This window comes from Hippopotamus amphibius, chromosome 1 (assembly GCF_030028045.1).
Source record: "Hippopotamus amphibius kiboko isolate mHipAmp2 chromosome 1, mHipAmp2.hap2, whole genome shotgun sequence".
NCBI lineage: Eukaryota > Metazoa > Chordata > Mammalia > Artiodactyla > Hippopotamidae > Hippopotamus > Hippopotamus amphibius.
Window position 1 is genome coordinate 113,076,906 of NC_080186.1, and position 142,724 is coordinate 113,219,629.

Below are 142,724 nucleotides of genomic sequence, written 5' to 3' on the forward strand. Positions count from 1 at the left end.
CTGTTCTTGCATACACAACCTGATGCCTGTCTTTATGGGGAGGTGATACCCACATGAATAACAAGAGCAGAAGGCCTATTGTGGTGGATGACAAGAGAAATGCAGGTTGAGCTCTGTCGGAGCTGAGAGGAAAATGTCAATTCCAGCTGAACAAACAAGAGAACCCTTCCTCTAGGAGGTGATATTTGAGGTGGGTTCTCAAGAATATTTAGGATTTGAGACCTGTTTAGATTGAGGGCTAAGGAAGGTGGTGTAATCCAGGCAGAAGGGACAATGAAAACAAAGAAGAATTGTTGTTGGACCACGGGTAGCAGGGACAAAGGACATTAACGAGAAGTGAGCTTTTCATACTGGGGACATCGAGTACCAGTTTCAGGGGACTCAAATGCCAAACTAGGGAGTGGCTAGGTTTTACTCCATAAACAAGGTTGGGGAAAGTCTGTAAGTAAGCAATATACAGAAAAGCAAACACAAAAGCTAACAAACTCATGTAGAGATGCTTGAACTCATTAATAATCAAAGAAATGAAAATAAAAGCAATGATGAGCTATCACGCTACACCAGAGAGTCTGGCCAAACTTACAAAGTTGGATGACCCAAGCGCTGGCCTGGAAGAGGGCTCATAGGAGTCCTGATGCCTTGGTGTTGGAAGTCTGAGCCAACCCTTCTGGAGGGGAGCCTGGTACTACTTAGTTCAATAAAGAATAAACCGACCCTAGTAATCAGAGTTCTTATCCAAAAGATATTCTTACATAGGTCCATAAGGGAGATGCACAATGATGTTTATTTTTAACAGCATGTTTGTGATGATGGGGAATCGGAGCAAACGTGGGTGTCCCTCACTTAGGAGAGTGGGGGGTAAAATGCGATGTTTGCACTTCCTGAAGTTTAATGCAGCACTGCAGTCAACAGAGTGCATGTTCATATCACAACATGGATAGCAAAGAGAGTGCAGGGGTATTTTTTGTGGGAGTTGACAGGGAAAGGCCAATTTTTAAAATATAGGTTAGAAAGGGATAAAGTAAAAAATAGAATAAAATGTAGAACAATACTACTGACATGCATTCTGAGAAAGTGGACATTCGTTAATCCTGAGAAAGTAAAAAATCTGTTCCGCCATTCATCAGGCTGGGATAATCTAGTCAAAGAATCAGCAGGAAACACAAGTCCCAAGGACATGCTGTAGGTATAAAGAGTCAGAATCCCCTCCTTTGAGTGACCACTGCTCTCTCATTCACTGAGAAACCTTATTCTCTAAAAAATCGTGGATTATCAGAATTTTGGCTGGGTGAAATCATATCAGTAAGAATGAAATATCCCCCTCCTGCCCAGAGGACCTAAATCACTCTGACACAGAGAAGCAGCCTCTGCTTCAAACAAAGCTTCAAACAAGAGGTTTCTAAACACAACATTCCACTTTTATCTTAACTTTGTAGTTTCCAAGGAAACAGGACCTGAACGCACTTGAAAGCCTAATTTTGATGTCCATCCTTTCATATAGCCCTGCTTTGCTTTGAGCCCATCAAAACTCTATACTCTACCCTTCCCCACAGCTTGCAATGACTACTCTATATTTTGTTTGGTGAGATGCCTCACAGATTTTTTGTCATGCGCTCTCGCTCCTTGAAAACAAGTCAATAAACCAGGCTTGTTAGACTAAGTAGTGGTCATAGGCTGATTGAGACAGGATGACTTTTTTCTTTTTCCCTTGGAATTGATATAACTTATTTCAGCATTCCTAAATTACTGATTATTTCTCCTTTTTTTATTAATTTATTTGCTTGCAGGTCTTAGTTGCAGCTTGCAGGCTCTTTAGTTGTGGCATATGAACTCTTAGTTGTAGCATGCATGTGGGATCTAGTTCCCTGATCAGGGATTGAACCCAGGCTCCCTGCATTGGAAGCGTGGAGTCTCATCTACTGCACCACCAGGGAAGTTCCTGATTATTCCTATATTGTTAGCTGCTATAAGTGCTGTATCAACATCTTGCTTCTTTGACATTAACAGCGTAGTATAGTGACTAAAAGGAGACTCTGAATTTTAATCTTGGCTTGGCCACTTGACTGATAGGATATGACTCCTGCTGATATGACTGTGTGATCGTGGGCATGTTACTTAACCTCTCTGTGGTTCCATCTCTACATCTGTAGAATGGAAATAATAATACTACCTACCTGATAGGGTTATTGTGAGGATAAAATGAGTTAATACATGTAACGTGTTTAAAACATTGTCTGGCACTGTGAGTATATAAGCAATATGAAAAAAAAAGTATATACCATTCTAGTTTAATTTTGCAACTATTTAGTTAGTAGTAAAGTATGTTCTGCAGCTTTTAAAAATTTTTGTTTTGAAATAATAATAGACGCACAGGAAGTTGCAAAAATAGTACAAAGAGTCCCATGCACCCTTCACTCAGCTTCCCCCAATGGTGACATGTTTTATAGTTGCAGTAAAATACCGAAACCAGGACACTGACATTGGTACATTACCATTAGTCTTAGACCTTAGTTACTTTTCACAATTTCTTTAAACTGCATTCATGTGTGTGTACGTGTAATCCTGTACAGTTTTATTCCATGTATAAATTCTTGCAACCATCACCATAATCAAGATACAAACCTGTTCAATCAACTCAAAAGAACTCCCCAGTGTACTCCCAACCACCCCCTACTTCACCCCTAATCCCCTGGAAACCACTAATCTGTTCATCTCAGTAGCTTTGTTATTTCAAGAATGCCATGTAAGTGGAATATATAGTACGCAAGGATAATTATTTTTAATGCATAGAAAGCAATACACTTTTTGTAGGAACACAAAGAAGCAAAATTAGAGTGATTGTCTGAAAGGGAGTAAAGAATGAACATAAAAAGAAATAATAAGAAAAGGGGAAATGGTTCTACTAAATGCGTATAGGAAATATAGTAAGAGATCCTCAAATTATTTGTGATTTGCAAATTTTAGAAAAAATTTTGAGTAAAATTCAGGAGCATCAATTTATCCTGCAAGTCCCAGTCAGAATGAAGATTTAAAGGTCAGAATAAGCTTCCCAAAATACTGCTCCTGACTTGCTCAGTACCCCACGCCAACTCTCCCAGGCCCATTCTACACGTTGTCTTATCCACTTGATTTTGCATCCCTCCATGGACTAGCCCTCCTTGGAGAGACTGATTGGCTCTCCTGGCCTGGCTGAGGACCAAATCTGTAACCGAAGCCTCATCAGTGAAGTTGACTAGCCAGGAAAATCACTTCAGAGAATACCTCTTTTAAAGTGGATGTTCACAGTTTAAAGCAATTGTTTTTTTCACAGGATTGGAGCTGGTGGAGTCCCAGTCCCAGAACTGTAGGTCAGCTCATAAATCCCAAGGACTTTTGGAGTTTGTCATTGTTGTTACTGCTGTTTAGGTTATGTTATTGAAAACTTTTAAAACCATTTTTCACAATTAACTAAAATGAGTTAAGGATCTACCATGTGCCAGGCACTAGGATAGATATTTGAAATACATTATTTCACCAAAAATATCATTGCATCATTAGGGCTTTTTATGGCCAATAATCCCACACTGCCCAAATAACTTACTTCTGCTGACAATGTTTTTAAGTGCACACTGATCAAAAGTTCAAATGATATTGAAAGATGTAAGGAAAAAGTAAAAGCCTCCTTCTGGCCTAACCAAATTCTTCTCCTGATGAGTAACCACTATTATTAGCTTTAAGATGTGAATTCCAGAAAAACGTTTTACTTATATATCAGTGCATACACACTAATACATACACACATATCCTTTTTGATTTATACCAAAAGGGATCCTACTACTTTCTTATCACCTGCTAAGAGATATCTAAGTAGTTTCTATGTGTTTACTATTAAAAATAATACTGCTTTCTCTTAATTCCAGCTAAGAAATTAAGGAGGAGTGCTAGAATATTATTTTGCAGCCCCTAGTGATTTAAAGAATCTAAGCATTAAGCATCAATAGGTGTTGTTATCACAAAAAGAGAAGCAATTAGCCATTATGTCTCCTGATAGGAAAAACAAATTATATATATATATATATTTATGTATGTATATATGTATATGTATATATGTATGTATATGGCACTAACTATGAAGTAGTCTTGCCAGGGAGTGGAAAAGTGAGCCCAAATCTAATCAAGTCTCTGATCCAACTACTAATTTACAGGAAATACAGAGACAGAAGATCATGATAAACTATCACCAGGAAGCAATTGGCAAAATCTGAATTGGGAAAACTCTACAGGGAAAGCAACTCAGTTTCTTCAACAAAGAAATTACAAGAAATAGAGATAGGGACTTCCTAGGTGGCTCAGTGGTTAAGAATCTGCCTGCCAATGCAAGGGACATGGGTTCGAGCCCTGTCCCAGGAGAATACCACATGCCTCGGAGCAACTAAGCCCGTGCACCACAACTATTGAGCCCATGTGCCACAACTACTGAAGCCCACGCACTTAGAGACCCTGCTCCGCAACAAGAGAGGCCACCACAATGAGGAGATCATGCACCACAATGAAGAGTAGCCCCTGCTCGCTGCAACTAGAGAAAGCCCATGTGCAGCAACGAAGACCCAACACAGTCTTTTTCCTTTTTAAAAAAAGGAAAAGAAGTAAAGAGATGGATGGGAAACATACATTAGAGTTAAAAAGGCATCAATCAACCACTGTGTAAATTTAGCTGGATTCAGATTCAGATAAAGTACTTTTAAAAGATGTAGATTAGATTAGATAGATTAAAATTAAAATTTTGAGCACTAACTGGATATTTGATAAATTAAGGTACTATTGTTAATTATTTTAGACATGATTTGGTACTACGGTCCTTATCTTTGAGAGACACATAAGGAAATTTTTATGCATTAAATAATATGGTGCCTGGAATCTGCTTCAGAATGACACAAGATGGATGGCCTTGAGTTGATAACTGGTTTGAGCTGATAACTGACCTTGAGTTGATAATTGTGGAAGTTGGATAAGGGGTACATTGGCATCTGTTTGTGTATATGTTTTAATTTCTCAATTATCAAGAATTAAAAATACGTTTCTTTAAAAGCTGCTATTTACAATCCCTGCACAAATTTCTTAGAGTGTTTTTCTAGGGATTTTTGTTTTGTATTCATATATGAAAAGAGAATTTTGATAGTTATTGTGAAATTACCCACTAAAAAGTTTGCACCAAATTTTTCTCTCACTGCTAATGTATGAGAATACCTCATATCTCCAGCTCAACCAGCCCCGGGTATTGGCAAACCTTTGCATTTGGCCAATTATGAATCTCACAGTCCCCCTCAGAATTTCATGGTCCCCTCAGAGCATGACGGTGGCTGGTGTCAGTCTGGATGGCCTGATGCAGCCATTTCCACATTAAGGGAAGCCACTGAATGGACACTCTTAAGAGGGTCAGGGCATCACCTGCAGAGGTTGCTTGAATGGATACAGATGTTTCCATAGTCACACTGGCCCAGAAGCTAATCGGGTCCTTTAAAGTCTGTTTTCATATGTCCATATGTCTGGGCTAATCCCTCAAGGTCTGGCTCTACCTACCTGTGTGACCTCCTGTTTTACCTCCTCATCCTTGAAATACTACCCATACTAAATTTCTCGCAGTTCCTCCTACCTCCCCGAGCTTGCTGTCTTTCACTCTCCTCCAGGCCTCTGCCATACCACCCACTGCCTGGAACACTCCTCTTTCCCAGCCTCTTCAGGTCTCATCCTAAAAGTCCTTCCTCACAGAGGCCTTCCTTAGTCCCATTGGTATTAAATTAGGCCTCCCTCTATTACACTCTCTGTATCTGTAATTGTCCCATCTTAACATGTGTCACACTTTATTATAGTCACTGGTATAATATCTATGTTCCCTTCTAGCCACTGAAAGTCCAAGAAGGCAGAAGCCACTCTGTTCTGTTTAACTGTATACCAGATTGCCTGGTATCTAATAGATACTCAATAAATCACCGAATGAAAGAATGAATTAATTATATCATACCTAACAATGCTTAGGAGTCAGAGGAGTTGTCCTAGAGAGCCTTTCTTATAGAAATTAATAATATTAATAAATACTTAATAATTATTTATAAAATTAGTACTCATAGATACCAATTTTCAATAACATATTAAATGAATGATTAAAACTAGTCTCCCTAGTCACAGAGACAGTCTTTCAGTTAAGGGTCAGTTTCTGAAACCTGAACAGAGCTGCCCCTCAGGCTTACTCCCTGTGCCACAGTCACTAATTAGCTATGTTAACCTGCCTTTAAATGAGCAGAGTTCCCCAGATCATGTTGTGAAAACAAATATGGTATAAGAACTGCTGATAAAGTTTTACATGTTTACTTTCTTTCTTTTTTTTTTTCTTTTGAAGGCCAAAAGTGAGGTAGGCCACTGTCTGCTTTAGATGACTACTCTGGCCACAGGACACAAAATGGATTAGAGAGGTTTTGAGCCTAGGAGAACAGAGGTGAAACTCTAATACTTTCTCCCACTTGAATAGAGTAAGTATTTGTGTATGTGGCTCATCCCTCATCTGAGCTCCCTGGAACTGAAGGAGGAAGTTTATTGAGCTCATGTGCTTTGGAACCACCATGACACAAAGTTGGAGCGCATTAAAAAGTGGAGGAAGGGGACTTCCCTGGCAGTCCAGTGGTTAAGATTCCGCGCCTCCACTGCAGGTAGCCCAGTTTCTATCCCTGGTCAGGGAACTAAGATCCAGCATGTCACGTGGCACAGCCAAAAAAAAAAAAAAAAAAGTGGAGGAAGGACTACTGGAAACAACACAACCGTGGGTCAACAAGTGACTGAATTACCAATTGTGGCCATACAATGGAATACTACTCAGCAATACAAAGCAATGGACTACTGATACATGCACCTAAATATAAAAGAATCTCAAAACAATTAAGCTGAGTGAAAGAAGCCAGATACAAATGATACACATTGTATGATACAAACTATCTATAATGACATAAAGCAAACCAGTGGTAGCCTGAGGGCAGGGATGGGGCCAAAGGAGGACAATGGAGAAGCTGGCAGGAGGGAAGAGTTACAAAGGGACACTAGGAAACCCTCTGGGGGAGATGGGGGCAAATGGATATCTCTGTTATTTTGATTGTACTGATGTTTTCATAGGTATATATGTATGTCTAAACTTAGCAAATTGTATTTTAAACACATACAGTTTATTGTATGCCAATTATACCTCAGTAAAGTTTTTGTTCATTTTTGTTTGTTTTTTGTTTGTTCCTTTCTTTTTTTAAAGAAGGGATGAGGGTGGTAGAGAAATTAGTTGAGAGGTGTTGTTTGAGGTGGAAGATTATACCCTTGGCTTGAAAGAAAGCTCTGGCCAAGCCGGAAAGAAGGGGCAGTCCAGTCTAGCCCTGGGAAAGAGCAAACAGGTTTAGGGGAAGGTGACTAGACCATTTTAACTAGAGCAGAAAACCTGTATAGCAGTAGGAGATAGAGCTGTGAAAGAAGGAAGAGGTATATTATGGAGGGGGTTGAATATCAAGCATTTTAAAAGTGTACATTGGGTTGTCGTTCCACCATTTACTTCCTAAATGATCCTGGACAAGTTATTTAACTTTTTTGAGATTCAATCTCCTTTACCTATAAAATAAGGATGGAACCTACCTTAAGTGGTGGCTGTGAAGATTGAAGGAGGCATCGCATGTAAACCACTTAGCAGAAGACAAGGTAAGCAGTTAAGTGCTCAATAAGTAGAAGCAATTATTATTTAACAAATATCGTTATGAACTCCAACTTAAGCAAACACATACAGATGTTTGAGAAAGATAAAGCTCAAAGACTTTCTTTAGGAGCATAAATCGCACCATCGCGACTCACCTCCACTCCAGAGTTAAAATACCAAACCCTAACGCCTCTTTCCCCTTTCTCACTCTGTGACTTCCTTTGTAGTAAACACGGTGCCCAGGAGGAGCCCACGACCAGTAACCACAGCTCTCTCACATTAGTAAAAGCATTTCAACTAGGGAGCCCTATGGCTATGGGGACAAACTAAACTGAGCTATGGCTTCTGGAATGGCAAGTGAGAGCAGCCCCCCCAAAGCTTTCAGCCGCCACCTCCACTAGAGACGTATGCCAGGTGCATGCTGAAAATAAAGCACGTGATATTCCTTGTCATTTTAATTTTAAAGCATAAATATTTCCCCCAAGATCCAGGTTTTCGGAGAGGGATCTTACTTTCTCACGTCCCTTAAACACTGAAGTAAGAGTTTATTCTCCGGACAGTTTCTGAGGAGAAGCCTTTCTGTCCCTCCGTTTCCTCATCTATAAAATGGGAGATTACAATGGTAACTATTTCATAAGGTTCTTGTGAGGATTAAATGAGTCAATATGTGTAAAGGACCTAGAAAATTGTTTGGCACACAGTAAGTACTCTGCAGGTGTTATCTAAACTTTCTTAAGGACTTTATTTCTTCTATCTTGTTTATAGTGCTTCTTGTTTGTGGTCATGATTTTTGTTTCGTTTTGTGGTCATATATTTTTCAATTCCTAAGCATTAACAGTGTTCTCATAACAGGCTATTTCAGCCCCCGTGCACTGCTAGAGTAGACATAAGTTTGGCCAATGGTTTATAAATATTTATCTTCCAAGTCAGAGGCACTCAGCTTTTCCACAGACCCAGTAGTGGTTATATCCATTTGTTTCATTTAGTTAGAAAATACAAGGGTGAGTCAAAAATTATCCATACTCCAGTTACATTAAAACTTCTATAAATTCTATAGCCAGAGTGTGGATAGTTTTTGACTCACCCTCGTATACTGCAGATAAAATAATCCACCCAAGCTTTTAAATTGACTGGTAACTTTATTAATAACAATAGCATCTACACACACCTGAAAACACACATGTAGGAAACATAAGACTTATTCGTCTCTGATAATGTCTGGAGTCCATTTGGATTCATGAAACCCCTGCTGCACTCAACTCCAGGACCCCTTACCCAAAAGCAGAGTTGAATAACTAATCATACCATCAATGTCTATTAGCAAAATCAAGGCTTGGACAGAAATATTCAACATTCTTTACTTACACAAAATAAAACTAAAATGCAATTGTCTTCGCATCTGAGGATACAAAGGTGGACAATGTCAGCTGCATGACCAATGGACTAATCACTTTGCTTCTCTTAACCTCTTTTTTAAATACATATTAACCTTGTCTATTTTATAGGGTCTCCAGAAAAGCAAATGAGATGGTGAATGTAAACTAAAAGCTCAGCTCTGTGGGGAACAAAAGATCAGGATGGAAGGAGGGTGTCACAAATGAAGAAAGGAAAAGGATCTTCTAGTGACCACGTCTTGAATTTAATGAAAATCCAAGAGATTAAGCCAAATTGAGAAGCATAAAGAAAGGACTTAAAACTGCCACCTCCTCCTTCATGAGAGAAAAAAAAAAAAAAAATTCTTAACACAGGCCTCCTCCCAGCTGTTGCCCTGAGGTGACCACAGACTTGGGGAAGGAGCTCCAAAAACATTTCCATTTTCATCACGTCTTCACATACACCTACGGGAAAGGAACTGCACCCATCCATCCAGGGAAGCGATTTAAAAAGAGTGGGACATTAAAATTAATTCAACAAATATTAATTCAATAAGTATTGAAGTGTCCCCTGAGCGCCCAGCACTGGTTGGCACTGACAATACAAAGGAAAACCAGACCAGCAAAATTTCTAAGGGCTTGAGGAGAAAGACCGTAAGCAAGAAAATAAACTAACAATACCATTTCTGACAGCTGCTAGGATGAAGATAAACTAGAGTGAGGGACAAGGACAGGCAGGAACAGAGAAAGGCAAATTCCTGAGTGGAGGACTTGGGTAGGTGTCTGAGAGGTGACGTTTGAGCCTATACTAAAATGGCTAGTGCCTTGCAGCGACTTGAGGTCAGAACGCTCCAAGAAAAGAGAATTAAATGCAAAAATGATCCACCAACCAAGAAATAATAGGAATTTCAAAGCGCCAGTGAGTGACGGAAACCAACCAGAATCTATGAATTCTGGAGTGGCGCGAGATTTTAAATATTCATGTCGTCCAATCAGGGAAAAGCTGAGACCAGGCAGCGCGGGCTCTGTCCTAAGTGCCGCGAACCGCCTGTATCCACAGGCGGCCACATCTCTGAGCGTAACTGGTGACTGAGCACCCAGGCAGCTGCCAAACTCTCGGCAGAATTCTTCAGGGTTGTGACGCAGTGTTCGCAGGACCCGGGCTCAGTTGTGTCTTGGGGTCCTTTCTTAAATGATGGCCGAAATCACTTCGTTTTAGAACACCGATGAAACATACCCAACAGAGCCACCAGGACAACAGTCTAGGAGCGGAGGGTGGGGAGGAGCAGTCTCAGTATCCTAATTTAGAACTGACTCATAGAAAAGCTAAGCAAGCAGTGAGGGGTTAAGACGCGTCCTAGATTGGAAAGCAAAGCCAGTCACGCGCCGGGAACCTCAAGTCATAGAGAGCTTAAAAGCTACGTGTGCCTTATTCCATTGCTTTTAGCCGACTAGAACAATTTACTTTGTGAAAGGAACTAAGGAAAAACAAGTGAACAAAGCTCTTTTCTGGGGATTAAGTGGGTGGCTCTGAAAAGAGCCTTTGGAAAGTCAAGCGGCCCGGCGACTCGGGCGAGCGCCGCGTCCCAGCGGGGACTCACTTGGAGCTGGTGTACTTGGTGACCGCCTTGGTGCCCTCGGACACAGCGTGCTTGGCCAGCTCGCCAGGCAGCAGCAGGCGCACGGCCGTCTGGATCTCCCGAGACGTGATGGTCGAGCGCTTGTTGTAATGCGCCAGGCGCGACGCTTCGCCCGCGATGCGCTCGAAGATGTCGTTGACGAACGAGTTCATGATGCCCATGGCCTTGGACGAGATGCCGGTGTCCGGGTGCACCTGCTTCAGCACCTTGTACACGTAGATGGAATAGCTCTCCTTGCGGCTGCGCTTGCGCTTCTTGCCGTCCTTCTTCTGGGCTTTGGTGACGGCTTTCTTCGAGCCCTTCTTGGGCGCGGGAGCGGATTTTGCAGGCTCCGGCATTGTTGAACACAACACCAGTTAGCAAAGGAAAGAAGTATGAGAATGGGCGGGCCTGATCCTTTTATAACCACCGTATGCAAATTAAGGCTCGAAAAGTCTTATGTTTCCATTGGGCCATGTAGGGACCTTGCGTTATCAGTAACAGCTACGTAACAACACCGACTCTTGACCTTATTGGCCGTTTCTGGAGCCAAATTAGGACCAATGAAAAACTCGTTCCTGACCCCACCCCTAGGAAAGCTTATAAAGGCTTTCCCATTGCTGATCTTTCAATCTTGTCTGTTTCGAGAATCTGAGCTTTAGGCGTCCTAGCTCAATTTTCATACATGTCTGGTCGTGGAAAGCAGGGAGGCAAGGCCCGCGCTAAGGCCAAGTCGCGCTCGTCCCGCGCAGGCCTACAGTTCCCGGTGGGGCGGGTGCACCGTCTGCTGCGCAAAGGCAACTACGCCGAGCGGGTGGGGGCCGGCGCGCCCGTCTACATGGCGGCGGTCCTCGAGTACCTGACCGCCGAGATCCTGGAGTTGGCGGGCAACGCGGCCCGAGACAACAAGAAGACGCGCATCATCCCTCGTCACCTGCAGCTGGCCATCCGCAACGACGAGGAGCTGAACAAGCTGCTGGGCAAAGTCACCATCGCCCAGGGCGGCGTTTTGCCCAACATCCAGGCCGTTCTATTACCAAAGAAAACCGAAAGCCACAAAGCCAAAAGCAAATAAATCCAGACAAAGTAAACCAAAGACCAAAGGCTCTTTTTAGAGCCACCCAAGTTTTCAAAAAAAGAGCTAATGCGCTATTTGGTGATCAGCCCTTCCTTTGACACTTTGGTGGCTCTTAAAAGAGCCTTTGGGGTGAATGGGGGTGGAGTCGAGCCTCCTAATTACTTATTCTTGCCAGGCTTGTGACTCTCCGTTTTCTTGGGCAACAAAACTGCCTGGATATTGGGCAAGACGCCGCCCTGGGCAATAGTGACACCCCCGAGTAACTTGTTGAGCTCTTCATCATTTCTCACGGCTAGCTGCAAATGGCGAGGGATGATGCGCGTCTTCTTGTTGTCTCGGGCCGCGTTGCCCGCCAGCTCCAAGATTTCCGCAGTCAGGTACTCCAGCACCGCCGCCAGGTACACCGGCGCGCCGGCCCCCACTCGCTCGGCGTAGTTGCCTTTGCGCAGCAGGCGGTGCACTCGCCCCACGGGAAACTGCAGGCCAGCGCGGGACGAGCGCGACTTGGCCTTAGCCCGAGCTTTGCCTCCCTGCTTTCCGCGTCCTGACATTACGGATAAAAATGCAGTTACAGCGTCTTTTTCAAGGCGAAGGATGTGGCAAGGATAACCAATTTGATGTAATTTATAAGAGCTACCGGGAGGGGTGAAGAGAAATGGTTTGATTGGCTAAAAGCGGAGTCCGATAGAACAGCCAATAGGAAAGAAGAAAGCAGACTCTTCGTTTGCATCTTGCACTACGAGGAAATGACGGCTTTTGTAAGTACCTACCAATCGCTGTGAGCCACATTAAAGCTCCTTATTTGCATGCCAGGATTTTTAAAGCGAAGCCTTTCAAACAAAACGCTGTTCTGTTTTTTACTGAGTGGCAATTTTTTTCCAGCTTAGAGTAGTAGGGTTTCTTTCCAATTTACACCAAGGGAAATCCCAAGAAGGACCCAAAAGGACTCCAGAGAGCCCCCGGCAGATGCAGAGTTAATCCCACTCAAGGGTACCGAGTTCTGAAGCTGATTATCCCCTTGAGCCCTAAATTACCATCCAGGTCCCTCCCTCTCTAGCTCGTCAAAGCCTTACCACCTTAAAGAATATAGTACTACTAAGCCCTCCTTTCAATTTAGTCGTTGCCTGCGTTGTGGCTTCGCCCTATCCCCACCCGCCTCTGCTCCTCGGACTCCAGTTTGACCGAGGGCTAGAAAAGAATTAGTTATCCTTCTCTTCACCTCCAGGAGGCGTCCCAAACCGCCTTGAACCTGAAGGCGGAATTCCCTTGGCTTTCAAAATGTCGCCCTCCGTCTTTCCTCATCCTGCTTCTATTCCTCTGCCCATCTTTAAATCCCGGTGTCCAGCTGGTCTCTGCCTCCCTACTTGCCCTTCTCCCACACTCCTCCATTCTTCCGGAAGAGTATTACCCAACTCCATGCTTTCAACTAACATCGAAATTTGTTTCAGAAGCTCAGACAACATACCTAACTGCTTCCTGGATACTTCAAACTGTTTGTTCCAATAACTCGACCTGTCCAAAAACAAATTCATGAAAACACCCCACCACCACCTCCCTTTGCTCTCTTTCCCTGTATTGCACCAACAATCCTCTGAGTACCTAAGCCAGAATCTACTGTTCCCTTCATCTCAACAGCATATCCAGTGTTACTTGTTTAACTTCAGCCTTTTCCTCTGTGATCCTCTTGTCTGCCTCTCAGACCTCAGCAACAGCCCCTAGAGACTCCTTTGTTTGAAATCCTCCACGTACCTTCCATAGAAATCTTTCGTGAAAGTTCCATTTCTTCCTCCTCAGCTTCCCATCCCTGAGAGTTCTACATCCCCGCACCATTTTCACCTTTTCCTAAATTATCACATACAACTGAAACCACTGAAATGCATCTCAAGGGCTCCAAGGAGCTTCAATTCCTTATGTCTCAGTGCAGAAAGAATTCAGTGAGAGGCAAAGTGATAGATAAGTGATTTATTAAACTAGAACACCTGTGAGGCTTCCCAAGCAGGCAGGAAAGGGGGTGCTGTGCCCTGATAACTTAGTGGGCTACGGTTTTATAATCAAGGGAAAAGTGGGGAGGGGGGAAAGATCACCTTCCTCATTCTTGAGTAGACGTCAAGCTTCCATCATCAGCTCCTCCTCTGCATGGGGGGTGGCTCTTGTCCCTACTGACTCAAGCAGGGACTGTCACTGTGCAATGGAAATGAGCAAAAAGGCACTCATTTACTCAAAATGGTAAATCATCTCAGGTTTCAGTATAATGTCACCCTTTCCTTACATTTTTTGTTATTAGTGTGCACAGAGAAGCATGTCCTAGGGATCATTAGCTTACTGAGCTCACTGGGCAGGAAGTGGGTCTCATGCCACCATTGTTTTATTGTTTGGGGGCATGTCTCATGCTTTTCTGCTGCATGGTTTTGTTGCAAAGCAGGCCTGCTTGGTTTTGTGGTTAAGCAAACCTGCTTTCTTGAGTGATCATTAACTTACAGGGGTTTCCATACTTTTCTTTACTTACAATCCCCTAGTGGGATTAACTATTTAATTACCTACTTTGTCCCTTTACTCTGTTCCTATCAAAGACAGGAGGTAGAATGCTATAGAGAAAAGAATAGGCTTAAATTTTACTCCTTGAGCTCTTTTCTAGTGTTCCTCTTTTATCCTCACCTTTGTTCAACTGACATTTATTGGGTACATGCTACCTATCAAGCAATGGGTATGAGATAATTGAGACTAATACAGAGGTCTGTAATGAGATGCCTCTAGAAAATGGAGGAAATCTGGTGAACTCTGTAAGGTAAAATAGTTAATATTAGCTATCTGTAGAGCTTACGCCTGGTAAGAATGCTGGTATAGATCTGTGAAACACACGAGTACAGTCAAAAGTAATGGGAGTGTTTCCTCAATAGTAGGATGTAACTGAAGATAATTCTAACCAAACTGATTATAGCATTTCAGAAGATGCACATGTTGATAGAAAGATATGGTCCACATAGCATCTAAATGGAGCAATTACAGTAGGAATGTGTTGTATTTCTCCAACACCGAGTATGTGTCTGCTAGACACAAAGGTTTGAGCTATTACAGAAGGTTCCTTGGTGATAGCATCAGCTTGTTCTCATAGCCTGCATGAAATATTGCTGAATACTATCCAACCCTCTTAGCTCAGATTCTGTGCTCAATTAACAACTTTACAATTATTCTACTTCAAGATAAAAATATGAGACTGAGAAGGGGAGAACCAGTATGGGAAGATATATCACTAGAAGTTAATTAACTTGCATTCTGAACTATTCATCAATTTGTGTATTTTGTTAGAGTAATTCTCTCCCCAAGAAGCCAATCAATTCTGGAAGTTCTAATAGTGTCAACTTTTCAGCCCTACAGAGCAAAGAACAAAATACAGTAGGAGGGACCCCACGACAACCAGGTACCCTTCGAGGCCCTGCTTGAGGGGCCAGCTGACCACCCACTCTCTTTGACCTCTGATCTCTCTTTTACCTCTATCACAGTGACCCTGTGCTGTTAGGGAGGGTGAAGGGAAAAGAGATTACATTGAACCCTTATTATGAGATAAGCCCTATGTTAGGGGGGCTACCTATGAAGTAGATACACAGTCATACCTCGGTACCAGGACCCTCAGTGGATACTAAAATCCAAGGATGTCCAAGTCCCTTATATAAAATGGTGTAGTATTTGCATATAATCTAAGCACATCCTCCCAGATAAAGTATCTCTAGATTATTTTTAATACCTAATACAATGTAAATGTTATGTAAATACAATGTAAAACTATGTAAATGGATACCAGGGCAGGGCAAATTCAAGTTTTGCTTTTTGGGGACTTTCTGGATTTTTTTTTTTTTTTTGGAATATTTTCCGTCTATGGTTTGTTGAATCCTCAGATTCAAAACCCATGGATACTGAAGTCCGGCTGTAATTGTTTCACAGATAAGGAAACCAAGGCTCAGAGGAGTTTCAGCACTTGCTGAAGGTCACACAGCCACTTACAAAGAATGATTAGAACCAAGATCTGCCTGACTCAAGACTGTGCTCTTCATGCCTGCAAGCACACTGCTTCACTAACAAGATTATGGGCATCATGAAGTCACTTAACTTACCCAGCCTCGCTTTCTCCCTCTGTTACAGAGAGAGGGAGAGCAAGAGAGCATGAGAGAGGGACGGAATTAAACTTAACACTTTAGATTCCATCTTGCTATAAAACCTTATTAGATAAGTCCAGACAGGCCAATATCCTACAAGTTATATCAGGCCCAATTACTATCTATCGCTCCCCAGAGCTCCCTTCCCAGCATTCTTACCAGAGGTATTAAAATATATAACAGAGCAGGCCATTTGTAACAGTCGTATACCATCACAAACAGGCTGGATCTTATCTCCTTTAACACCTCTGGGATTTTTAACCAAAAGCAACTGAGTTCCTAACCAGGCATTCTAGTTAATCAAATATTTAGGGCATTCTAGCTCCATTCTATCATTCCATCCATACGCCTCTCCCTTTCCCTTTTCTTCCACCTTTCCCCAACTCCACTCCCAGCCCCCTCCGTACTGCGCTGCACATCATTCATGAGATAAGCAAGGCCTTTCCACAGCTCCCTGCCATTGCACATAAAGTTGCCCTTGGCTGGAATGCTTTCAGCCTCCTCTTGACCTGCAAAATCCTCCTCATCCTTCCAGTTTCCACCCAGATATCACCTCCTCTTTCATGAAGCTTCCCTACTCCCACACAGACAGTGTACCTACATCTCTTTGTTGATATCCTGCTGAAAGCATTTAAACACTCTGTTCTGTGCTTTGACCTTGGTCTCACTTGCTTTCTGTGACCACTTCAAGGGAGAGACCATGTCTTCTTCACCAGTAAATCAGGAGTCCTTTATTCCTTCTACCTGGCTCTTAGTGGGGTAATTAAACGTTTTTTTGCATAAACAAATAAAATTATACTCTTAGAGATTTACATCTTTTCTAAAATATTTCTCCTTAGTCAACAAACCACTCTCTAAATGCTATCTATTAACAGTAGACTGTGGTAGCCAGAGTAACAGAAAATACAGTAGAAGCTCATCAATTAAATAAAAATGATATACCCTACCATAATAGAGTTGTTAGAATAAATGAGAATTAAATATAAAGAACCTTGGACTTCCTAGGTGGCGCAGTGGTTAAGAATCCGCCTGCCAATGCAGGAGACACAGGTTCAATCCCTGCCCCAGGAGGATACCACATGCCTTGGAGCAACTAAGCCCATGTACCACAACTACTGAGCCCATGTGCCGCAACTACTGAAGCTCACATGCCTAGAGCCTGTGCTCCACAACAAAAGAGGCCACCACAGTGAGAAGCCCATGCACCACAACAAAGAGTAGCCTGCGCTCGCCGCAACTAGAGAAAGCCCGTCTGCAGCAACGAAGACCCAACAAAGCCCCAACTAAGCCAGTAAAATAAATAAATTTATGAAAGAAAGGAAGGAAGAAAGAAAGAAAGAAGAGAGAGAGAGAAAGAAAGAAAGAAAAAGAAAGAAAAGAAAGGAAGAAAGAAAGAAACGAACCTAGTACAGAGATGGAACCTGTGAGACCCAAATGGTGGATTAGGAGGCAGAATAGCTTGATGGTTAAGAGCTCAAATTCTGCAGCCTGACTCTCTGGGTTTGTTTACCAGATCTGTGACCATAGGCAAATTAATTACCTAACCTCTCAGGGTCTCTGCTTCCTTAATGGTAAAGCGAGAGTAATAACAGTAGCTACTTCATGGACTTGTTCCAAGAATTAAAAGAGTTCATAAATGTAAAACATTTAGAATAGTACCTGTTACCAACAAAGCAGGGGCATCTCAAAAATTCTTTGAATGAATTTGTCATTTCAGGAATAAACATTGAACTTATCCTATGACCTAGCAATTCCACTCCTGGATATACATCAAACAGAAATGAATGTTACATCCAACAAAAAGCATGTACAAGAATGTAGTATATTCATATACTGCAATACCACACAGCAATGAAAATGAACAAATTACTGTCACACACACAGATGAATCTCACAGACAATATTGCGCAAAAGGCAAACAAATATATTCATATGATGTGATTCTATTTACAAGTAGTTCACAAACAGGCAAAACTTATCTGTGTTGCTAGAGGTTAGGATGATGATTACCTGTGGCAGGATGGTACTGACTTCCCTGGGAGCCTTCTATAGTGCCAGAAATCTTCTGTATCGTGATATGGGTGTATTCACATGTAAAAGTAAGCTGTACACTTAAGAACTGTACATTTCTTATAGGTAAATTATACATCAATAGGCACAAATTAATTTTTAATGAGCAAATATGACAAATATGATGAATTAATCATCATAGGAAAAGGATGAACACTTTGTTGGGCATCTTACTCCTCACATTACAGGTCAGTGTTTATTAGTTTTTGTTTTGTTTTGTTTAATTACACATGAGGTGGCCACCATAATGTCTCAGTGCTGAAAGCCTCTAAGAGTCTTAATCTGTCCATGACAAACCTTCACTAAATAGTAAATATTGTCTGTGGGAAGACATTTAGAAGTCTTTCTGAAACCTTGTAAATGTTACTAAAAGTAATTAAAAGTATGTGGGCCGAGTGACTGGATGCAGAATGTCCTGCTTGAGCGGTGGAGGAACTAAGGGTGCTGGGCGTGGAGACCATGGGGGCATAGGCTACAGTGGAAACAGAATATTGACCCTCTCTGGGGGCGCAGCCCCTTTCTCACTTGCACACCTCATATCACCCTGTTTGGCCCTGGAGGATGGCTGGTTAGCCAGAGACGGGTAAGATTCCTCAGGGGAGGAACAACCTAAGACAGGCACAGTCGCAGAGGGGCCAACAGGGGTGGGGCACAGACCCTTAATCCTTCTGAGAGAGGTCTCCTGCCCCCAGGGCTGCTTTGCTCTCCACGCCCAGCTCAAATCCGCACCCTGCTCAGATCCACACCTGCTCAAATCGAACCCAGGAGGCAAACAAAGATCATTGCCCCAGTCATGTGAGGCCTTTGTTTGTTTATTTCAAAGACAGCCTTGTTTATGGGACTAAACTGGAAGTGTTAGACCCTTAGGCTATGCCAAGAACTCAATAAAAGCAACGTGGGATCTGTCAGCAAGGCTCTTGATCCTAGAGGTCTTGAGTCCCCTGGTCCCATCTTTCTCTTAAATCTGTGTCTGTGTTTTCTTTAAGCTTGCGGCACCCGTCACTCACCTCGAGTTGCTGAGCTGGTCTCGGCAATTGTCATGACTGTTTTTATTAGAAACAAAGACACTAAATTTTCTCTATGGAGCTTGCAATTTACAAAGCTTTCATTTACTTTTGCAATGGGAATAATAATGTTGGCCCTCTCTATCCATATGCTAGTTCACTAATCCATCCGGTACATTTTATTGAACACCCAAGTATGCCAACAATGAGCTTGGCATAAAACATGCAGTGAATACACTCTCTCTGGCCTGATCCGTCTTTCCACATGATTAGTTTCTTCTACTCATTCAAATCTCTGTTTAAACGTCCCCTCCACAGCAAGGCCTTCTGTGACTACAGCCTCCCACCATTCCCCACCACTGTCACTGGATTAGCAAATTACAAGGCCCTCACCAAAAACAAGTCCTTCTTATAGATTCCATCTCTTTAACAGCACTCGAATTGATTTACTTCTCTCTATCCAATCTCCTGCCTTCACTCAGATTATCTTTCACTAGACTACTGCCAAAGGCTTTTCTATTCTTCTCCCTGCTTCCACTCTTCCCACTCCCTTAATATATTCCTCATACACTAGCCAGAGTGATCTTCCAATAGAAAATCTGATTCTTTTCTCACTTTATACATTTTCCCAGGTGATTTCACTCTCCTCATGCTTCAGATACACTTCTCAGATGCTAAAACTAGTACACAGAAGGTTTATGAGAAACAGAATAGTACATAGACTCAAAGTATCTCCTACAACTACAAATGGAAAAAGAAAAATTTTACAATTGAGAAACCTGAGAGATACCATCTTAATCAATTGATCAGAATTATCATTAACCATAGGACAGGGACTTCCCTGGTGGTCCAGTGGGTAAGGCTGTGCTCCCAATTCAGGGGGCCCAGGTTCAATGTCACAACTAAGAGTTCGCATATTACAACTAAGACCCAGTGCAGCCAAAATAAATAAATATTCTTTTTTAAAAAAATAGGACAAATAGAATTATATGCCCCCACATGGTTCAGTGAGGATTCAATATCACTTCTGCAGTTTTCCTGCCAAAAATGTATATCCTAAAGCTGAATCAGAGGGAAACATTAGATAAACCCAAACTGAGGGATGTTCAACAAAATAATTTGTCCATACTCCTCACAAATGTCAAAGTCATGAAGGAGAAAGACTAAAGAACTATTCTGCATTAATGGAGACCAAAGAGACATAACAACTGAATACAGCATGTGATCCTACGTTGGCTCCTGGCCCAGGATTTTTTTTTTCATTTTATATAAAGGACATGATGGGACAACTGGCAAATTTTGAGTAAGATCTATAGATTATAGTACTGTGTCAATGTTCATTTCCAGAATTTGACAATTATATCGTGGTTATGTGTGAAAATCTTTTATTTTTTTTACTAAATACATATTAGAGTTCTTCAGAGAAACAGAGCAATAGGATATGTACAGAAAGAGCAAGAGCTAACGAAATAGAGAGAGACAGAGAGATTTATTATAAAGAATTGGCTCACATGATAATGAAGGCTGACAAGTCCCGAGATCTGCAGGGTGAGTCAGCAAGCTGGAAACCCAGGCAAGCTGCTGGTGTAGTTCCAGTCCAAGTATGAAGGCCTGAGAACCAAGAGAAGCAATACTGTAGTTCCAGTCAAAGGCTAACAGGCTGGAGACCCAGGAAGAGCCAGTATTTCAGTTCAAGTTTGAAGGCAGGAAAAAAGCCAATGTCCAGTTCAAAGGCAATCAGGCAGGAAAGAACCTTCTCTTTCCAGGAGGGTTAGCCTTTTTGTTCTCTTCAGTCCTTCAACTGATTGGATGAGACCCAGACACAATGGGGGGGGGGGGGGGAGGATCTGCTTTACTCAGTCTAACAATTTAAATCTTAATCTCATTCAAGAACACCCTCACAGAAACACCCAGAATAATGTTTGACCAAATCAGTCAAGTTGACACATAAAATTAACCATCACAAGTAATAAGAAGTAAATGGGCTTTATCTGTGAAGCATACTCTCAAATGATTCAGAAAAAAATTATATATATGTAGATAGATACATAAGAAATAAAGCAAACATGATAACATGTTAATATTCAGATAATCTGGGTGTCGGGGTGAGAGGTATACAAGAGTAATTTGTACTATTTTTGTATTTCTGTAACTCTGAAAGCACTTAAGAAAAAGTTAAGATAAAATACACACACACACGGAACCATATATCCAATATGACATCTCTTCTTGGATATCATAAAGACACTTCAGATCCAAGTCCAAAACAGAATTGGACACCTAGTCTTCCCCTTCCCCACCCTTCCAAACCTGTTCTTCTTCCAATATTCTATATCTTAGGGAACAAATGCCATCCATCCAGATGCACAAACCTGATAGTTATCCTTTACACTTTCCCTCCCATAACTAGCCCATCACCAAATCCTGTGGGTTTTACCCTCCTAATGTATATTTTGTAGCCACAATTTCTTTCCATCTCCACCTGCATGACCATCAGCATGGTCCAAGTCATTATCCTTCTCACCTAGACTGCTACACTAACCTCCCAATTGGTCTCCCTGCTTGCACTCTTACTTCCTCTACAGTTTGCCACACTGCAGCCAGGGATCTTTGCGAAATAAAAATTTTAAAATGGCTAGATGCAATGCATGATCCTTGATTGGCTTTTGAAAAACAAAAAGTTATAAAGGCACTTATGAGACACCTGGGGAAATCTGAATATCAAGTGTATATTAGTAATAGTATTGATTGAATATTAAATGTCTTAGGTATGGTAATGGTGTTGTTTTTATGTAGAAAAATGTCCTTGTCTTAGGAAATATATCCTGAAGTATATAGCAATGAAATGTAAAGATTTTTGCAACTCTCAAATGAGTCAGCAAAAATGATAATTTTTATTTTTATTATATGCATATATGCAAAGAGAGATTAAAAAGCAAATCTGGTAAAATGCTGTCAGTAAATATAGATGAAGGATAAATGGGATGCTCATTGTACTAACTTTGTAATTGACATTATGTTAATTTTTTGAGTGTGATAAGATTACTGTGGCTATATAAGATAATTAATATCCTTTTTCTTAGGAGATATGTACTGGAGTACCTAAGGGTGAAATGTCATGCTATCTGCAACTTATTTTCAAAAAAAGTATATAAATATATTTTTAAAGTATATAGGTGTACATAAAGTACTTAAACATAAAAGTACATATGTATAAGTATATAATATGTATAAATGTAAAAAACACTGAAAGGTAGAGGATGTTTTTACTATTTAACTTTTATGCAGGTTTGAAATTTTTCAAAATTAGAAGTTGGAGAAAATACATATATGGAGAAATCTATAAAATATTAGGATACAAAATAAAATACTGATTGAATTGATGCGTTATATACTATCTTGGAAAAATCTCATCCTGTTACATCGCTGCTGAAAACCTTCCCTAGCTTCCTACAGCTCCTAGGATAAAAACAAAACTGCCCAACAAGGCCTACAAGGCCCAGCATGATATCCTGCCTCTTCTCCCCACAGGCCTACACGTTCACTCAGATTCGCATCACCATCATCTCTGCCCCGTGGGTTCCAACCGTACCTAACTACACCCAGATGAAGCACTCCCCCAAAGTTCTCTCTCCTCCTGGGCTCTGCGCGTGCAGCTACCACACTATGAGGGACTGAGAAAGGGGGTTTTGTGTCTCTTCTAAACTGTTCCCCTGTTTTCGCTGCTTCCCCAAGCCTGGACGACATGCCTCCTTTAGTATCCTGCGCTTCGTCCCATCACAGCCCTTAGCACATAGGACTGCAACTGTCCGCTCACTTGTCCATCTTCTCCCGTGTTCTGTAAGCCGCCTTAGGACAAGGCCTGTCTTACCTCCCCAGCCTCCAGGACTTGTCTGGCGCACAGTAATTATGTATTCAATAAATGAAATGGACTTCCATTTTCTTGTATGTAAAATAAAGGTGCTGGGCTAGATGAGCTACAAGATCTATTGGCAATAAGATGGGTCGAACAACCTCAATCCCAATTGCACAGAATTTCCCGTTTTCTTTGCAATTTCTCAGGTTCAGAACCTCCCACGAACTCACGAGTCGGGCGAAGTAGAGACTACAGTTCCCATGAGTCCTCAGGGCACCACGTGGTGCCTGCCCGGTCTATCGCGTAGCGAGGACTCCATTTCCCAGCGTGCCTCAGGGCTCGAAGTCCGCGTTTCGCCCAGAACGTCCGGCATTCCTTTCCTGAGTGGGAACTGCGGTAGCCAGGACTGAGTACAAGGTAGATGAGGGTCCAGTCTGGGGTTCAGAGGGGGTACAGGGACGCTGGTTCAACCAGAAGCCCGGAGTTGCACATACCCTACTCTTGCAACCTCCAGCTCATTCTTTGCGAATCCCTTAGGAACGTGCCTCGCGCGCGGGCTCTCTCTAATCATCGCCGCCCTGCAGCTGCTGGCGGCTGGTCGCCAGATTCCCCACGTCACGCTGGAGAAGGGCGGTGCCTCGCGTCTCACTGTCTGGCGTCTAGACGGGCTCCCACTGTGGAAGTTGGTCGGAGGTGGGGGCTGGGGTTGTTGAGAGGCCGATCTCTCACCGAGAGCGAGGCCCTGACCCTCACTGCTTCCGTCCTTGTCTCTGCCGTAGCCGATGCTGAGTGGGCAGCTGGTCGGACGCCTGTTCTCCATGGCCGGCCGCGTCTGTCTGTCCCGGGGCAGCGCGGGATCGGGGGCCATCGGTCCCGTCGAGGCCGCTATTCGCAGCAAGTTGGAGCAGGCCTTGAACCCCGATGTGCTGGAGCTGCGTAATGAGAGCGGCGGCCACGCGGTCCCGCCAGGCAGTGAGACCCATTTCCGCGTGGCCGTGGTGAGCTCTCGCTTCGAGGGACTGAGCCCCCTGCAACGGCATCGGCTGGTCCACGCGGCGCTGTCAGAAGAGCTGGCTGGGCCGGTCCACGCCCTGGCCATACAGGCGCGGACCCCTGCCCAGTGGAGGGAGAACCCTCAACTGGACAGGAGCCCCCCCTGCCTGGGCGGGAGCAAGAAAACTCGAGGAACTCCCTGAACCCTGAGAGAGAGGGAGGACCAGGACGCAAGCGGATTGGGGGACAATAAACTACTAGGGCCTTCTTCCCTTCTATACAGTCTGGTATTTGTAAGAGTTGAGGACCTGGGTGCCATTCAACTGGCATATACATATTCTCTGGAGACAACAATTCATTTCACATCAAGGTTAACCTAAGGAGAGCATACAGTCGCTCAGTACTGCTCTTGCCCTGGACTATTCAGGAAAAGCTGCCCAGTTGTTTCATGTTAAATTGTGACTAAGGAACCACCAGACCTTATGAGTTGCAAGTAATCTTGTACATTAAAAAAGAAATTATATGAGGTGAATTGCTGTGTTTTAATGGCCTGTCATCGAATCAGTGCTACAGATGTTCTTGGGAGAAGAAAGATACTTGAAGCCTAGGGTAGTCAGGAAGAGCTTCATTAAACCAGAAAGGAATGGAAAGTTGTTGCAGGCAGGGGGAAGAGCCCAAGTGAAGGCATAGAAGCTGGACTGGGCAGAGAGTTATTGGACAAGACAGCAATTACGGACACATTTGAACTTTAGACTTGGGAAATGTCCATTTCCAAATCTGTCCATTTCCAAAAGGCTTTGCATTTGTTTGTGAGAAAAAAATCTTAAAAACAAACAAAAAAACACTAAAGCAGTGAAAAGATTATATCCTAGGAAATGAGCATAGAAGGTAGAGAAAACTTTACATAGCCCTTTTTCTTATGAGCTTTCCAAATATTGTCATAATTCTGAGGGGAACTCAATGTCTAGATGAGCAACTTTCTGATGATCTCAATGTGGAGGTGGAATTTAGTAAAGAAAAGGCTTGGTTAACATGTATCAACCATTTCTGGCTAAAGAGTTTAGACTACATCTGGTTGGGCTATAGGGAATCATTGAAGAATTTTGAGGAAAGGATGCCAAAGGGCATTTTGGGGCAGATTGATCTGACAGTGGTGTGTAAATGGATTGGCATAGGAAATTGGAGGCACAGAGATTAACCAGTGGTGAAGGCGGAACCCTGACCTAAAAGTCAGCTGCTGAAATGGAAAGGAAGGAGTTGATTTGAGAGCTACCATTAAAAAAAAAAAGTCAGAAAAAGGCTTGATTAGTATAGAAATGGACTAGAGTGAGAGGGGAGTCAATGGTAACCCTCAGCAGTGGTTTTCAAATTTCCTCACAGGTAAGAATTCCCAAGGGAGCTTGTTTAAAATGTGGTTTCTAGGTCAACTCTCTTCCAAAAAAAGGATTCTGATTCCACAAGTCAAGAATGGAATCTGGAAACTATATTTTTAGAAAACACAGAAGAGAACTTGGAGGAAAGTTGGTTCTATTGTCAAGAAATATAACTCCAAGTTTTTATGTGTTTTCATTTTTGGAGTTTTTATATTTTTTAAATTTGTTTTTGTAAATATTTTATTATGGCAAAAAACTCTAAATATGAGGTCTACCTTCTTAACAGTTTTTAAGTGTACAATACATAACTGACTAAAAGTACAATGTCATACAGCAGATCTCTAGAGCTTACTCATCTTGCTTAACTGAAATTTAATGCCTGTTGATTAGTAACTCCCCATCTCCTTCTCCTCCCAGCCCCTAGCAACCAACATTCCACTGTGATTCTATTTGACTATTTTAGATAGCTCATATAATTGGAATCATGCATATCTGTCTTTCTGTGACTGGCTTATTTCACTCAACATAATGTCCCCATGGTTTATCTTAGCAGAATTGCCTTTTTTAAGGCTGGCAAGTATTCCATTGTATGTATATACTATATTTTCTTTATCCGGTCATTTGTCAATGGACATTTAGGTTGTTTCCACATCTTATCTATTGTGATAATGTTGCAATGAACGCAAGAGTGCTAATACCTCTCCAAGATAAATAGATAAATACCCAGAAGTGGGATTACTGGATCATATGATAGTTCTGTTTTTTTGAGTAACTTCCACATTTTCTAGAGTGGGTGCACGATCTTGCATTCCCACCAACAATGTGCACGAGTTCCAGTTTCTCCACATCTTTGCCAACATTTTACGTGTGTATAATAGCTATCCTGACAGGTGTGAGGTGGTATCTCATTACGGTTTTGATTTGCACTTCCCTGATGATTAGTGACATTGAGCTATATATACAATAGGTATATACACACACACACACACCCCTATTGGTCATTTTATGTCTTATTTGGAAAAATGGCTATTCAAGTCCTTAGTCCATTTTTTTAATTAGGTTATTAGTTTTCCTGCTATTGAGTTGTAGGACATTACCCCAAGTTTTCAAATCTAGGAGACTGAGGGGACCCTGCATCTGTAGAAGTGGCAAGTTCAGGATAGAGACGTCAACTCAGGAAGTAAATGTGATGCATCATGTTATTCTGGCCTTCAGTTTGGAGAGAGAAGAGCTGTTTTCCCATCTCATCATCTTTCTCTCCCAGGAGTGTCCTGGAGTTGGATGTAGGTAAAGGCAAAGAAGCAGACATAGCCATTTTAGATGTTAAGGATTTGTTTCCTTTTTATTTTTCATCAATATTTTTCATTTCATTTTTTACATCAACAGAGTTGGGTTTAGGGTTCCCCAGGAGAGTAAGGGAGATGGATGGGTCCCTCCAGGGGGGTGCAGGGGAGAGGGCCACGTCCAGCAAGTGAAGGGTGAGGAAAGAGGGCACACACGCGTACACTGGGCACTGGAGAAGGCAGTCCTTTGGGCACAGACATCAAAGAGTTAAACAGTCACCACCTGATTCAGTGTTACAAAATGGGAGTGACCATAGGGTAGGGGGCACCAGACGCAGCATGAGGAGGGTGAATTTGGATTTTCTTTTTTTGTTGTTGTTTTCACTTTTTTCCTTTTAACGTTTTTTAAACATTTACAAACAGCTAAAAACTACAACACATCACAGCTACGGTGGGGTAAGGGGGCACCAAAGAAAGCAGCCACACAGAGTAGGGTGGGGCAGGGGCAGTTTAACCTACAGGGGCCATCCTGTGGAAAGGGTGAGATGGGGAAACGGAGGCTTCTGGTCTCTGCATTAGGGGTCCCTGGCTCACTGCCTAAACTCTTCCCACTTGACGGGAGTTGCTGGGAAGGCCCCCGTTCCTGCCCCGCCCCAGCTCCTTGTGCTTTTTGATCTGCTGGTTTGACCGTATGACTGGTTTCTTTCCCTCCCCTGCTTCCCTGCCCGTGAGGGCACAGGGTGAAGGTGGGAGGGCTGCTGTGCCGTTCCTGTCTGTGCTGTAGTGGGTAGAGCCTCTCACTCCAGAGGAGGCCTGTGCTTCTTGAGAGGAGGGGAGGAGACGGAACTTTTCAGGTGACCTCAGCGCTCCCCAGACTGTGGGACTCTTATCCCAGCCCAGCCTAGGGCTCCTCCCACCCAGGCCTGGCACAGAAACAAGATTGGGGCAGGTACTACGGGAGGCAGGGATGTGTGTGTGTCCACTGAAATTACCCTTGGCTTGTATCTTAGGACAGTAGAATGACACCCCCACCCCACAGCACACACACACACATACATAAGTGTACACAAGCATTCACACACACACAGTCCTTCTGAGCTGCCTCAGAACTTAATATATAAATAAATAAGAATCAGAAAGCTAATTTCATAAAATGCAGGCTCCTTACTTGTAGCCCAAATTGAGGGGGACGTGGAGGCCAGGGGGCTGAGGTTTATTGCTACTCCCCCAGCATCCAACAGGAGGCGTGAGAGGGCACCCTAGGCCCTTCCGACTCTAAGTTCTTTTGGTCCATGGTCTACACCAGGCCCCAGCCCCTGGCATAACCACATGCCTGTGGTTTTACCAGGGCCCAGGCAGAGGGAATGAGGGGGAAGGCAGGAAGCCTGTTCTAGAGCCCCAGGAGCCGGGAAGAACAAGGGCCCTCACTAACACTGGGGGAGAAGGGTGGGGCCAAGCCTTCTCCTGTGCAAAGTCAAGGGTGGTAGGAGGTGGGGAATAGGACTGCACCCCAAAACTGGGATGGAGGAACCTTCCCTACAGTCCCTGCCCAGGGGGTCACACACATGCACACACGTACACACACACACGCACATGCACACACGCACATACGGCTAAGACACCAAACAGGGGAGTGGGAAATGAGGGCTCTGGGGGCCCGGATGGCAGGGCAGGGAAGGGGAGGAAGGAATCGTTGGTCTCACAGTGTGCCTGCCACCCCCAAGCCCCAGAGACTCCCTCACTGCAGCACCTGCCCCCGGGTCTCCGGCAGCTTCAGGGCCAGAGAACTACCGAGGGCAAGGGCAGCTGAGGCAAAGAGGATGGGGGCAGCCTTGGTGACTCCCACAAAGGATGTGAAGATGCTGATCCCCAGCACAGCTGCCAGCTTACACAGGGCATTCAGGAAGCCGAAGGCTGTGGTCCTGCTCAGGAGTCCCCCAGCGCAGCACACAGGATGGAGGGGCCCGGCCCAGGAGGGAGACAAAGCAAGAGGCATGGAGGGTTTGCAGGGCAAGGGTGGGTAGGTGGGAAAGTGAAGGAGGGATGGCAGGCAGTGTCCGAGAGAGAGGGGAAAGACGGAGAGATTAGAGAGGTGAGAGATGCACATCAGGGAATATAGATAAATTGGGAGGCAAGCGGGAAAGGACACCCAAAAATTAGGTTAACAGTGAATACAAAAGCTACCAGCTTTTAGAGGAGAAACGTAAGGGGAATATGTACCCTTTTACCCCTAAAGGTACCTTTCCCAATCAGACCCCTTCCTCACCCCATTTCTGTCCTGCCCTCTGATCCCCTAAACCTGCTGCCCTACCCCACTACCCTCCAGCTACCTCTTGTCCGAGGGGTAGAGTTCAACAGTCAACACGTCCAGCGCGTTCCAGGATGCAATGCTGACCCCCCCAAAAAGGCAGAGCAGAGCGATCATGGCTGACTCGCTGTTCCCAAAAGACAGGAAGAAGCAGGAGACACAGGACATCACACTGGAGCCAGCTAGAGCCAGGGAAGGAGAAAGCAGCATGAGCCTGGCCCCAACGAAAGCCATCCACGGCCCACCCTGTCCTGTCGCCCAGCGCTGAGGGCAGCCGAGGATGAGACTCTTCCTGCCAAGGTACCCAACAGGAAGGCTTTTCACTCATCCCCAGCCTCCCTCATAAGTGTCTTTTTATTAACAGTATCAGTACCAACCACGTCTTCAGTGCAGGCTATGGGCCAAGCAACTTGATGGTTTACGCACATTGCTAATAAGTCAACCTCATGAGACAGGTAATATCGTCACCGCCAGATGAGACAGCTGGGCTCACAGAGGTAAAGTAACTCGTCCAAAGTGGGCGCTGGAGCTGAGATTCAAAACCCATGACCTCAAAGCCTGTGCCCTGAACTTGCTACTCTGCCTACCTCTACCCCCAGAGGAGCTTCCCCACCAGACCCCACCCTGTCCTGCTGCCACCCCCAAGCAGAAGATGTGAGGGATGGAACCTTCTGTCTTAGCTTCTGGCTAAGCTTTCCACAGACGAAGGTGAGAAGCCCAGTGACAGCCTCCCATGTCCCCCGGGCCCCTAAGCAGTTCTGACACGCCGCCACCTAGCCTCTCCCCCTTACCAAGCATTCGGAGCCTGCCAATCTTGTCCATGAGCAGGGCAGACACAATGTTCCCAGGAAGCACAGCCAGCGTCCCCAAGAAGCTGACGAAATACACCATGTAGGCGCCTTCGCCCGTCCCTGTCACGTCCAGTGGGCAGCCCTCCTTGTTGTGCAGAAATGTGCTATTCACCAGACGGCTGTTCACAAACTTGTACTCAAACAGGTCTGGGGGCGAAGGCCAAGAAGGCGGACAGTCATGGCAGGTGTGGGGGGGGCCGCTACGGCTTATGCTCAGGGCTCTGCCTCTGAGGGGCTTAGCAGGGAGGTGTCTCAGAATCATTCAGGGCGCTCATGGCAAAGCAGCAGATACCACCACCACGGGAACTAGGACGCGTTACAGCACAAAGTGACCATAGTCTACCAGATGAGACAGAGCGGCTGGCTGTGGCCACGTTTTCTCATGAATAGTGTCTGCTTCTTTCCTGTTCTTTTTGTCTGCTCTAGGTGACTATAAGCAGTAGCAGTGCCATGAGTTGAGGATAAATTACTGAACAAGATATTAAAAATCATTAAAGAGCCTACCCATTATTTTTTCCTGCAGGGTGGGAAAACTCACCCAGTCCTCCATTTAGAGGTGGGAAACCTCAGTCTAGCTCACAAAGCCAGCACTTCGTGTGCATATAGTTTGAGAATCACTGTTAAAGAAATAGATTAAGGCGCTGACTCCCTTTTCTCCACCACATATCCCTTATAATGTTTTTTTCCCAAGGACACTGTTGTGAATGATTTTTGCCCTCTTCAAAAGTGCATTAATCTCACCACGCTGAGCTGTTTCAATTCTACCAAAGGCAAAGAAACCTGATGTCTTTGTCAGATGTGGTATTTATCACAGAAAAATGCTCAATTTCCGTTAGATTTTTGTAAGTATTGGTAGTCGCTAACAGGCCCCCATACCGTCTCCAAGGCTCCAGAGAGCTCGGCTTGAGAACCCTGAGCCAGGGAATGAAGAAGGTTCCTCCTCCCCGGCTCAAGGTCCACCCAACCCTTGGGTCTATCAGCCACTAGCTACCCCGCCTTACCAGTGTTATAGAACACAGTATTGATGAACGTGCAGTTGCGGAAAAAGGTGTTGCTGGATGTGACATCCTCGAAATAACACTCTTCAAATAGCGAGTCCTCAAAGGACACTGACTTCAGACGCAGCCCAATAAACCTGTAAGGCCAGGATGTTGAGAGCCACTTTCGCCTCATCCTTATCCCCTCCTCCAGGACCCAATCCCTTAGTGACGCAATGGGAAGCTGCAGCATTGAGGAGAACCACAGGTCTTTGCCCCCAAACACCTTGTCTCCAAACCCCCAGACTCACAAAAGAGGCAAGGGTAGCAGGGATGGAAGGAGTCAAGTGTAAAGGTCCCCACATACTTGTCATTGAAGTACTGTCCCCCTCGGTGGATCTGATTCTCCAGGGTGAAGTTAAAAGTCACATGCTCTACACGTTCCCCAGGGAACACTTTGGTGCGGGCTGCGTAGTCCACTGCTTGGAGATGGCGGATCATGTCAGGAAACCAGACAGTCAGGCCATAGTAGCTGAAGAGTCAGGGGAAATGGAATCAGACAGGGCTTAAAGATTAGAACCATGCAGTCCAGAAGGAGGGGGAAGTAAAGGAGTCAGCCCATGTTAGGACCTTGCTCACCTCCCCAGCCTCATCTTTCACCTCATCTCATCTTTCACCAATTGCTGTGGTTCTGGGGGCCTTCAGGCTCTTCTAACTCTCCCACCATATTATTTCTTACCTCCCAGACATTTGCTCTTCCCTCTGCTTAAAACAGTCTCCCCATCCCACCCTCAGCCTAATTCCTATTCATCCTTCAGGACTTAGATCCCCTCCCCAGCCTACTCCCGATCTGGGCCGGGAAGCCAGAGCACTTCCCCCACCATGGCACTCCTCACACTGTTTACAGCTAGTTCTGTCTAGCTCCCAGACCAAAATGGAAACTCCATGAGGACTGGGACCACATCTATTCTATCCCAACAGAGTACCTGGCACAGAATAGAAACTTAATACTGTTCAGCCTATAATACAAGTTTGTTGGATTAATGAGTGAAGTAGAGGAGCCGGGTGGAGGACCAGAGAGGATCTGAGCAGCATCTTCCCTCATTATTCATCCCCTTCATTTCCACTTTCTCCACCTACCTATCTCCCAACCCACAAACCGTCACACCCGCCACATACCACCCGCCCCACCCACCTCCTCACCTGAACGACATGGTGAACCACACGCCCATCATCATCAGAGTAATGCGGCGATATTCTGGACCAAAACAGGAGAGGAAATTCCCCCAAACCTGGGGGGAACAGGGCAAAGTCAGACAGTGGCTGCTCGCCAGTAGTTCTAGCACCTACAGATCCCCATTTTTCTGCCCTACCACCACCCTTCAGTTCACGCATCACCCCCACGCCCAGACTTGAGCCCTGCCTCCCTCTCCATCTCTCCCACTCCCTTCTCTCTCTCCACCATCCCATCCCCCATTACCTGCCCTCCCAGGCTCAAGGCCCGGACCCCCCAGCGCTGGTACCAGGTCCCTGTGTCTGACTGGATCTCAATCAACTCATCCTCCTGATGAATTGTCTTAATGTGGGTTACCTGGGGTCAAGGAAAGGAGTGAGCAGTCACATACTCTGTACTTTCCACCCCTTCCCGGTACCTCAGTTTCTCCTGCAGTAGCAAAATGGGAGGCAGGAGGTGGACATGATACTCCGAGAGATCTCATTGAGGGAGAGTGTGGCCAGAATTGCCTAGGAAGGTGGGTGGGGACTGGGGGGAGGTATCCAGAGAGAGGCCAGGTGGGGGCTTGGAGGATTGAGGGGGAGGACTATGGCTTACTGAGAAGACTCGCTCAGGATGCCCCTTGGCTCGCATGTTGGTGTCATGGACCTGCTTCAGTACCATCCAGGCCTCATCATGCTTCCCGTTCTAGAGCCACAGACACAATCCCCACATCCAGGTTAGCCCCTCCCTGACCCAGGGTTATAGACCCCCTCCTTCAACCTGGCTTCTGGAGTCACAGGGCCAAAAAGGCTCCTACTCCCAACCCTTTGACCTATGGGCACATCCATCATCCACTCTGAAAGAGCCCAAGCGGGAGTACAGCAAGATTTCATCAGACTTGGGTAAGAGTGGGGGAGCCCAGGGTCCTGAGCCAGGTCCGAGGGAATCCTCTGGTACGATGGAAAGAGAAAACAGAAAACAAGGGAAATGGTGATGGGGGGCAAGTATATAGTCAGAGAAGGGGCAGCATCCTATCCCTGCTGTTCAAGATAAAGTTGGAGGGGGAAGGAGGAGGCAGTGGGACCCTCTTTTGAACTCTAAAGTCAGGACCAGGCCAGGACCCCTGCCTGCAAAACCTTAAGCCACCCATGGTTGAGCAGACACCCTCTCCACCCGGAGAACTCCTCTGGAAATATACATTCTAAGACAAAGGAAGCAAGGTAAAGTCCCCCAGACCTTGGACCCTGTGAGGAAGGAAGGCAGCCACATAGGACCAAACCAAACCCACAGTGGGTGTCTGAACACAGGAGCCCCTGCTGCCCTGCCCCCAGCCCAGCCCCAGCCCCAGCCCCATTCACCTCCAGGAAGAAACGGGGGCTCTCAGGCTGTGTGGTCAGAGCCCCAATGGCAAACACAGAAGGGAAGGCGCAGACGAGGACAAAGACCCTCCAGCTGTGGAACTGGTAAGCGGACCCCATCTGAAAGCTCCACCCTGGCAGGGACAGAGTCAGAGCATCAGCAGAGAGGCCAGAGGCCGGAGGGTCCTACCACAGGGAGCACAGGAGAGGAGAGAGAGTCTGGGGTGCATTTTCTTGGGGCTGCTCACCGTAGTGGGGGATGATGGCCCAGGCCATAGCAGCTGCGTACACTCCACCAATCATCCAAAACATGCAGAGCCAGCTCAAATGCTCCCCCCGTTTCTCCTGGGCCAGAAACTCCGAGAAATAGGAGAAGACGATGGGGATGGACCCTCCAATCCTGGAGGGCATTGCAAGAACTCAGCATTGGAAAATGGCCACATTCCTGATCCCTTCCCTGCCCCAGTGGATCCCAAGTCCCTTTCATCTTCCGGACCTTTTAAAGACACTCTTTCTCACATGCGCCCTATAAGCTCCCTCACCACCAGTCATCAAGCACCCATCCTCCGGACTCTGGGAGACAGGCAGGTCTCGGGGAGTGGGAAGGAACAAACACTGAATCTTAAAGATGAGGAAGGGAGGGAAGATAATTACAGGAAAGAGGGGAAATCCCCAAAGAAAAAAAGAGCAAAGGGGAATCTGAGGGCACGTATATGGGAGCAGGCCCCAAAACAGCTTGGAGACAATGCAGAGAGTGCGTGCAGGTGGCTGAGAAAGTGTAGGAGGTGGTGGGTCAAGGCTTCAGAGTTTTGGCAGGTGGGGGTATTAACAAGGTCTGTTATTGAATATAGGAAATATTCAGACTCTAGGAAGGGGATAACTCAAGGGTTCACAGGTACCCAGGGATGAAGCTGGGACCCACTAGGACTCTTCACGGAGCCAGGCGCAGAATGGAACTAAAGCAGAGGATGGAGGACTCAGGAGTGAACCAGACATGGAATGGCATTCTGGACAGGCAGTAGACAGGTCCTGGACAGGGAGAAGCTGGCCTGAAGACAGTGGGAAAGGAAAGGAATTCATTCATTCAACTCACACATATTTGAAGTGCCTCTGGTGTGCCTGGCACTGTGCTGGGCCCTAGAGATATAAGAGTGACCAAGGCACAGCCCTGCCCTCCAGGGGCTTAGCAGGTGGACACTCACCCAACACCAGAAAGGAGGCGGCAGAAAAGAAAAGTGCCATAACCCTGGACGAAGGATGAGAAAAAGGCGAAGATGCTGTTGACTGAGAGTGATATGAGCAGACATTGTCTTCGACCCAGCCGATCAGCCAGCCCTCCCCAGAGGAAGGCTCCCACCATCATGCCCAGGTAGACAATGAGGCCTGGAAAGAGGAAAATAGGGGCAGAAGGGGTATAAGCAGACACATTTCAATTCTCTCACTTGCCAAACATTTAAATGAGCTCAAACTGCAGCAGCATGGATGGAGGATCTGAAGGACTTCTAGAATTTAATCCCCCCCGGAGATAAGAGCAAGTGAGAAAAGATGAGTTATGGTGAGCAAAGATGGAAGGCCATCTCTGCAAGCCAGGGGTTCAAAGGCAAGGATGCAGACGTGGGAGATCCCTAGAATCTCCTCTTTCTTTCCCTCTCATTCCTTCTTGCTCACTCGCTAACTCTCTTGCTGTCACACACACAGACACATACACACACACACAGATATATGACACCCCCATCTCTGGCTCGCCTGGAATGGGGAATGGATCTGCCTAGATTCCCACACCTTCCCAGGGTCCCCTCTATCTCTCTGCCTTGATGCCCTTAAAGCAGCAGGAGGTGTCTCTTATGTTCCCTGGGAAAGAGACTCCATTCCTTCAATCCTCCCAGGAAATCCCCCACACAAAATCCATCCTTTACTCCTTCCAGCTCCAATACTTCTGGTCCTAAAACTCTCCGGTTCTTACTTCCTTCATAAAATCAGAGTTGGAATTGATCTTAAAAATCGTCTACTCCAAACTCTGCATTTTACCCAGGCCCAAGCCAAGCCCCAGGGAGAAGGGAACTGCCCAAGATCTCATGGCAACTTGGTGACAGAGCAAAACCTGATCCCTTCTGGGTGAATCTAGGGGATTTCCTCCCTCCAGGTCCCCAACAGGAAGGGCCATTAAAGACCACTCTCTGGCCCATGAACACCCCTGGGATTAACCAAGAGCAAGGGTGACCAGCTTCTCTGGCTGAGCCCCCGGATTCTTCCCCTCCCCCCACCACCCCGAACTGACTCTCCTCATTTAAACCAAGGAATTTGGAACTGACTTCTTGTTCCCCCAAAAGGGAAAGGGATCAGGATAACAAGAGGGAGGGCCCTGAAGAAACATTAAATGGGGGCCCATCCCAACATGACCACCTCATGCAGAACGAAGCAGACCACCACCCTACCACTGGCCCAAGCCCCAGCCCAGCTGCCCTCCCTCAGGACTCTCTTGCACAAGCAATCACACCATGACCCAGCCTCCAGAGGAGAGGGGTGGGGAGTGTGCGGAGGAACCCTGAGCCCTCTGGGGACATCTTGGGATCTGGGTCCTTAGGAGCCCAGTGGTGAGGACAGGAGCAGGTCTCAGGAACAGGAGTATTTCCAGAGTTTCGGGCAGAATAGGGCGAGAGTCCCCATCAACGAGTCTTACCCAGCATGCCTTTGTTGGAGTCAGACAGGCACATGTCTTTCTCAGCACTGGGCAGCACGAAGCCCACCACAAAGACCTCGACACCATCCGCCATCAGCGCCAGACCAAGCACAAAATAGAGTGTCCACTGGAAGCGGCCGTGGCCGCACTCCCGTAGGATGGCTTCATACTGCTGGGCTAGTTCTTCCCGTTCTTTCCGCCGCTGTGCCTCTCCCCGCCCCCCGGGGGGGCCCTCCCCATCACCCAAGCCTCCCCTCCCTCCAGCCAGGGGTGCCCCATCTGCCATCCGCTCGCCTTTGCCCCCAGACTCTGCCCGGGGGATGCCCTGATATTCCCCCTCGTAGATCTCATCATCCTCATCATGGCCCTCCGTGGCATCACTAGATGCGCCACCTTCCTCCTCATCCTGGGCCCCTTCCCCCCGGTAATAGCCATCAGCAGGCGCAGGGAAGTCATCGTCATCGTCCTCCTCCTCAAAGCGGGAGTAGGATCTCCGGGAATATTCATCCTGGACTCTGTCCAGACCCTTCACCACCTTCTTGGCTGCGTGCTTTTTGACCTCCTTGGCAATGTCTTTGGCCCCACGGATGAAAGCTGCCCGGTCTCGGAAGCCCTCTTCCATGATGGGGCTTTAGGAATACGTCACCAGATCTCCCCACTCCTTATTGAGATTTTGCTCAAGGACTCGTGGAGTCAGAAAGACCTCTTCCCCCAGTTACTTAGATGAAGTATGTTCAAGTATCTTTGGGCACAGAATAGGAGAATATAGGACCTGGCCAGTGAATGTCTAGGAGGGGAAAGGAGGGAGAGGAGTTTGGGCCCACATCCAGTTCACTTGGGTGCATTGGGAAGGGAGAGGGGGAGGGGGGGAGCAAGAAGGGGAGGGGGCGCCAGGTTGGGGAGGCTAAGCTGGGGAGCCAGGATAACTCAGAAAAAGCTGCCACTTCTCTTCCAGGAGTCTCTGGAGATCTGGAAAAAAAATAAGGGGGAGAAAAAGGAGGTTGTGAGGCCTAAGACACTGAAGAAGCCCCACAAAGAGCTCCTGCCAACCCAGAGCCCCACCTGGGCCATGGGTTAGAGATGGTCTCCTTGCCTCAAGTCCCACTCAGCAAAAAGGGATGACTACTTGGGCCTACCATGGGCCACTCAGTAGAAGCCCCCTTACTCTGACCTTGGAGACTAGACCCATGGGCTTTGCTCCAAAGTCACTGTCACCTACCCAGAGCCCTTCTCCTGACCCCCTGCCCCACATCAAGATCAGACCTTTTGCTTTACCACCAACCTGCCAAGAACAAAAGAGGAAATAGAGAAACCCGAACTCCCTACTCTAGTCTGGTCTGGCTTTCTTACTGGGGGCAGAGCTTGGGAAGAAGGTATAGAAGGAGCACTGAGTCCTCCAACCTGTTGCCTTCAGCCCACGGATGGCATCTGAAGGTGGGGCTTCCACAGTCCCTCCCTCAGGTTCCATGTTTGCAGGCCTCACAAGGAGGAAGGAGGGGTCTTCTGCCAACATAGCTCAGTGGGTGAAAGCTCCAGCTTCCAGAGTCAGACAGACTTGAGTTTGACTTCCTGCTTTAGCACTTACCAGCTGAGTGACCATAGCATGTCTCTGAACCTCCAAGCCTTAGTTACCTCTTATTTAAGAAGGGGAAAGTAAGGATTAAATGACATAATGCGTATAAGCTCTTTACCGTGGTACCTGGCACATACAAATTGATGAATAAATATTAGTTATTACTCTTTGTGGTGATAATAATGTGGTGAGATGCCCTCTACTCCCTCACAAGACGCCAGAACTAAAGCCCCTGCGGATGCTCTTTAGGGTGAGCCGCAGAAAGGGATACTGGCAAGGGGAAAGCTTGTTCAGTGCAAAGCACATGACAGTTATACGACATAAGTTGAAATCCCAGCTCTGCTGTTTACTAACTGATCTTGAGCAGGTTACTTAACATCTCTGAGCCTCAGAGTCCTTATATTTAAGTTGGGGATAATAATCTCTATTTCTCCAAGTGGGTATGAGAATTTAATCTCAAAATAGACATTCTATTAGTTTCCTTCCCTCCTATTAGATTGAAAAATGTGAAAGAAACAGCAAGGGCAAAGCAGGGATGGATGCTTTGGATGCTACGGTATCCTCCCAGAACAGAATCCCAAGACCCCTCTGTCTGTGTTCAAACGAATTCCAGCAGCTGGACCCACCTTGTCTCCCTCCAGACAAAAAATGGAAGACTCACAGAAACGGAGACCTGGAACCTGAGGTCAAGTGGAAAGGGCAGATCAAAATCTAAGAAAGAGGTGATAACTGGCTGTTGCCACCTTCCTTCAGGATGTCATAAATAGGCCCCCTTTCACTGGTTGGGGTGGGAGTGGAGATGACTGATCAAACACATACATTTCCAACATGGGGGTCTCAGGTCTATAGCTGCACCTCATTCCTCCATGGCCTCCCTTCCTAATCCCCCTTAATCCTTTCTGCTCCTCCTCCAAGAGTCAAGGAAAAGGGAGTTCATACATACCGCATTGCGTAGGAGGCTGATGTCGAATGAAGGGGGCCTAGGACCTCCCCCCCACAAAAGACATCCTCCAGAGGCAGGCATAGGAGAACCCCCTCTTCCTTGATAGAAGCAGAGGAAGCAGGACTAGATTCTGATCAGAGATCATTCCCCTAAAAATATCCTGCCTCCTTCTGCTCCCACCCATCCAGGGCCTTCATTAAATGTCACACACACACACACACACACACACACACACACACACAGTGGCCCTGGCAGAAGGGGGTAAGTAATGCTATGTAGTTCAGAAAGAAGCACTGGCAAGCAGAGCCCTACCCCCTCAGGTCAAATGTGAGCACTGGACCATGATGGCCAGAACCAGTGACCCCTATGTCACCTTCTTTTCTTTGTGGTTCAGGGCCCAAACCATCCCCCATGAAAGAGAGGGAACAGTGGAATCCCCTTTCTGCGTGCAATTTGCTTGCCTCTCCTTTCTTTCCCAACGAGGATCTCCCCTCAAACCTTGAAGGAGGCAGATGGACCCACCAGGAGCCATGCCCTGTGTTGTTAACACTATCACCCCTGAGAGGTACGGGAGGGTAGAGAAGGGCCCCCAGAGCCACGCACAGCAGGATATGGCGGTTCAACAGCCAGCTCCCCCAGGGCCAGCAAGCCCAGGAGGTCAGGAGGGAGAGAAAGAAGACAAATTCTTTGCGCTGGTGAGGAAGTGGTGTTATTTTTAGCCCCAAAAGCAGCACAGAGTGGCTGAGCCTGTGGGAGAAGAGACAGGACTTGGAGAGATGGAGGTTAAAGGAGACAAGATTCAGGGTTACAGGGCCCTTTAAGGTTGGCTGGCTTCACCTGACCGGAAAATGTGCCCAGGAGATTTTCTGCAGAGGATGGGGGGAGGGGGGGAGACTGAGCAAATTCTTCCTTTCAGGATAACTCAATCAGCCCTGGATCGGGGCGGGCTGGGGGAGGAGAGGGGAGGCGTCCAGAAGCCGCCCCCCCACCCCCCCCCCCCCACACACACATCAAAGCCCCTGACTGGAAGCCACTTGGATTCCCCAACCCACCCAAGCCCAGGTGACAAGGTCGTTAAGAAGCAGTCACTTATCAAAACATCCCTGGAGGGGGAGGTTCTGGAGCACCCCTTCCCATTACAGCTAGGTGATGGAGCCTTGGTCCCCACCCAGGACAGCCAAGGCTTCACCTCCCCTCCCTGCAAGCTACCCTAGAAAGACGGAGTATCCACAGTTCCGAGGGAAGAAGATCAAGGTGTCAGCTGAGAATGCCCAAGGAGGAATACGGAGAGGCAGGGACGCAGGGGAGACCTCCACACGCATAGGCATGGAGACCGACCCTCCGCATCCCGCCCAGCTCTGGTGCAAGAGACGAGCCCCTAGAACTGACTGAAAGGAATCTCTGAGCGCCTCCCCTCACCCTTGATTCTGCTGCTGGACAAGTGCCTATCAGCACCCAGCACCCCTTCCTCCGCCCTCCCCCGCGCCGGAGCAACTGCCTCCGGCCCCCGCCAGCCTTGCCCCTAAGCCTATTCTTCTACCACCTCTATCTACCCAGCGTTTCCGTTCATCATTCCCTTCCCTCCCTCCTTCACCTGCCCTTCCTCCACTCCCCCCAACCCCAACCCAAGTCCAGGCGCATAGACTGAGGCAGCATCCATCCTCTGGCCCCAGCCAAGGTCATTTATCACTCATGGGGGGGGGGGGGGCGGGGGGGGGCGGTGAGATGGGGAAGGTGAATTGGGAATTGGAGTTTGAGGGAATCCTATTCCACCCTACAACCCCCCACCCTTAACATCTGAGGAGGGTAGTAGGGACTTGGTTATGGTAGAGAAAAACACCTCTCCCCCATATATATGCACAGCAACCGCAATAAATGTCCATTCAAACCACCACCCATTCCCTCACCCTTAAAGAGCGACGGTCACCCTCCCCGCAAGCAAAGCATCGGAGGATAAAATGGCTGCAAGGCAAGGCGAGGATGCTTCTGCCCGGGGCGGAGTGGAGCTGAGAGACTGAGAGAGGGGTCTCACCTGGGCTGGGTCCCCCGGATAAGGGAGTCCGGGTGAGGGCGGGGGTCCCGGCGGTGGGGCTGGCGGCAGCGGCGACTGCTCCGGGTACCAGGGGAAGCGGCAATGCAGACCTGCCCCCCCACAGGCTCTGGCCCCGCCTCCGCCCTCCCCCCGTGCCCCCCCCCCCCACGCGCCACTGAGCATCGGGAGAGACCATTGTTGGGGGGGGGGGGTGAAAGAAGAAAAGAGGATGGGGAGGGACTCGGGGCTCCGGGGAGAAGTGGTGAAGGGGCTAGGAGGGCTGTCACAGGGACAGCTGGAGATGACACAGGCTCTTCCCAGCCCCTTCTAGTTAAAGACTAAAGAATCTAAGGGAAGTAAAACTGATGTCAAGGAGGCAAGTGGGAAGACAAAAAGGGAGATGGTGAATGAGGCAGCCCCTTTCTCAGCGCCCCAACCCCAGAATGGCAGGACGGACGAATTTCAGGGGCTCTGTCTGCCTTCAGATCGCCTCCTTTCCCCTTCCTCACGTTCCCAGCCAAACTCCTTTGCATAACCCTCTCCCGAATCCGGAGTGCTCACACTCCAAGTTTACCTGGCTGTTTTAGAGCAAGCAGGAATAACAAGGTGTGGTTTCTATCCTGAACTGCCAGAGGCAGAAGCTCCTGGATACCTACCATCTCTTTCCAGAAAGACTCCAGATTATTTATTTCCAGTGCAGACCTCCACTCTGCAGGCGACAGCAGAGGTTAGAGAAGCTAAAGGGGTTTAACAGGCCTGACCCAGTGGGCATCTCCCCTTCCATTTATTTCCTCCAAAGACTCAGAAAAGAACTCCCTCAGTACTCTTCCCCACTTTCTCTTACTACACGCATGCCCCCCCGCCCCGCCCCCCCCTGCCCCCCACCCCCCCCCCACACACTTCTGCTTCCAGGGCAAGAAGAAGTGAATTGGTTTCAGTTCTTTCCTTTATCTTTCCTTTGCCCCTGTACCAATAACCTGGACTTAGAGATCCAAGACATACCACCTGGTGAAGTCTTTGCTCCAGAGGTGAGAAGAGAGGGGTGCTTTGGGGATGTTCATACTGAACGTGTCTACCTATTCTAGGTAAGGTCTTGGGTTATCTGGACCGAGTACTGACCAGGGGATCTAACTTGGGTTCTCACTTCCAATAAGCTGTGGGCTCTTGGTCCAGTTCTCTGCCTCTCTGAATCTCAGTTTTCTCATCTGGAAAATGGGGGGCTTGGACTAGATGCTGTGTCAGGTCCCTTTTATATTTAATGGTGTGTGATTCTGTTCTCCTAAACACGGAGGCTTCAGAATGCTGGGATATGTTACATGAAGAGGGCTGGCAGGCTGTGGCCCAAGCAACCTCACAGGTGGTATTTGTTGTGTTGATTTTACCACTGACAAGGACATGGGCCTTTGGAGTTTCGCAGACTCCAAAGCTACATCTTGGAAATACTGTTTTTGTGCCAACAAAGTTTACAATTTACTAAAATATAAAGCCATAATACATAAGCATTAATTTACAGAGAGAAATTTAACTGGCTCTCAGACTGAAGGAAAACTCAGGGCTGCAGGTCCAGCACATTCTCTCCCTTAAACCAAATCAGAATAATAATGTCAACATATACATGCACAATGACATAACTGAACAGGAGTAGCTGTATCTTTAATGGCATCTGGCCATCCCCAGCAAGGAGTCGTGCCAATGGGTTCACAAAACTCTTCTTGGCTACAATTCTCCACCCCCATCTCTACGCGATGGGCAGCCTTGCCAATGCTCCTGGACTACTCTCACTGCTGGTTAAAGCACTCTTTCCAGGATGGCTCTTGGAAAGGCTGTGCCCACATGGGCCTCAGGGACTCTCCCTTTACTAGCGTTCACTGCTGACCTCTCTTTAGATTGACATATTCTTTATTTAAATATGTTAATATCTTCAATTAGGTTATAGCCAAATCCTACTGGCAAGGAGCCATTTCTTCTCTTTAAGATGACTCTGCATACTCTCTACTTATCCATTACTTGCTAAAATAGAAATCTTGTACTCTTGGAGAGAAAGGTTGTATATATTTTTCCTGTTCTGAGGAAAGACTTCATCATTTTTCCCTAGAACCAAGGACCCATGCACCTCACCAGCTACTCCTTCACAGGCCCCTTTTCTGGGACCATTAATATTAGAGTCCCTAGGGGCTCAGTCCCAGGCCCGTCTCTGCTTCCACCTACTCTCTTCTCCTTGATCACTTCAGGTAGACCCATGACCTTAATGCTGTCTATATGCTGCTGATTCCCACATTTCTATCTTCAGTCCAGATCTTTCCACCAAGCCCAAACTCAAAATCACCATCTGCCAATTCAACATTACGACATGGGTATCTAATAAGCATCTCAAACTTAACAGATCCATAAGCAAACTTCTGAACAAGTTCTTCCTCATTTTTTTCACCAAGGTGTTCAGGCCCAAAACCCTACAGTTATCCTTGTTTTCTTTCTTTCTCTTATCCCTACATCAGCAAATCTTGTTGGCACTACCTTCAAAATATATTCTGTATCTACCACTTCTCCACCACTGCCCCCTAGTCTAAGCCACCATCATCTTTCCTTAGCTACTGCAACAGCCTCCTAACTGGCTTCCCTATTTACAGTCTTGCTTACTTAAAACCCATTAATCTCAGCAGTCAGGGTGATCTTTTAAAAGCAAATCAAATCTGGGCTTCCTAGGTGGCACAGTGGTTAAGAATCCACCTGCCAATGCAGGGGACACGGGTTTGAGCTCTGCTCCAGGAAGATCCCACATGCCGCAGAACAACTAAGCCTGTGTGCCACAACTACTGAGCCTGCGCTTTAGAGCCCATGAGCCACAACTATTGAGCCCATGTGCTGCAACTACTGAAGCCCACGTGCCTAGAGCCTGTGCTCTGTAACAAGAGAAGCCACGGCAATGAGGAGCCCGTGCACCACAACGAAGAGTAGCCCCCACTCACCGCAACTAAAGAAAGCCCGTGCATAGCAAAAAAAAAAAAAAAAGACCCAACACAGCCAATAAAATAAATTAATTTTTAAAAATCAAATCTAACCCAGCAAATACTCTCCCAAATGTGTGTATGTCCCATAAAAACACAAGTACAAGTATTTTCTTTTTTATTTAATAAAGCTGTTTTTTTTTTATATTTTGACTTCAACATTATTTTTTAATTCATTTATTTATTTGCTGCGTTGGGTCTTCGTTGCTGCACATGGGCTTTCTCTAGTTGCAGCAAGTGGGGGCTACTCTTCATTGTGGTGCACGGGATTCTCAGTGAGGTGGCTTCTCTTGTTGCTGCACACGGGCTCTAGGCACGCAGGCTTCAGTAGTTGTGGTACATGCCCAGTGCAATAGTTGCAGCTCACGGGCTTAGTTGCTCCATGGCATGTGGGATCTTCCTGGACCAGGGATCAAACCCATGTCCCCTACATTGGCAGACAGATTCTTAGCTAATGCACCACCAGGGAAGTCCAACTATTTTCATAGCAACTTTATCTGTAATAGTCAAAAACCTCTAATGTCTATCAGCCAAAGAATGGTTAAACTTGGAGAAACAAATTGTGGTATATTCATATAGGAAACCCTATATAATAAACTTTTAAAAGATGGAACTACTATATACAACTGCATAAAAAGATCTCACAAACAAAATATTGAGCAAAAGAAGCCAGACCAAAAGAACAGTACATACCATGTGATTCCACTTATATAAAGTTTCAGAAAAAGCAAATTAATCTACAGCGAGAGAAAACAGTGGTTACATGGTGGGAATATGCTACATTTTAACCTAAATGATGGCTAAAAGCATGCATACATATGTAAAAATACCCTTAAGATCTGTGTGTCTTTCTGATTATATTTTATACTGCAATTTTTTTTTAAAGCTTGAATGATATCTTACTACTCTCCTTTCCCCAGATCCTCCAATGGTTTCCCATCATACTAAAAATTAAATCCAAACTCCTAACCAGCATCTAAAACGCTGTGCATGATCTGGCCCCTGCCTGCTCCCTCCAACCCTCTTTCCTGGGTCTCTTCCAGGCTTCAATTCTGCTTTAGCTTCACTGATATCGCTGCTGTGCTTCCAACATGCCCAGTGCAAACACATCAGAGTGGGGGAGAGAGGGGTCCTTCTGCCTCTGCTGGGGACTCCCATCTCCCAGATCTTTGCCTTATCATTCAGGTCTCTACTCAAAAGTCACCTCCTCAGACCACCTTGTCTAAAAGAACTACATCCCTTCCTACTTCCCAGTCACTGTCCTATCACCCAGTACTATTATTTTTCTTACAACATATCCCTATCTAAAACTATTTTTGTTTACTGTTTTATTTTTTATCTTCTCCACCTTGGATTCTCAGTTCTAGGCGAGCAAGGACCTCATCTGATATATTCACTGCGATATCTTCAGTATCCATTAAGTAAACATTTAATGAAGGATTATTCCAAATTAAGTTAAATGTTACCTGTAGTGCATGTGACAAATTTCTTCTTACTCCCACTAAATATGAGTATTGAACTGGTAGGTAAAACATTTGCTTGAAAGAATATATATTAATTGCCTTTTGAGAGTCGTCCCAGTTTTTTAGTCTAGGCTTGCTCTTATCCCCCAGACAGCTCTTAAACTGGCTTAAATTGGGTGTGGGAAATAAGACTATGGAGCAGGAGGTGATAAATGGGTGTCTAGTATTGATGATTAACCTTGTGAGAGCATTTACCTGACTTGGGCACTTTTCTGACAACTTCACATTGATTAACTCACCCCACCTCCTCGTTAACCTTGTTAACCATTTACATTAACCTCGTTAACCATTTACGGATGAGATTGAGGCACAGATTAGTTAAGTAGTAACTTGATATAATCACACAACTCAGAAGTGGCAAAACTAGGATTTGAATGGAGGCAATATAGGTGCATAGCTCTTATTCTTTTTAAATGCATCCATTTTAAGTGTATAGTTCCATGTGTTTTAACAAATGTATACACCCATGTAAGCACCCTTTTGATCATGATAAAGAACATTGCCCCTAAAATTTCCCTTGTGCCCTTCTGCAGTCAATCTCCCCATCCTTGGCAACCTCTGATCTCCTTTCTGTCACCGTAGATCAGATTTGTCTATTCTAGCGCTTCATATAAGTTGATTCATACAGTATATAGGGCTCTGGCTTCATAGCTCTGGGTTTCAGAACTTTGTAGGTTTTTTGTTTTTTGTTTTTTGTTTTTCTGGCTGTTGGGTCTTCGTTGCTGAGTGCAGGCTTTCTCTAGTTGTGGTGAGCTGGGGCTACTCTTCATTGCAGTGTGCAGGCTTCTCACTGCAGTGGCTTCTTGCAGCAGAGCATGGGCTCTAGGCACGTGGGTTTCAGTAGTTGCAGCACACGGGTTCAATAGTTGTGGTACATGGGCTTAGTTGCTCCACGGCATATGGGGTCTTCCTGGCCCAGGGCTTGAACCTGTGTCCTTTGGCAGGCGGATTCTTAACCACTGCACCACCAAGGAAGTCCCTTTTCAGGGTCTTTGACCACTGCCTATAGTACTTCAAGGTGTAGCTTCTTTCACCACTTATCCATCAAATTGGCTACTCTCAGGACTTCCCTGGTAGTCCAGAGGTTAAGACCCTGCACTTCCACTGCAGGGGCATAGGTTTGATCCCTGGTGGAGGAACTTCCACATGCCATGTGGTGTGCCAAAAAAAAATTTTTTTAATGGCTACTCCTCAACATCATCCCCACCTATATCTTATCACTGCTTTTACTCACTGCCACTCCAAGCACATATTATCAGGATGGGTAGGGTAAAGAGGCCAAAACAGAGTCAGCAACAGCCCCTTTAAGATACCATAAAGTTCCAGTGGGAGATGCTAACAAATGCACCAAAATTCCTATCCTTGAGGAGCTTATAATCCAGTTAAAAAGAGGGGATAGCTTATATAGAAAGCCAGTAAGTCGCAAGGCAAAACATTCATTCATTCAACAAGTGTTTATTCAGTATATATAAAATAATATAATGTGACTAAGCAATTGGCTCTGGAGTTCAGACAGATCTTACTTCAATTACTGCATCTACTACTTTTTTTTAAAGATTTATTATTTATTTTTTAAATTTTTGGCTGCGTTGGGTCCCCATTGCTGCGCACGGGTTTCCTCTAGCTGTGGCAAGTGGGGGCTACTCTTCATTGCAGTGCGTGGGTTTCTCATTGCGGTGGCTTCTCTTGTTGAGGCACACAGGTTCTAGGCACTCGGCCTTCAGTAGTTGTGGCACATGGGCTCAACAGTTGTGGCACACAGGCTTAGTTGCTCCGTGGCATGTGGGATCTTCCTGCAGCAGGGATCGAACCCACGTCCCCTGCATTGGCAGGAGGATTTTTAACCACTGCACCACCTAGGAAGTCCTCCCTCATTCCTTTTTACTGCTGCTCAGTACTCTACTGTATAGATTTACCAGTTTATTCAATCATTCCCTTACTGGATGGATACGTGAGTTGTTTCCAACATACTATTATTACAAATAGTGCTGCAACGAATAGCTTTGTGTATGTTACTTCATATTTTTGCCATCATATCTCCAGGAACTTTACTTCTGTTCTCACTAAATACTCAAAATAACTCTGTGCCTTAGACACGGGGTCTCCAGCTTATGTATAAGCTTGATGTAGGGAAACCACTGCTGTAGTACACAGCAGTCCAGCAACTGCAACAGTACATTACAGAACAAGCCTTTACAACACGGAATAAACACCCTCCCCCCTACCTTACCATTTTCTTCCCAATATACTGACAACACTTCTTAGAGAAAAAGAAGTTATTCTGCCAAGTTAAACACCACAGAGAATAAAGAAGGAGTTCAGTTTTATTTTCTCTGTGCATCTGCAAAACACTTAGGACCAACATAGAGAAAAAAACAAAACCTCCTGTGAAAAAAATTACACTTATAAAAAAGGGCCTGAGAGGGATTAGCGCCTTGGCCCCTGGGAGCTACAGCAATTCTGATTGGTCCAAGGAAGTGAACTGATATTGGGAGGCTACAACAGGAGGAAAGACAGTGAGAAATCACTGAGGCAGAGGGCCTCGAAGTGGGCCTCGAGGGGGAACTGGAGGCCGGGGAGTGGGTCTGGGTGGAGGGAGGGGCCCCCGCTGGTAGCCGTAGGGTGGAGGTCGTGGAGGGCCAGTGTATCCGTGAGGAGGCATCAATGGAGGAGGTCCACGCATACCATGCGGAGGCATAGGACCTGGGTGACCTGCAGGAAGAGAAGGAAAATATTAAAAACGAGAAATAGGAGCTAGTTCATACTGGGACGATGTAGGGAGAGGATAGACAGGGAGACAGTGAAAAGAAATATAAGAAAGAAACATAAGAAAGGGCAGGGGATAAGAGGTGTGACATAAGAAGCTGCGAGAGTGACACGTGAGGAGGAGGGAGGTGGCTAGAGCCTACTCACCCATGGGAGAGCCAAACGGAGGCCCTCGGGGGGGCATGCCCATTGGAGGAGGTCCAGGATGAGGCATTCCAGGTGGTGGTCGGGGTGGTGGCTGCCCCCCAGAGCCAGGGGGCCCAGCATGGGGGTGTCCTAAGCCATGAGGGCCATGGTGGGCCAGCTGCATCTGAGACATCCCTGTGAGAACAAAACAGACACAAAGAGAAAGGAGACAAAAGGAAGTTAGACAAGAGGGCAAAGCAAACGAGACAGGAAAAGAAGAAAATGGAGGAAGAAGTGACATCAGGAAGAAGAGTATGGGAAATAAGGCTGGTAAAAAGTGCCCTTACCCTTGACTCCATTCCAAGAGAACAAACCAACCAACTACCCAACGAGCTGCCCGCCCCCTGCAGCTCACTTGCTCCTTCCACGATTTAGGCACTGTAACAGTGCTGCAGAAGTACATAACAAATGGCGTGATTATTCTACTGAGTAGGATTTGAGAAGGTAAAAGAGATACTGTCTGAGCAAAGATGTAATTCTAAAGGATGAATAGGAATTTTTCAGGTGGACAACAGAGTGGGGACAGAACATTCCAGGCAGAAAAGATTAGCATGTAGAAAACACGGGTGTGATCAACAGCACAGGATTTTAAGGGCACACCAGGAACGCAGCAATCAGGAGCAGCGTGCAGTCAAGGGCATAACAGGCAGGAGCCAGACCGTGAGCAGCCTAGAATGCTACGGTAGCAGGTGTGGGTTTCACTGTGTAGGTAAAAGGAAGCAAGAGAAGAATTCTGAGCAAGGGTGTGTGAACATCTGTATTTTAGAAAAATTACTCTGTGGAAGTCGATCAAAGATAGAGATAATGAGGGTCAAAGTGTTAGTTAGGATATTACTGCAATAAATTAGGTGTGAAATAATGAGGATATGAGAGCCTGAACTAGGGCACTGGCAGTGGGGGTTGACGCTAGCGATATTAATAAGACTTGCTATTAAGAGTGGGGTGATAGGGAATAGTCAAACACGCTCCTAGATTTCTGAAGCAAGCACATGAAAACAAAGAAAACTAAAGAAAGAATACGTTTGAAGGAGAAGGGCAGAAAAATTGAGCTGTCCATTAAACGGCAAGATTAAGCATATGGAATGTTAATAACCATGGAACAGAGATACAGATCTAGGAGGCATCAGTGTACATACAATGGAAATACCCAGGAAAGAGGGCCAAACCCAAAAACCTAGGTACACGAAGAGAAAGGGAGCCTTTTAAGGTGGATGAGATTGAGGATTCAGAGACAGAGATGGAGAATCCAGAGAAACTAAAAGAGACAAGATTTTCAAACAGGAAGACACGGTCAGCTTCAAGTACAGCAGAGGTCAAACCAGATAAGGAGCAGAAGTGTCCCCTACACCTGGCAATTACGTCATTGCTTCTGGGTGGAAGTCAGAGAAGAGAGTAGAAGTAAAAGTTAAGGAAACAAAAAATAGCAAGTATAATTATACTCTTTGGTAAAACAAAGTAAGAAATGAAAACAGAGTGGTAGTTGTTAAAGCAAACAGAGTAAAGTATCTTGTGTTTATTTTTATAAAAGAATGTCTGAAAGAAAGGAGAGTTCTGGGACTATTATTGTTGAAGGACAAAGAGCAGCAGCATAAATGGTGACAGAGCTCCTCTACCATGCTCATCCCTCTCCTTCCCAGCAAAGAACACCCACCTGGATGGGGCATCCCACCCGGTGGGAATGGGTGAGGATGTGAGTGTCCATGTCCAGGATGTCCAGCCCCTGGGGTTCCTGCTGATGGGGGGCCATGTCCTCCAGCCCCAGGAGGCATAGGTGGTGGGGGCATGGCTGGGGGTATCCCAGGTGGAAGGGCTCCAGGAGGTGGTACTGGGGGTGGGAAGGAGCCAGGAGGAGGCATGCCTAAAGAGAAAATGGAAAAAAAGTTAATGATACTGAGAAGAGAGTGCCTTTAGAGAGCCTCTTCTAACCTGGCCTCTCCAGGCAGGATGAGCTCTTTCCCCCTCCTCCCAGCTCTCTGAAGGCAGAAGCAACATTAGATGACTCAAACAGCAACCTTCTGGAGAAACAACAACTTTCTTCCCACCACAATCATCACCTCACAATCCCTTTCTCATCACCTATTAACTCAATGTCCTTCCCTTTCTCTGTTCTTTCTTCCTTCTTCTTGGCCCCACCCCCACCCCCAAACGAAGACAAACATATTTTTTATCAAAAGCTTTACCTGGAGGAGGAAGCCCAGACCCCAATGATGATACCACAGGATTGGGAGCAGAGGGTGGAGGGGGTGCATCTGCAAACAGCTGATGAGGGCGGTCAGCCTGGGAGAGTGGGTTCTGTGCTGCCAGAAGTCGTTCAGCTGCTGAGCCATGGCGCTCGCCCTTGGAGTCCTTCTTGAAAGCATAGGATACAGTGATTGGGCGGTTACAGAGGTACTGCCCATTCATGGCCTCAATCGCTGCATCCGAAGCATCAAATGAAGCAAAATTAATAAAGGCATAACCTTTGGAGTTGCCTGTGTCAGGGTCCCGCATAATCTTGGGGGTTTGTAAGATGACCCCAAAGGCGCTAAAAGTATCATAAAGCAACTTCTCATCGATCTCTGGGTCCAGGTTCCCAATGAAAATGTTGGCCCCCACATCCAGGTTTTTGTTGTGAGCTGATGCCTTGTTCACCCGTATTGGTTTCCCATAGAGTTTGATCATGTTCATGATTTTAATGGCATAGTCAGCATCTTCCTCACTCAAGAATTCCACAAAGCCATAGCCTGAGGAAGTGGAAAAGAAGAGGTTAACAACGTAAGTGATTCAAAATAAGGTATAACTCATTTGCCTTCTAAAGCACAGAGAACAAGAAATAATAATCTCACTTCAGCTGAGGATGGTTCCAGAAACAAACTGTGAGTTAGGCTTAAGAGAAAAAAATCTTTAGTTTGCTCATTCCAAAACAGTTACGAATACTGCTGGGGGCCTCCAGGAGCCGTCTGTCCCCTCAAAGCATAAACTGCAATTCTTGTACTCACCTTGGTGCTGACCAGTGACTCTATCCTTTGGCATGTGGGTGTTGACCACAGGCCCTGCCTGGAGAAATAGCTCCCACAGCAGTGGTTCGCTAACCTTCTCATCAAGGCCCCCGACGTACACAGTGGCATCTGGAGGACAGGATTAGGAGGTTAGGGCAGAGATGAGAGGAAAAAGAGGTAACGGAAACATGAAGATGGAACCCAGGCAGGGGAATTGGGGGTGGAGATGGGGTATAAAAGCAAAGAGGAAAAGACAAACAAAAAAAAAAGACGTTAGATTAAGCCCTTACACCTCCTCCTTTTCAGAAAACAGATAATCTCCTTAAGTCAAACTTAGATTTCCGGTGCTAATCCACTTCGTAATTTTTTTTTCCTTTTTTTTGGGGGGGGGGTGGGGGTGGGAAGGCAGCAGGAGATTGGACATAATATTACTCCTACAGGCCTCAGCCTGCCCCCGTCCATCCCGTCCCCAGCAGGCATCCGGGCAGATCTCTCGCCCTTCGGAAGGGTCCAATCTCCCGCCCCGGCGGAAACAATGCTGGCCCTAGTCGGGGGCCCCCCCAAACCCTCTGACTCCATGCCGGGATTGTCCCCTCCAGTCACCCTGGTTCCGCTCGGAGATCGGCCCGGCCGCCATGGCGAAAGCACTCCCGCCGTCTCCTGGCAGCGATCCCGCCCACTGACCTCCGTTACTACTTCCACTTCCGGGGCGAAGGCGGGCGTGGGTACGTGGGCGGGGCCTAGGCAGGGGAGGAGCTGGAAGCGGCCGCGGCCATCTTAGGAGCCGCCGGTACTTGGAGCGGCGGAGGCGACGGTGGTGGTAGTGCGACTGTCAGTGGTCTGGGCAGGGAAGGCAGAGTGGCAGCGTTCAGACCCTCTTAAGGCAGTGCTAGAAGACGTTAAAGGGTCACACTGCTCCCGAAAATGTCACTTCAAACGCTGAGAGGACAAAACTTTTCATATATTCTGTAGGCTTCGTTTGTTTCCCAGAGAAGGGTGTGCTGAGGAACCCCCCAACGCAAGGCGTGGAGGCAGCCGTCCACCTCGACTCAGCTTTTGGACAGACGCGGCCTCACAGCCCCGGCCTGGGCTTGAGGTATTTCGGTTTTCCTCAGCGAGGGGATTGCGGAATGTCTGAGCTAGCCTAGTCATTATTGCATAGAGGTGCATAGAGATGGAGGGAAGCCTGAGGCTCAGAGGTGGAGTGATACCAAAGCTGGAGCGTGGCTGACACTGAAGCCCAGCGGCCTCGCTCTTACCCTCCAGAGCACACGCTGGCCCCCAGCAACGTCTGGGTGTGCTTTTGCCCCATCTGCACGGAAGAGAGAACCGAAATTGCCTGTGAGTTCTGCAGAGCCTCACCTGACCCATCCCCGTATTTACTTAGCAGTAATATGGTCCCTACCTTCCTCTCTCGGGTCACACCCCCTTCCCCCCGCCACCAGTCTCTTACTCAGACACAAGAAAACAATGCCAGCAGCGTGTATAAATACTGTGCTTTAATGAGCTCCTTAAATAAAAATGTCACGACAAAAATATACAATTGGAAGAGACAGGGTGTCTCCTATATCCACTCCATGCCCATAGAAAACTATAAAGGAAGAAGTAGAAACAGGAATGAAAGAAGCAGCAAGAGGAGGTGAGAAGGAGGTCTGTAGGCCATCTTGTTGGCACTGATATATGGTATTTCTGATCTCACAGTTTACCAGCTCAGTATCCAAAATTTCCAGCCAAAAGGGATGGAATTGCCCTGAAAAAAAGAGGCGATCATATTCCGGATTCTTTGTGTTTGTTTTTGTTTCTTAATTCTTCAGATTACAAGAAACTATTAAACCAAACACGGCAGGGTAGGAGTTGGATAAGGTTAGCATAACCCATCTGCAATGGAAACTTAAGTCAGTGAGCTTGTTTAAGGGCTGGCTTATGAAAGCTGAGGCAGCAAGACCAGGTAGGAAAAATGAAGGATTAGACAAAACTCTCCCTCACCCCAGATCACCCTCTGCCCTGCCCATGAGAAAGCCAGCAATTTCAACGGGATTGGGAGAGAATGTATTTGGATTTCTTTTCTTGGAGTGATCCTCAGGAGATATTATCGGTGTCCATTTCCTTAATAACTCCTGAAGATGGGATAGCTCATCCTGGAGGCCAGAGACTGTGGGAGCTGAGAGTCCCATCTGGGAAGGGGGTGAAGAGAAGAGGAGAGGAATATTATTGTAGCTGTAGCTCTCTGCTTCTGGCACCTTTCATTCTCTTTTCCCTTCCAACTGTGCCCTAGTTTCCACTTGTGATAAGCCACAAACAGTTTCCCCACACTCCCGAACCTATCCACTTTGATACCAACAGGAATGGTACTTCACTTCCCAGTACCCCCAGCCCTTTGCCTTTCCAGCTCCTGAAAACATCTGGTTCAGCAGTCAAGACCCTTCTCCCACTCCCAATCCCTGTCTTCCCTTCTCACCTGGACCTCAGGCCTTCCCCTCAGGTAGCAGCGTCTCCAGAGCCTGATCTGGGGTCCCAGATATCCAGGCAGCAGCAGCCCCGGGGGTAAAGGGCAAGCTCCCCAATGTGAGGGGAGCCCCCACTCCTGATCAGCCAGGCTTTCAGAGGAGATAGCAGGTCGAGGGAGCCAACGAGAAGAGACTGCCAGCAGGGAGGGACTGTACCGCCACGGACAGAGCTGATTCAGGGGGGTCAGGGCCCCTCTAGAGAAGAGCCACACAGAACTGGGGGGCCCAGGAACCATGAAGCTTGGCTGAGGAGGAAAGGGAAATCAACTGGCAACCTAGAAACCTGATGACCCCAGTTTCCCCAAACTGGGTCAAGAAGGAATGTCCAGCTGCCACCCACTCAAAACTGCACAAGTGATCAAACTACAAGCCTCCCGCTGAGAACTCTTATCTGCTCTCCTCATTAGGCTTCAGACTAGTCCTCGGGACTGATTAAAGTTAATTTTAGGGAAACAAAAATGTGCGTGAGACAGGAAGACTAATAAGGATGAGGAGGACAAAAACGATGCCTTTTGTTATTTTTAGGATTTCTGTCTTCCTGGGGACAGTCAGGGACTATAAATGACAGCTAACAGAGGAGTAGTGAGGAATTCAGACACTGTGTTTCACTTCTCCCCATCTAGTAGGATTAGCCTGTAAGAGAGTCAAAAAGATTTAGAAACTTCAGACACCTCACCTGCTGTCTAGGGAGCCAGGAATCTGGGCAGTGTTCTGGGTCATAGCCAGGATTATGGAATTGTAGTATCTGTTCATTGCTGTAGCGTAAGTCCCAGTCCCAGACAGATAGCTGTGGGTTAACAGAATTCCCAGCTGGGGGCTGGGAGTACCCTGCAGTATAGACTTGTGTATAGGTTTTGAACTGGATAGAGGAAACAAGAAAAGGGTGGTTAAACAAACAAATATATAATCCTCCCAAGTCTAGAGAGAAGTCATGAAACTCATCTCTTACTTAAGAACCAGATATAGGGTGAAAGTCCAGTCCTGAAATTGAGCACCAACCTCCTCCTTTCCCATCCACAGAACTCACTTTTCATAACCAAGACTAAACTTCAGAGAGTAGTTCTTTTGTTTTGTTTTTTTTCTTTTTGGCTGCACTGCACAGCTTGCAGGATCTCAGTTCCCCAACCAGGGATTGAGCCTGGGCCACAGCAGTGAAAGCCTGGAATCCTAACCAGTAGCCCACCAGGGAACTCCCAGGAAGTTGTTCTTAATGGGGGGAAAAAGGACAAGTCAAAAATGGAAGTCACTGACCTGTCCACTCTGCTTTCCACGCTCCCAGGGAGTGTCTCTCAGGAATGTAAGGGTGTCAGGAACCCTGACACTGTCATGAAGAGCAAGAAGGAAGAACTCAGAGAATTCAAACTCAGTTGGAAACTGTTGGAGGAGCTGCCAGACGCAATCAAGGAAGAGAAGAAACACTGGGGCCTGAGAAGAGGGAAATAAAGAGGTTGGAAGGGGTTATGGGGACCTAAATGGGGAGAATGACAAAATGACGGGATGAGGGGCATGGGAACAGGGGACACTAAGGAGGTCAGGGAGTGGAAATCTCAGTTGAGGTAGAGGGTCATGGTCCCTCACTCATCTAGGTCTCCCTTCAAGCTCAGCCCAATCTCAGAATCCTTTGGATCTAATTCACCTCCAGTGGAGATTTTACTGTATAATTTTCTCATCCCCATATACTTAATAATACCCTCCCAACACCCTCCCCAAACGTTCTCACCTCTTCACTGGCCCCAGTTCCCCCAAGTCGGGTCAGGAAAGGATGTCCAGCTGCCACCCACTCCCGCTGCACTAGTGATTGGAAGCCAAGTAGTGTTCGGGCTTCAGGGACTGAAAGCAGCTGGACGAGTGAAGAGAGGAGGCCATTGAAATCACGATCACCGCGCTCTGGGTGATAAAGAGGGATAAGGGACAAAGAAGGAAAGGCCAAGAAACGAGGGCAGAAGAGAGTGAGAAAAGGAAACATGGCAAGAGGAAGTGAGAGGCACAGAGGGGGAAAGTTTGTGTAGGTAGGATTGAGAGGGCACATAAAAGTGAAGAGAAAACAAAGACCTTGAGTGATTCACTTAATACACTCCACCTAGATAGAAATACCCACCTTCACATGTAGGAAGCAGAATCATAAATGTCAAACCAGCTTCCACATTTTCCTTCCCACCCCAGCCCCAATCCCCATCCATTGATGGAAGGACAGGAACAGATAGCTGAGAATCCCTCTGTTAGGGACCACAAGCTTAGTGGGGTGGCAGAGGTAGCACTGAAGGATGAGTTAGAGCTGATGGGTAGTTCCTAGCAGAACGAGAGGAGGATGCTGCACTGGAAGGGGACAAGGAGGCTTTATAGGTCTCCCTCCATGAGCAGAATCCAGTCAGGTGAGTAAAGAAAAAAGGCAAGGAAGGAATGGAGTGGGTTGGCCCAAGAAACTCACCTTGAAGTACTACAGAGCGAACCCTGGATGTCACTAAGACTGAGATGTCACTGGCCTTTCGAAGACAAGACCTGGAGGGGTGAGTGAGGAAGAGAAGGGGAGAACAATAAGCCTGGAGGAAAGGAGTGATGGGTCATGGGATACAATAGAGGCAGATGCCCAATTCCTGCCCCCTCTCCTAAGGAGCAACAAATGGGGAACCAAGGAGAAGAGTTAATGAAAGACCATTTAGGAGTCCAAGTTAACAGAAGGTTGGGGAACGTTGAATTATAAATTATGGCTAGAAAAAGAGGGAGTACCTGATGTAGTCCAACCATCGTGTTCCTTCCAGAGCTGAGAGCCATTTATCCTCTGCCACAGATGAATCTGAGAGAAAGTAGAGGAGTCAGAAGGTCAAAGAGATCAGGAGAACTGGGGATTCAGGGTCCAGAATTAAGAAGCGTTGATAAGTTGGGTAGTGGTTGCTTAGGCCTGGGGATAGGAATAAGAAGTAACCATAAATGGCTATGAGATTTCTACAATTAAGTTGTGGTGATGGTTGTACAACATTGTAAATACAATGAAATGCATTGAATTGTACACTTAAGATGGGTGAAGGGTGAATTTTATGGTATATAAATTATGTCTCAACAAAGCTGTTTAAAAAGAAGAATACGTTGGGGTCACGAAGACAGGAAATCAGTGAGTCTGTGGGAGATGGGAGTTGGGTGGAAAGCTAAGGATCATTGGGCTGAAGGGGTACTCCTCCATAGCAGGCAAAGGGTAATCCAGGTTGGAGTCAGCAGACCTAGAGATGGGGAAAAGGCTCAGAGTTTCTCTCACCAGGCAGGCAGAGGGCCCTCAGCCTCAGGTGGGCAAGTTGGACATCTGCAAGACTGGGCAGCTCATCCATGGTGTCTACCAGGACAACGTCTGAATGCCCAGCCTGGAGCATCGACTCCACTGCTCTGGAGGGGAGAGAGTCGGAAAGTAAGGGAAGTTGTCTGCCCTGAACATCTAACGCTTGATTCTTCTCATCAAACCTCCCCTCACCTGATATCCTCCTTGTTGGGGTCACTGGCTGTGTAGAAGCCACCACAGCGGAGAAGATCACTGCCCCCAGGGTGATGCCAGGACAGGCGCTTCCCGTGGATGAAAGAAGGATCATTGAGGGAGAAACTCCTAGCCCCACCCTACCCTTGCCCCCACACTGACCTCACAGGGATCTCCTTCCTCCACAATGACCCCTAACCTCCCACGACCCTCTAATCCCCAACCATTACCCTCACCCTCACACTGACCGGTCCACGGCCATGATGGAAGTGGCCAAATGCTCTCCTGACCTCACTGTCCAGAGTTCGGTTAGGGACCCAGAAGTAACGGGGGAGGCTGTGAAATTGAGAGTTATGTCACAGCTTGGCTCAGGGACCTCATTATAATGCAAACCTGTTATTACAAGGAAGCTGCTTAGGAGGGGATCATTCCAAGGGATCTCAAGTTTTAGAGATCTAGGAGATAAAAGGAATAGCTTTGTGGATGTTCTAAGAGGCTGGAGTTTGTGGGAAGTCCTGTTTTTAGAGGATCGGAGAAGTGTGGGAAGATTGAGGGGGCAACAGGGCTTGGGTGGACTGGGGCATCACCTGGTGGCTACGTCGAACCTCTCATTGACAGTGCTGACCCTCCAGCCCCTGGCCCCCTGCTTCTTCCTCTCAGTCTCCCAGTCTTCTGATGTCTCCAAGAGGGGAACAGGTGGTTTTCTGGAACGAGAACTCTGGCCTAGGGCAGGCGTAGAGGAGGAAGAAGAGGAAATAGAGACAGCTCAGCTCTTCTGTCTCCAGCCAGCTGCTTTTTCAGACTCTACTCTTTCCTTACCCTAAAGCACCCTCACTCACCAGCCTTGCTCAGGGTTATCCCAGCATACTGTTGGGCTTGACTGTTCTGAGCTCTGGCTTGGACAATGGCCATGGTCACCTGTGGAAAAAAGGACATCTCACCCTTTGTCTTAGACTGAAGTAAAAAGAAGGAAATAGGGCTCATGTGTTGCTCCACTGTCTTTGCCACAAATAGAGAAGAAAAACGAAGGCAATCCCTAACGAAGGGAGCTTCCACAGGTTATGGAGACTGGAGTCAGGAGAATACATTTAGAACCACAGAATGAAAGAATGGTAACTGGGCGGAATCTTGGGAATAATCTTATCCAACCCTCTCTGTTTTTCAAAGGAAGAAACTTGTCCGCAATTATACTCCTGATAATTGGCACAGCTGGACTTGAATTCAAGCCTTTACTCTCATTATACTATCATTTTAGTCTCTCCTTGAGGAGAGAAGCAGAGAGAATGATGAAAGAGATCTTGGGAGACAGGGGACTATTGGGAATTGCCAAGGAAAAGATGCTAAGGGTCTAAGGGGAAGAGGGGTCCTTGGGTTGGAGGACTCTTACCTGAAAGGCCTGAGGCTCCAGTCCTCCAGCCTCAAAACCAACTCTGAGTAGCCGGAAGTCTCGACCATGAATCAGAATCTCCTCAGGGATAAATTTAAGCAGGGACCCTGGACGAAGGAGCTGGACTCGGGACAGGCCATTCACTGAAGTCAAGAGTTAGAGAGCAGTATAGCTATGGATCAGGGTCCCTCTAGGAGGAACTCCTCCAGCCCATCCCACTCCATCCTCTCAGGCTGTCCTCTGAGAACAGAGGAAGGATGAGGAGGGGTTCCAACATCCCCAGTGAGCCCCTTCACCAAACCCCCACACTTACCAGCCTCTAATCGCTCAATGTTGGCCAGGCAAAAATCATACTCACTGCTCAGGGGAGTCTCCTAGAGGAAGCACATGACTGATGCTAAAGACATCTGAAGTCTCGTTCATTGTCCTACCTTGGCAGCCCTACCTTCCCTAGAGATGGTCCCCGTGGACAATCCCTGATACTCTCAGAAGACAGTCCTTAGGCATAACTCTCACTGTCTCACGTCCTGTAATGCTTGTCTAAATCTTCTAGACTCCCCTACCCACTTCCCACTAGTCCTTTGCACTGCCCTAACCTTCTCACCTGACTCCGCTGCCATCCACAGGGCTGGAAGGTGACCCTCAAGTTGCTGCAGATCAGGGTTCCAGGCAGTTCAGGTTCCAGCCCCTTCCTCACCCCTGGGGCCCAGGCTAGGATCTGCTCCCCTGCAAGGGCAAGAAGGGAAGCCAGGTTAGGACTGTTCCCAGTGTTATCCACACTTGTATACACCCACTCCTCTCAGACAGGAGGATCTAAAGAGGGAAGATTAAGATCCTCCCCTAACCCCACTGGAATGAAAGCTTAGAAGCAGATAATTTATATTCTTTTACTCTAGTGCCTAGAAAGTGTCTGGCACATAGTAAGCACTCAAGGTATTTATTGAATAAGTAAATGAGAAAAGGAGTAACAGAGTCAAGAAAACAGAGGGACCATCAAGGTCGAAGCTCCCAGCCAGCCTTGGACAGAGAATAGAGCAAACCTCAGGAAGAAGCACTTTGAACCAGGACAGGAATACAGAGGTATCTTTGGTGAGGTTTGAAATAAGGTTTGAGGAGGATGAAATTTGGAGGAATCTTTGGAGATCAGAAGTATTGGAAGGGCATTATTACCTGGAAGACATCCAGAGGCCAGGCAACTGCTGAGCTGACGACTCCTGGGCTCTGGCATCCCACTCCCCTGTACAGACTTTGGTCCAGAGAGCTGCAAGGGGTGTAGGGTTAATCCCCAGGCCTCTCCAATCCTGGGGTCTGGGGTTACTTCAGCAGCCACCTTTGGAGGCCTACACTTAGACTCTTATGAGAAACGGAGATCACTGGCTGTGGGGAGCTCAGGACATGGGGTTGGCAGGTAGTTCAGGGAGGGGCTAGTTAATGGATAATGAGACAATGAACTTGAGACTGCAAAAAAGACCAAGCTTCATCAACCAAGGTTGATATGAGACACACCCTCCTCCTCCTCTAGATCCTTTTCTTCCTTCTTTCTCTGCACCATCCCCACTCACACCCTCTTGCCAATACCCTCCTCCCCCAAGCCCGTTTCCTCTCCTTACCCCCATCTCTGGCTCCTCCTTCTGGGGGGCGATGTTGAAACTCTGGCCCCGGCCCCCCCACCACATTTCTCTGGCTCCATCCGGGGATGGAGCGGTCAAGGGTGGGAAACCTCGAGGATGCTCAGGCCCCTTGGGGAGAGGCTGAATCTTGTAGTTGGGAGAAAGAAAGTCAGGGAGAGAGGCAGAAGGAAGATTCAAGGGAAAGGAGCGTTTGAGGTGCAAGGAGCACGATTTGGGGTCTTTTGAAAGGTGTGTCCAGCCTAGCTAGAGAAGGCTCCTCGGAAACTTCAGTCGACTCTGGAGAGGGCGGGAGAGATGCCCAGCCCCTTAAAGGAGAATACACACAATTTTGGAAAAGTGGAGAGGAAGTGGAGGAGCCTAAGAAAGGTGAGGAGAAAATGGGTAACTGAGAGAATACCCAGATTACTTCTTTGCCCCAACCCCAGATCCTGTTGTCAGTGTTCATGAGCATTGGAGATTGTTTGAGGGGAGCAGCAATGCCAAGTATTAAACTGGAATCATTTGGGCCACTTCCCTGGACTCTCACTGATGGCTTCCCTGGGAAGCTGTTTTTGGGGTTTTTTTTTTTTTTTTTTTCGCCTTTTTAAAGGAGGTGGGGGTAGGAGGTAGGTGGAGGGGGTAGGAGGAATGTTAAAGTAGTTCAGGCCTCCTAACTGCCTCCCCTGACAGACCTAACATAAGTGATTAAGAAATTAATGGAAATTGGCCCTCAGGGGATTTTTGCCTGGGGAGGCCCAAGAATTGGAGTAGCGGGTGAGTTAAAGTGTTTTTGTATATCCTTCTCCAGACAGCATGAAACATATCTCATGTGAAGGGTGCAGTGGAAAAGTAGAGAGAAATTGAAATATCTGCAGGATACAGACACAGGTAGAGGTATGTTCACTGGCAAGTTCGGGGTGGGGGGGCGATGGAAAAGATCTTACCACTTAATCCAACACACACACCCCCCAACCAACCAATTGGAAACTAGAGCCCATTCTAGGTACAGGAGCCCTCTCTCCAACCCAGACATCAGATCTCCAAATTAATGATTGATGTTAAGGACTTTGAAAGCTGAGGGCTGGAAACCTCTGTTCAGTGCAACAATCCCATCCCCACCCCCCCACCTTGCAACCCAAGAAGCAAAGATGGATGGGGAGGGCACTAGGAGGAAAGTAAAGATACTGTAGCCTACAGTGACTGGGGGTAGGAATGCAAAAATCTGAGTTTAGATATGAAAAAGACAGAAAATAAAATACAAAGTAATGAATTCATGAGCTGCTATTTTATTGATTTTGAGTTTGTACAGAGGCAGCAATCCTTAGGTGGGGGCCCCAGTTTTCCAAAGTGACATTCAACTCTCTCCTCCCCCCAGCACACACACCCTTCCGGCCTCAGCTTTAAAAGTTCCCTGTCTTGGCTACAACTGTGGAAATAGTGAAGATATTCTGAGACAGGGAGTCGATCTGGAACAGAGAGGCATACACCTGATAGGAAGGTGGCCCAGAAGCCCGATTCTAGAAGTCCTAAAAGCTACCAAGCTCCCCCACCCCCACCTGCATTCCATCAGCCTCAGTCTCTTGGGGGAAGAAAATATTTCCCAAGGTCTATGGCAATTGGAAGAGGTAATTTTATTTCCCACAATTACAAACCCATTATCCACTTTCCTTCTCCCCACTACCCTTCATTCAAGAGCCTCATTCTATTCTTTAATACTTGAGGTGTAGGAGCAGCAGCAGAATACAGAGGAAAAACATCAGGGGAATGGGGGAAGGTCAGAGGCAGAAAAAAGGTGGGTGACTTGGATCAGCACCTAACCAGGAATGCAAAGGAGGCAGCAGCTGAGGGTTAAGTAGCAGGAGGACCCCTTCTGACCACCCCACACACACCCAGTGGAGGCTTAGTAGATGAAGGTGGGGGGTGGAGAGGCAAGGGGCAGTATCAGATTTTTCCATTTTCAGAATCCTGGTCTGGTTGCAGGTTTGTGCCAGGAGTGAAGGCTGCTGGGAGGGGCAGCCAGAGGAAGGAGGTGGAGCTGAGTGACTCACAAGATGAGTCACAGATCCAGTTATAAGCACAGAAAGAGGCCGAGGTCCTCCCCACCCCCGCTCCTCTGCGCCACTGTCAGCCAGCTTCCCTTTCTCTTTTCTACTGCCCCTTACCCAAATGGCCAGTGAAGGGAGGTGGCGTGGACAAAGTCTCCATGTGGGATGTCATAATATTTTGTTAATCACCTTAAGTTTAGGGGGCAAAACAGCCTGTGATTTGCAGACCGGGTATCTACAAAGTGAAAGAGACAGACTGCCTGCATGAGTCACCGAATCTGTTGTTGAAGGGCCTGGAGGGAAAAGGAAATTAGGAAAATCTGGCGTGCAGGTGCTTCCAGGCCGAGAAGGGGCTTTTAATTCTATCTTCTTACCTGTGGTTGTGGGTCTGGGGCACCGACTTCTTAAAGAAGAGGACGCAGAGTCCAGAGGTGTCCAAGTAACTCAGGGACAATTATCTTTGAACCTCCTTTATTGGAAAAGATAAAATGTGACTAGAACCTTGAACATGTGACTGTTTAGAAAGTAGTAAGAATAGCAAAAGCTAGGTTCTCAGAAGTCATTCAGAACCAGCTCCATTCTTTCCAGCTCAGTACCACTGCCAAATACACAAAAATTTTTGTTGTGTTGGTCTGTGAGCTTTAGTTTCACTTAAGAAACAGCCAGCAGGAGAGGGAAGGAACTTCCCTCCAGGCCCTGTACAGCACTGAGTTTAACACCATCCACACTCCATAAAGAGATTGAATCTTTAACACAAAATAAAACAAAACAAAAAAACCAAAACACTTTTAATATAATCTTTTAATTTTGTTGCAGAATCCAGTGTGAGGGGAAAACGTTTGGTTAAATCGTGTAACTCTCAGGTGGCCTATTCTATAGTATACTTGCTCCATCAGGGCTGAGATGGAGAACGTAGGGTGGAGGGGGTAGCACTGTCAAATCAAAAGGGGAAAAATAAGAGCCCTGAAAAATCTCCCCTCTCCAATAAAAACCTCAGTGGGTACCCCAGTGCCCTGGATTAAAGGAACTAAGTGCACTTATTTAAGCCTGAGAGATGGTATCATCCCTCAACTAGGTTGAGAGGTCTGCCTCCCCCCGTCACCCACACCCCCCTTAACTAAGGAATTTAGCTCATTTTGAGTGCAGGTCATGTACCCCTCTCCTCCCTTTTCCCCCACACAGTAATTGCATGAGCTTGTCTTTTCCACCCCGTCATCCTCCCCAAATACCATAAACCAACTGGAGTCAGTCCTCATTTCCCAGGCATTATTTGTTCACCACCCTCCTATCCCACAGCCCTCTCAAAGGATAAAGCAAAACAAACTTTGCTCATCCCTATGGAAAAACATCCATTGATTCAGGGTCCCGCATCTTTAGAACGGAAAGGGTTGTTTTGTTTTTGTTTTTTTAATGCGTCAATAGTTACCTACACAAATTTAAAAAAAATCTAATTTATTTCTTAATGAAAAAGCTATAGGGCCTAAATAAAGCCCTATTTTACCATATTAACCCCTAGGCCACCCCCCGGAATTTCCTCCACCTTTTTTATTTGAAAAGAAGTCAAGAATTGGGATTGATTAATTTATAAATCAAAACAAAAGCAAACATGACACAAGGTTTCCATTTTTGTTCATTTGTCCTCAGTCTTTAAAAACAAAAGTATTAACTAGAATCTAATAACAGATCAAATCCAAACACAGCAGTCCAGTGGAGAATCAAAACTTTCCTGGTTTTATTCTCTGGGAAAATCCCTGGTCTGTTTCCATTCCTATTGGTCCAGGCCAAAAGCCTATGATACAGATGGATGTCTATGGGAAAGCTAGGTGAGCTGTGCAAATTCTAGGTGTGAGTTTGAGCCACCACAGTGTTTGGGTACATGTTAGGGGACGAAGTTCATAAGGTGGTGGTCTCACCAGTGTTTTCTAACCCCAGAAACAAGGTGAGGTGAGCAAGGTACTCACTTTGGACACAAAGTTTAAGGGGTGCCCCAAAGCCCAGTAAGCAAGATACTATTTTAACACAGTATATTTTGAGTATCAAAACTACTGTAAAAAAAATTCACAATGAATAAAGTATCAATATTTTAAAGAAAGACAGGATTCAACCTGTACTTGCTCAATTCAGCTTTTCTTCCCTCACTCTAACCCCCAGTGCTGTTGGATTCTGTCTTTAAGATTTTGGTATTTTGCTCATTACAGATTTTGTGCATTAACTTTTAGGAATACTGCATCAGAACAGTATCTGCATTACCGAGTTTTTGATGTCTCTTTAAGTTTTGAACCTGAGGGGAGTGTTCCTCTCACACTAGTTCCTGGTCCTAGTCCTGCCCAGAAATATACACATACCCTCCTTTGGAACCTATCTCCTTTGACCTCATTGCTTCCTTAACACCAGGCTGTTTTCAAATAAAAGCATAAGAATTAACAACCATGGAAATTATTAAATCAACAATCAGATTTAGAAAATAAGTGACTTTTTGTTGAGGAGAAAGGAAACTTTCTAAATTGTGAGCAGTTCCAATGAAGAAGACAGTCTTGGCTCGCTTTGTTACCAGGGGGTAAATGGGATGACAACTTTTTCCTGATTGGGCAGAAGCAACATATGGCAAACATGAGTTTCCCCCAGCACACACATCCAGCCCATGTCTGCTTGGATCAAATGTGAGTACGTACCTCAAAAGAGAAATCCAAATACAGAAAAACAGCCCCAATTAACACTCTGGACACTTAAGTACACTTATTCCCCTTCTTCATATGCACCCAGGAGTGTATACAATTGCATAGTTGATTTTTTTTTCCCCAGAAAAAAAAATTTAAAGGGAAAATTGGCCCATGATAGGTCCTCCAGTTTAAAGCTCTTAGAAATGGTGCTGGCCAGAGCGTAGGCTGTCCAGACTTGTGCTTTGTGCAAAATGCAAAGGAGCTCCCCCCTACTGTGTTCAGACCCACTCCCACCCTCTGGGGAAAAGGATGGGTGGGGGCGGGGTGGGAAGGGGGAAATCCAAAGACAGATCAGCTCATTGGGAGTAATCTGTGATCTGTGGTTATAGTTCACTAAAATATATTTCTCTAACTACCTTTTTATAAATTGCCCCTAACCCCTACCCCAAGTTTCAGCATCAGTCCTATTATCAAAAATATCTCTTCTTACAAAGTATTTTTTATTATTTTAATAAACTAACCACAGATTAAGGTCAGCTATGGCTTAACAAAAGAAGCCGGGATGTTAAGTTCATTCTCCAAAAGTAGAGAAGAAGGAGAAAGAATCACTTAAATAGGAGGGAAAAAAATCATTTCTTAAAATGTTTTTGCTTGCTGGGGTCTTTTTGTTTCTTTTCTTTAAAAAAAAAAAGTTGCTTTCTACAGAAATGCAGCAGCAGAGGATGGTAGTGCTCTATTTAGATTTTTGGTTTTGTTTGAAACAGTCTGGCCAAAAGTCTGTCCTCCTCCCACCCCCCTCCCAAGGCGCACTCAAACCCCAATGTGTAGTTATTGCTAGTAGTTAAAAAAAGATCACCTCTGCACCAATTCACCTGGAGAAAATTCAACACACACAGCTGCTCTTTTCATCATTCTCTTGCCTTCCCAGAGGGAACAGTTTTTTTGTTTTTTAATAAAATTAAAGTCTTAAAAAAAAATCACAACCTTCTTAGCTCAGCCCTCAAAAAGAATGAGGAAAAGATGGGAGCAATCGACAATCTCTTAAACTAGAAGGGATGACAGATGGCTGTTTAGAAGGAAATCAAACTTAAGAGGAAAAAAGATCCCCCTTTTAAGTTCCTCCCTTTCCCATCTCACTAAACTGATTTAAGCCATCCCCCCACCCCCCATAAGCACCCATAAGCAAACATTACTGCCTTGTCTTTCCAGATCCTTCAGGAGGAAAAATTTATCCAACACTATGTTCTACCTTAATTCAAGTCAATAGCAAGTTTGACTAATTTCCCAGTTTCCCTCCATACTCGCAACTCCTCCACCATGTGCTTTTTTCCAACCTAAAAGAACTTTGGTCTGTTTTTTCTTTTATTGACTGAGAACCTCCTTTGCCAGTTCCTTCCCCAGACTTCTGCCCACCTCCCCACCCCCACACACCAGATCTTCCCTCACACTTTCCCTTAGGTCCTGGGATGGACCCAAGGGGTTATGACACAGAATTACCATCTTTCCCCCCTTGTACCTCCTCAGTACCATCAAGTCAAGATCGGCAAAGGACCAGTACAGCCCTCGAGGCACCATCCAGCCCTGACCTGCTCTTGCCAGCCTGGCAGCTCTCCAGAGCATACACACTTAAAAGTTTCTAGCCAGGCTCACACAAACATTACTGCATTTGCCCCATCAACGTGGGGGCTGGGTCTTATGAGCCAATTAATTGAGCTTAACTTTCTTTGTTTAGCCCCCTTGCCCGCCAAGGTTTCCGCATTCAGAACCTGTGCACCAGCAGCTCCCCAGCCGGTTCACGTTCCCTTCTTCTCAGTTCTTCCCTGTAACAGCAGGAGCAGAAGTTGTTTGTCTCAGGGTGTCCATAGAAGCTGCAGTTCGGTTGTTTGCATTTGGTCTGGGTTGGGGGAAGCCCCCGGGGACCTCCAGCCCATCCATCTGGCTCAGGGGGCTCTCTGTAGCCGTTGCTATAGGAATCAGCCACGCGGAAGTGGGGTGGTAACAATGCACCCCTGTGAACTCCATCCTTGGAGTGACTGCCTGGCTCCAGAGAAGGGATGCTGTCCTGATGGGGGTAGGGTCGCCCAGGAGGGCACTGTCTGGGAAAGGTGGCATATGGTGGTAGGCCCCCCCCACACGGCCCTCCTGCCATCTGCCTCCGGGGTTCCTGGCAGTGGACTCCACCCCCAGAAGGCCGAGGGATAGTAAAGCCACCAGGGTAGCCAGTAGAGAACGCCACTGCCTTGGACTCTGCTGGAGGGGCAGGCAGCAGCTCCTCCCCGCCATCTGGCTCTGGCTTTTTGGCTGGAGGAGGCCCACTCCCTACCCCTCCATTCATGATCTTCCTCTCTGCCTCCTTCTGCTTCTGCTCTGCCAGGAATCTCTCCTCAGCATCAGAAAGGTAGCGCTGGATCATCTCCTCCTGATATTGGTGACGGTGACCCATCTTCAGGGTTCCAACAAAAATAAACTTCCCCTCCCCTTGCATTGCAATCCTCATAATACTCAGGCTTTGCATCACCTCCTGGCTATACTTGCTCCCTCCATTACCAACAGACTCAGAAGTGGGCTTCTCAGATACAGGCCCATCCCCAGCTGCCTCCTCCTTGCCACCCTTCCAACTCTTCAGTGAGTTTTTCTTCTTCTTCTCCAGTGTCTCAGTGCCACTGCTTACCCCCGACCCTGTCCCCATCCCTCCAGGCTTAGAACCCTTGCTGTGCATCAGCCCTCCCATGTTCTTCTTGAGTTTGCTGCCCAAGGTTTTGCCAAAGCTGCCCAGTTTGTTAGCCACAGAATCTGCTCTCTTCTTGTCCTTTTCCCGATCTCGCTTTGACTTCTCTTTCCGCTTGCTGCCCTCATTGCTGGCAGAACTGCTGCCAACTGACTCCTTGTCTGATTCCCCAGACTCAGGAGTGGACCGGGGCTCATCTCCAGCTGAGGCTGTCGGGGACTCAGGCTGGGCCAGGGGAGCCTGGAAGAGACAAGAATGTGGCTGAATGATATAGGATGGATAAACAATAAGGTCCCACTGTATAGCACAGGGAACTATATTCAATATTCTGTGATAAACCATAATGGAAAAGAATATTAAAAAAGAATGTCTATATGTTTATAACTGAGTCACTTTGCTGTACAGCAGAGATTGGCACAACATTGTAAATTAACTATAAATCAATTAAAAATATATTAAAAAAAAAACAAAACGTGGCTGACAGTTATCCCGTTGGTCTGGGTTGAGGGAAGCCCCAAGGAACCTCTAGCCCTTCTGCCTGGCTCACAGGGCTCCCTGCAGCTGTTGCTATAGGAATTAGCCATGTGGAAGAGGGGTGGTAACACCCCTATGAACTCCTTCCTTGGAGTGACTGCCTAGTTCCAGAGACGAGCTGCTGTCATGATAGGGGAAGGGTCACCCAGCAGGGCACTGCCCATCAGCTTTCCCATGAACCAGGGAAAGGTGTATCTAACATCTAACTTTTATCTCACCCCCTGCAACTCTGATGCCCTTTTGTAATAAGGAGAAATCAAAATGAAGCCTGGATTTTGCTCTTCTAGAACAATGAGCAACTATACAAATACATGGCCTCTGGGTGAGGAGGGAGAATATTCTATAGACACCAGAATGGCCTTTATTATAAATTTTTCTATGCCAAATTCTGCCCAAAATTAATCTCAAGAAAGTTCTGAATAACCGCCCCAAGTCAACCACTCTGCATCCCCTCAACTTTTAGACATTCAGCACTGGAGTCCATCAGTTCGCCCCGTGCTCCTGTGTTCTGTTCTATGGGTAATAATGACATACTCAGAACCTACTGGATCAGGAGCTCTTTAAGCTATTCTGTCTCCTCTGGTGACAGAGGATTATGTACAGAGGGCTTGGAACAAAGTAATAATAATCTCAAGTTCACCAAAAAATCCAGAAAACTTTTCTTGAAGAATGTTTTTCAGTATCAGAAAGAAGAGCCTGGTTGGTGAGAAGATGTAGAAAACAAAGGGCACTAACAGGTAGAAAGGCAGGAAAAAGTGTCTTTTGGAATTTATCTGATATTTTCCAGTTATTTCTAACCTTGAATCGTAGGTCACTACTCAGAAGAGACTCAGAAGGAGACCACCACCAGATTTCCTTGTTCTCCATGACATGAAAATGAGAACATGCAAGGGTGGGGTGGGAAAAGTCCTCACCTGAGCATCTGAGGACACTGGGATCCACTTCACATTCATGTAGCCATGCAGCAGATGCAGTTTGACCTCCAGGGACAGGATTACGCTGTGAAAAGCAGAAAAAAAGAATTTCAAAGTACTGTGACCTTTAAAAAGCAGAGCAGTGTGGTCCAGTTGGGAGGTAGGGTGGGAGATGGCTACGTGGTTGGGAACTCAGACAGAGATGGGGTTGAATCATGGCTCCACCAATTACTGAGCTTTATGACCTCGAGCAAGTCTCGTCAACCTCCCTGAAACTCAGGGAGGGGTTGATAATGGGTATAGATAATAATGGCTATCCTGCAGGGTTGTTGTGAAGATTAAAATAGTATTTGGAAAGGACTCAGCACAGTGTCTAGAAAATAGGAAATACTTAATAAACAGTAGCCACTATTGTTGTTGCTGTAAGTATTACTTAGAAGGAGCTTTTGATAATTAGGTGAGAACTTATTTAAAAGCCATAAACTCTGGGTTTTTAAATCAAACCCCCTCAGTTGGGTCCAGTTTCAGGAGCCCAAAGAAGTCACTGGGTAAGAGGTAAGGGAGAGGCTTTTCTATTCACAAGCTATTCATAGGAAGCTGTAGAGGAAGGCAACTTCTGGGAGGTGGGGTGCGGGTGGGGAGAACATATTTTTCTTGCTGTTTAAGTTCCAGAAAGGCAAAAGTCCACAGCAAATTATTTTTGGTCAACTATTTAAAACCTTTCTCATTTGGGCTGGGAGAAGAAGTGTGATTTGATTATCTTGATTTTCTGATCACTGTTTGGGGGATTCTGCAAGAGTACTCCTCATACTGTGATAAGAATCCAGGATTCCCTTCTCTTTCACAAGGAGAAAAAGCAGCTGCAAGAGTCCTGATGCCCAGTCTGTCTCCCACCTCTCTGTCTTCCCAAAGACACTGGAACTAGGATGTGACTGTTTTTGCCTCTGAGCTGAGGAAAAGTCCCCTGGAGAGGGACATGGTAGGTGGAAGAGATTGCAGCTACAAAGCAAACAGAAAGGCTAGGCTCGCCTCACCTGGCCAATCGGACATTGTCACTGTCATCTTTGCCCCACTCCCAGCCCTTTCCAGGGTCCACAGCAAAGTGCAAGGGCAGCAGCTTATGTTCTGAATCTGTAAGTGGAATCACAGCTGTGGAGGAAAAAAACATGATCAAGGAGTCTCCCTGAGGAGAGAGGAAGGCAACTGAACACAGACTGACTTCAGTGAAAAGGAGGCTGAATCATATCAAAGGTCTCTAACTGCAGTCACTTCTCAGTTCTTAACATGTGAATTACCTTAGCATTAAAAACAGGCAGGTTTTCCCTTATTCCCCGGAACACAATTTAGGCCACTAATCTCCACAACTTCTCACCAGTCAGCTAACATCCATGATGTTCTTGCCAGTTAACACAGATTCAGGGAATTCAAAGTCATTATTAAGATAAATACAGCAAAGCATCATTCGGAAGGTTCTATGACCTTAAGGTTATAAGCTCTTTACTCCAGAGCAGGGAATACAGGCTGTGTTTTCTTTTTTTTAATTTTAAAACCTCTGTATATCTTATAGCTTAGTAAAACAATCTCAACATGCTCTCTCTGAGCGTACATGTCACTTAATTCTTTCCTCCTACATTCTCTCTCATTTCAGTTTTTCCAAGTGAAAAATAAAGCAGACCAAAAGACACCAGAGACACAGACACTCCATTCCACACCTTGTTCCTTGGCATTCTCCTTCTGCTCCATAGACACAAGGGCAGAAAAGTGGGCCTGATCGTAGGCAAGCACCAGAGGGGAGCGGTGACACTGGCTGGCTGGAACTTCCAAAGGCAGATAGATTCCCCCAAAGGGAATAGGGGCAAATGCTGCAGGAAACCGCAAAGATTATTATTAAGGTTGTTTTCTTGCCTAGTGGGAAATCCCTCTACCCCACTCTGCCAATTGAGCCCCCCTTTCATTCCAACCCATGTTTAATAACTCTTTACTAAGAAGCCACATTAATTAACCTCAACTGCTTTACTCTGCATCTCATGAGAATTTTGCATTGTTCTAATTTATACCTTGTTTTTTCCCCAAGGGTCTATAAATCCCCTTTCCTGCCCTCCTTCCAGTGTTCAGCCCAAGGCTCTGCAAACAGGGCTAACTCAGGGTAGAGTGAGGACTGACTTACCTTCCCCGCCAGAGTCCCTCAGCATAGTGTCTGCCACAACGACTATAGGCCTCCTAAGCACATGGGCAAGGACGAAGACATGGAATTCTTCTAGGCTCTCATACACAGGCTCTTCTGAACTCTCCACCCTAGAGGTGCAGGAGGGGAGAGAATGGAAGAGGTGCAGTGGAAGGGAGAGGGAAGAAAACAAAACAAAAGACCCCTGAAGACCAGCTCTGCAAAGAGGAAAAAAAAAAACTCCTTTCCTGGTTTTCCAGTCTTAAGGCTGCCACAGACACAGCTGATTATTTTATGCTACCATGGCTGTTTCTACTTCCGTTTCACAGATGGGGAAATCCAAGAAAAGAAATGTGAAGGTTCAAGGGTTAAAGTAGTGTCAGGAATCGGCACATAATCTCTCTCTTAATACCCATTTTGTTCAACAACCTTCCCTAATTCTCTTTGTCTAGTAGCTCAGTATACAACTGTGCAGCCTCATCCTGCTTACTACTTTACCCACCACAACCACCCACACATCACACTCACCATGTCCTATCAGAAAAGAACAAAACAAAAAAGAAAAAAAATCCCTCCGTGTTCCCTTTCTTGAACAACAGCCTCACCCATCTACTTAGCAGCCTAATCAGAAATCTGTGAAATATTTACTGTTCTTTATATCTCATCTTCAATTAATCACCTGGCTTGACCAATTCCATCTTTTAAGTGTCTCTTGCAACTGTCTCCTCTGGCCATCTGCAACCCAGCACTCTTGCTCACACCCATGTCCCTCTCTTTCCTGGATTACTACTACTCCCCTCCACTTCATCATCCACTCTGCCGTCAGTGTGTTCAAACACATGAATTTGCTCCTGTCACTCGCAAAGTCACAATTCAGTGGCTTCCTGCCCCCTAAAGCAACATTATTCAACATTGGGTGCTCGCTACAAAAGCAGATTTCTAGGCCTTACTTCAGTCCAACTCAACTGGACTTCCTTAGGGATGAGGTCCAAATATCTGCATTTTAAACAATCCTTCCAAATTATTCTTATACACAATAAAATGTGGATAGGTTATAGTTTTTTAACTTTTTACTAGAGAAAAAAAATTTAAATTTTAAACATATTCGAAACTAGAAAGAATATTATACTAAACTCTCATCACCCAGCCTCAACAATTATACGCACACAGTCAATCTTGTTTCACCTAGACCTTGATATATTTCCCTAGGGATTGGCCCCCACACCCGCCCCACCACACCAGATTATTTTGGAGCAAAACCTAGACATCATATAATTTCACCCATGAATATTTCAGTTTCAATCTCTAAAAAATAAAGGACTCTTTTTAAAAATGACCACGATACCATCAATATCACAATTTAAAAACTACCATAATATCATCAATATCACACTTTAAAAACTTAACGCACTAATGTAGGCATTATTCACATTTCCCCAACTGTCTTATAAATGTCTATACATTCCAACTGGTTGATGTATCTCTCAAGTGTCTTTAAACGTAGGTTCTTTCTCCCTTTTTATTTTCTTTGTCTTTTTTTTAAATTAATTAATTAATTAATGTATTGGCTGTGTTGGGTCTTTGTTGCTGCGCGCGGGCTTTCTTTAGTTGCAGTGAGCGGGGGCTACTCTTCGTTGTGGTGCATAGGCTCCTCATTGTCGTGGCTTCTCTTGTTAACGGAGCATGGGCTCTAGGCGCGTGGGCTTCAGTAGTTGCAGCACATGGGCTCAACAGTTGTGGCTCACAGACTCTAAAGTGCAGCCTCAACAGTTGTGGCACACAGGCTTAGCTGCTCCGCGGCATGTGGGATCTTCCTGGAGCAGGGATTGAACCCATGTCCCCTACACTGCTAGGCGGATTCTTATCCACTGCACCACCTAGGAAGCCCCCTTTGTCTTTATTTATTGAGGAAACTGGGTCATTTGTCCTGCAGTTTCCCAAAGTCTGGATAGAATACAATTTAATTCCTTACCATGGCACACAAAAATCTGGACTGCCTAGCCTCATCTATCTTTCTGCGCCACACACTCCATATTCTGGCAATACTGAACTACCTGTATTTCCTAGAACGTACCATGCTGTCACACCCTTCTATGCCCTTGCCATGGCTTTCTCTCCTCTTTTTCTAACATCCTCTTTTTTTTTTTTTTTTTTTTATTGGCTGCATTGGGTCTTTGTTGCTGCACACAGGCTTTCACTCTTGTTGCGGAGCACAGGCTCTAGGCACGTGGGCTTCAGTAGTTGCAGTACATGGGCTCAACAGTTATGGCTCACGGGCTCTAGAGCACAGACTAAATAGTTGTGGTGCACGGGCTTAGTTGCTCCGCGGCATGTGGGATCTTCCTGGAGCAGGGCTTGAACCTGTGTCTCTTGCATTGGCAGGCAGATTCTTAACCACTGCTCCACCTAGGAAGTCCCTCTAACATCCTCTTCACACAGAGCTCTCTGGACACTGAGGACTCAGCAAAGATTATTCCCTGCTCCTCCAATGAGACATACTTACCCACCACAGTTGGCTCCGTTGGTACCTAGATGCATGCGGGGTTCACTTGAGGCAAGCTTGATCAGCTCATTCCATTCCTTCTGCCACTCATCCTCTGTGTATACCAGCCCTGACTGTGTGAAAGACAGGCAAGGAATACCAAGCAATTAGAGGCTAGGTTCAAGAGGCAACAGCCATTCCAACTCACTCATGTTACTTCACTCCCTATTCTCTTAGCACTTGGCTAACAATTTCTACTACGAAGTCCAATCTCTTCTCCCTTTTATAGTCAAGATCTACAGTCTAGAAGTCAGAGAGTAGCATAGACATAGATACACTACCAAATGTAAAATAGATAGCTAGTGGGAAGTTGCTGTATAACAAAGGGAGATCAGCTCCATGATGGGTGATGCTTTAGAGGGCCAGGACAGGGAGGGTGGGAGGGAGTCACGGGAGGGAGGGGATATGGGGATATATGTCTACATACAGCTGATTCACTTTGGTGTACCTCAAAAACTGGTAGAAGAGTATAAAGCAATTATATTCCAATAAAGAGCTTAAAAAAGAAATCTATAGTCTAGACTAAAGTATAGTCTGTGATCACTCATATGTCTTCCATTCTTTTCCAACCCACTGCAGTCTAGCTTCTGTTTCTGCCCTACAGCCTATGCCCCTCCCTCACTCCCACAAACTACTTCACCTAACTGCCTCTAGCAAAAGACAATGACCTTCTAATTGCCAAATTCAGTGAACTCTTCAGTTCTCATCTTTCTTAGCCTTCATGTAGCATTTGATCTCCTCCTTAAACTTTCTTTTCCTTCATTTCACACAACACTACTTTCTCCTACCTCTCTGAATTGTCTACCTCAAAAATACTGATGCTGTGTCAGTGCTTTTAGCCTTGGTTCTTTCTAGGTTATCTCTTCTACTACTATAATCTCATCTACTGCTGTCTACATACGCAGGACTCAAAAATCTTCCTCTGCAGCCCAGACTTCCTCTTAATTTCTATGTTCATATCCAGCTGCCTACTGAAGACTGCCACCTGCCCATGACTACCTCAAACTCTATTCAGTCAAAACTGAACTTCTACATCTTCTAAAACCCCCTCTTCGGAAAGCAGCGTGGCGGGGAGGGGGCGGCGTTGGTTGTTTGGGTAGGATGAATTGGGAGACTGGGATCACCATATATACATTACTAATAAGAAAAAAATATCAAATTGTACACTTTAAATATATGCAGTTTATTGTATATCAATTATATCTCAATAAAAGTTCTTTAAAAAAGAAAAAAACAAAAAAATACAAAATAAAATAAAATAAAACCCCCTCTTCCTGTTTTCCTACCTCTGTGAAATAACACCATCACCTAGACACCCAACTAGAAACCAGGGAGTTATCTACAACTCCTCTCCTTTCACCCATCCCATACCTAGATCCCTTTAGTCAGCAATTATTAGGCATGAACTACTGCAATGGATCCTTAACTGGTTTTACTACTTTCAGTCATACATTCTCATGATCCATTTTTTACAATGCTACCAGAAAGATAAAATCTAAAATTAAAATCTGATGATGTTTGCTTCCTGCTACAAATTCTTTTTAAGAATTGTCATTACCTATTAGATATAGTTCAGACTCCTTAAGCATAGCATACAGACTCTACTTCCTGGCCCCCAACCCACTTCTCTAATACCATTTAATTAGTCATAGTTCCTTGAATGCACCAAGTTGTTTTCTACTCCTGAGCTTTTGTCTAGGTTGTTCCTTCTGCCTGGAACAGTCTACTCCTTACCCACCTGGTGAATAATTTCTCAACTGTCAGGAAAGAACTCAAGTATCACTCCTCTATGAAGCCTTTCCTAAATCTTCCTGGTACATCAACCACTCACTCCTTCCTTTGTGCCCTCCCTCCTCAAATGCTATATAGACTTCTATCAGAGAAGTCATAACCTGTTACTTTGTTGCAATTATATATGTACATGTCCATCTCCTACTACTTCTCCTAAGAGCCAGGACCATATTTTATGCAATATGCCTAGTGCCTACCATGTGATCAGTAATCAGTAAATACATGCTCAGTAAAACTTAATTTCTATCGAAGGAGCAGAAGGAGTAGTACAAACAGTCTTAAAATACCATGTTGGCTTTAGGATATATATGATGATTTGGAAGAAAGTCTATCTTATTAATTATATTTGGCCTACATAGGTGTTAAAATGAGTTACACTTTAAACATACATTGACAGAGTAGAAAGAATCACACTGGAAACATGAGAGGTATCAGGACAAATTTAACAGGAATTAAAGAGCTACTGTGAGCACATTTTACTTCAACAATAAAAAAAAATGACAAAGCCATTTTCAGTGTGTTAAATTCTATCGCAAATTTTTTCAACTAAAAATACAAAAAAAAAACAATGCACAGGTTATAATATGGAGTGCTCTGGTCACTCTGATAAATGGTCCCTGATACACATTCATGAGCATCTGTCTCTCTCTTCCTCTCCCCTATTTTTGTTTGCTGTTTTTATACACAGAGCCACTAGGTGGTGTACCCTTCTCAGCTGTATTTTACCACCATTTTCAACAACGAAACAAGGAGGCCTGGGAAATCAAAACCAATTTAGTTTTGAAAGTAGCTCCCCAGTCCATCACCTTCTTCCCCACTCCACTATAATGCTATGAATGGCCTGAGCTAAAACAATATATCTCATTTCCATATGGAACTTTCAATGTGCTGAGCAAAAGGAGTAAAAAGATTTGTTCCTTCAATATTTATTATTCTCTAGGCATGTATTTCCATTTGGGGACTTTGAGAGGGAATAGATGGCTGACCAAGAATAGAACTTGGGTATTTCTGGGTCTCCTGGCTAAATACCATCATAATCTAACCCCATCTTTAAAATAATAACTATAGTAGCTTAACATAGCTGGAATTGGCCCACCTATCCTCTGACTGTGGCTGTCATGTCTACTTACTAGCTGGTATGATCTGTTTGGTCTTTTCCTGTCTCTGAAGTGGTCAAATCTAAGGTTCAGGTATAGCATGAATTCAACAATGCAGAAGGCAAACTCTAGGCTGGCTCTAGCTCAGGCAATAAAAGCTCTCCACGTAGTCCAGCTCAGCTCACCAGAGCCAGGGGGGCGTTTAGTGTCAATAAAGAATGCTGTTTACTTGGTCTTGCCCCTAGATTCCTTGCCTCAGGAATCTTCTAGGGCAGACTGGCTGATCAAAGACCAGATTCTGCTCTTAATATCATCCTAATTTTAACAATTGAGTTCTTTATTTTTGAGAAAGAAACATAACACATTCCACTTCCATATTTTAAATCTTCAGAACATCAAATTCTAATACCTGAAACAAACAAACGAAAATCTCTTAGTTCTATATTATGGCCAGTTATGATAGAACAATAAAAAGAGGGGGGGAAAAAAGCTGGAAATAAAAAGACAAAAAAAAAAGCTGGAAATAAATGGCAAAGTATGAAGAGCAGGAGACAAACACAGAAGACAGAGAACCAGGGCAGAAAGAAATAGGAAGGACTCATTATCTTTCTGTAACTGTATAATGTCATTATTAAAGGGAAGGGAATCGGCAAACTTTTTTCTGTAAAGGGCCAGATAGTAAATATTTTAGGCTTTGTGGGTGGGCGACATACAACTTCTGTATTCTGCTGCTGTAGCACATACATATGTAAATGAATTGAGTGGGGGAGGCTGTGTTCCAGTAAAAAAATTTTTAACAAAAACAGCTGGTGAGATTTGACCCACAGGCCATATTTTGCCCAGCCCCTGCTACAGGATTGGCAAGTACAAACAGTCCAGTGTTGGGTTTTTTTTTCTTTTTTGGCCGTGCCATGGTGGTCAGGATTGAACCTGGGATATGGCAGTGAAACTGCCAAGTCTGAACCACTGGACCACCAGGGAACTCCCCAGTGCTGCTCTCTTATACAAAAGCGGCCTCAACATTTACTAAACCCCTGAGAAGTACCATTTAAACTCAACATTTGCTGAACTTCTGAGAAGTACCATTCAAACTCATGCTCTTACAATTTTTTAACAAACTGAATATATGAAAAACAAATGGTATATATAGCCAAATTTTTTTGATACATCTACACTTCTATAACAGTTGAAAATATAAGTCCTTAAAAATTGGTCTAGCCTTATCATAAGCAAAAAAACAAAACAACACAAAAATCCTACAAGCTTGTCATATTTCATCTCGCAAAAGACTGCCACTAAAGGCTTCCTGAGTGTGTATCAGCTGTAAAAGCACAATGTTAGATACCTCCTCTACAGGCCTCCACTTCCCCACCCCAGTTCTCAACTCTATCAGAAGGCACGTACCCTACGGTGGTATCTGAACTTTCAACAATTTCCAGGATTACAAGAGGAATAACACGGACCTAAGCACCTAAGTAGGAGACATTTCCCACCGGTAGGCACTGAGCATTTCCCCTACATAACTGTGGGAAACAACGTCCTCCCACCCAAACTCCCTCACCTCTTTATTCTGCTGAGTTTGCTGCCACCTCCAGCGCCGTTTTAATGCTTCCTTCTCAGCTCCCTTCTCCATCAGTGCGTACAAAGCTTTCCGCAGCATCAGGTCCCGATCATGGAAACCCCACATCCCTATGGCAAGAAAACATAATGGTAAGACACCTTACCTTGACTCAATTCCACTTGTTGATTGTGATACACAGACTCTAGCATGAAGGAAATCAGGCTGAAGCCTAGGTTCAAAGAAACCCCTGCTGTGACTTGGGGGAAAGGTAATCAAGAAAGAAAAGTTCCTATTCTGGAGGTTCAGAAACTCTGAGAACCTGAAAGTGGGGGATATACCACATCCTACAAACTCCTGACAGGAAGCCTTTACTCTTGATACCAAGTCTAACAAATTAAAATACACAGTGGGAATTTCCTGGCAGTCTAGTGGTTACGACTCCTCGCTCTCACTGCCGAGGGCCTAGGTTCGATCCCTGGCTGGGGAACTAAAATTCCATAAGCAGTGCAGCACAGCCAATTAAAAAAATATTTTTTTTTAATAAATAAAATAAAATACAGAGTAGCAGCTGATAAGATGGGTCTGGCACATGGCAATCAGCATCAAAGCTTAGGGATGGTTGGAAAATGGGGACTTTTTTTTAAAAGCTAAGGCAAATAATATATTGAATTATAAATAGGTCAATTATACTTCAAAATCAAACTCATAGAGAAAGAGATCAGATTTGTGGTTACTGGAGGCAGGCGGTAGGAACAAGGGGGAATTGGATGAAGGTAGTTAAAAGGTACAAAGTTCCATTTACAAGACTCTTGAGTACCAGGGATGTAATGTACAACATGATAAATACAATTAGCATTGCTGTACATTATATATGAAAGTTAAGACAGTAAATCCTAAAAGTTCTCATCACAAGGAAAAAAGAATTTTTTCCTTTTTTTTAAATTTTGTATCTATATGAGATGAATGTTCACTAAACTTATTGTAATCAACTCATAATATATGTAAGTCAAATCACTATGGTGTATACCTTAAACTTATACAGTGCTGTATGTCAATTATATCAATAAAACTAGAAGAAAAAAAAGAAAGAGAAAAGTACATTATTCCAGATTAGACATGCATTAAAAAATAATAATAAACAAGTTTCACAGGGGACTGCTGAAAACATATCTCTTTTATGTACCAAAAGAATAAATACTAAGTAGAATGACATACATACACATACTGTATACTGTTTACTGCTGCTCATTACTTCTGGGGGTCAGTTCTCAGAGTGGGACTTGTGCTAAATCCTACATTCTCCACACGATTTCTCAACAAGACTGGAAAACCAGGGCAGGGCTCTCTTCCATCTCCTCCTGTGCTAGCATGCGCACACACGCACACGCGCACACACACGCACAACCTTGCTCTGAGCCATCACCTCTATCTGAGATCCAGATTGGTTGGATCAAGTCCTTCACATGAGATTTAAACTATTGCTTCCTTTCTATGAGGGAATGAAGGACCATTTTTAAAACTCACCTAGAGAGGCTGCATGCAGGAGGCAGTTTCCATCTCCAGTAGTTGCCAAAGGAAGGAGCCTCTGACAGGTGGGGTCCACACTCACCCACCAGTTCAAACGTCCTACAGGAGCAGGAGGAAAAGGAGAGGAGCAGATTATCCATAAAGCTCTCCCTACTTCCCTATTTCTAAAATAGACTCTAAATTTGCCTCCTCTAGGAAGCCTATCCAGAATCAAACCATCACTCTATTACTCTGTGTATCTTCTTCACCTATATCTGGTTCATCAGAATCTGGTGAGCACAACTGGTTAGATTAGTGGTTCTTAAGTAGAGACAATTTTGTCCTCAAAGGGACATTTGGCAACGTCTGGAAATATGTCTGGTTGTCACAAGTGGTGGGAGGGATGCTACTGGCATCTAGTGGGTAGAGGCTAGGAAGGCTGCTAAACACAATATAATGCACAAGGCAGCTCACACAACAAAGAATCATCTGGTCTTAGGCGTCGATAGTGCTAAGATTGAACAACTCTGGGTTGGATGATGAGGCCAAGGTCATAAGGTTGAAATCTGTATTGGCTACTTGGTCTGGCTCTGATTTCTTCACTGTGGTCAGGAGACCAGTAGACATTGTAGCAATAAAGGTCAGCACAAATCCATCATCAGTGAAAGAAAAACAACCCAACACGTATATTCAAAGTGTCGTGCGTGTATAATCTGCATACATGACAGTAAGCACGTCACCATGTATGTGGTATGACCTTAAAGACATAAGCAACAAGACAAAGTACTTAAAACACCCAAGAAAATGTCTCAATTCTGTTGTCATCCTGCAATTGCTGATCCCTTACTTACATAAGGAAAATATTTTGCAAATGATGCCTAAAAGTGTTCTTGAGTTACTGAAAATTCTACTGAAAGAAAAACTGACCTATAATCATACCAGTCAGATAAACTGCTAACTGCTTTAAAAATTATAAATAGATGCACACAATTAGTATAAAAGGGTACAAAATGAAAAGTAAGAACTTCCTTTCCGTGCTCCCACCTCCCACCCCTGAGTCCTACTTCCATGGGAGGTTTTTTAATACCTGACTAGCTTTCCCAGATATCCCAGCTGTCTCACCCCATCATACCAACTAATTTTAACAGTAATTTAAGACAAACATAATTGTAAAGGTAAATAAACTTTTTGGGAAAGGTTTGTGTAAATAAACGTGACTCAGTTTAATCACCACCGTGCATCACCTACAGCACTGGCTCTTGTGTGCATCTGTTCATGAGGTATTCCAGAGCCAACTATAATTCATTTGTATTTTTTTCATGTATTGATTTTTAGGTATTGATTTATAAGCCTTTCACCTGTGTATCTGGCTTCCCTTCCATCAAACAGGAAATTTCCAGAGGAAACTGTCTTATTTGTGTCTTTTCTTTAACTTGAAGACGCACCTAGTTCAGTACATATCTCTCTGACTGACTGCCAAGCTTGACTGCAATCAGTCAGTTCACAGGCTTAGACTGGAAGCTGCTGGTCAAGCCCAACCCCTCCACAAGGCTGCCCAGAGGTGGAGAGCAGAGAGAAAGCATGGGAGAGGAAGCACTCACTGACCTGCCTGTTCCAAGGCAACCAGCATGGACTGCTCAATGAGGTCTCTCTCTATGAAGCTGCGAAAGTCTTCATTGTACACAGTGAGATCTGGAAGCTGGAAGGCACAGATGGGCATTTCCAGGGGGTGCTCACTGCTCCCCCCACCCCCACCATTGGAGGAGACATGGGACCGGGCCAGGGAAACAATGCTGGAGCTGGCGTGAGAGATGCCCCTAGACAGGCGTTTTTCTGCAATGAAAAATGGAGTCACCTTAGAACATACACAACCCACTCAGAGAACTTTCCACTCATGTGGTGACAGTTACCTCTTGACAAGGTTTCCAGTCAGGGAAAAACTGTGAAGTCTAACTGGCTACCAAATTTCATGACCCTCTTTCTCATGCAAAATACAACTGGAGAAACACAGAAGGTGGCATTTTTGCAGGCACTCACATTAGCACCAGATATACATTTCTCTTTCTACCCTTTCTGAAATTTGCCTCAACTTCTTCTCCCCATGACACTGTCTTCTTCCACTTCCATTTCCCAACATAACAGGGACCCATTCATTTGGCAACTTGGTTATTGTTTGGTGGGAGGAAGAGGGAATAAGGGAAATGGGGTTTCATTTGGCTAGACTGAGTCAAATAATCTCTCTGATAATTCCCAGAGCCTTGGAGAATGTAGAAAAGGATTTCCATTACAGAAAATTAATGACAAATCTCACATATTCAGGAACCTTCTTATCTACCTGCAATAACATTTATTTACATTATTTACTGCTACTTTTGTTGATACTCATATTTATCAGAAATTCACAGATACAGTCAACTCTTACTTAACATATCACAGAGGAAGGAGGTAATGTGGACTGTGCCCCAAACTATTTCATTTGTTTTGGATACATGGCACTTATAATTCTCCAGCAGATATTCCATTGTGATCATAATTTGCCCAGTATAGTATTAAAATTCATTTGCATGGTTTGAGTTATCTAAAGACTATCAGAAAAAGCTAAAACTCATACTGGGTAGCAGGTCTAACCCAATATTTGCCAAGGATGATGCACAAAGTAAGTAGAGTTAGTCTAAAGTTATTTTATAGCGTTGTTATTTTTGAAACTCTTTTTAAAGGTATTTTAAAAGTACCACATGCCCATGGTCAAAAAACAAAATGCTACCAAAAGGTTTAAAGTGTTACAAAGAAATCTCCCTCTCATGAAAAATTCCTGATCTCTTCCCCAGAGGTGACCTTTTGTATCCTTCTAGAATTTTTTTTGCCATGTGGGGAGGCAGGGGATCTTAATTTCCTGACCAGGGATTGAACCCGTGCCCCCCTGTAGTGGAAGTGCGGAGTCCTAACCACTGGACCACCAGGGAGTTCCTAGAATTTTTTATGCCCATAGGAGAACATATAGTTTTTATAATAATTTTTAAAAACATAAACAGGAACATGCTGTATATACTGTTCTACATCTTACCTTTCTCAATAGATTTTAGAGATTTTTTCCAAAACAGCACATCATGTTCTACTTAATTCTTTCTAATGGCTGCAAAGTATTCCATAATATGGATGATTACACTTTATATAACCACTCCTCTACTAACGGACAATTAAAAGGTGCTTCCACGCTTTAACTTTCAAGCTTTATACTACATGTCTTTGGTCTATTTATGAATTAGGTATGGAAGTATTTATTTAAAAGGATACACCACACACACACACACACACACACACGATAAATTCCTAGAAACCAAATTGCTGAGACAGTATATACACGCATTTAAAAATTTTGACAGATATTAATAAATATTAACAAAATATCCACCAAAGGGGTAGATCTTTTGAATTCTATCTTTATGTGTATCTTATCTCAACAGTTGGATTATTACCCTTCTTCCTCTATCTCTTTGAAGGCCTTTATACAGGATAACATTCAATATGCAAACAGGAGTTCCGGCACCAGGACAGACTGAGGTCACCTCTGATCATGTGGCTGGGGAGGTGGGAGAGGAGTGGAATCATCTCCAAAGGCTCACTAAATTCTCTGACTGGTCAGCTGCCACCTCCCTTCCTTTCTACTCCGCATATGGAAACAGCCCTCAGTACCCCAATACCTTGAATGATGTCATCCTGCCGCTGTAGGGTGGGTCGGGGAGGGCGAGCAGCCTCTCTATCAGAAAACCCTTTCTCAGGGGTCCTGGAGCCACCACTCCCTTCACTAAAGGATGGGGGCAGATTCCCAGCATGGACCTGACGTAGCTGTTCAAAATCACTGAGGGCGGCGCTCACATCCCAATTCTTTCCTGTCAGGACACAAAGCAAAAAGTGAATTAGATGCTGAGAGTATAGGAAAATTGAGGAAAGACACAGAACCATCATTCTAAGCATCTTATCAAAACCAGCAAGCATATCATGTGCACTTCAGTGATTCTCCTTTTCCTCCCCCTACTTTAATTTCCTTCAAAACACTTCAATCTGGAATACCACAACTTCTTTATTTACTTATTGTCTATTTCCTAAGAAAACCCCATGAGCATAGAAAATTTCTCTCTCTGAACTGAAAGGGCTCTTAGAGACCGAGTAACTTCATTTTACAGATAAAGGAAATGAAGCCTAAAGAAGTAGTCACTTCCCCAAATCATGGCTAGTTCGCAACAGGGCCTCAGCTGGACTCAAGCCCAGGTCTCCTAATTCTGAGATTCAGAGAGTTCTGAGCCTAGATGTGCTATGGGGTGTCCTAAACGACCTGAAATTGTACACAAAGTTATAGGTATGTGCATTTTTCTAAAGAAAGAGATGACAGCTGCCATCAGGTTATCAAAGAGAATTGTTAATTCCCCTCAAATTTAAGAATCACTACTCTGGGGACTTCCCTGGTGGCGCAGTGGTCAAGAATCCGCCTGCCAATGCAGGGGACACAGGTTCGAGCCCTGGTTCGGGAAGATCCCACATGCTGTGGAGCAACTAAGCCTGTGTGCCACAACTACTGAGCCTGCGCTCTAGAGCCCACAAGCCACAACTGTTCAGCCGACGTGCCACAACTACTGAAGCCTGAGTGCCTAGAGCCCATGCTCCGCAACAAGAGAAGCCACCACAAGAAGCCTGCACACTGCAATGGAGAACAGCCCCCAACTGCCACAACTAGAGAAAGCCCACCTGCAGCAACGAAGAACCAATGCAGCCAATAAAGAAATATTTTTAAAAATAAATAAATCAAGTATATAAAAAAAAGAATCACTATTCTGCTGAAGAAAAAGACCCAAATGATAGATTTGTCACAACAGATTTTTCAGTTGCTTTCTCTAGTTAAATTAGTCAATAAATAACATATTGCATAACTGTTCACACTTCTTTCTGTTCTATTCCATTTGTCACCACCTTAATTCAATTCCTATATCACCTAGTGTCCCATCTCCAATCTACTCTAAAGGATCCCATGAGATTAATCTTTCTACAGCACAATTCTGATCATTTCAGTTTCATAATCAAATTTTTCAGCGGCTTACCACTGCCTACAGAATAAAGTTTAGGCTCCTTTGTCTGATGTTCAAGGCTTTCTACAACCTGGCCTACTTTTCTAACCTTTCCTCTGTGCTTCAACTTCCCTGGCTATGAAAGTGGAGATGATACCACACAGGGTTATCATGAAGATTAAATTAATTGAAAGCACTTAAAACAGTGCTTGGCACACAGAAAGCACTATGTATGTATTTACTGCCACTGCTGTTATAATTATAATTCTCCAGTTAAGCTGTATTGGTCATCCATGCTGGATGAATTTACTTCTGAACCATTAGATTCACCATTTGCTCCAACTCCCTTTGCTCACTCTGCATCAGTCATACTGGCCTCTTTGCTGTTCCCAGAAACATGCTAGGACTGCTCCCACCTACTACCTTTCCACCAACTATTCCCACTGCCAAGAAGGCTCTTTCCACAATATATCTACACAGACAATTCCTCGTCTCCTTCAGGCATTTGCTCAAATGTCTCACTCTTAATAAGGCCTGCCCTGACTACCCAACTAAAAATCACAACCTGCTTCATCATTCCCCTTGCCATTTTCCATAGCATAACACCTTTTAATATAGTACTTTACAATTTACTTGGTTATCATGTTTATTGTTTACTGACTATCTCTCATGCTAGAATACAAGGGCAGAGATTTTTGCTTGTTTTGTTTTGTTCAAGCATCTAGAACCTGGTACGTAACAGGTACTCAATAAATATTTGTTAAAGAATAGAGGACTTTTGTCCTGAATCAATGAATGAATAAATGATCTGTTTGGAGCACTGGATCGTTACCTCCAACTGTCTGCTCAAGTCCCTAAAATCAGGTCCTCCTAACAGTCAACATGTCTAAAACTGGATGTCCATCATCTTCCCTCCTAAAGCTTGCTTCTTCTCCTTCTATATTCCCTACATCAGTTATGGCATCACAACCCCTCCAGGCCAGAAACTATAGTCATTTCAGCTCTTTACCATTCCTCAGACCCTACTCCTCCTCTTCCCTCACTATCTACTTAATTCTCAGGGTTGTTTGTACCCCTGAAGCATCTCTCAAATCTATTCGTTCTTGTTCATTTTTACTGTCACTGACCCAATTCAGGTCTTCATATTTTCACCTGGTCTTTGGTCTTTGGGAGGGGCTCCACAGTCTCTCTACTCTTAGTCCCTCCCCTCTACAATTTGTTCTTTACTCTACAACCAGAGTTAACTTTCAAAGGAAAAAGCATGAGACAGAAAGATAGAGACAGAAAATGAGGATCAGGTCCTTTGGTTCCCCTTCTAAATGATATCTTATATCCACCCACTTCTCACTCTGCTGTTACCACTGTAGGTCGAGTCACCATCCACCTCTCACCTGAATTATGGCAATATTCTTAACTGATTTTACCACTCTGGCCACCTTCCAATCAGTTCCATATCTTTTATCAGTACACTGTTAAAAAACTCAAATCCAGTCATTTCACTCCCCTGATTAAAATCCTTCACCAGCTTCCCACTGAACATACACTGAAATGCACAACCGTTACCATGGCCTACAAAGGCCCCTGGTATTCTGCTTCCTGCTTATCTAACCAGCTTCCTACCACTCTTTCTTGTACTACTCTTCCTATCTCGCTCACTATCAGTGCTAAACTCTCTTTCACCTTAGGGTTCTTATATAAGCTACTTTTTTTTTTTTACATAAACACTCTCTGCTATATCCCTTTCTCTTGCTACTCCTATGTATCGTTCTGTGTTCAGTTCACATGTCGCTTCAGAAAAAGCCTTTCTGCACTCTATATCTAAATTAGGTTTCTCTCTTAAACTTCCACAGCACCCTCAACTTTTCTTTCACAGCATGTGTGTGCCTGCACATGGGTGTGTGAGAGAGAGAGAGACAACAATGCAAGCGTTAACTTGTAACATCCTTGTTAAGAGCCAGACTCTGAAACCAGACTGCCTAGGTTCAAATCCTACTTAACTTCTTGGACCTCAGTTTTTTCGGCTGTAATACTGGGATAATAAAACCTATTTTGCAGAATGGTTGTGAGAATAAAATAATATACTTCCAGCACCTCACACATATTGAACACATAGAAGTGTTCAACACATGTTACAAGAGGAAGAGAAGGCATTTTAGCTGAATCCAAAAGGATGAGGAGAATTTCAGGAGAATAATGGAGGAAAGGACACTGCAGACTTAGGAGACAACTTAATATGATCAGGGAAAGGTGACAAGTCAGGCTTGGCTGGAGCACAGGAACTGTGGAGAAGGTAGTAGGAGATGAAACTGAAAATGCAAGTTAAGGGCAAAGCCATACTGAATTAGCAGACTAGAATTTAAACTCTGATCTTCCGTTTCCAAACCAACACTATTCTCACAGGTGGCTAAGTAAATGTCAAACTGCCACACCTTACTAAGGGCTGACAATCTGAAAAATTACCTATGTATGCTGAGACCTTGCCCCTTCCCCCACAGGCTCACCTATTTGTGTCATTACATATTTTCATCATCAAAAAGCATCAGTTAACTATGACTCCAAACAAAGAATCCTACTGACATGATGCCAAGCCTAAAGGACCTTAAAATCTAGGGCTGTCACACTGACACGTACAGATATAAGTAAACAAAAGCAACACAATGAAAACATTAAATTAATCCACTCTACCCAGAATGATCTATACAAGTTAGGGAAGGAAAGGAAAAAACCGTGGATGATCCCAAATATGAAAATTTAAGTCATTTACATATAAAAAGGAAGTCTTGCAGATCTAAAATTATGCTTTTAGTGGACTAATGCCAAATTTCACTTGCATTACCTGAGCATAAACTGACAATGGAGAAAGCTACCCAAAAATTCAAGGTAAAAAGGGAATTTTGCATTTTAAAATTATGGTGGGTCATACACAAAGTAGATTATTAGAAGTAACTTAAATGTAAGGCCTACCATACACAACGTGTCTTTCTGATCACCTTAAATGCTCCAGATCATCCTAACAATAAATATCACATTTTACTTTCTTTCTTCTCATTCTCCCCCCAAAGACTCCTTACCTTCCAGGAGATCTCGGGCCAACCCTGGCTCTGCTCCTGTGGAACGGACAAAATCCGACAGGACAGCATCCATGTCCAGGGTCATGTGATCATTAAGTACTTTCAGGCAGCTGATGTAGGGAGGACATAGATCAAAATTCAGGCCTCCACCTGAGAAGGAAATAAACACATAAGGCCCAAAACACACTGGAAGGGGATGATCATAGCCCAATTTCAGCAGCTTCCTAACCAAATGGGGACACTAACTAGCCTGGCTCATTCATTTCAGTTGAATTTATTATAAAGAGTAACACTTAGTTTCCTAATTTCTCATTAACCTTAGTTTTTTTTCCCTTTTATTATATAAGTTTCAGGTGTCTAGCATTACAGTTCAACAACTATAAACACCACAATGATCACCATCACAAGTCTAGTTACCATCCATTACATACAGTTCACCCATTTCACCTATAACAATTTCTTAACTACTTCATTAACCACAATATCATAATACCACTCCAAATAATGCTTTTCCTCTCCCTTTCTAGAGTATTACATTTCTACCCATCAGTTTGCTTACCCAAACTAATGGAAGGAAGCAGCAGACTACCACCCTGAAGAATTCCCCACCTGCATTATTCTCTAGCATAGCACCTTGTTTATTTCCTTCCTGGCGCTTGATATACCCTGAAATTATTTTAGTTAGCTGCTGTCTAGCCTCCTCCGCCAATATGCAAATTTCTTGAAAGTACAGAGCCTGCATGTCTTGTTCACTAATGTATCCCCAGCATGTATCCCTGGGCATAGTGCTTGGCACACAGCCCTCAGCAAATATTGGCTGAATGAATGAATACTATACACTGAATAACTTTAGAGTTGACTAGTATTCTGATGCTAGCTGAGGAAATGGGAGGAGCAAACTGATACCTAAAACTACTCAAAATAGGGAATTCCCTGGTGGTCCAGTGGCTAAGACTTCACGCTCCCAATGCAGGGGGCCTGGGTTCGATCTCTGGTCAGGGAACTAGATCCCACATGCAGCAACAAAAAAGAGCCTGTGTGCCGCAACTAAGACCTAGCACAGCCAAATAAATTTTTTTTTTAATAAATTTATTTACTTACTTATTGGCTGCTTTGGGTCTTCATTGCTGCACACAGGCTTTCTCTAGTTGTGGTGTGTGGGGGCTACTCTTCATTGTGGTGCACGAGCTCCTCACTGCAGTGGCTTCTCTTGTTGCAGAGCACCGGCTCTAGGCCCACGGGCTTCAGTAATTGTGGCACACAGGCTCTAGAGTACAGGCTCAATAGCTGTGGCACGTGGGCTTAGTTGCTCTGCAGCCTGTGGGATCTTCCTGGAGCAGGGCTCAAACCTGTGTCCCCTGCAGTGGCAAGCGGATTCTTAACCACTGCGCCACCTAGGAAATCCAATAAATTTAATTTAACTAAAAACAATAAAACTACTCAAAATTGGGAATTTCCTGGCAGTCCAGTGGTTAGGATTCCATGCTTCCATTGCAGGGAGCATGGGTTCAATGCCTGGTCAGGGAACTAAGATCCCACAAGCTGAGCGGCATGGCCAAAAAAGTTTAAAAAAATAAAATTACTCAAAATAAAACAATCTGCGATTATGCAAAGCAGAGTGGAGATCCCAAAGGTTCACAACAAAGGTCAATCTTTGTCCACTAACTTTATGAACCCAGGAAACATGCCTTTCTCCACTCAAGACAAATGACCACTAAGTAAGTTCATCTGAAAAAGATCTCTTCTTTCAGACTTGACTTTGACAGAAACTATGTCTCTGACCTGTCAGTCTGGCACCAATCCACATTCCTCTGAAGTTAGCAGTCCCAGCTGAGGAAGCAATAATCAAGTAAAGAACAACTTCTCACCAAAATCTGCGACTTCAGACAGGTTTACAGTTATCTGTAGAAGAGGACTTGTTCATAAAGTCACCAGGCACACACCTGCCCCACTACACCCACCAATCCCCTGCTTGGGGGGAACGCCTGCCAAAAGTAGAATTCTCAAGGGTAACAGGGTGGCTCAGGTGACTGTCTCTTCAGAAACGTCTCCTTCTAAACAACCTAAACTCTAAGGGTGATTCTCAGGTACTTTTTCATCACACCTCCCCACGACACAGCTTATTTAGTGGTGTGATCAGATCATAATTTTCTGCATGCCTTAGAAACAGTAAGGCAAATAAACAGCAGTGACTTATGGGTCATAAAACCAGTAGGCCACTAACTTAATAACTTCAAAAAGATTCTCTTTTTTTGGAGAGGGATGGCAAAATAGAAAGTATTCTTTCTTGTATTGTTCCAGGAGCACAAGAGGTCCAGGAGTAGAGGGACATGTTTAATTCATATCTGTAGCCCCAACACCTAGCACAGCATCTACATTACTGTAGACAGTCAATAAAGGCCTAATGAATAAATGATTAAATGACTAGCTGAACCTCCACATCAGCCACCACCAAACCAATCAATTCAGGGGTACTTCATCTTTCACATCACCCCTCTATTTCTAATGGTCTGTCCCAGTCCCAATCCATCTCTAAAAGTTGTACAAACTCTCCTTTCTAAAGAGACATCAACATATTGTCACTACTTCCACCACTCTCATATCATATGATTTTTACCTACAGTTATATATATTAGCTGAGTGACTTTGGTCAAAGTACTTACAGGGTGTCAGTTGCCTCCTGTATATCCTAGACTTGGATTCGATGATGTCTAAGATCCTTTCCAGGTTCAAAAAATGAACTTCACTACAGCTTCATACACTATGATCCTTATATTCTCTTTCGGTCTGCATATTATCAATGTCTAATTTACTTCCATTTCAATATCACAATTGTCAGAAAAGACTACCAACACATAAAGAACTTTTGGCCTAAGATACCTCAAATTCAAAATGTCGTTATTAAACAAATTCGTTCCTCAGATAAAATACTTAAGAATTAAATTCCTTCAAAATTCACAGATGAATGAGTGGTTTTCCCCTCCTGTAATACAGACAAGAATTCCTTCTTCAAGCCCATTGTAGTCACTGTCTTAGGTCACAGGGGATGGCAGCAGCCCAAATAACTTAAACACACGAATAATCCAAAACCAAGAACAGAGCTGCAAAATGAATTTCAACCTTCTCCCTTAAAAAAACATGCAAAGGAACTTGGAAAAGCCACTTGAATAACTTACTGAAAGGATGTGGGAAACATACAACAAGCACACAAATCACAGAAAAGGTACTCAGCAGAAGAGAGGAGTTGATTAAGCCACAGGCTTACAGGCAATTTCCCAGCCAGCCAGAGGCTTCTGACTGACAGAAGCCAATGAAAACCATCAATGTCATGGCATTATAGACCTCATATGCCAACACAGTAGGTCATTTTTTTCAAAAAATATTTTTAAAAAATAATTTCAAGGTCCACCATTATCTAGAATGACGTGCTCAAAAATCTGAAGCACTAACCCAAACTTCTTGGCAGCCCATTCTTATATTTGCTGTCTCCAGGTGCGTGCCATGGACTCCACCCTAACCCCGCCCGACAGGTGAGGACTGCAGCTTTTGTTCCATCGCTACCAAAACCTGGCTTGAGCTTCTTAAATTCCAAATGGGACTATCCATGCCAATGACTAAGACTCACAGTCCTTGGCTCTCAGCACACAGGAAGGAAAAAAAAGAGGAAACAAAACACTGGCTTTCAAACTTTCAAACGAAACAGAAGAGGCACTCAAATATTTGTTGACTGAATAAACAAATCTAAACTGGAGTCAAAATCCTCCAACCGTCCAAATGGAGGGACTTTGGTGATTATTTAATCCAATGTTTGCCCCCATGCAAGAATCCTTCTATTATATCTCTGACAGATAAATCATCCAGCCTCCATGTAAATACAAGCTCTGATGGAGACTCATGTCTTTGCCACAATGTCCATTTTATTGTTGGACAGCTCTGATTGTTAGAAAAAGCTTTTCTAAGCTAAATCACCATCCCCCCCTTTCTAACTTTTGCTTAATAGTCCTTGATCTCTTCTCCAGAACAACAAAATCTACTCCCAGGAATGATGGAATTTTCATGGAAAATGATTAGACAAAGCATTTCTTTCCATAAAAATTTGTTGTAGGTCAACACTGCAGTGTTATCATGACCCAGCCAGTGGCCTTTTTTTTTCTTTTACAAAACTTGCTTTTACCTGCATTCATTCATAAATGTTTATGCTGACCCTACAGTACACACTCAACAAGTGGAATAAATGAAGTCACGTACCTTGCTCAAAATTCACTTCTGCCGCTATCTTCGCCTCTCATCCCTACTTCCACATTTCCATGCCCTCTTTTTTTCTTTTAAGAACTTTTATTGAGATACAGTTAACAGACAATAAACTGCATACATTTAGAGTGTACAATTTGGTATCCCAATCTCCCAATTCATTCCCCCCCAACCCTCCCCGCTCTCCCCACTTGGTGTCCATATGTTTGTTCTCTACATCTGTGTCCCTATTTCTGCCTTGCACACGGGTTTCCATGCCCTCTTGAAGTGATGACAGCAATAAAGAATAAAAACTAACAAGTTAATATTAATTAAGCAGTTTCAAAAACACTATCTTATTCATTAACGACAGAACCTCCAGAGCAGGCTTATTATTCCCAGTTTACACAGAGAGAAAAGACTAAGACTTAAAAAGTCAGGTGGGTTACCCCAAAGCCTGAACACAGATATTTTGAACATATGCTCTCTCTACTGTACCATACTGCTTCCCTAATGACTAAGTCATTACCGATTCCCAGAACTGCACTGATTCTTATCCATTTAATTCTTTCACATAGGAAAGGGTTGTGCTTACCTTTCATGTTTATTAATGACTCAGACACATGCCTTATATCTTCCTCAGTTCAAATCCTACCACCTTCCTGAGCAATTTCAACACCCACCTGCATAATCCATCCAACATTCTGCCTTAGCGTTTCATAATCTCATCAAATGCAAAGACTTCCATCTCCACTTCAACCACTCAGTCCTGGACCCTGCGATGCCCTGATACCATTCCACCTCCAAATCGTCAACTCCCAACATCTTACTCTGGCTACAAACTCATCTCCCTCCAGCGTTTCCTCTCTACTACGAAACCTGCTACCTTACTTCAAGATATCCTCACCTCACACTAAGACATCCAATTCCTAAACCACCTTATTCACTACTTCAGCATAAACTCACAGAGTGCCTGCTCTGTGTTAGGCACTATGGTCGGGATTAGGAACACAACCATGAACTAGACATAATCTCTGTCCTTACAAAGCTTCCAATAGGGAGGGGAAAACCACAAAATTTCACAATTATAATAGAGAAAAATATTGGGGGGAGGGGTGTTATAGCCTCTAGGGAGTCAGGAAAAGCTTTCCCAAAAAAGTGATATTACAACTAAGAACTGAAAAATGAGTAGAAATTGGAGACAAACTGGGAAACAAAGAATGCTCTGAGCAGAGGAAACATATATCAATGTTCTGTGGCAAGGAGGAACATCCAGGTGCAAACGGTGCAAAATGGGGATGAAGAAAGGGCCTAGTGGAGCCTATTGAAGACTGAGGAAAGGGTTGTAGGCAGGGATAGGACATGATCAGATTTTAACTATGAAAAGATCACCCAGTGGGGAGAATAGTTTGTAGGGAGCACAAGTGGATTTAGGGAGAACTGTTTAGAAAACCACTGCAAAAGAGATGATGGTAAGCTAGACTAGGATGAGAGAGGAGAAGATAGAAAAACGGACAGATTCCACTTTGTCTTTTCTTGCCTAGGTGAACATAAACACGAGTGATGACTTCATTTTCCTGTAAAAACCTAGTTCCCTTATCCTTCCATTTCATCGGCTCAACCTGGACAGACCCCACGTTCAACTTCTCTGCTACTAAATGGAGTTACTAAGCAAGACAAGATCACGTAATACTATAGAGCAACAGGACTACAGATACATGGTGTTCCATCTCATTCCTTTCAATGAAACACTGCTGTCTTTTGCTTGACTTTGGTACCTAACTAGTCTTCTCAGCTACTATCCCATATCTTTGCCATTCTCCCTGAGCCTCCCACCAAATCCTTATTACCTCCCTCAGTCCCAGTAGATGACCTTCCGTCTGACTTCACAGAAAAAAATAACGAAATGAAGCAACAGGAATCCCTTCGGGTTTCCTCCTTTGCCCTACCTGCTGGCTGCTATTCTCTTCTTCCCTGCTTAGACTACATGCACTGATGCTACTTTCTCACCTTATGGTCAGTCCTCAACCTACTAAAATGGACTTCTATACAAAGACAATGGCACCACTGTCTTATAGCAAAGATCACCACCATCCTCCTTCCTGCTTATCTAAAGCATCTCTCTGCAGCATTTGAGGCACACTGACCACTCTTCCTGCCTCTCTGTCTCTGTGTCTTGGTCACCTTTGTGAACCTTTCTTTCTGTGCCTGCCCCAAAGTTGGTTAGTTCACCCACAGCTCTAACCTCAGGCCTTCCACCTTCTCATTTTATATCATCCCCCTGAGGAACTTCATTTATGCAACCGAGCACCCAAATGCTGATGACTCAAAATGCGTCCACAGTCCCCAACTCTTTCCAACTCACCCAGGAATCCCACAGGCACTTCAAACTCAGCACATAAAAACATGACCCCATTCTCCACCTCTGCCCCCACCCTTTCAAACTATTCTTCTTCCAGTATTGCCTGTTCTAGCAAGTGGTACCATCATCCCTCCTATCACTCAAGTCCAAGCCTGGGAGCCACCCTGGATTTCTCTCTTGCCTTATTCTCACTCACAAATAGTCTTTTACTAAGGTTTACTAATTTTAACCTTAAAAATTCTCAAATCCACCCAACACCTTCTACAGGCTACATCTCTTTTATCTTCTCTCAGGTGTTCATAACCTGGACCCCAGGAAATAGCTTCCTAATTTCTCCCTCTTCCTCTCTCCAGCCAGTGGTTGCTTGTAGAGGCTGATCAATCTAAAATACAAATATGACAGTATTATATCCCACTGCTCTAAATTCTTTAATGGATCCTCAGTGACTAAAGCTTAATATCCAAATTCCTATATATGACAAATGAGGCCCTTCGTGATGGAGCTCCACCTAACCCTCCAGCCTTATCTACTTGTCATCACGCCCCTCCCTGTACTGGTAGTTCCCCAAGTATGTACTATGAGCTTCAAATTTCAGTTCCTTTGTGAATGTTGTTGCCTCTGCCTGGAATGCCAGCATTCACCGGGTCTAGTAGGTGAATTCTTATTTCTTCTTTAAGGCTAACTTAAATACCACCTCATCTGCAAAACCTTCCCGGCTTCCCAAGCTAAAGTGCCCACTTCCTCCTCAGTGTTACATCCTGTACTCTACCTCTATCATATTATTTACCACACTTCATTTTTGTGTGTTTTTCTTTGTGTTTCTTTACATGGCTGTCTCCCCACTAAACCATGAGCAATTTGAGGGCAAGAATCTTGTCTTGTTCATTCTGTATTCCTAGCTTCCAAGCACCTGGTAGGTACTCAATTTTTGTTCAGATGAACTGAATTGTACTTGTACAGTATCCCACTATAAACACACACACACACAAACAGTACTGTCAATAATCAGATAATCAGTGTTGTAAACAGACAAGTCATCTCAAAGTGTTTACAATGTTGTAAACAGTGGTCATCTCCAATACGTTTGCTTAAGATTGTTATATGATCTTATTTGCAACAGATTTCTCTCCCTAACGTTTAGCTCAGACTAATGTTAAAACCAGTCTGCATGATCTGAGTGCCCAACTACTCAGTAACAGAGAAAAGTGACTTAAAATACTGACTGTAGATAATACAGCTATGTTAAAATGCGTGAGAAACTACTGACCCTATATTCTCTCGTCTACAACATCCCCCAAAGTGTCCACATTCTCACAGTATACCCACTCTCCTGGTCCCACTGATGCATTACAGCTGTGTCTGAGTACTCTCCAACTCCTCCCCAAACTCACTGGAAAACCACAACATTCAAAACAGTCAAGAATTTTCAAAGGTCAGTGACTCCTCCACGTCTATGATGTCAGTCTCAAGGAATCCAGACAGGGAGAAAGAGAAGGGACAGAAACCTTTAGACTTTCACACAATTCTTGACTAGGTGGGTGGGAGAGATGAAAAACGGTCTTGGCAGATTGTTTTTAGTTAATATGCGTCCTTCTAAGTAAAAGAAACAGAATATGAGCTTCTTAGAAAAAAAAGATTTGGCCAAGTTTCATACTAAAGAGACCTATATATCACTAAATGTAACAACCCAGAGATAGTAAGATGGGTCTAAATGGAAGAAAATAAGGAAAAGGAAGTAATAGGTGTTAAAGTTTTAGACACTGTTTCATTTAAACTTCCAAACAACTTTTTGTATTGTTAACTCCACACTACAGATGAAGATGCTAAAGCTCACAAAGGTTAGATAACCTACCCAAGGTTACACAGTTTTAAAAAGTGGTAGAATCAGGATTTTTATGAGTCTAGTCAATCTGATGCCCCAAACGAGACACTTGCACTAAACCACACTTAGCCCAGGGAGGAGGACTGAGGAAACACGGGCAGTCTGCCATGTGCCAGTCCACCCTCACTGCTTCAACTCCTTTCAACTCCACCTGGAGAGAGAGAATAGGCTCTGGATTCAGACAGATCTAGGTTCAAATCCCTGATCTACTACTAACTGTGCAGTCATGAGTAAGTAATATGACTGTTTTGTGCCTCTATTCCTTCATGTATAAATTGGGGGAAATATCTACACTTCAGACCTCTTGTTAGAATTAAATAACTTAGGATACAAAAAGTCTCTAGGGCAGTGCCTAGCACACAATAAGTCCTCAAAAAATGTCAGTTGCCTTCTTTGTGCCTTTGTCCCACACACTCTGCCTCACTCCACTGGTGTCCAACACAGCCTGCGTATCTCTCCTTCAGAAGTTCCCTCTACTCCTCCAAACAAACCCTCCAGTCCTACAACCATTTCCAAAGCACAGTCTCAACACATTCACACTATAACTGCTCTATCACTCTCATTCCAGTGTCTTTCAGCTCCTCAAGTCCTCAAGAAAACATTATAAAGGGACTCCCTTAGTTATATCTTCTACCAGATGGTCCCTCGAAAAAAAGATCAAGAGAAAAATGTCTGTCCTCTCCTAGAGGTATAGACATAGCTAAATAGCTCATTCATCCACAGATCTCCAGGAACAGCAATTTCACAATATTGACTGAAATTCTAATGCTTTAATCTACCAGCTCTACCTCCCCACCTTACTACTCATTTCAGATTCATGCACAATGTCTATTTTCTGGATTATTGGAAGGAAATGTTTACATCTACTTCTACTCACCCTGCACAATTCTGAGATGTTTTCTACCTCCATTACAGGACATACTTGGGGAATGTCTATTTTCTCCTCCCAAAAAAAACTTAAGAGAAAAAAACTCAACCGATCATATAATTTACCACTCCCAAAACAATTTATTAGTATACCAGATGCTATTGTGAGTACACACCAGTAAGGACTCAAGAATTGGCCCCCTGGCTTTATCACTACAACAGATATGTGTATGAGTCAGAACAAGATTTAACTATTTTTTTCAAAAGTTGCTAGTTTTTTATGGGGCTACAAACAGCAAAATGAATTTCTAAGAGACCAATCCCACTGACAGCCAAATGCTAATATACAAATGAGGGGGAAGTTCACAGAGAACTCCTTATAAACTGGCATTTGTCTTTCTGGTGATACTGATAAAAGGCTCCCTGGATTACAGTTATTTGGGAAATTTAATAACTTCAAAGGCTCATACAATGGAAGTGACCTTTGGAAAAATAAGGGCAGAGAGAGTCACAGAGAAAGTCTATTATTATAACATTGGCACAAGAGTAACTTGAATAGAAACAGAAACCATGTTAATGTTTATTTTTTTAGATCCAGACCAGTATGTCTATTTGCCACACACAATGAATTTTTTCTTTTTCCTTTCAGCTTAGGGTCAAGGATAGCCCCAGGTTTGATTCTCATAAACTCAACTTTTAAAAGAATAGCCTGTAAAAACAAAAGTTCTACTGAGCCCTTAAAAATATTCTGATTACTGACTTTGACATGAGAGAAAAATAAATGCTACAAATCAACAGAGGCTAGTCTAATAATAGCAAAACACACTATCTCTCTAGAATCAACCCTCAAATATTCAGTAGCTGACAACCTCTCTCCCCTTCTTGATTCCTAATTGTTGGTCATTTCACTGTCAATTATAGAACTTCCATTCAAAGGAATAAAAAACAGAAGGGAAAAAAAATTCTAATTACTATCCTATCTGCTATTAGTTATCCACAGGAAATTAATTCACTTTGTAAATTTCTTCTGATAAATTAACTTCCTTCAGAATATAACTACTAATTTTTACAAAAGCCTCAAACAATTAGAAAAAGAAATCTGCCTTTTATAAAATAATATAATTCAGTTCAAAGAAAGACACTTTTTATTACTATTATTATCTTTCTAAATTTTCCACCTGCAAGTTCTACTGTTCCATCTTTCCTGGCTATATCTAAATCTCATTTGAGCTCCCATAGGTACATACAGTGTGTGAAACATTCACTGGCATTTGCTGTTATCATATACTGCCTTGTCATATTAGTTGGCCTTCCCAATACTTATCTTGCCAATATGACTATCAGTCATTCATTCAAAATTTACCAAGCTGGGTCCACCACAGCTTGGGGATACAAATGAAGAAGAGAAGCCACTGTCCTACCTTTATTTTAAGGCACTCCAGTCTGGTGTGAGAAATCTAAACACATTTTTAGTGCCCAGTGGGGTAGGAAGAGGTATTAGGAGCAACCAGTTTACCTGGTTGGGTTAGGAAATTTCTCAAACTGAGTTTTTAGGATGTGTAAGAGCTCACCAGGCTGGAGGACACGATATATTTGAGGTAGAATTAAGATCCTTGAGCTCAGCACTTTTCTTTTATACTTTTAAAAATTCCAAACAGGCCTAACAAACTTCTTGGCACATAGTAGAAGCCTAACAAATATTTGTAGTTCTAAATTATTCATGGTAGTCCATGTGTGTGGATAACTGAGAACTAATCTATACCTAAAACAGGCTTGTGAATTATTTATGGGTTTCAGATGTCACCATTTACCCCATAGATATGTATAATCAAGGTCTATATGAATAAATATATTTGTACAGCTGTCTGCTCACTAAGAATAGCTTCTCTTTTGTTATAATTTTTTTCTTTCTTTTTAAAGCACTTTCATAAATATGGCCTCATATTTATGGCCTCATAAATAGGGCCTCAACATTTTAAAAAGTTAAATACCCTTTGAGATTTTTAATCCCCTGTTTTCTGATGGAAAACACATACACAGAGAGAAGCTTACAAAGCTTAAGTGATACCGAGATAGCAAGGAGCTTGGACCTACGTATTCTGAATTTGAATATAAGGTTCATGTCAGTTCTCCATGGATTTATAGCAAAATCAAATCAGTCCAGCAAAGTCCATAGGCTGAAGAACTCTTTAATATTTTGCTTTTATAACCACTGTCCACATCCACCCACAATCTACTAGCTGCCACCACCCTCCTCACCCCCGCAACAATCCTGCCAACACACACATATTTCTATTTCCAGGTTAGAGTTAAGAAGCAGAAACTCCAACCCAGGGTATCCTGAGCATTATTTGGGTCTCTTCCATTTGCATAGGTTGTGCCTTTTGTGGTAATAATTTCTCTTTTAAAAGTAAGCAAGCCTCTTATGTTTATGCACACAAAATTAGTTACGAGCATATAATACAATCTGACAAGTCTAGTCTACCTGGGAATATAGGTTATGCACTTTTATTACTTACTTAATTAACATTTCACATTCAGGTCTTATGTGGAACAAGGCTGGTGGTAAGGTACAGAAAGTCAGTCTGTTTTTCTTGTTTGGCACTTTAGAATTATGGACTTTAGAATTAGGATATCAGAGATCATTTCATTCCACACCCTCAAATTACAGATGAGAACACTGAGAACCAGGTGAGTGAGATTAAGTGACTTGCCCAAAGCCACACAGCTAACTGGTGAGAAAACTGTGTAGAACATAAATCTGTTAACTCCCATTCCAGAAATCTTCACTTGACTTCGCATATATTGATAACTTTCAATTCTCCACGTAATCCACTTTGTGGATTTATCTATGAAAACGTCTTTTCTCCTGCCTCCCAGCTAACTCTCTTACTTCTACACATGTATATCAAAGAAAAAAAAATGCATACTTGGGAAATTTAATCACTTAAGCAAACCATATTAAAGAAGAGAAATCATCTATAAAGAAAATCATGAAAAAAAATCACGAAGACATGCTCAAATCAAATCATTATTTGTTTTGCTCATCACCATTAAAAATATAAAATGGACTTGAAAATACTGTATTCTTCTAGACATATCCCTAAGGTCTGAAGTTTTGTAAAATTTAAGTTTTATAAAATTATAAAATTATGTGTGACATAGGGAGAGATTTTTCTTTTTTTTTCCTACTGATAGTTTGAAGCTATAATACACTTCTCATACATTATTAAGAAATCATAGCAATAACTAAATTTTGAACAGAATAAAACATAAAATAAAAACCAAGAGGACTTCCCTGGTGGAGCAGTGGTTACAAATCCATCTGCCAATGCAGGGGACACAGGTTCGAGCCCTGGTCTGAGAAGATCCCACATGCCACGGAGCAACTAAGCCCATGTGCCACAACTACTGAGTCTGTGAACTAGAGCCCATGAGCCATAACTAATGAGCCTGAGTTTCACAAACACTGAGGCCCACGTGCCTAGAGCCCGTGCTCCGCAACAAGAGAAGCCACCACAATGAGAAGCCCATGCACCACAATGAAGAGTAGTCCCCGCTCAACACAACTAGAGAAAGCCCATGCACAGCAATGAAGACCCAATGCAGCCACAGATAAATAAATAAATTTTTTAAAAAATAAATAAATAAAAAATAAATAAAAGCAAGAGAGAAAGCACCAACCTTTAACATATTACTTCTCCTTGTCCAAAAATGTAAAATGCCTGAAAGGATCAAAGCAATCAGTTTCCTCACATTCATTTATTCATGTTTATTTGCTGAAAAGCTACATTTCTTCTTCCTCTTAGGAAGGGCCACCATCAGCACAGTAGCACCGAGGTCATGCAATTCTCCCCTTATGAAAACCTTAACCTCCTGACTCAGTCATTCAATACGTGCTTATTAAGGACCCACTCAGTGCCAGACAGTCTGCTAAGCGAAGGGGACACATCATGCATCAATTAATAAGGCATTATCCCTACTTTCTAGAAGTTCACCTGATGGGCTGGTCCCAGAGAAAACCCCAAGATGGGTATCTGCTAACTTCCTTTATTCAACAAAGATTTACTGAGTGCCAGGCATTAGAGACAGAAAAAGATGGCAAGGAAATTTTTAAAAGTAAGAAGTCTTTTCAAAATTTACTGAACAACTTGCTCTTTTGGATTATAAAAATCCCATGTTCTCCTCCAAGAACACCAATCATCAGAAGTTGACTGCAAAGGCTTTTGATGATAGCACCTAACCAAATATTTTGGTCAAAGGCACTGTTTCCTCAATCTTCCTACATTGGGAGGCCAGGCAGATACTATCCTGGACCAATAAAATTTTGTTATATATTATAAGATCTATAAGATAGGAATGTGGTTGATCTTACCAACAAACTGGGATGAGTTGTTTCCTATGTAGACAGATGCTTCCAGTAAAATGTACTATAAGCCACTAAGGTCAAACAGATGATAAATCCTGTTAAATTTTCTTGCCACCACAGAGCACATCAAAGTAGTATAGGCAACTCTTCACGATGACATAGCACCAGGCCAAGTTTTCAGGGTGACAGGTGTCTGCTTTTCCTTCTTCCTTCCACAAAAAAGTACAAAAGGTATCAATTAATACTAATTGACAAGTCATCTGGCAAATATCCCACTGTGCCCTGACTTTTTCTCCTTGAAAGTAATCCAGGAAACCAACCCCTGTAAAAATGGATTCTATTCCATTAATATTTTTAATGTTATTATTAATAATGGTGGTGGTGGTGATAGCAACCACTGGCTTTGTTCACAAAACACTTTCAAATATCTTATTTACTGAAAAAAATGGAGAGGGGATAAAAGAAAACATCATAGGCAACTATCTCAAATATAAAAAATCAAACCCAGTTTAACTGCAATTGAAAAGCAAGCATTTTTAATTCTACCAAAGAGTCAAGAAGTTATTTCTATCAAAAAAGCAAAGGGTTGACTCTAGCAAAGTAAAATTACAAATTCCCCCTTAAATACTAGGCCTAAATGATTCAATTTATAAATGTTAAGACCATAGTCTCAGCCGGAATCTGATACTATAAATCTCTGTTATCCCAATTCCTTTACCAAATGCTTTACCCACAGTTAAAGGCTCAACAAATATTCTCCTAAAGAAGGAATACTTAATGATGAGGAAGCTGCCCTAGAAAGACAAACTGACAACACTCACCATTCAAGTATCCTTTTAAGATTTAACTCACATTTACTGTACACCAATCAAGTACCAAGCACTAGGCTAGACACACTCACATAAATCATCTCATTAACCTCCTGAGCCTTGCCCAGATATTCCTAGAACCCAAATACTGAATTAACTGGATCCCCCATACTAAATAGTTTTAACACTTACAACCTTGATCCCACCTGATTAATCCCTAGAATTCAGTTCCTACTGGAAATCTGCTCATCACTCTCACAGACTTCAGCATCTTTTAATGCTTTCTACTAGGTAATGCTCATTAAAAAAAAAAATCCCTGTGCCTGTTTTTAAGCTCCTAACTCCAGAATACCACTCATTCCAGATATGGCACATGGTGATAATGGCCATAAGCTAACAAGTATTTTCTTAGATCACAGTTGCTAAAGAATAAACCTAAAATGCTAACAAAACAATTTCAGCTGGGCAGAAGACATTGACTTTTAATAGTCTTCCCAACCTCGAGACTGACTATTTTCTAGTCCTCTGAATACAGAAAGTCTTCTCTATTTGAATGAACTGTGGAAAGCAAGTCTGACCCGAGTCACATACTCATCAGAAAGAACCAAGGGAAAAAAGAAAAAAAATTCCAACTGGCATGACCACGTTACAATGTTAACAACACATTACTCATCATTGTGCTACAAGAAAGAACTTGCAAGTGGGCAAGGAAGTCAAGGAAACAAACAAAACTCTCCCAGTCCTCAAAACACAAACACATCCAAATACCAAAGCAGGTCACACTGTCCAGTTTATACCCAGGTATGAGTGGGTTCAGAAAGAGTGGGTAGAGGGGAAGGGAAGAGAGGAAAAGCATTACTGTGCAGGTGCTTGCCAGCACCAAGGCAGATTTCTCTCTTGGATTCATCAAGAACCTTTTTAAAAAGAAATACTGGGGGAACCCACCTATTTTTATAACTTGATTTGTGCAATTACAGAGAATGTAGTATACGTAAATAGCAGCATATTGTATTGATAATAATTGTTGCAGACATTCCTTTTGGAATCCAGCAGATCTATATCTAAATCCTAGCTCTGCCACTTTCTTACTATGTGACCTTGGGCAAGTTGTTTAACTTCTCTGTGCCTTAGCAAGGACCTCATCTGATATTCACTGTGACAGCCCTCAGCATCTTAAACAGTACCTAAATATTCCGGTGAATTAATATTTTATGAACATAGTAATAAATACTTTGGATGAATTATCTGCAAGCAGGTATAAGAATATCTATCTAATTTATGGAATTATTATCAATATTAAATGAGGTGATCATATAAAGCACTTAGTATTACTCAGGGTAGGGTCTTCACTATTAAAGTTTTCTTTCCTTTATTCCCTAGGCAGGTCAAAAGTTATAAAAGAAGAGTTATGGCAAGGATTAAGATGGGATAAGAACTGTAGAAGCCAAACACTGGAATATAGCATAAAATTCAGGAATATTTAATCTTGGCTGATGAAATTATATAACAGGGCCAGACCCTTACAGCAGATATATACTGTTAGTTGAACCAGAAAATGCTATTTTGAGTCTGCAGATATCTGTTACCAGATAGATAAAAGCCTGGTAGAAACAAGGAAAGGAGAGGAGAGGAGGGGAGGGGAGGGGAGGAGAGGAGAGGAAAAAAGGGAGTGAGAATGAGTAAGTAACGTCTTAAATATACCTGACTACATATTTTAAAACAAAACAAAGGATTTTTCAGAAGGCCATTCAGTTCTCTAAACACATACCATTAGCAAAAATACCCTATTGATTCACAGTATTTACTGCCCTTTTTAGGTAATAAGATCTGTGTAAGGAAACTGTTCCTTAACTGCTGACAGGATAAGTGAGCTTGAAAGATTTGGGTCCAAAAGTCTCCTCCTCCCTTTACTCCAAAAAGACTAATGTGGCCTTTGAGGCTACTTCACCTATAGTTTGTAACAAAAGCAACCTATCTACATGCAGGGGGAAGGATTATTTTATCTTCAAAACTGAGGGTTGGAGAGTATATGCAATTATATCCAAAATCTCAAAGAATCTTTTTCCTTGACTGTGAAGAAGTGAAACTTAGCTCTAAGAAACCCAGGTCACTGTTACATTATGAACCTGACAGAAGTATACACATTTAGTGCTGAAATATTAGGAAAACCTATGCAGAACTGAAACAGCTTGTGGTTAAACCTCATCATAATGTGGTCTTCAACTTCCCATTTCACTTCCAGGCATCTGCTCTATGTTTTTAACCACTTGACTGACCTCCTTGTAAGCAGTATGATATAATAGAAAGAGCACTGAACAACAGTCAAAACAATGGGCTCTGTACCAAGTTCCACTACTCATGAGGCACGCAAACCAGTCACTTAAATCCTTTGTATACAGTATTATCTGAGTGTTGGGCTAGACTCAGTGCTAGTTTCCATCAAGGCATCCCTTTGGAGAGTAGATCAGAAACCAACCAAACTGAGCTCTCCTATTGCTGTAACCCAGATTAAAACATGTGCATTGTTATCTATCCTTTTCCCATAAAAGCAGTCACCAAATTCTATTTAGTTTTCTTCAAATCACTTGAATCTCTCCCCTTTCTTCACTCCCATCATCCCTGTAGAGACTCTTCCCAGGACTATTATAAGTCCTCTAACTGTTCTCTCTTCCTCCACTTCACACCACACGACTGAATCAATTTTCCTAAAATAATAATTTATACATACAATTCCCTGCTCAGGGATTTTTCACTGTAAGAATAAACCAAACTCCTCTGCCTGAGATTTAAGGCCCTCTCCAATTTATCTAACTCTCCAACTTTGTTAATCTCATTGCTGTCCTAGGTGAAACACTGCGTCTACTTGTTCTGCCCCCAAACAAGATGGGCTCAGCTCACTGTTCTCATACCTTGAATGTTTCCCCTCTATATTTACCCAGTCTTCTCTCTTCTCTAAGGCCTAGATTATCCTAAGGGTAAACATTTTCCCTACCCACTCCCTAAATTTCTGTATAACTCTATATAACTGTACCCCCCATTTGACACTTAATACCAATGACTTTGTATTACTATTTCTCTTTTTATGCATTCAGTCTTCATAACTAATTATTAAGTTCTTGATGGCTTTAATTCTTTCTATACTTGAGACCTAACTTTTCAGAGGACAGATATTCAATAAAATGTTTGTTGCTGAGGGTAACTACCCTGAACAAGTCATTTAAATATTCTGGGCCTCACTTTCCTCATCCAGAAAATGATGACAATATGTAAATTTCCTTCCCATTCTAAAATGCTATGTGAGATTATACATAATACTACATAGCTTGTAGTTCTTTTTTTCTAAACATGTGTATGTGTATATATATATAGCTATGTCCTATTTCAGCCGAGCATATAAATTCCCAAGGGGCCAATTCTCCTACTACTTGTTTAGTTTATTTACTGCGTAACACTTCCTTGGCATCTCCTTAGAGCATCTTGTCCAAATTCCAGTACACAGCAGGTGTTCAGTAGAAAGGAATTTACAGTCTCAGCCAGACGGCAAACATCAAGGGAAATCTGTGTAGATGATTTTTTTCTATCTTAATTTCCATAATGAACTAGTACATTACAAAGATGATGCGAAAGAGAAGGACTTAATGTTAAAACAAGAGTTCACCTTGTGTCAGATAGCTAGGAATTTATTTTAGGCATCCAAAGAATCTAGGATGCAGCAAATCTTAAGCCTAACTCTCAAATTCTATTTTCAGAATTCTGAGCAGTGTAAGAAGTTTCTATCCCTGGTCAGTAAACAGGGACCGAGTATTCTTCATATCAGATAATGTTGTCCTTAGTACTGATGGAAAATTTCAGAAAATGAAGAGTCCAAACATTCAGTCAGGTGAGCTCCTAGTTCAAAGAAGATGAAAGCAAATACCCATAAAGGAACTCATAAGAGCAGGGAAGTTTTTAAATGAGAGCATGCTATTCAAAATATTTTTGGTCGTAGCATTTGGTCTTGCCTCAATTCCTCACATGGGACTATCTTCATGTAAATATCAAGACTTACTAAAGCCTCAGAGGAATTCTTTTCTTTTCCTTTGAAGTCAGTTATTAATGATTCAAAAGGCACTAGTAGACCAACTCATTTAAAACGACCTGACTTTTCAAAGAAATATTTTAGAACACAAAGCTGATACTCTCAAAGCTGATGTCTATATATGATGTTTTCCAAGTAGGTATATGTGGCCTGGATACAACTTTGATATAGTTTAGGTACAAGGTTTATAAAGAATTCTAAGCCAGGTTTTGAGCGATGAGATGAAACAAAACCTCTTTAAATTTTTAACATTATCCCCTTTTCCCATTTCTGTTCCTTAATCCTATTCCATGATAACTGTTAACTCTCACTATCTACTCTGTTTCTTTGCTTTCCCCTGACTTCTGCATTCCTCTTTGCTCTTATCCTAAGAACTGTTTGGGGAATCATGGGTAAGAATCTGGTGCCAGGAGCTAGGGCTCTTACTCTCTTCCCTGTTAAGTCTCCAAATATCAAGAAAATCAAGGGCCATAAGCAATTTTCTCTTCCCACCACCAGATCTCCCTTATCAAGACTAGAGAAGAGACACGGGGGTGACAGGAAAGGATAGTTGGGGAGTCATTTATGAAACTGTAAGCTCAATAAAGCCAACTCAATCAATTACATGTAGCTACTGACGGCATAAGTTTTCATCTCAGGCTTATTTTCCAGGTACTCTGGCCTACAACCCTCACACATTCCCCCACAAGCTTCCCAAATATACTAAATGCGTGCTGAGAAATAAGAACATTTAATCCAAAATTTGAGCTAAAGGTAGCTACGAAAGAAAATCGGTTGCAAATTAAAGTTCAAAAGTACATTTTAGAATTATAAATAGATTTGGGGTTATCCACTTCAAAAAGATCCATAATAATGTTCTTCAGAACCCCAACAGGAAATCAAGACCTGACATACTAAGTTTAATCACACTTTAAGTTTAAGCAATAACTATTAAATATGAGCTTAAGCAATAACCATTTAACATAATAACCATTAAACATAATAACCGCTTAACATAACATAAATATAAGTTTAAGCAATAACCATTGGTGACATTTAACTTATTTTACCTATAAAATTGCAATTTCATTGTAGTTCAACTTAACATTTAATTTCTTCCTGGCAGAGGAGGGAAGGGCTTCGGTGAGGCCTAAACAATACTATGTTGGTACTATACATTCCAGAATTAAAAGCTTAAAAATATTTTGCTAAGATACAGTCTGGTCTCATCAATAAAAAATGTGCTGTTAAAAGTATATGTACATATACATGTACAAATGTGTACATTATTTAGGCTTTCTTTTTTAGAGACCAAAGAATTCCTGTTTCTCAGGAGCATTTATTAAGTGAACAGATAGGCTGCTTTTTCTCAACACCCATATAAATATCCAGCAAAGGTGTCAAGACCTTGATGACAATAGCAGAATTTGATAGCTAGTGAAATGAGTCTGGCCACAGGAATACATTGCCTCAAATGCCATCGGGATCAATTCCCAGGAGTTTCCTCATTGGGATGATATCACCAATCAATTCCTATTTCATTTCTCAGGGAATGTTTGCTCTCATCTCCTACAGGAAGTTAGTCTTGACTGCTCTCAATATTTATGAGCATTTTTATATAATTTTCAGTGCTGAATGTTTCTTTATAAGCTTTATTTTTAATGAGGGCCACTATATTGCTCATAATTAAACTAACAGTTCACCAATTCAAAGGACTTTTTTTTATTCATTAATTAACCATTTAGTCACTAATAGCGACTAAATGCCTACTATGCTTAAGTTCCTGTGGCAAGCCCCATGAGGGGTACAAAGATAAAAGAAACTACTTATCTGCTTTCAAGGAGCTCACAGTATAGCAGAAGAGGCATACTAAAGGCACAAATAAACTAAAATACAAGAATATACAACTACCACCAGATCAGCCCCAATAAAATGATAGGCGGATTCAGAAGGAGGAAAGATGATAGCCTGCAGGAGGAAAAAAAATCAGTCAAGTTTTCCTGGAAGACAGGGTTTAAACTGGGACTTTGATGGGTCAGATTATTTCACAAGGCAAGTGGGGAGGGCAGTGGAGGGAATGGGCTTCAAGATTAGGTGATTAAATGAACTAGATCTACATGTACATAAATCTGAAAAACAATGTTGAGAGAAAAGGTTGCAAAAAAATACATGCAGCATGATTCTATTTATGATTTCAAAATAAAACTATATGCTGTTTGTGTCTATATCGCACACTTTTTAAAAAGTATAAAACATGAAATGGAATGATGCATGCAGGCCAGAATTCATTTCCCAAGAAAGAGGAAAGGGATAAGGATGTAGAGTAGGGCTTTGGCTATATCTAATACCTAACAGTTTATATCTTAAAGAAAGTGAGAGATCCAAAACAAATATGACAAAATGTTAATATCCATTACATTTGTGTTGTGGGCTCAAAACTGTGGTAGGGTTTTATCCCCTGAACTTTTCTAAATATTTAAAATATCTTACTAAAAATTTTTAAATTAAGAAAGGGTCAGGTGACAGGAGCAGGTTGGTTCCCCTAAGGGAACAGCTGATAAGTTCAGTTTTAGACTGAAGTGGATCCTTCATATCCCCCACACAGTGTACACAAAAGGCACTTAGCAGAGTGAGGTGGGGGCTGACAAAAAAACAAAAAAGTTTTTATTGCCATCCTAGATCAGATAACTAAAGGGAGTGAGAACACCTTCCTACATAACTTAAATGCTGGTGTAACCAAGTCATCTCTTCCAAAACAAAGCCAAGGAAACTTCCAGTTACATAGGAATTCAGATAAAGACTCACTGTGAGTAGTTATTCTGTGCCTCCTCTCTCCCACCCCGCCCCCAAACACTCACAAACAAAAACAAAATGTACCCTTGCCCACTTGAGAAAGAATTAAGAATTGGCAGCTCTGCTAAAGTGGACAGTATCCAGTCCAAGGCCCTTCTCTAGAGAAGATGCTGACAGAGCCCAGAGAAAGGAGTAAAGAAATCATAATTCAGTTAAGTTTCGATGAAGGCTTATCAATGGAAGGTATCCATCCTTCCACATCCTCTCATGTCCCAGCTTTCCCCAGGGGAATCTAAGGACATGTAAGATATCCTCTATCCTGTTCTTCTGTTCTTCTCCAGCAAAAAAAGACTAAAACACAAAATCCAAACTTGTACTTCACACTTCAAACCCAAACAATTTACCTTCACAAAAAATCCAATGAAATTAAAAACATGGGGAAGTTTTAGAATCCAAGTATAATGACAAATCTTGTTTTTTAGACATATTTTTTGTCAGTGCCCAATTTATCATAGCTTATTTCTTTTACCAAAGTTTCACTGGTACAATTTAAAACTAAGTTTAAAAGAAAACTTGAAGGGAACTTAGCAGGAGAGATAAGTACATCTGCACACACAATAAAACAAATACCGTGACATTCTTCTACATCTGAATCACTATCACTGAAGAATCCTAGCATCCTATTCACTCCACTCCAGGGCAGCCAACTGCCCCAGGTCAGAGTCCCTATTCTCCATGGTATTCTCAGGGCAGATGTTCCTCAGTCAGATCTGGGAAAATACCACTATTAACTTTGGACTAGTAAAAAAGGACATGGAATGAAATGACAGAAGTCCTTCTGTCTTCTAGCACAATGCAGTGTGGCAGAATGGAACAAACACTGCAACAGGACTTGTGAGGGAATTAGAGAGGTAAGCTAACATTTATTAATCACCTACCACATTACAGTCACTGAAGACTGAATTCCAGACCAAACTATCACTTCACTACTTCTGTGATCCTAAGAAAATCTCAGGTATTCCATCTGAAAATCAATGAGGGAGGGACTTCCCTGGTGGCACAGTAGTTAAGAATCCGCCTGCCAACGCAGGAGACACAGGTTCCAGCCATGGGCCCGGAAGATCCCACAGGCCGCGGAGCAACCAAGCCCGTGCGCCACAACTACTGAGCCTGCGCTCTAGAGCCAGAGAGCCACAACTATTGAGCCCGTGGGCCTGGAGCCCATGTTCACACACAAGTGAAGCCACCACACTGAGAAGCCTGGGCACCGCAAAGAAGAGCAGCCCCCAATCGCCGTAACCACAGAAAGCCTGCGCGCAGCAACAAAGACCCAACGCAGCCAATAAATTAATTAATTAATTTTAAAAACCAGAAAAGAAAATCAATGAGGGAGACTAGGAAAGCATAACAGTCCCTCTAGTTCTGTGATTCCATGATTCTACAAACATAATCACTTAACAACAAATGTATTACTGTTAAGCATAATACAGTTATTTTAAAAGTCTTTTGCTTTGTTCCTCTCCAATCCACCCTCTGAAAAAAATCATCTTTCTAGAACAGGAAACTTACTTTATTACCCAATGCTTAAAAACCCTTAAATGGCTTATTATTCAGTGCAGCACACGATAAAGCCGTGTATGATCTGCCTTACCTACTTCTCCAGCCTCATCCCTGCCCTCCAACCTTGTCCTCTAGCCTTAATAATTACTTCAAAGTTACCTGAAGAAGTCTGGCTCTTTCATTCCTTTAAGCTTTTGTTCATGCTGTTTTCTGAGCCTGGAGTGTAATTCTCTCTCTCATCTGTAGGCTATATCCTTACTCATCTTTCAAGACTCAGCTCAAATATCATCTACTCTGGGAGGCACTTTCCAACCTCTGAATGTCCAAGGCAGAACTGACCTTTAGGCCCCTACTCTGCCCCCTACATACCTCTATCACACTTCATTCCATCTATGTATTGACACATCTCTCTCGTCCCACTAGACCCATAACCAGGTTGAGACCTTGTCTGACTCATCTGCTTCCTCAGTGCCTAAGACAGTGTTTACAAGAGACATTCAATGGATATTTGATGGAGTGGGGAGCAGAGGAACGGAAAAAAACGGAAAACACCAAAGGAGAAGGAAAAACTCAATTAACTAAAGAGTGGAGAATAGTAGTGTTTATCAGTACCACTATCTTTGGCCTTTTGCTCTTTCCCTAAACTCTAGTCTTCAGAGAGCTTATTCACTTTCTTGGCTACAGCTACCACATCTATGCTGATGAATTGCAAAGCCACATTTTCAAGCATTATTAACCCCCACTTCTCCACCAGCTGTAGGCTCATCTCTAACAACCGGAACAGCTTTCATTTGGACATGTCATTGCCACTTTAAACCCAAAATATCTCAAATTGAATTCATCATATTTCCCAAAGAAATGAGGACACCTCCCTAACTTCTTTACCCCAGTCAACATGTCTCAGAAATCCAGGCTGAAAATGCCACAGTCATGTTAGCAATCGATCACTCTCCATCCTCTTCCACATCCAGTCCTCAGTGATTTCAATTTTTCCTTCACAATCTTTTTCACTCTTTCCCCTCCTTAATCCACCCTTCACAACTCTAGCACAGGGCTCATCACCTCACACACTCCAGCTGCTAATCTCACTTCCCTCCAAGCCAATCTATTTCCCGTTATTATCATATTACAATCCTAATAAAAAATTCTCAGTGGTTAGCTATTTTCCATCATTTATAATCTAAATTTATAAGCCCGACTTTTAAGACCCTCTATAAACACAGCTCCAAACCAACCTAACCACCTTTGTTTTACTACTATTCACTACGACTCAGGTCAGTCTCACCACTGCCACAAGAACACCCCAAGTACGTTCCTGTGTCCAGGCTTTTGCTTGATCCCTCTCAGCTCCAAAATGAAATGATTTTCTTCATTTCTTGTACCTAATACAATTTTTTTTTATAAGATCTGGAGTAAGTTACAATTCCTCTGTGACATCACTCATAACTAAGGACTCTTCTCCCAAAACACCTATGGTATGAGGTCTGTATTATGCAACTGATAATATAACCTTCACATTTTAAAATTTTCTCTGGCATTAAGAGGCTCAATAGGTAGTCATTCCTCCCTGTTTATTCCCCTTACTCCCAACTGGACTGTAAATTCTTCAAGGGCACAAAATTGTCATTTTCCCTAATCCTCCATACCACCTAGTAGAACTAAATTCACAGCTATTATTAAAAATAACAGTTTAGTAGTGTCTCCTATCCAAAACTATTTCTTACAGTATAAGGTATAAGACACAATCCTAAAAAACACAGTTAAAAATCATCCTGAACTAAACTGTATAAATTAAGATGGCTGATTTTTCCACCTCTGAATTTCAGCTCAGAAATACTACAATCTCCTGATTTAAGTGGTAAATAATCCTGTGCCCATGACATCACAAGCACATAGTTTGGTAATGATTATGAGAAGGCTGGGGGTAGGCAAGGATGAAGGAAAGCAAGTCAACTGAAAGAACAAGGATGGAAGAACAGCTGTGTGATTTTTTTTGTTGACTTCTTAAGTGTAGACATTTCTCCCCATTCCTTTTTCTTTCCTTTTTTTTCCTTAAATTGGCCATATTTTCAAACAAGTTTATTTCAGGAGGAAAAATCTAATAGATTTTCAAAGGAGCTAATACCTTAAGAGTCTCTACAAAGCATAAGTCCTTTGAAAAAGCCAGCTTAATCTTCAAGAATGCAGTAGCACGCAATAGGACTCTTCCAGATATTGTTAGTAAAGACTTATTGAGGCTGCAACGTAGGCATCTTCTACCAATCACTCTCAGGAATAAGGCAGATAGCCTGAGAGGCCACACTGGACCCACACGGATTTTGAAGAGAAACTGGTCTTCATTAACATATGCAGTAGAGCCCAGTCTTAATTACCCTCATATGGACTGTTCATTTTATGGATTTCTGAGGCAAAATCTTTAACTCAACACTGACAGTTCTTCACCATCAGTATACTTTCCTCACTATCAGGTAATTCAGGCTTAGAAATCCAAATTCATTTCAACAGTATGATCCCCAAAACACTCAAATAAGTCTGGTTTTTAAAATAACGCATTTTCAAACCAAGAAATTTCTTTCTGAAGTTCTGAATTACCTAAATTAGTGCTCCCTACAATAGCAGAGATAACTGAAAGTTAAATGCACTCAAAACGTGACAATGTCCTTACCATAAGCTCTTGAAGAGAATCCAGCCATAGTCTTGAGACTTCCCCACAGATTGGTACAACGTGAGATAGTCACAAGCAGAGCTCAACATAGTGAGGAAGGTGTGTAAATACAAAAATTTCTACAAGGAATCTTATGTCTCCTGGATGATCTCCTTAAGCCAGGATGGTCCAGAAGAGAAGTAGGAGAGCCACAATTCACCGGTGCCTGACTCCTTGTCCATGAGTTCCTGGACAGAGGGCTCAATACTTCTCATTAAATCCATCCTTTGTTCAAGGACCTACAATGACTCTATTGACCCTTTCATCAACACCCAACAGAGTCTGGCCTCTGAGTCTCCTCCACCCTCTCGCCTGCTCTACCCATGACTTAACCAACCCACATTCTCTCTAGTCATTCTCATTTATTCTCCCCACAAACACAACTTAGTCATTCATACCATCATTGCACACTGTACATTGTATACTTTCTGCCCAGATCTTTTATTTCCTTTTACTCCTAACACAGAATAACTATTTCATTTACTTGAATGCTCACACATATTATATAGATAAGGATGGAGAAGTAAATTGTCCAAGGTCACATTAATAAAAAGGAGAACCACAGTTTGAACCAAGATCCATCTAACTCCATAGCCCATGCCTCATTATAACTCTAATCCACAGCCTCCTAAGTCCATTTCAAATGTTAATGACTCAGAAATCTTCCCTAATTTACCTTATTCATACTGTTACTTCAAGTTTTCTAGTCTTCACATACTTCATTTGTAGCACATTAAACTTGGTTTTGTTTATGTTTCGTCCTAAATGTTAAAGCTTATAATAACAGTCTGCTTTCTCATTTACATACTGCCTTCCCCAACATCACCCTTGTCCCAAGGGCAAGAACACCAGCTTTTACATCTTTTATATCTCCTCAAAGCTTGTCATTGGAATTTGGAGACTGCCTTATCCACAGAAGTGTTCAATGATTATTCAGCAAGGATTTATTACTTTAAAAAAAACTGACTTCCTTCTTCTATCATATTAAAAAATCAACTCATTTCAGGCATTCATGACAAAACTGCCCTGCATCTACATTCTAGTTACACAGATTTTAATTATCTGATTTATCACAGGCTGCTGAGAAGATTCCAGGCTGCCATTCCACAGCTCCTAAGTTTGCATAGGAAAGATACTGCTGAAGTCACACTTCAAAGCATTGTTTCAGGACTTTTTCCCTTGATGGGATGAATGTTTGGGGTGAGGGGAAAAGACTGCTCCCTTATAACGTCCTCTGCCAGCATACTTAGCAGGCTTGTGACATTCAGCTCTAAAACTTTAATAAGTGGCACTTAGTGCCCCCATAACAATCTGAAAACTTATTTTTAATACTGAATTATTCCATCAAAATTCACTTGGTTACATATAATGAATCTCAAAATTAAAAAGAAAGCCTTCTAAGAGCTGAAAATAATGATGGACTACTGGGCTGCCCTACACTTATTCTTAGATTTTATTCACCCCTTCAATCCCTACCCCCAACCCCTGGGATAATATACATAGTTCAACTAGGGGAAGCTGCTAAATACACATACAAATTGAATTTGCCAAGTTATCATCACTAATATTGGCACCAACTAACTCATAAATTAAAACAATTATTGACAGTCAATAGACACTGGGACAGCGTGTGTGATTTTTAAAAATTAGAGATTACCCTCCAAATTAAATCATTTTCAATAGGCGTCCCAAAAGAAAGAGATTAAGGAAATAAAGCTTCAAGAAAATTTCCAAGTTGTTGGCAACATAACTACACCAAAGTCCAACTAACAATTAATATTCATTACGGGTCGGCCTGCCTTATACAAGTCAGTAGACTGCCCTTTCTTTGGCAAAGCTTTACTTTTTTTTCACAAGGGAGTCTTTGGCATTAAATGAAAGTGATAAGTCAAAGCAGGCAACGACAACAACAAAAATAGTAATAGTTTGGAAACTATCTTCCTTCCATCTTTCCTTCCGGCTTGAATGCGTACTGTCCAAAGTGGATATCTGTTCAATTCTAAATTATTCATGTTAATGGATGATTATTGGTAAAAAGGTGCTGATAATCCGAAATGGAAAAAATTGAAAAATAATCTATTTCAGTTTTGGAAAATCTTTTCAGCGTATTTATCTTCTCAATTATTCCTAGCATGTGCTAATATGTGTGTTCATTTGTAATCTCTAAGTACATAGTAACTGGCCACTAATTCATGGAGGTGCTCTCAGGCATGCTGAGTAGCTAGTGGAAATTAGAACAGACTTGTATTCAGCTTCCAGATGAGCAACATCAATTTCATTTATTTTACACTTCTGTTCAGCCCTCAAAATATCAATAGAGTAGCACAGCAGGTTGGTTACTAACCTTTAAAAGAAAGGCTCGAAAAAAACAACGGCGACAAAGAGTATAACTGTTTGCCCATAATGTATTCATTTGTAAATTATGCACGACAAATGTTTAATTACAAGTCTGATTCTCCCTAGCCACCCAGCATAAGTCCCTGCTGTCTTCTCCATCCCATCAAGAATGCAATCTCATTTATTAGGAAGGAAATTTTCTGTTTTTTAAAGTTATATAGTATAGAAAATGTTTTTAAACGATTTAGGACTAGCTACCCTTTTGGACCTGCCTTACCACTACCTCTTCTCTACTTTGTCCTCTCACACTTTAGAAACAGGTTGAAAGACAAAGGGATCCAGCGTCCTCTAAGATCTAAATATACAGAATGAGAAGCCAAAGACTGAACAATTACCCGCTTTGATTTTCCATAAAGTATTTTATACACATATGTACTAAAAATCAACTAATTTTTGCCTTTGCATTCATGAAGAGAAAACTCCCTGAAGAGCTGCGGAGAATCTCTTACATAAAATTTCTTTTAGCTTAATTTTTACATCTGTATTGTGCCCAGAAAAGCCACCTAGGTTCCAGAGAGACTACCTAGACGCGGCGGGGGGGGGGGGGGGGGGGGAGAAAAAGAGGGGGGGAGAGAGAGGGAAAGACGGAGGGAAAAAGAGAGGGGGCGAGAGAGACTCAGAGCGCTGGTCCTTGTGAGCCGACAAGCTAAAAATACGCCGGCCCAGTAAACAAATCCCATTCCATCCCCACCGGAGCCACACCGTTAACCTAGTAATTATGAGAAGAGGAGTGAGATCACGCAGCCCCCGGCTTACTCATCATCAGCTTCTAAAGTTTCCGTCGGCTCATGGCAACTTTTCTTTTTTCTAAAGTTCATAAGCCTGCCCTAGAATCAATCAATCTCTCTCTCCTTCTCTCTCTCACACACATACTTCTTTTTCGCTCCCTTCCTCCATTCCTGGACGCACCTCAGTGTGGCTATCGATAGAACAGCTTGTTTTCATTTTACTTTTATACTGAGACTTTAAAATGAACTTTATCCTACTATGAGGGTAGTGGCCTGCACTCCTAGCCACCTTCAAACTCCACCATCCCTCCCCAAAAGTCTAGCTGACAAGGGAGGACCGTCCAAACTGCCCAGCGCAGCTGGGGAAGGGAGGCCACGAACGGGGAAGGGGGGCTGGGAAGGCGGGACGCAGGTGAAAGGGAGGAGTAACCGGGGAAATGTGGGGACCAAGCAAGGAACAGTCAGGGCAAGGAGGGGGTGGCCGAGAGGAGATGGCTTCGGGTGAAATATAATCAGAAAGGAGAGGGGGACAGTGGCGACCAGAGGGTCAGAGTTTGGGAGTCTGAAGAGGCGGGAGGGACGGGAGCAGACGGGGGAGGGTGACAAGGCGGGGGCTCCGTTACCCTCGCGGCTCCCGGGGCAAGGCCCTAGGCCGGGGCGGAGCTCGGGGCCCGGCTGCCTCTCCTCATTCCTCGGCTGTGACCCTGGGGTCCGGCCGGCCCCTCCCCCGTCGACGATGGAGGCGGAGGCGGTGGCGGAGACTGAGACCGCGGCTGTTGCTCCGCACGGGATCAGGAGCTGAAGCCACGGGACTGATCTGGGCTGGCTTCCCCCAGTGGCTTTTTGCCTTCTCCACACTCGGTCGCGACTCCGACTCCGGCGGCTGGTTCAGGATCGGTGGTTTTCGGCCGTCCGGCCGGAAACAAGCGCCAGTTTCCGGCCGGAGCGGGTTGGTGGTGACACCCAAGCGGCCCCCGGGCCTCCTCCCGCCCCGCCCCGCCCCGCCCCACCCGGCCCCGCCCCGCCCCGTAGCAGCCCCGCCCTTAGCGCCGCTCCCCTAGTTGTGGCTAGTTTGGCGCTTGCCCCGCGTGTGACCCGGTGTTTCCTGGCCAATGTTCCTAAAGCCCCTGGTCTGGAGAGCTCTTGAACAGGAGCTGGAGGGCTACTGGGTAGACTCTTGAGACTTTGAGGTGTAGTCAGTTGGACACAGCCCTTTGGGAAGAAGAAGAAAGAGGCGAGGTAGTTCTAGAAAGGTGAGAGGGTTGAAAATATGTTAGAATGAGAAGACAAATTCTAGTTACTCTACACGATCATGCTGGACTGGCCGGAGGAAAATTAACAACACTTCTTCCAGACCAGTCTCCACCCAGTTATGCACTCTCCCTCCTTCACTCCTGAAATGAACATATTGTAAGATGTTAGGGGAAAACCCAAACGAACTTTTTGGCTAACCCAATACTTTTCTCTAAAATACTCAATATTTATTTACTTGCATAATGATGCTACCATATTGTCGTATTTGCCTTAGGCTGTTGGTGCATTCAAAACAAGTTATGTAGTGCTTTTTTGCTAATGCCTTTTAACAGCCTTGTATAACAACTATGCTGTAGCATAGTTCAATTCACAAATATCGACTGAGTACCTACTACGTGCAAGGCACTGTGCTCATTGATATTGGGGACACAAAAATGAATAGGACGTAATTCCAGGCATCAAGGCTCTTACGCTTTAGTAAAACACATAAAACTGTATTACATAAAGCAGAACACACGTAAGTGCTGTGTGATTTACAAGGACCTATGGCTATGGGAACATAAGCCTTGCTTGGCACATGGCCGACCTTCCGTATTTGTTGAATGAATAAATGTTAGACGAACGTGGACTGTTTCAAGTAAGAAGAGCCATTTAATAAATAACTCTTTATGACAAACACAAAATGGGGCCAGCCCGTGCCGTAATCTGACCAAAAAAATGCTAAATTTTAATTCAGATTCCTAACAATGTGGCAACTGGTTTGCATTTTCAAAATGTTGTGTCCATTAGGTTTATTTAAAAACAAATATTACAGTAAACTTTTCTGTCCCCTCACTACTTTCTGCAGTTCTCAATTTCTAAAGGGAAAGAGGGGAACACAGAACTTTAGAATTATCCAGCTCAAGACTAGAAAACTGACACCTGAAACAGGAAACTTCCTAGACAGCTATATCTCTTGGGAATACCCCGGGCTTAGAGTTGAAAATTTAGGGCCTAGGGCCATACCAAGACCAAGCAAGTCAGAGTACCTAGCATGAGGCACACCCAGGACCAACAATACAGGTTGGCAGGCAGAAGAGTTTGGAGGACAAGCGTGTGGGGACTACGAAGTTTGGATACTGTTCAGTGGCAGATTTGAGGAGGAGTAGGATGAGACTTGTCATTGAACTCCATTGATCACACCCACCCGTTGCGAGCTAAATCTGAAGTAGGAGGAAAAGTCCACAGATGAGCAGCCTCAAAAATCTAAAGCCGTCTTGTTTCACCAAGGCCCTCCCAGGACCAGGTTATGCCCATCTGTTAACTATGTCTTTCTAGTCTTAACTCCACTACCGCAGATGCATTAGGACCAGGTATGAGGTTCAAAGGCATTCTCCACCCTCAGTACAAGGCTGACTTTTACTTTTGGCAATGACTACAAGAAGTTTCCAAATTTGAAAGCTCGGCCAAGTTGCTGGTCAAACTCATTTAACTGACCACACTTTACAGGCTTGCCTGGAAATGTAGGGGCCAGGAAGTGATGGGGTTGCAGTTGCTTTGTGCCTGTTTCTTGCCCTGACCATCCATCACTCATTGTTTTTTGTGCAGTTGCTCAATGGGCTGCTTGTTTTGGGTCAGCACAGGCTGTGTGGGTAGCAGTGTGGTCAGCCGGGCTGGGAGCCAGGCCACCTGGGTTCTGGTCCCAGCTCAGCCAGCCCCTAATCCATTAAGTGACTCCTTATTCCTATGTGTCAGTTTCTCTGCCTAGGAGCAGGGGACCTCTTTTGTAGTGATGTCCAGCCATTCAGGCTGTCACTCTGCTAAATGCTCAGAAGCAGCTGTCCAGTGTCATTGTCCGCAGCCAGAACACAGGTGATTATTTTTTGCTGACAGGTAGAAGAATAGTAAGGAAAGAAAGTAAAAACAGCAGGGAGAACCCTACCCAAACGCAGGGCCACACACCCTCATCTGCCATTCAGTACAAAGTTCTTCTCCACCCTAAAGGCCTGTTTCTGGTTACTCATTTTAGCAATTCTAAGGGCTGCTCCAAGGAGCTCCCTGAGCTTTCACTTTACTTTAAGCAAGAGCAGAAAAAACAGAGCTTTGCCTTTCAGCAGAGAAACTAAAAGGAGAGATTATTTCAACCCTGGGGCTAATGGATAGAGCAGGGGGAAATGTTCAGGGAAAGCTATTTTGCAGCTAACCAGGAAAAAAATAAAAAACAGCAATTGTTTGCATTTATATGTTTCTGTGGTAGAAAAGAAAACCAAACCAAAATAACTTCCTTTCCACTAGCACCACTATAATTTAGACCAGTGGTTCTGTGGAGTCTTAAAAACTACATACTGTATGTGCCGAGGAACCTCAGACGACTAACTCAGAATTCTTGGGACTGAGGACCATGAATCTATATTTTTTAAAAGTATCCACGGTTCTTATAGAGTGAAACGATTTCCTTCTCTGTGACCCAGCAATTCCACTCCTAAGTATTTACCCAGTATAAACGAAAACAGATGTCCACAAAAAGCTTTTATGTAAATGTTCATAACAGCATTATTCATAACAGGCCCAAGCTGGAAACATCTCAGATGTCTACCAACAGAAAAATGACAAATACACTAATCAAACAATGGAATACGATTTTTAAGAAATGAACTCCCTTTATGGGACTTCCCTGGTAGCACCGTGGTTAAAAATCCATCTGCCAATGCAGCGGACACGGGTTCAATCCTTGGTCTGGGAAGAAGCCCACATAGCGACTAAGCCTGTGTGCCACAACTACTGAAGCCCACAGGCCTCGAGCCCATGCTCTGCAACAAGAGAAGCCACCACAGTGAAAAGCCAGCGGCGCAATGAAGAGTAGCTCCACTCACCACAACTAGAGAAAGCCCACACACAGCAATGAAGACCCAACGCAGCCAAAAAAAAAAAAGTCCTTTAAAAACGAACTCTCTTTAAACATAGCAACATGGATAAATCTTAAAATCATTTGTTGAGAAAAAGAAGCCATTTATATGAAATTTGAAAACTGAGAAAGTAACCATGAGGATAGAAATCAGAACTATGGTTGCATATTGGGGGGAGAGGGGATTAAATAGAAAGGGAGCATAATGGAGCTTTTTTAGGTGATGGAAATATTCTGTATCTTGATGGGGCAGCTGTTATATATGTACGTCAAATTGTTTACTTAAGATGTGCACATTTCACCATGTGAACTTTACTTCAATTAAAAAAAATAGAAAACAAACATCTTGGGTTCCTTCATAACATTTAAGTTACTTGTAGATTACTTCCTCAATATTTGATTCACCAGTTAGATTGCGAAGCTCTACCAGACATATTCACCATTTTATCTATAATAATGAATGAATGAGTGAATTGGCAGTTGAGAACCATAGCTTTGGTAGCACATGTCAGACTCTATTTTATAATAGAGTCATATCTAGACTTATAATAACATAACTGGGTCTATTTCCAGGCCTTCTATCTGCTTGCATACCATTGCTAGATTATGCTTCCTAAAATGTTTCACTGATATTTTCTCTCTTTTCAAAAGCTGTAGCAGTATGTTGGCTGCTTAACCAGTGTCCATCCCCCTTCTCCCTCCTTGCTTAGAGAATCCTGATCATGTTTAAACAGCCATCCTTCTCTGTGTGACCATGGGCTTCAGGGGAGATTGACTCCAGTGGAGGGGTGGGGACTGAGTGAGAGGGAGATGGGTGAAACACTGATGGAGCTAAACCAATCACAGGGTTCCATTCCCCTTGCCAGTGCCTGGTTTAGGAATATTATAAAGTTCTCTCCAATGTGAGGTTTGAGGAAATCTGCTGGACTTCCTTGCTCTTACAAAGAGACAAAGTGAAACAAGAAATGATTCTCTCCTGCTGCTGAGCTTTGCTGGCTTTGGAACTGCTGTTCTGTTTGGAGGACAAGGGGAAATACTAAGGATGGCAGAGCAAAAAATTGAAAAGAATCTGGGTCTTGGGTGAACTGCTGAATTAGCCAACCCTCAGCAGTCCTCCTTGAAATTCTTATTATATAAGAATACGTCCTCCTTATTGTTTAAACCATTTTGAACTTAGTTTTTCTATTCCTTGTAACCAAAAGCGCCTCAGCCTATACAAAGCCACCAACAGCTCCTCCTTGATATCTATAGGATAAAACCAAAATTCCTCAGTCTGCCCTGTAAGATCCTTTATAGTCTGACCCCAGTCTAGTAGTAATTGCAGAATGTGGCTTGCTAATTCCCATCTCTCCAATGGTGTTCTGCTTTCTTTACCACCAGTGGTGAATATTAACAACCAGCTCTCCAGGTGGAAAAGGCCCTGATTTATATAGTCTTTTCCCATTTCCATGGTATGACTCTATCTACCCCTGATAATTTCATGCTACTAATGTGACATCACTGAACACAGAGTCAGGAAGAGACAAGCTATCAGCACTAGCAAGCCAGTAAGAGCACTCTACCGTGCTACCACCCCCCTTCCTTTCTTCTGTCTGTAAGTTTTCTCCCTGGAGTTCAAGGCCCAACCCATATCATGTCCTTTTAAAGACTTCCCATAAAATCCTAAACTATTAGTCTTCAGAAGCATTTTCTCATCCGTCCACTATTCAATCGATTAATTTAAGAACCTAGGAATAATAAAACAGCAAGAGAGAAGAGTTTAGTGACACCATTTATGTTCCCACGTCTTCTAAAGCGTTCTGGAGATTAGGCATTAGCGGAACTACTGAGCAGAAAATCCTGCCTCCAGGCCCTAGGAGTAGCAGAGATCCCCGGAGGTACTTTGTTGTAAATAGGACTTATCAGCTCTCAATTATTACAAGTTCTGGTCCCCAGGAGAGCTCTGTTAGGACGTTAACTACAGGGCTGTTGGCAAGATTTGGGCTTGTTCCTAGTCTGGTCCTGACAAATCCCCTGAGGATGAAAGAATGGGAGTTTAAGGCCATCAGAGACCTAGGTAGGTAAAGAAGAGAAGCCAGTTCCTGAGGCTTTGAAGAGACCAAGGGCTACCTTACCTGATTGGAATGCCATCCAGGTGGGTCAGCTTCGTCTCCACCTCACAGGTGACACACCCTCAGGTTTGGAGGAAAAACAAATAATTGGACTGCCAACACATTGGCTGAGGCAAAGAGGAAAGGCAGGAGAATGGAGTGACTAAGTCACTCTGTCCCCTGACTAGGTCAGCACTGGGAGGCAGGCCAAATTCAGGCTACTGGAAACTGACAGAGCATTCAGGGGATAGGAGCTGTGAGACTGCACCAAACTCTCCTTTTTTAATGTGACAAATGGCCCACATTGAGCTCTATGGGAACTGCACACTAGGGCTGTTTTCTAAATTAGAAATATGTGCTTCTTCCCTGCCTTGGAGAGCTACCATCCAGCTATAAGTAGTAGAGTTGCGTGACAATACCTATTTGGCATCTACTAGAATCTCTCTTGTGATGTACCCTCTGACTAGCACTTTCCAGGTTACTGAAGTGATCAGCACTAGGGTGATTCGCGTGTTGCTTATGGCCTGTAGATCATAGCAACTACTCATAGATAAGCAAAAGGATGCTAGTTTTTTCAGCTGGAAAAAAAAAATCTGGATTTGAAAAGCATCAGAAGGTTATCTTACCCTAGCATGTTAGGTAACCTTCCTAGCTGAAGAAGAGATGAAATCCTGAGGTCAGAAGAAATTAGAACAAGACTAAGAATGAGGGAGATCTATGGATGAGTGAAGTACTCTAGAAGCACCCAAGAGAAAAGTGTAAGACCTGAGGGACACTGACTATGAGAAAGCATTGACTATGGGAAAAGAAAGGAAGGAAAACTGAGGGGCTGAGAAATGAGACCTGTTAGAAGTGCTAATCCGGGATGCTGCCCTGCAACGGTGTTTAAGTGGGCTAGCTTCCTCCAAGCAGTGCCCTTTTGCTCCTCCCCTGGGCCAGAGATCACACACAAATGGCAGCTCCGCTCTTACTTGCCAGTAAATGATACTGAATATAGTGCCAGAACGCTTGCCTTCTTATTCAGATCCTCTACAGGAACAACAAAATGGGAATTAATACCATTCAGTGAATTCTGTTGATATTTTTAGGCACCCACCGTGTGTAAGGCATGCAAAAATACAATCACGGTCCTTAAGGAGATCTCATGAGCAAGACCGGGCATTAGAAGTCCAAATCCTTCTCTGTTTGACATATATCCTTCACCTAATCCAGAAAAGAAAAGAAAAAAAAAAAAAAGGAAGGTGATGTAGACTGTAGAAGGACAATGTGGTCTTTGACTACAGACATTCATTCCTAAAAGAAGCTGAAAGGGCCAATTCTTACTGCCCACGCAGTACATTCTGTTGTTGATTTCCTGCTTCCTACAAGACTTTCCTTTTGATCTTTAGTTTCATCCTCCCCTCTTTCTCTAAATGAATAGTATTTATAGGCCCTCACACAGCAAACTGCTTCTAACACGGGGAGCATGGAGGTTACTTCTTAACGCTGAAGCACAGCCCAGTGAGTTGGTGTCGCTCTGGCCTATTGTGTGGGGTACCCCTAGCACAGGACATACACACAGCTACAGTTAGGTTACATCACAGACTCAGTTTGTCATTAGTGTCCCTGCTTAAGCCCAGGTTAGTGTTCTTTTAATGTCTGAATCTATTCTCAATATTTCCACATCGAATCATTAAATCTATTCCTTTCTCCCAATTCCTACTGCCATAATCCTAGCTCATTACATCTAACCTAAGCTACTATAAAATAACTGCACAACGGGTCTTTTGCCTTTCATCTCTCTCTTCTCTTCTCCTACTATCCTTCATGTCCTGCCTAAAGTCAAGGTCTAGTCACATCATTCCCCTGTTCAAAAGCCTTCAGTTGTCCTTGAAGAGAAATGTATCTACTGCCAATACTAATAATGGTGATAATAATTATTATTATAAGTTTATTATAATATTAAATTAAATATTATAATTCTGCTGCATATATTATTATATTATAATCATATTATTGTATACTTATAGAATAAGATTATTTGGTTGATGTGGTTGGCACTATACATCCTTGAGGGACTAAAAGAATTCAAAGAGCTTGTAAATTGCTTTGGGATCACTGTGTAAACTGAGAAAGAAAATATGTAACGTTATTTAAAACCAAAATTGACTACAGCTGCTGCCTTTTAAAGGCAATGATGTAATTCATATAGCAAACAAAAATTTCTTCACACTGCCTGCTTCCCCTCACAGAATTGGAAAAGGGAGTGGTGGCCTTTGCAAGCCTCGGTTGGTCCTTCTGAGTCTCAGGATGGAAACTAGAACAGATGATCCTCAAATTAGCATGACACGTTATTGAGTCCTTGGCTATAACAAAACAAGGAAAATAAAATTATAAAAGGGGAGCCCCGTGGACGGGGGACAGGAAAATGAGGAGTCTTTTTTTTTTCCTGTGTGTACCCTGTGGCTTGTGGAGTCTTAGTTCCCAGACCAGGGATTGAACCCAGGCCCTCAGCAGTGAAAGCATGGAGTCCTAACCACCGGACCACAGGGGAATTCCTAAGGCATCTTTATTTGTTTATTTTTTTCATGTTCATATTCATGCCCTTTTTAATTTTTTTAATATTTTTTATTTTTTTAAAGTGTACATTTGATATTTTTTTCTTATTAGTAATGTGTATATGGCAATCCCAATCTCCTAATTCATTCCTCCCCAACTCCCCGCTACCCAAGGCATCTTTAAAGGAAGAGAAAGGACCAAGCAATATGGCAATATGAAACTTCTTCATCACCTCCAAACGTTCAGCAAAGCTTAACACATACACAAATATCCTGTGTCAGGAGTATTTTCTGGGGAAAATGAAAGTAGTCACTTCACATCTTGAGGCAATGTGGTGCAAAACAGCAACAGCACACTAGAGGTGGTGAACCGATCCATCCATTGCACCAATCAGTAAGGAGGAAAGGCATAAGGCACACCCCCACCTCCAGAATTCCAGGAGAGACTGAGGGCTCTTACCATACAGGAGAATGGGCTTAAGGCAGTTTCATTTGAATCTCACTGGTACCTGTACAGAAGCACTGGATCCTTCACAGAAACGGGTTACAATTTGATGAGAGGCGTGTATTCCCCTTTTCACTCCCGTTCCCTGTGAGTACTCCAGAGGCCCAGCGTGGTGCTCAGTGACCACCATATGGGTACTAAATAAATACCTATCTGATAATCGTGTTGGCGTTTATTTCTCATTTTCCTTTCATTTAAAATGGTCTGCTCAGGGGCCTGTTTCATTGTGCACGTTCTGTTCCTCCGGCTGCGGTCAGCAAGCAGGGTTCCCTCCCTCCCAGTGTGACTGCTGCTGGGGCCACTGCCCCCTCTACCCAGGGGTGGAATTTGCCACGAACCCTGAGAACAGTAGTATTCTTAAGGCCTTCTCCTCAGTGAAAAGAAAATGCCATGTCTCTTCCCCAGACTTATCGCCACCCACGCTCTTTCTTCCCCTGGGTAAACTTTGCTAATAAGAAAGGTCCCAGATAATTAGCAGAGGGAATTGGAATCAAAGAAAAAATATGGAAGAGACCATCCTTATGTTCTATTTAGTAAAACTATATCTGAGCAGAACACTTGGTAGCCTCTGTGTATTTGGAGGGAAGACAGTAGACAAGAAACGAAGCAAAAGACAGGGGCTTCGTAGTAGAGTAGGAATTATAAAGGATGGTTCCCAGGTGACAAATCACACCACCCATTGGGCTCATGCAAGGGGCCTCTGCTCTGAGCCCTGAACTTGAAAAGGTACCATTCTAACTTTCCTCTGGCCATAGAATTCTGTAGAATCAGGAGACATACACATCTAGAGCCTGGGATCCACAACTAGAGCAACTTCTGGGTGCCTGGGAATCTGGAATTCTCAGCTCAAATGTCCTGAGCCCACTTCCAGGGCCTGTGGGGGCCTCTTTCCTGGGTCCAGATTCCTGAGGGTGACCACCAGCACCAATGGGCCAGCTCCTCCCACACTGCCCCATCCCAGGCCACCCCAGGAGTCCAATAATTCTAATTTGAACCTGGCCTTCCAAGTTGTTATGCAAACATATTTGTTAAGGCAGGAGGATAAAATATATTTTACCTAATAACTTGTTAGCTTGATGCATAACTTTTAAATATTTAGACATATGGTATATGGGCCTCTATTTGTCCCCTTGCCCCATGCCTACAAATGTTAAAAGTGACCCTATTTAAAATAAAGTGCTTGAGACTAGAGAGCTATATATTTAAGAGAAAATATGCTTCCCTGCTATTGATTAAAAGCTTGACTACAAGCCTAGATTTTTATTTACAGCTACTGATTTATCTGGAAATTTTTCTCTAAGGTGAAGTAGACCCCTGTCAAATAATTGTCTGTATCTAAAAATTACACTTTCCCCAAACATGTTTGGTGTAACAAAATAATTATGGGCACTTGTTGATTTCTTAGTTATTAAAGAGGGCTTGGCTCCTGTCTTCTAGTCTGCCTTATTTGGCCCTACTCTGGTCTCTGCTGGGGCTTCCTCTCCCACCTCTTCTCCTCTGCTTGGCCTCAGTCTCCCTCTTTCCAGTTCCATCAGCCTTCTAATAAAAGGAAAATCACATTTTTAAAAAATATTTATTTATTTATTTATTTGGCTGCATCAGGTCTTAGTTGCAGCACACGGATCTAGTTCCCTACCAGGGATCAAACCCGGCTCCTCTGCATTGGGAGTGTGAAGTCTTAACCACTGGACCACCAGGGAAATCCCCATATATTTTTTAAGTAGATTAATTAAAAGACTTTTCATTCAATAGCAAGCAAATCAACTCTTTTGTATTCCTTTCTCTCAAAAGAAAAAAAAAAATCTAACAATTTTTTTTAGTGACTCAGATTTTCTCCCCTTTGGGTTATATACTTTTAGTAGGAAACACTCTGTTTTGCTCTAATAGTGTACTGTAAGGCTTTCAATGAAGATCTTTTTCCAATGGGGGTGAGGAGAAAGGCAGTCCAGCCTTGGGCAGGGTCCCAGAAGCTGGGAGGACTTGAGTAAGGTATTTATTCATAGCAGCTGGGAGGGAATGAAGCCAGAGGGTGAGTGTAAAACTATATCAGGGAGGTCTGGCAGGGGTTAATTATTAATCTGGAGAAGAAAAGTCTTGTCATCAAGTCCAAGGGGCAAATTCAGAGCCAAAAATAGAAGATGAAGTCAGAGATCAGGAACTTAGTAAACTCAAGTACCATGATTAAGGCAGGTATGAGGTGAAAGGACTGAATGAAACAGGCTGAGCCTCAGAGCTCCCTGTTATGGAATGAGCAAACATGGGCTAAGCCCAGGTCAGGTTTAGTGAAGAAGACGTGACAGCAGCAGCCCAATGGAATCCAGGCTCGAGAGCTCAATGAATACTTTTCAGATGATGAAATCCATTTATTAATTAGTCCACAATATGTATGAAGAATATATAAGATGTATTAGAATAAGTACATGGCCAGCAAACTCAGCAGCCTTCCTGAAGAGACTTGGAAAGGAGAAAAATGGACATTTACAGGACATTTAAGGGAGAGGAGGACATTTAAAATTCACTAACATTACAGACACAGTGGTTACTCTCGACTTTCTCTTGCTACCAAATACAGCATCTAACCCAGTCATTTTGACAGTTTCAGCTGTTGTTAAGAAACAACAGTTTCTTATTCCAAAATGAAGAAAAAGCTAGCATATCTCTCTCTTTTTTAAAAAAGTATTCTTCCTGCTTCCCTGCCCCAGCATCTGGAATTCAAAATGGAAGTAGTAATGAGTCAGGGTTAGTTCCACAGTCTTCAACTGTAACCAATACTGTAAAATCTCATGCCTAAGTCCAAAGCATCTGATCTGGCTGAGAAAGCAACTCCAGCCCTTGGTACCTGGAATTGTGTAGAAGAGCCATGTCCACATGTGCTCACATGAACACAGTGCATACTTCATGTGGTTCTCAGACCAGCAACAGTACACCAGCTGAGAGTTCATTGGAAAGTAGGCTTGTGGGCATGGAGAGATTCCACAGGCCATATAATGACATCTTATCACCACAGCTCTAAAACAGGCTCTGCAAACCATAAACAACAGATGGGAGTCTATCCCCTGGACAAGTCAGTCAGGAGTCACTCTCCATTTACCCTCAGTTTTATTCAGCTCTCTGATATCTCATTGGATTCCTCTTATGTCCAATGGTAGATACATCTTTAAGAACCCAAGTGAAAAAAGAAACATCTCAAAGTGCCCTATTATTACTAAAAAGTCTGAGGAGTCTCTTTACTAAAAGGCCAGAACATTATCTGCAGGAACCTCAGCTAAGGAACATTAGTATCCAACAAGATTTTATTGTTTCCCATCGTTGTGGCAAGAGGTTTATCACAATTAAATGATAGCTGGCAGTGGGGAACTAGGCACTAGAAAAGACAGGCAGACTCCTCTTACCTGGTGTATAGTCTGAAAGCAGAATCAGGAAGGGTTATTGACTTTAAATGCAGAAAGGTATGGTAACCTGACCTAGTGACATCCATACTTCCTGCTTCCTCCTACACGTTAGTGAGTGATGAGAGAATTTAACTACTTTAGCCGAGAACTATTTCCTTCCTAGCTGTGACGCATCAGTTAGTGGTCAGTTCTAGGGACATGAAAGGCAATTATTTCTCAGTGGAGCACCACTACTTAGCTATTAATAAAAAATACTTTTCAAGCATTTATCTGTATAAGGCAATGGAATAAATATTCCATTCCACAAGTCAAATCTAGTCCCTGCTTAGCTTTTCTAAGCCCCTGTGATCTATTTTAGATCACAAATTAGAAGTCCCTTCAAACAGAGCCATTTTCATTTTTGTCGTCAAGGATGAGACCACAGCAAACAATAATGTCTGAGGCAACAGTTTTTCTGGCAGGAGCTTGTCCCTGATTATTGCCTCTGCACTCTGGGGAATAAAAGATCTCACAGGCTTATAAGGGAACATTAGCTTAAATAGGAGGAGAACAATAAAGAGGATAAGGGATTTGAGTACAAGGTGATAAAGCCTAGGAACAGATGGCTTGATGAAGAATGCTAAGGAGGGTTAAAGATATTGAGCCATAGGCTGCTTTCCATGTTCCTTTCCAAAGCTAGAAAAATTATTTTTGATCTTTTAGGAGTTTAGCCTGAATGACATTATATGACGAGAATTGTAGATATAAATATAGCTCCTTGAGAACAAATATCTCAATAAATAGCAGTAATTGCAGCTATCATTTTAGAGTGTATTGTATGCCAGGCACAGAAAACTGAAGGACTGATGATGGTTTTCTCACTTAATCCTCTCAACAATTCTTCTTTTAACCCTATGTCTTCAGTGAAGTTTTATAAAACAGTACAACCTGATCTGAGCTGAGTTGTGGAAGGTTCAACGTATGAGTGATCTCAGGAAGGACTGACTGAAACCAAGGACTGAAATGTTTCCAGGATTCTCTACAGCCTTCCTCACGAGTCAAGTTCTTTCTACGTTTGAGCTTTATTCTCTCAAAGCACAGACTGGCTTCTTTCACACAAGAGGGAATAACAACTCCAGACCCTCACGTCTCACAGTGCTCACCACCAGAGAAGATCTGAGACCAGCTTTCTCTACCCAAGTTAAAAAATCTGGAAGAACGGCTCTTATTAAACCACAGTGGGTCTGGTGCCCTTCATCAGGCCAAAGAATTATGTCTAGTGTTGGAGATAATGAAATATGTTGGAGATGATGAAATGTGAAAATTATGTTTGAGTCAGGTGTCCGGCCCTAGACAAATGAGCGTGGCCAGTGACATGGCGTCATATAAGAACATGGAAGCTGGGACTTCCCTGGCAGTCCAATGGATAGGACCACTGAGTGGACTCAAGTTTGATCCCTGATCAGGAAACTGGGATCCTGCAGCATGCACAGCAGCACAGCCAAAAAGAAAAAAGAAAGAGAGAGAATATGGAAGCCTCCATAAGAATTGCATGATTGGAGAAGGAGATGTGGTGGTCAGGCACTTGTGTTCATACTTGGAAAAAAACAATATTGGAGAAACAGAGCGGGAAGTGTCTTATAGGGACACTGCAAGGGAATCTGGAGAGCTCTGGAGCAACAATGGCCTGGAGTTAGAGCTTTCCAGTGTTCCTCAAAGGGAGGAGGGAAAAAAAATGAAGAAGCACATGTTCCCTACTTTTAGAACATTTCCTAGACATTGAACACAATATTTCTGCTTACATCATTGGCCAGAAGTTGGTCACGTGACCACAGCCAGCTGCAAAGGAAGTTCATAAATGTAAATGTGTTATGTATTCTGGGAGGCCATTTGTCAAGTTAAAATGAGAAATTCTTTTACTAAGCAAGAAGATCAGAAGGAATAGGAGAAGAAAATTAGCAATATATGTCATAGGCCATGAAATTAATATTTACTATTTTGTCTGACTATAACAGTACTTATCTTCTTTGGGGAAATTTTTCTCTCCAACTGCAACCATGTGATATTGGAGGGACTTGCCAATAATAGTATTCCACTTCCCCGGCCACAGAGATGAGTTGCTGACCCAATTTCTTTCAAACATAACATCACCATCCACCTTGAACTCAGTGATTAGCACAAAGATGACACATAACCCAAATTCGATGTATCAGTGACCCTCAGTGGAATTTTCTAGTTGGATTTTTCTTAGGTTATGAGGTCATAAAGATATAGCTCAGGGCTATTAAGGCTATGCTTGAAATATGGTGACAGCAACTTAAAAGATTAAAGCCAACACAGAGAAAGAAGCAGAGGTGAAAAATGAAGAGAAAGAAATGAGGAGACCCTGGATGATGTAAAAGATTTTGGAGCCAGTCAGCGATGAGAACAGCTCGACTCCTGCCCTTTCTTCAATTTGGCAATACATCCCACTTTCTTGCTTAAGTTCATTCCATTTGGGTTTCTGTAATTTGTAATCAAAAGTATATTTATATTTAAATTTAAAATATTTTAAAAATTTTCATTTCCAGACAAAGCTATACTGTGTGCATATACAATGTATGCCATTGATGGTGTGATGTCCTCCTGCTTAAATATCCTCCTGCTTAAATAATCTTTAACTTTTAGGCTTCAGATAACACAAATCAAATATATTGTGTTGTATTGTATCATAAATCAAATGTATTTTATTGTATTGAGTACCTTCTATATGTGACAGGCACCCTGTTAGGTTGGTTCTGGGGATATAAGATTATGTCATTATCCCTATCTTCTGTAGGGGAGGCAGAGGAAATAATTACAATATATAGAGATATGTAACAGGTAGACAGTGGTACAAAGGAAGGAGTGATCAGCTGGACATTTCCAACTTTATTTATCAAAGAAGATTCTTTATAATAATTAATTGGCTACTCTAGTAGTATGCTCCAGTGCTAAAAGAGTAAGTGCCAAGACAAAGTGCATTTTCTTAAAATTCCAAATTCGAAATATTTATTTTCCTTAGCCCTTCCCTATGAAATATATAAATTCTATTCTATTCCATCATGAGAGATTTCGAGTAGAAAAGAAACTTCCTCAACTAATTTGGTGAGTTCAAATTACTAAGATGATTAATTAGCCAAGACCAGAAGAATTTCTCAGACATTTTTAATACAGGGAAAAATACTAGAAAAAAAGCTTTCAGAAGTAGCCAAAATAATTTATCAATATCCAAATAATGAAACTGTAAATTTAAGTTGAATTCCTTTAGATAGAAAAATTAAGTTACTAGATAGTAGGTAATATTCAGTGATATTCATGTTTTCATTAGATGATCTGTACATAACCATTCTGCTCAAAAGAGTTATTTGTTTAAACCTAACAGGGTTTGGCAAGGCTCTAGGATGCAGTTGTCAATTGTGTCCTTAATTCAACAGACACCATGAAACTAAGCACAAGAAACCAAGCAGGCAGTAGCAAGCTCTAAAGAGGCTGGCTTACACTGTAGTAACCACTGGAGTAAATCCTATCAGGATCATTTGGCCTAGTATAAGGTTTTGTGATTCCGAGGACCTGGGCAAAGCCAGATTAGGAGAAAGGGCCAAGTGAAAGAAAAAAATAAGGACTGTATCATTTTTATGAATTAAAATTATGTATTAATAATCTCTAGCATCCACTTTATTCAATAAATACAATAGGAAAATAATTTAATTGACAATGAGTTAGGAAATTCAGTTTTCTGAGTCTCATAAAGATAGAAGAGGGAATGTATTTGTTTATGCAAATCATTAGATCGATTATTTGTGTCAAAATTGTAGCAAGTCAGAAGCTCTCATTGATAAAACAGCTTCTACTATGGCATGTTGAGAGTGTGACCATCCACTCATAAACAGTTGATTAATTAAACACACTGCTCAGAGTTCTGACACCAGCAGGCTGTGGAGTGCCAACAATTAGGTCTATATTTGAATTATGACTCAAGTAAAGTCTTATTTCCAATGATAAGTAACTGAAGTTTGACCCTATCCCTTGAGATTTCTTTAGATTTGTACTACTATATAGCTCAAGAATGAACTTTTTGAAGATTCCAGACGTTTCAGAATTTAACCCAAAGCAAATCTAGGAACACATTTATTTACAGCTGCCTCCAGCAGAGATTGTTCATTCTTTTCAGCTCCACAGTCCCTGGAGACAAACAATTTGGTAGTAGCATTCTTCTGGCTTCCCATTTTTCATATAAGGAAACAGGATCAGAGTGATTTAAGTCATCCTAGGCCAGATAGCAAGGAGGTTGCAATTGGTTCTCCAAAGCCTATGTTCTTTTTACTACATCACATTCTAGTCTCTGAATTTTAAAGTCTAGTAACCCACAACCTACAATCTCTACAGCTGTCTCAGTCTCTCGTACTCTCCACACCTGTCCTTTGAGATTAGAGCCATTTCATGTCCTAGATGTCTCCATTTTCTCTGATTCTGTCTGAACTTTCTCAGCAACACTGTCTCTCAGTGGAGCCTGGGTCCCATGGTCAAACTATGAGGAACTGAATCCCTCTTATCCTTATTTTATGCACATAGATTTCCCCACTATCCGAAAGTAGAGCATTCCTAGGAAAACATTCATTAAGCTGAAATTGCATAAAGTGAAGAAGAATTACACATCTTGTTAATAGATACACAAATAAATTGAGATAAAGCACAGACGCTCACAGACACAGTACACATCCATGGTGGCTTGATGCTGAGATGCTGAGTGTGGTTCCCTGGGAAGGTGCTTGGCAGTGCCACTCTTGCTACTACAGGTGTGTGCTTTCTCTAAAACAGCTCAGTGCAAAATAATCTTTCATAAAAGCTAAAATCCTCTTCAGATTTCTTCCGGTTGGTGGAAACAGGTTTTAAGGTAAGTCTTTTGTAAAAGTGAAATGGTGTATTGCAAACTTTCGAAAAGCAGGGATTACTTGTAATCCATAACCTCCTAACCTTGGATTGGTTAATCCTAAAAACTGGTTTCTCTGCTACTACATTCTAAGCACAAAGGGAGAAAATTACACCTGGGGACTGATGCCAACATAACATTTTAAATATCAAATTAAAATGTAGAGACCGCGTCTCTAATTCCTTCGGTCACTTTGCCAAACTTTCACCACCATCTTTCCTTTATACTCATTACCTGGCTCCTTCTCAAAAGATGACCCAGTCCCTACTTCACAGAGAAATTCGAAGCCTTGGTGTGAGTGGGAAGGCATTTCCCTAACCTCCAGGCCCTACATTTACAGACCCACCTACAGCTGATTGCATCCTCATCCTACACAAGTTTCTGGATAAAAGCCTGCAGAGGAAATGCGCCTTCTATTCAATGTTAATTCCCCCAGGCTCAGCCCCAGTTATTGTGCATAGTTCCATCCCCTTCTGCCTCCTCAGGGAATTTGTGCCATTAATATTCCATTTCTCCTCTATCTTGATATTTGCCATTTCTCTCTCTCTTCTGGATCCCTCCATGTAGCTCATATCACTCTCATCTTTAAGCAAACAAAACAAAAAACAGCCTCATAAAACATTAGCTGGACCCCTGCATCTCCCTCACAGCCAAACTTCTTGAAGTGTATACTACCACATCTCTTGTCACTATCTCCTCAGCTGAGTCACCTTTCAACCCACACAAGTTTGGCTTCCATTCCCACTCATTCATGGAAACTGCTTTAGCAAAAGGTCACCAATGTCTGCAGCAACTGTGATTGTCATCTTTTTAGTGCTTACTATTATTTATTTATGCATTCTTTGTCTTCATTGAATATAGCAGTTACTGCATATTTAAAATCATTACATTATATAGATTTAGTTTATTCAATTAGATTATTATATTAAATGCTTTTATTTTTGGTGTGAAAGGAATTTTTTTCCTATTTTATTTTTGAAATGGTTGCTGCTAGTTTAGAGAAATACCCGTTATTTTTGTATGTTGATCTTATCTGCCTGCTTTGATTGGTTTTAATAGTTTGCCAATTTAAATACTTCTTAGCCATAAAAAAGAATGAAATAATGCCATTTCAGCAACATGGATGGATAAATGAAGTAAGTCAGAAAGAGAAAGACAAATACCATATGATATCACTTATATGTGGAATCTAAAATATGACACAAATTAATTTATCTATGAAACAGAAACAGAGTCACAGACATAGAGAACAAACTTGTGGTTGCCAAGTGGGAGAGGGTTGGAGGAGGGAAGCATTGGGGATTTGGGATTAGCAGATGCAAACTATTTTTTTTTAATGAATTTACTTATTTATTTATTTATTTATTGGCTGTGTTGGATCTTCATTGCTGCACATGGGTTTTCTCTAGTTGCAGAGAGCAGGGGTTGCTCTTCACCGTGGTGTGTGGGCTCCTCGTTGTGGCGTCTTCTCTAGTGGTGGAGCACAGGCTCTAGGCAGGTGGGCTTCAGTAGTTGCGGCACATGGGCTCAATAGTTGTGGCTCACAGTCTCTAGAGCACAGGTTCAATAGTTGTGGTGCACAGGCTTAGTTACTCCACGGCATGTGGTATTTTCCTGGGGCAGGGCTCGAATCCATGTCCCCTGCATTGGCAGGCAGATTCTTAACCACTGCGCCACCTAGGGAGTCCCAGATGCAAACTATTATATATAGAATGGATAAACAACAAGGTCCTACTGTACAGCACAAGGAAATATATTCAGTATCCTGTGATAAACTGTAATGGAAAAGAACATGAAAAAGAATGTAAATATATGTATAACTGAATCACTGCTGTAGAGCAGAAATTAACAAATAAATTTTAATAATAATTTAATTTAATAATAAATTTTAAGAATAGTTTGCCCATTTGTTTTCTTGTCTATGTAGATTATCATGTCATCTTCAAATAAAAACAATTTTCTTTTTACAGTCTGTATACCTCTTATTGTTCTCACGTTATTGTATTTGTTTGTCTTCCAATGAATCTCGAATAGCAGTGATGAATTCCCTTGTGTGGAAATTCTTCTAAAATTGCACTATTAAGTATAATGTCTGTGTATACATTAAGAAGTCTTTATCAAGTTAAGGGTTTTTCTTTCTATTCCTTTTTTGCTAAGAATTTTTATTCTTTATTCAGGAATGGGTGTTGAATTTTATCAAATCTTTTTTATCCATCTATTGAAATAATCTTTCCCCCTTTAATACATTAATCTAGTGAATTATATTTATAGATTTTCTAATATTGAACTATTCTATATACCTGGAATAAATCCTACTTGGTCATGGTGGATTATTCTCTTAATACACTATTGACTTCACTAATATTTAAAACTTTGCAGTGTGTTAATAAGTAAAAATGGCCTATAATATTCTTTTCTGGTGCTAATTTGTATGTTTTTGATATCCTGGCTTTGCCAGGTTATAAAGTGAGCTGGAGCATTTTCTTTCTTTTTCTGTGTCTTTACACTAGGTTAAGTTATAATTATTTCTCTGTCTTCAATGGGGGATGTAAGCTTAGTGAGAACAGGAACAGTGTTTGTCTCATCATTTGCAGTTTTCCCAGTGCCAAGAACAGTGTTTAACAATTAGCAAGCGCTCGAAAAAACTTGGATGAAGGAAGCTCTCCCTGCAAGTCTAATGTACAGCATGGTGACTATAGTTAACAATACTGTATTATATGCTTGAAAGTTGCTAAGAGAGTAGATCTTAAGTGTTCTCACCACACACACACACACAAATGGTAATTAAGTGAGGTGATGGAAGTGTTAATTAGCCTTATTGTGGTAAATATTTTGCAACATATAAGTGTATCAGATCATCACCTTGTATTCTTTTCTTTTTCTATATGTTACAAAATGTTCACCGCAAAAAGTCTAGTTACTGTCACCACTCAAGTGTCTTACAACATCCTTGACTGCAATCCCTAGGATGTACACTTCATCCCCGTGACTCACTTATTTTGTAACTGGAAGTTTGTACCTCTTAATCTTCTTCATGTATTTCACTCATTCCCCTCACCTCCCCTTCCCTCTGGCAACCCCTGTTTGTTCTCTGTATCTAAGAGTCTATTTCTGTTTTGTTATGTTTATTCATTTGTTTTGTTTTTTAGATTCCACATATACGTGAATCGTGATATTTTTCTTTCTCTGTTTGACTATTTCACTTAGCATGATATTCTCTAGGTCCATCCATGTTGTCACAAACAGCAATATCTCATTCTTTTTTATGGCTGAGTAATATACTATATATATACTCTTTATCTGTTCATCTATTGATGGTCATTTTGGTTGCTCCCATATCTTGGCTATTGTAAGTAATGGTGCAATGAACATAGGGGGCTTATATCTTTTCAAATTAGTGTTTTTGTTTTCTTTGGAAAAATACCCAGAAGTGGAATTGCTGAATTGTATGGTACTTCTACTTCAATGTTTTGAGGAACCTTCATACTGTTTTCCATAGTGGCTCCCCTCTACCATGTTTAATGTTTTAGACTTTATATTTTGCATCTTTCTGTTTTTTAAATTTCTTAATTTTTGCGGGTATAGATACTTTTACTACTTTTGTCTTTTAACTTTCTTACTGGCTTCATATGTGGTTGATCTGTTACTTTACTGTATACTTGCCTTCAGTAAGATTTTTCTTTTTATAATTTTTTTATTTCTCGTTATAGTCTTTCCTTTTCCACTTAGACAAGTTCTTTTAACACTTCTTGTAAAGCCAGTTTAGTGGTGTCAGACTCTTTTAGGTTTTGCTTGTCTGTAAAAGTTTCTCTCTCCTTTGATAATGATAGCCTTGCTGGGTAGAGTATTCTTGGTTGATAGGGTTTTTTTTTTTAAGAACTTTTATTGAGATACAGTTAACAGACAATAAACAGCATATATTTAGAGTGTACAATTTGGTATCCCAATCTCCCAATTCATTCCCCCCCAACCGTCCCCACTTTCCCCACTTGGTGTCCACATGTTTGTTCTCTATATCTGTGTCTATTTCTGCCTTGCATTTCCTCTTTCATAGTTGTTAGCATTTGCCTTATGTATTGAGGTGCTCCTATATTGGGTGCACATATATATATATTTTTAAATAAATTTATTTATTTTACTGGCTGTGTTGGGTCTTTTTTTGCTGTGCGTGGGCTTTCTTTTTAGTTGTGGTGAGTGGGGGCTACTCTTCATTGTGGTGTGCGGGCTCCTCATTGCTGTGGCTTCTCATTGCGGAGCACGGGCTCTAGGCTCGTGGGCTTCAGTAGTTGCAGCACATGGGCTCAATCGTTGTGGCTCACGGGCTCTAAAGCGCAGGCTCAGTAGTTGTGGCGCATGGGCTTAGTTGCTCTGTGGCATGTGGGATCTTCCTGCAGCAGGGCTCGAACCCATGTCCCCTGCATTGGCAGGCAGATTCTCAACCACTGCACCACCTAGAAAGCCCTATATTGATAATTGTTATCTCCTCTTCTTGGATGGATCCTTGATCTTTATGTAATGTCCTTTCCTGTCTCTCGTAACATTTTTTATTTTAAAGTCTATTTTATCTGATATGAGTATTGCTACTCCTTTCTTCTGATTTCCATTTACATGGAATATCTTTTTCCATCCCCTCACTGTCAGTCTGTATGTGTCCCTAGATATGAAGTGGGTCTCTTGGAGACAGCATATATATGGGTCTTGTTTTTGTATCCATTCAGCCAGTCTGTGTCTTTTGGTTGGTGCATGTAGTCCATTTACATTCAAGGTAATTATTGATATGTATGTTCCTATTACCATTTTCTTAATTGTTTTGTTTTTTATTTTTGTTGGTCCTTTTCGTCTCTTATGTTTCCCGCTTAAAGAAGTTCCTTTAGCATTTGGTGTAGGGCTGGTCTGGTGGTGCTGAATTCTCTTAGCTGTTTCTTGTCTGTAAAGCTTTTTTTTTTTTTTTTAATTTTTTTGGGGGTACACCAGGTTCAATCATCTGTTTTTATACACATATCCCCGTATTCCCTCCCTTCCTTGACTCCCCCCCCTCGAGTCCCCCCCACCCTCCCCGCCCCAGTCCTCTAAAGCATCTTCCATCCTCGAGTTGGGCTCCCTTTGTTATACAACAACTTCCCACTGACTATTTTACAGTTGGTAGTATATATATGTCTGTGCTACTCTCTCGTGTAAAGCTTTTGATTTCTCCGTCAAATCTGAATGAGATCCTTGCTGGGAAGAGTATTCTTGGTTGTAGGTTCTTCTCTTTCATCACTTGAAATATATCATGCCACTCCCTTCTGTCTTGCAGAGTTTCTGCTGAGAGATCAGCTGTTAACCTTATGGAAGTTCCCTTGTATGTTATTTGTCATTTTTCCCTTGTTGCTTTTAATAACTTTTCTCTGTCTTTAATTTTTGTCAATTTGACTACTCTATGTCTTGGCGTGTTTCTCCTTGGGTTTATCTTGCCTGGGGCTCTCTGCGCTTCCTGGACTTGGGTAGCTATTTCCTTTCCCATGTTAGGGAAGTTTTCAACTATTATCTCTTCCAGTATTTTCTCGGGGCCTTTCTTTCTCTCTACTCCTTCTGGGACCCCTATAACGCAAATGTTGGTGGGTTTAACATTGTCCCAGAGGTCTCTTAGGCTGTCTTCAGTTCTTCTCATTCTTTTTTCTTTATTATTTTCTGCATCAGTGATTATCACCATTCTGTCTTCCAGGTCACATATTCACCCTTCTGCCTCCGTTAATCTGCTATTGTTTCCTTCTAGTGTATTTTTCATTTCAGTTATTGTGTTGCATATCTCTGTTTGTTTGCTCTTTAATTCTTCTAGGTCTTTGGTAAACTTTTTGATCTTTGCATCCAGTCTTTTTTCAAAGTCCTGGATCATCTTCACCATCATTATTCTGAATTCTTTTTCTGTAAGGGTGCCTATCTCCTCTTCATTTAGTTGTTTTTCTGGGGGTTTATCCTGTCCCTTCATCTGGTACAAAGTCCTCTGTTTTTTCATTTTTGCTATCTTTCTGTGGCTGTGGTTTTCAGTTCCACAAGATGAAATACTGCTGATGCTGCTTGATATTGCTGTCTGCCCTCTTGTGGAGGAACCTATCTAGGAGACTCATGGGTGCTTCCTGATGGGAGGGACTCCCTTGTATTCTTTACATTTATACAGTTATATATCAATTATATCTCAATAAAGCTGGAAATATATAATAAAATATAATAATTATAAATATCTATTAAATATTTTAGTTATTTAATTAAATAATTATAATAGTTAAGTATAATATTTTATTATATTATTAAATATAATAAAAATATAAGAAAGCTCTCCCCACTTTGACCTCTCAAGGTACCTAGTATCTTTTTACTGTAGTGATCATTTTCTAGTACTCCCTAATCTAGATTACTAAATTATAGGCCCCTTATGCAATTTTTAATTGTGTGCTTGACTGTGCCTAGCAAGGAGGAATCTAATGAGTATTCGTTAAATCATCAATGAAAATTTTAAGTGATACGGAAGAGCACTGTAACATCATATTTTAAGTGAGGTATAGGGGCAGGCCCCAACAAAACTTTTCTCCAGCAATAGCCACCCGCGTTGCATTCCTTGTTAACCTGATCTTGCTCCTTCTTGCTCAATGCTCTGCTGCTGTCCCACAGAACCTGTTACTGACGTGCATTCCCTTTCACCTCTATAAAATTTACCTGTCCTATTTTTTATTTCCTTGGGGCCTAAGGTTTCAGCCAGCAAATCAGACAGACTAATTTTCATTAATAGAGAACAGTAATTGGAGAAGCCAAAAGGAGCACACACTTAGGCAATAAATGTGCACTTTTAATAAAATATTGTGCTTTTACTGATTATAAAATACACATTTTTATGCAAGAAATTTTAACTACCAAAAAACATAAAGAAAATAAAAACCACACAAAAACTCTCAGAGGAGAAGTCGTAACTTTTTTGTTTTAATATAGCATAGCAGTTAAGAGCCCAGATTCTACTGCCTCAACCTGAATCCCAGCTCTACTACTTTCTAGCTGTGTAACCTTGAGCAGGTTACTTAACCTCTCTATTTCTCAACTTTATTATCTGTAAAAAGGGGTTAGTGATAGAATCTACTTTTGCTCTGAGGATTAAATGAGTTAACATGTATAAGGTGCTCAAAACAATCCCTGGCACATTGTAAATTCTATGTAAGTGTTTGCTATTGTTGTTTTGGCAAATATACTTCCAGAGAGATAAGACCAACCAACAGACAGGAAAAGGATGTGTCTACAAAAGCACATGCTTTTAAAAAATATTGGAATCATCCTTTACCTATACTGCTTTTCTTATTTGCTTTTGTCATTTAAAAGTATACCATGTATTGAAATAATGCTATTTGCAGCAACATGGGTGGACCTAGAGATTATCATACTATCATACATCTCTTTCTGATGTAAGTCAAAAAGAGAGAGACAGGACTTCCCTGGCAGTCCAGTGGCTAAGACTCTGCACTTCCACTGCAGGGAACATGGATTCAATCCCTGATCTGGGAACTAGGATCCTGCAAGCCATGCGGTGCAGCCAAAAAAAAAAGAGAGGGAGAGAGAGAGAGAGAGAGAGAGAGAGAGAGAGAGAAAGACAAATACCATATGATACCACTTTATGTGGAATCTAAAATATGACACAAATGAACTTATCTAGGAGACAGAAACAGACAGACATGGGGAACAGACTTGTGGTTACCAAGGGGGAGGCAGGGTGTGGGAGGAATGGATTAGGAGTTTGGGATTAGCAAATGCAAACTAGTATATATAGGATGGATAAACAGCAAGGTCCTACTGTATAGCACAGGGAACTGTATTCAGTATCACACGATAAACCATAATGGAAAAGAATATGAAAAAGAATGTATATACATGCATAACTGAATCACTTTGCTGTACAGCAGAAATTAACACAACATTGTAAATCAACTATACTTCAAGAAAATGAAAAAATTTTTAAGTATACCATGCATATTTCCCCACATTTTAATATTCTTCAACAGTATGTGTCTCAAGCTGGTAAACCTATGGGCAGAATTCAGACTTCATCTTTGTTTGGCCAGATAGTGTTGTTTTATAATTTGAATATTAATGCCTTAGAGCAGCAGTCCCCAACCAGGGACCGGTTTAGTGGAAGACAAGTTTTCCACGGACCAGGTGGGGGGCTGGGGGATGGTTCAAGCGGTAACTTGAGCAACGGGGAGCAGCAGGTGAAGCTTCGTTCGCTCCCCTGCAGCTCACCTCCTGTTTTGGGGCCCAGTTCCTAACCGATGGGTACCGGTCCGCGGCCTGGGGGTTGGGGAGTCCTGCCTTAGAGGGGTGCACGAACTCTCCAGTTTACCACAGTCCTCACCACTTGCTAGTCGTATACCCAGATGCTTCACGCATTTAGTTTACTGGCTAAGCTTTTTACACCCAATGTGATTTTTAGTAGTTGCATATTCTTTCCTTCTATGACTAGGCCATACTTCACATAAACAGTTTCTATTGTTAGGCTTTTAGCTTGTTTCTAAACTCACTGCTGTAAATAATACTGTGAAGAACACCCATAAACGCAAATCTTTTTATACATCCCTGTCTCTTTTCCTTAGAAAAATTTCCTAAAAAATAGAAATGCTGGGTTAAAGACTGAATATTTTCTAGATCTTTAATACATATTGCTGAACTGCCTGACAGAAACATTGTACCACTTTATATTTCCACTGGCTCATTTCCTTGAACAGCTACTGATACTGACCAGAAAAGGTCTATTCAACAATAATAAGCATCTTTTAAATATGGCCTTTTGAGGACAAAATATTTTTCCTTCAGCTGCCCAACTTCA

The 142,724-nt window shown here is 43.1% G+C and overlaps 8 protein-coding genes and 1 long non-coding RNA gene across 18 annotated transcripts; 3 read left to right on the plus strand and 6 right to left on the minus strand.

Moving 5' to 3' along the window:
- Positions 1–8,818: 8,818 nt before the first annotated feature.
- Positions 8,819–11,094, minus strand: LOC130845101 (histone H2B type 2-E). The gene has a single exon (XM_057721763.1). It carries the CDS (start codon positions 11,048–11,050, stop codon positions 10,670–10,672), a length of 381 nt encoding a protein of 126 aa, XP_057577746.1. The 5' UTR covers positions 11,051–11,094; the 3' UTR covers positions 8,819–10,669.
- Positions 11,095–11,346: 252 nt separating this feature from the next.
- LOC130845094 (histone H2A type 2-C) lies at positions 11,347–12,011 on the plus strand. The gene has a single exon (XM_057721751.1). It carries the CDS (start codon positions 11,377–11,379, stop codon positions 11,764–11,766), a length of 390 nt encoding a protein of 129 aa, XP_057577734.1. The 5' UTR covers positions 11,347–11,376; the 3' UTR covers positions 11,767–12,011.
- LOC130845087 (histone H2A type 2-B) lies at positions 11,928–12,320 on the minus strand. The gene has a single exon (XM_057721741.1). The coding sequence runs from the start codon at positions 12,318–12,320 to the stop codon at positions 11,928–11,930; it is 393 nt and encodes a 130-aa protein (XP_057577724.1).
- BOLA1 (bolA family member 1) lies at positions 12,062–24,369 on the plus strand. The gene is made up of 3 exons (XM_057721728.1): positions 12,062–12,527; positions 23,057–23,267; positions 23,630–24,369. Exon 3 carries the CDS (start codon positions 23,633–23,635, stop codon positions 24,044–24,046), a length of 414 nt encoding a protein of 137 aa, XP_057577711.1. The 5' UTR covers positions 12,062–12,527; positions 23,057–23,267; positions 23,630–23,632; the 3' UTR covers positions 24,047–24,369.
- Positions 24,370–26,278: 1,909 nt separating this feature from the next.
- On the minus strand, positions 26,279–40,521 carry SV2A (synaptic vesicle glycoprotein 2A). Of its 4 annotated transcripts, XM_057745713.1 has the most exons (13): positions 40,438–40,521; positions 35,890–36,858; positions 34,412–34,592; positions 33,458–33,609; positions 33,210–33,343; positions 32,467–32,556; positions 32,116–32,226; positions 31,839–31,927; positions 31,003–31,167; positions 30,660–30,793; positions 29,599–29,805; positions 28,830–28,989; positions 26,531–28,421 (listed from the first exon to the last, which is right to left on the minus strand). In XM_057745713.1, the coding sequence occupies exons 2-13, from the start codon at positions 36,509–36,511 to the stop codon at positions 28,238–28,240; spliced, it is 2,229 nt and encodes a 742-aa protein (XP_057601696.1). In that variant the 5' UTR covers positions 36,512–36,858; positions 40,438–40,521; the 3' UTR covers positions 26,531–28,237. The 4 variants fall into 4 exon arrangements, with proteins under 4 accessions (XP_057601704.1, XP_057601696.1, XP_057601713.1 ...); XM_057745721.1 differs by lacking the exons at positions 26,531–28,421; positions 40,438–40,521 and adding an exon at positions 26,279–26,487 and having other exon boundaries at positions 35,890–36,511; XM_057745730.1 differs by lacking the exons at positions 32,116–32,226; positions 40,438–40,521 and having other exon boundaries at positions 35,890–36,098.
- A 6,750-nt stretch (positions 40,522–47,271) lies between these two features.
- On the minus strand, positions 47,272–51,584 carry SF3B4 (splicing factor 3b subunit 4). Its single transcript, XM_057721779.1, has 6 exons — positions 51,499–51,584; positions 50,896–51,024; positions 50,098–50,640; positions 49,569–49,775; positions 47,879–48,052; positions 47,272–47,677 (listed from the first exon to the last, which is right to left on the minus strand). The coding sequence occupies exons 1-6, from the start codon at positions 51,530–51,532 to the stop codon at positions 47,490–47,492; spliced, it is 1,275 nt and encodes a 424-aa protein (XP_057577762.1). The 5' UTR covers positions 51,533–51,584; the 3' UTR covers positions 47,272–47,489.
- Positions 51,585–51,677: 93 nt separating this feature from the next.
- Positions 51,678–67,731, plus strand: LOC130845123 (uncharacterized). Its single transcript, XR_009051333.1, has 4 exons — positions 51,678–51,991; positions 60,109–60,246; positions 60,668–60,753; positions 67,466–67,731. It is a non-coding gene; the product is annotated as an uncharacterized LOC130845123 (long non-coding RNA).
- Positions 52,377–60,096, minus strand: MTMR11 (myotubularin related protein 11). 2 transcript variants are annotated; one of them, XM_057721867.1, is made up of 17 exons: positions 59,860–60,096; positions 59,420–59,510; positions 58,854–58,975; positions 58,608–58,623; positions 58,250–58,392; positions 57,702–57,780; positions 57,450–57,585; positions 57,111–57,198; positions 56,863–56,951; positions 56,653–56,777; positions 56,130–56,196; positions 55,831–55,901; positions 55,123–55,289; positions 54,654–54,827; positions 54,079–54,261; positions 53,354–53,647; positions 52,377–53,069 (listed from the first exon to the last, which is right to left on the minus strand). In XM_057721867.1, the coding sequence occupies exons 1-17, from the start codon at positions 59,923–59,925 to the stop codon at positions 52,878–52,880; spliced, it is 2,103 nt and encodes a 700-aa protein (XP_057577850.1). In that variant the 5' UTR covers positions 59,926–60,096; the 3' UTR covers positions 52,377–52,877. The 2 variants fall into 2 exon arrangements, with proteins under 2 accessions (XP_057577850.1, XP_057577840.1); XM_057721857.1 differs by having other exon boundaries at positions 58,563–58,623.
- Positions 65,467–117,194, minus strand: OTUD7B (OTU deubiquitinase 7B). Of its 6 annotated transcripts, none has more exons than XM_057721814.1 (14): positions 116,914–117,194; positions 101,249–101,447; positions 100,558–100,598; positions 87,533–87,682; positions 83,103–83,291; positions 81,007–81,234; positions 79,420–79,521; positions 77,896–78,023; positions 73,408–73,520; positions 70,908–71,035; positions 70,453–70,602; positions 69,775–69,889; positions 68,741–68,825; positions 65,467–67,532 (listed from the first exon to the last, which is right to left on the minus strand). In XM_057721814.1, the coding sequence occupies exons 4-14, from the start codon at positions 87,615–87,617 to the stop codon at positions 66,324–66,326; spliced, it is 2,532 nt and encodes an 843-aa protein (XP_057577797.1). In that variant the 5' UTR covers positions 87,618–87,682; positions 100,558–100,598; positions 101,249–101,447; positions 116,914–117,194; the 3' UTR covers positions 65,467–66,323. The 6 variants fall into 6 exon arrangements, with proteins under 6 accessions (XP_057577797.1, XP_057577817.1, XP_057577786.1 ...); XM_057721834.1 differs by lacking the exon at positions 100,558–100,598 and adding an exon at positions 88,634–88,926 and having other exon boundaries at positions 101,249–101,451; XM_057721803.1 differs by having other exon boundaries at positions 101,249–101,451.
- Between the last annotated feature and the right edge of the window lie 25,530 nt (positions 117,195–142,724).

Bases quoted from the DNA above. Each gene is read 5' to 3' on its own strand.
- LOC130845101 (XM_057721763.1), bottom strand. From the start codon at position 11,050: ATGCCGGAGCCTGCAAAATCCGCTCCCGCGCCCAAGAAGGGCTCGAAG.
- LOC130845094 (XM_057721751.1), top strand. From the start codon at position 11,377: ATGTCTGGTCGTGGAAAGCAGGGAGGCAAGGCCCGCGCTAAGGCCAAG.
- LOC130845087 (XM_057721741.1), bottom strand. From the start codon at position 12,320: ATGTCAGGACGCGGAAAGCAGGGAGGCAAAGCTCGGGCTAAGGCCAAG.
- BOLA1 (XM_057721728.1), top strand. From the start codon at position 23,633: ATGCTGAGTGGGCAGCTGGTCGGACGCCTGTTCTCCATGGCCGGCCGC.
- SV2A (XM_057745713.1), bottom strand. From the start codon at position 36,511: ATGGAAGAGGGCTTCCGAGACCGGGCAGCTTTCATCCGTGGGGCCAAA. The intron at 33,610-34,411 runs GTGAGTGTCCAC...AATGCCCTCCAG, and splicing joins CGCCTCCTTTCTGGTGTTGG to GATTGGAGGGTCCATCCCCA. The intron at 33,344-33,457 runs GTGAGCAGCCCC...TGTCCCTGCCAG, and splicing joins GGCCATCATCCCCCACTACG to GGTGGAGCTTTCAGATGGGG.
- SF3B4 (XM_057721779.1), bottom strand. From the start codon at position 51,532: ATGGCGGCCGGGCCGATCTCCGAGCGGAACCAGG. The intron at 51,025-51,498 runs GTGACTGGAGGG...CCTGTCCTCCAG, and splicing joins GATCTCCGAGCGGAACCAGG to ATGCCACTGTGTACGTCGGG. The intron at 48,053-49,568 runs GTGGGTGTTCTT...TTGTTCTCACAG, and splicing joins GGGTGGGATGCCCCATCCAG to GGATGTCTCAGATGCAGCTG.
- MTMR11 (XM_057721857.1), bottom strand. From the start codon at position 59,925: ATGTGGTGGGGGGGCCGGGGCCAGAGTTTCAACATCGCCCCCCAGAAG. The intron at 57,586-57,701 runs GTGAGTGAGGGT...CGCCTGCCCTAG, and splicing joins GATAACCCTGAGCAAGGCTG to GCCAGAGTTCTCGTTCCAGA. The intron at 56,952-57,110 runs GTCAGTGTGAGG...ATCCACGGGAAG, and splicing joins TCCATCATGGCCGTGGACCG to CGCCTGTCCTGGCATCACCC.
- OTUD7B (XM_057721795.1), bottom strand. From the start codon at position 87,617: ATGACCCTGGACATGGATGCTGTCCTGTCGGATTTTGTCCGTTCCACA. The intron at 71,036-73,407 runs GTAAGTATGTCT...CTGCACCTCTAG, and splicing joins AACGGAGCCAACTGTGGTGG to GGTGGAGAGTTCAGAAGAGC. The intron at 68,826-69,774 runs GTGAGGCGAGCC...TGCTTTTCACAG, and splicing joins GACAATGTCCGATTGGCCAG to CGTAATCCTGTCCCTGGAGG.